Here is a 139,277-nt window from a genome sequence, read left to right as displayed (position 1 = left end):
AATAATATTGTTTGGAGTTTTACTTTTTATTTTTTATTTTTTTACTGTCTATTACTTCCAGAGCGTAACCTAAAAAAGTATTGTAATCGAGTTCATTGGGCGACTGATACTTTTGTGTTTTCTTGACGTTTTATGACCCCTAGAGTACGAAAACATGCCTCTCGTTTACGTCTGTCTGTCTGTCATCTGCCGTCTGTTCGTGTCTGTGCTGATTTTTATTAGACAGATAATCTTCTAAACTACCGGACCGATTGTTGTCAAATTTTATATCTACAGTGTGAGTAAAAAATCGTCACAATTTCTTTTTTTAATTTGTGAATTTTTATTTTACTATAAAATTAATGAAGTATCTATTTTTGAAACTCACGGAATTATTTCATTTATTATGCTTTTCTGAAAAATCCAGTCCAGTATTTTACCAAATTTTACGTCAATCAAAATTTGCAACACTAAATGTTATTTTAAATTATTTAAATTGTATAAAATAACATACTCCTCCACTTAGTTTATGAATCCGTGTTGAGGTATCCAGATTTTTGTAAAAAAAAAATGAAAATTTGCCAAAATAACACTTTTTCAATTTTAGGATTTTAGAATTTTTCAGTTTTTAATTTTTCAATTTCTCGCAGACGCAGAGAAGATAAGACTGATTTTGGCAAATGACAAATCCCCTGAGAAAAGAGAGGGTGGGTGGGCGGGCTAGTACTTGCTAAAATAAGATCGACTTTGGCAAATGGCATATTCCCTAAGAAAACAGAGGCTGGGTGGGCGGGGCTAGTACCTGATAAAATAAGAGTGGTTTTGGCAAATGACGTATCCTTTAAGAAATTTAATTAAATTATTATAAGGAAAGACACTAGAAGCTCTAAAGCAGTTTCAAATTCTTTCCAAACAGAAATACCTAGAACCTCAAGATTGTTTTAAATTAAAAACAAAAACGGGGTCCGAAAATTAACTCAAAAATTGGATAACGAAATCTACAAGAAAATGTGCTCAACTAATTTTCGAAAATAGTTGAAAAATGTACTTACTAGTACTTGTTAAGATAAGTCTTAATTTGGCAAATAACATATCTTCTGAGAAAATAGGAGCGGGCGGGTGGGCGGGGCTAGTACTTGATGAGATAAGACTGATTTTGCTCCTATTAAACTTGTAAAAACTTGTTAAATTTAAAAGCTGTTAAATTGCAAGTTTCCATAGTAACGAGTTAAATTCCTAAATCTGATTGGATGTTTATTTTTTAACAATTCAGTCATTGATTTTTTTGAGTCACCCTGTATATGCAAATCCAAAAAATGTGAATGTAATGATAAATCACAAGTACAGACTCATCATATTTTGTACATTTTAGTTAGAATTTATCCGGCAAAATTTTTGGATGACGTCATTAATTTTTTGGAAGGAATAAGCGAATATGTTTTCATGAAAAAATTATTATACTTACCATAAATTGAAAACATCTGCAAGATTTCAAAGCATTCAGTTTGACAGATTCAAAATGAAATAGCAAAATGTTGTTTTATAATTTTGATTTTTTTCAAAAACCTAGACGTTTCAGGTAAAAATTCAACACGGAGTCATAAACTACATGTATAGGACTATGCTATTTTATACAATTTAAAACCAATTTACTATGTACAATTTTGAAGTGACGTCATCAGATTATTGGGGGCGATGATTAGACAAATTTTGGTTGGCGTTTTGCCATCTACATGATATTCCCAATATAAATACAAAATTTGACAACAATCGGCTCAGTGGAGATTATCTGTCAAAAAAATCCGGCACCGGGTCATGAAAGATCGAGAAAACGTAAAAGTAGAGAGTCGACCGACGGACTCGATTACAATACTTCCTTCACTTACGCTTGTTTTTAATTTATGAATTTTTATTTTACTATAAAATTGAGAAAAAATGCTCCGATTTTTGTAAAAAAAAAAATGAAGATTGTATAACAACATTTTACAATTTAACTTCGAAATTACAAAACCGAATACTCTGAAACCTTGCAAAAGTTTTAAGGTTATCGGAAATATGGTACATCCTTGATTAAAATTTATTCGTTTACGACCCCCCTAAAAACTGATGACGTCATATGATGAATCCATATTTGTGATTTATCATTTTTTGGAATTATTTACACAGGGTGATTCAAAAAATTAATGTTAGTTTATTTTACTGATTAAATCGTAAACTGTCAAACCCATTGCTTTGAAATTCTGCAAAAGTTATAAAGTTATCGTAAGTATGGTAAATTTGTAGTCAAAATATGTCTGTTTATCCGCTCCAAAAAATTTATCATGTCATCACAAATTTTTTTAAAAGAAAAACTCATTTGAAACATACGCCTAGCATGATTCTTTACATTTACTTTAACATAACATACATATCTTTTCTTTTACTTGTTGGGGTCCTCATAAAATATCGGAATATCAAATTTTATAATTTTTCATAATAGCGAGGGAAGTTCTGTTAAGATAATCTTCGACTATTTTTTTTTAAACATAAATCATATTCATTTATATTATTTAATTTTTACCACCGTCGACGCTTAGAATTAACTATTAATTATTCGCACAAATTAATTCTCCAAATTTCATTTTGTTGCTTAAACGAAGCAAATTTCAATCAGTTAAACACAAAACCGAAACAGAAAAGCCGAACTCTGGAATTGTTGCACTAAATGTCATCCACCCCCAAACCGATTTGTACACCTACATAAAGAACACCTACATGTTTGTTTCTCTGGCTACAAAAGCGCAATTGCTTCGAAATATCACCAAACACTGAAATTTAATAATGTCATCCATGACGTCATCGCGTTAGAAAAAGATTTTCGATAAATTCAAAGCTGCGATTATTATAATCAGTTGCCAGATAATTAGTGACGTTCCAACCCGGCGCCTCCGCCAATTTGTAGCTAAAAAATTTTTTCAACGGGGTTGTCGCACCAGAAGCTCTAGATCAAGTTCAAGCAACTGATTTTTTTGATCAAGCTCGCTTAATTATTGATCGCAATCAATACCCATCGATCATCCCATTTCTGGGCAAGCCCCATTTCCGCAGCCGCCGAATCCACAGCATTGCCGGAACATTAGGCCCATTCTAATATTCCTGCAAGTATTATGACCCTGCAGTCTGAACGACACGTGAAACTTGACAATCAATGTAATGACGTCAGAACGAAACCGACCAATCGCGGCCGAGATCCATTCACTGGCATCAACCGTGCCTGTTACAGATTCATCTTACTTCAGTACCGCGGCAAACGTTTCAGAGTTAGTTTGCAGCCAGAACGGCAGCAACTGCCGAAACATGCGGTCACAAAATTTCCAAAATTGGCCAGTGACTGTGAGTTCACACACCAAAATTTTGAAAAGTTTTTCGGAAAACCGACCGCTCTTCGAGTCCAGCGCCAAGGTAAGATTGTTTTTAAATTTTGAAATTTTTCCCGGCGCCTCCACCATTCGTGTGTTTGGAGTTGGAATGGGGCCCGGCGCCGCCGCCAGTTTTCGGATAATTATTTGTGTGTCTGTTATAAATTTGAGCGGTTGCTGTCACGTGGCGTCGCTTTTCCTGTGACGAAACGCTTCAGCTGGTGCGTGGGTGTTCAAAAGCGATGGGTTTTCCTCTTCTAAACTTTCACCCACGTTTCCAGTGCTGTAGGTCAGCGATTCCGCCCACGTATCTCGAATATGTACGTCTCGTTGCTCTTATTGTAAGAAAAGTGCAAAATTTCCCTAATGACGTAAATGAGTGATGGCGTCATCGCGTTGCCGCCATCGTTCGAATCGATATAATGAAATAAAATTCAACTTTATTTGATTTCCGGCGACGACAGAACCGGCCGTGGCGCGGCCGAAAAAGAGCCCTTTGATTTCGGTGGCGGTAGGCGGCGGGAATTATCGTCGTCCAATTATCTAGATATAGTTGCCATTAGCGTCGGTGTAACAAATTGGAGAAAATTTCCTTTTATCTGAATGGATGAACAATTTCAGCAGTACGCCAGAAGAAGAGATCCGGATCTGGAACAGCTATGACGTCATAGAGTAGGGCGCAAGCGCCACACCCCCCAGCTAACCTATATAATCGAGCTAAAAATAGCCTGTCCTCGATCTAATAATAGCCACGGGATTAGTCTGTAACAGAGAGAGATGGAAAAGGGAGAAGGGTGGGAAGGGGAATGGAAATGTAGGGATAGAGAGCATTATCCTCGGGTATATGCATGTAGAATTAAGACTAGGATCGTTTTATGGATAAATTCAAGGAACGATCGCTTGACCGAGCCGTTGTTTGAAAAATGTCCTTTTTTCAGATGAGATAAGATAAAGAGCTTCGGATGTTTGTTTATTTTGGGTGCGTTGCATAGTGGGGCAAAACTGGGTCAAAGCTCTCCCCCACCTTAATTCTGCAAGGACTTTAACTCAATGGGTCATTCAATAACTGATGTGTATAGCGGGTTTTTTGGTTAAAACGATGGACCAAAGCTTGCTTCCATTTACTAACAACTAAATAATAGTCTTGCGTTAGTTAACTTATTATAAATTTACCGGATAAGATGACACGAATAACGAGAAACGTTTACATGTAATTTGTAACGAACTTAACTTCACGTAATAATAGTTGGGTTAATAGTTTGAAATTTCATTTATATTTCAACGATTTCTACTAACGGTAATCACTTTGATTATTTTTTTCATTCACATTTCGATTTTTTGCGGCGGTTGTTTACAGTATTTAGCAAATGTTACTGGAATTATTTATGCTAGAGGGCTGATACTTCCTGAGTCTTAAGGTCATGGCAAAAATAACCTCTGCACTTTGTGAGTAAAGGGCATTTGCGATGAATGTAGATATAATTTTAGCGCTCGCTGAAGCACACAAAAACTAGAAACTTTAAATGTTTAAAAGTAAAATTGTGAAGCTTTAGGTTTTGTCAATTAAGGCCGGTCATTTTTTAAAATTTGTTTTGAACAATTAATAAATAAATGAAAATTCTAACCACGTTTTCAGCAATCGTTGCTAAACAGTTTTAGAATTGAATTTACGCCAGAATTTTATTGTAGCCTGATGTATGTTGCATTTTTTCTTAATATTAAGAAAACTTAAAAATAAGTGTTGCCATATTTAAAAAAAATTTGATCCCAGGTTCTTTTCGCTTCTTTGAAAAATTAAAAAAAAAATTGTTTTCTGATAACCTTAAAAACCAGTGGTGTAAATGACAAATTCCAAGGAGGAGCAGTTCGCAGACATACGTATAATATGAAAAATATTCAAAGCAAAAAACAAGCGGAAAAGAGTATTATTATCAGGGTACATGCTTAACTTCGATTGTTTATGATTATATATCAAAAACTGTTACGTAAAAATTTGTTTAATTTGAATGAGTTGCTGCTCAAAACAGAAGACTAAAATTATTGATTAAACCACAATCGAACAAATTATTATTATACATATAAAGGCGTGCGTATTCTTCACTTTTTCAAAAAAATTGGATGACTCGTTCTTAATTTCACCAATAAAAAAATTGCGAAGTCGTCATCAACATGGATAAAACGTTATTATACCTTGCAAATGTTTCTAGTGGATTCGTACACTACAAGTGTATGAGTATCTTTCAAATCATTTTAGAATAGAATAGAATAGAATTCATTGAAATGACGTCATCAAATTGTTGGTGGAGATGATTGGGCAAATTTTGGTTAGCAGTTAACCATCTACATGATATTTCTAATATACATACAAAATTTGGGAACAATCCGTCTAGTAGACTACTTTTTTCGTACTGTAGGGGTCATGAAACGTCGAGAAAACATAAAAGTGGCTATTCGTCCGATGGATTCGAATACAATATATATAGGGCTTCCTGAACTTCGTTGGCAAATTCACTAGTAATTAATTTGTTTACAAAATCAGTAGTCTTGACCTTGACTTAATTTAATCAATTATTTAAGATAAACACCCTGTTTAATCAAAATAATTGTGTACAGAAATATTTTCAATGATTTATGTATAGCGAAATTTTTCAAAAGTATGAAAATTTCCACTTGAAAACACACCGGAAAATTGTCATAGAACAAACAGCGCAAATTTGAAAATTAATTTCATGGCCTACTAGAGAATTTTTTGTTATATGGTACTTCTAGAACTAACTACTAGCTTGGCAAAAAAAATATTAACATTTCGAACGGTTTAAGGGAAAATCCATTTGAAGTTGTCACATTGGTGTGTCATTTTTTCAAAAAAAATAAAAAACTATAAAATTTTGAAGTTATAAAGTTTTAAACTCAAAATTGAAAGAAAATATTAAAAACAACATTTTTTAACGTATTTAGAGATAATTTAAACTTGAGACAACAATTATTAAAAAATCCACAAATTTATGACCCCTTCAGAAATGACATATGTAGATCAAAATAAAGTTTTTCTAGTTTTTTCAAATTTAGTCTACTGCAAGACTGAAATTTTGTTCATCAGAATGGTAATGTTCAAACAGATAGATGTAAATCAAGACAGTAGAGACAATAATTTTTATTTGCAAAGCGTAACTTAGAAAGTTTTGTAACGAGTCCATCGGGCGACCGGTTATTTTTACGTTTTCTCGACGCTTCATGCTCCTAGAGTACGAAAAAATAGATCTCTCGTTTCCGCCTCTCTGTTTGTTGTTTGTCTGTGTCGATTTTAATGAACAAATAATCTCCGAAACTACTGAACTGGTTCTTCACAAATTTAAAAGTTAAGAATATCGTGTAGTTGGCTGATGACGTCCCCGCAAAATGTTTGTTAGTAAAAGCCATTTAAATTTTATAAAATAATTTACCCCTGTACTTGTGGTTTATGAATCTATTTTGATCTCGTTTATTATTGTTATGTGTCTTTTTTTCTAGTTCTTCCCCGCTTCGCAGATGAGAGAACGGTTAATCATATTTTCACAAAAATTTGAGAATATAGTGTTATCATTTATTATTGTTACACTACGCTTATGTCCTCGATGACCTTAAAACAAAATTGTGTTATGGAAAAGTCACTTGAAACACACGTATAACATGCTATTTTAGATAGTTTAACACTCCATACATAGCTTTAGTTTAGCTTATGTACTCAAGAAGAGAAAAGCTGAAAAGCTCCCTCTAAACCACTTTAAAGCAATTTCGAAACTGTATTTGAATCTGATTTTTACTTTTTTAACACCAAAATGGAAAATAAAAAAAAATCCTATACCTTCTTAAAAAAATTGATGACGTAGATAACACTAGAGTATTTTTAAATAAATGTCGCCATTTTTTACACTTCCGCATAGGGTTTGTCCTAAAAAATTTGGAATTAAAAGTTATCGAGTCTTAATAAAAATTGTTGGCTTCCATTCAAACAAATATCGAGTGATTTTTAAAATTTCTGCTTTAATTAATACTGACGCCCACAGCATGGCAAACTAGAACAGAAATTTAAAAAACACACTGTATAATGATATCATTACTTAAATGGAATTAAGTTCCAAAAATTGTTATTTTGTAAGGTTATACCAGGTGTCTGGAAAATGGCGGATTAACTCTTCAATAGTTATGTACGGAGATTTCGGGAGTCCCAAGAAAATAATAAAAAAATTCTTTATGAAAAAAACGTAATTTTATAAAAGTAAAATTGGCAACAGTGCGTGAATACCTCCGACGCTAATAGCTGCAAGATAAGACTGATTTTGGCAAATGAGATACCCTCTAAGAAAAGAAAGGGTGGGTGGGCGGGGCTAGTACCTGATAAGATAAGACTGATTTTGGCAATTCTTTCCAAACAGAAATACCTAGAACCTCTAGATTGTTTTAAATTTTTTCAAAAAATAAGACGGGGTCCCAAAGTTAACGCAAAAACAGGTCAGCTCAGAATTTTCCAAAATTAGAACACCAAAGTCCCCCAAAATTGTTTTAAATAATTTACAAAAAAATCTCCATGGGATCCCAAAATAATACACCACAGGTGCCCAAGAGTCTCCCGAATTAAAAAAAAAAACATTATGGCACTCAAGACTTTTTCAGATTTATAAAAATAAAACACTAAAAGCACAAAAGATTTTTTCAAGTTCATCCTGCAACAAAACACCAGATGCATTTAAATTTATCCGGAAATAAAACACCAGGAAACCTAAGATTAACTGCGAACATTTTAAACGAAGGATTTTGAAAACTTTGACAATTTTTGATACGTCAAACATTAAGAGAAATATTAACTAGAAGTTTTATTACTAGTTATTGTGATAATGTATGTGTTGTTTAGTTGTTAAACGTAGCAAAAGAACCAATTTTAAAATAATTATAACTTATTATATACACATTTTCCAGACACTCGGTATAATACTACCTATTTTATTATAAAATACCAAAACTGAGAACATACAGCTGACAGAATTATGAAATTTGAGGAAAAATAATTAAAAAAGTGTTAGTGATTCTGTGGGGTCATAACAATAAAATAAAAAAGATATATATTTTACTCTCCTGTGATACGTTTTAAGAGAACTATTTGTGGAACCAAAAACCATCAAAACGGTAATTTTAAACTAAAAACATCTGGTTGAGCTTACTCGCAAAATATGGTATCCAAAAATATGTTCACTGAGCAAAAATCACAACGCCATCTCTTGAATAATGTGGCAACTACACTTATAAAATGAAAAAATATGTATGTGGAGGTTATAATGGTTTTTTGTTGAATCTGCTTGTCGGAAATTTCAGAAATTGAAACTACAAGTAAGCATTTTATGTCTGTTGTCAAAAATTCGTTCTATGTTTTATATTTTAAATCTTATTGAAGTAGAAGAACAAATTTGAAAGGTAAAGTGTAACATTTGAAAACCAAGCAGTTTTAGTTATTCATTTAGCTAATAAGTTAAATAAACATCAAAAAAAGTTTTCTTACTTAAGTATAGTGTTATAGTGTTAACTATACTTGCAGATTTTGTTTAATGTATTTGAAAAAATTCTAAGGACTAGTATTAAGCAGGCAATTTTAAGCAATAGCCTAAGATCACAGCCGTCGCATCATGTCGTCCTCGCTTAGACTTATGTCACATTTAACAACGCAAAATAACCACTTTTCAACCGTAATTCAGAAATTTCTGAACTTAAAATGTACGTTAAGAAGGTAAAAGTTTCATCACCTTTTTTAATATTCTTTTTTTTTTCTACAAATAAGTACCACGTATAAATTCCGTCTCATGCTATGCCAACTTCAAAACAAAATTTTTTTGTAGTAGCGGGTTCGAAAAATGTCCACAAAAATTTAATCAAAAAATTCGAAACAGTTCAGTCAATTTAAAATGATTTATACTTTAATAAAGTAATACATAAACTCCAACTGCAGCTACAACAGTTTAACCAGGAACATTAGAAATTTGTCAATAATAAGAAACGTTGTCAAATAGCATCTTTGAATATCTTACAACCTAATATTCAAATCTGGGATTTTATATGGATTTTAACTGCTCCAACTTTTATTGATTAACAGTCGAAACTACAGAAGTTTGACATATTTTTAGCTCTAAAACAAACTTAAACTTATTCAATTCTGTTTACTTTTAACTTCATGATTAGCCAGCCGTATTGTTGCTATCGAATTTTAAATATGGAGGGCGAGGGTTCCTTTAACCCGACTTTTATCATTTTAATGATTTTCTAATAAGTAGGTTAATTTCAACATTTCCAACATAGTTAAAAATAACTTCGCTGTAATGGCACATAAAAAAGAATTTAAATAGTTAATTCATGAGTCTTTAATTTTAATATTTTATTCAAAGTAATACCGTTCTTACAAAAAACTAGTTTAACCACCAGCAGCACCAAATATTTTGCTGTAGTATTTTCTTGTCACTTAAAAATATTATTTTATTTTCACGAGAAACGTAAGAAATGGTAGTTTTTAACACGTCATCTGGTTCAATAAGCATATATTCACCACCTTGTTTCAAAAACACATAAAACACCCTTTTTTTTCTTGAAAAAATTCAACATTTTCAACCAATAGCCTATCGCGCTCCTAACGTCGCTCAAGTTCGGTACTATCCCTATTTCGCTAACACCACAAATATTATTTTTAAAAACGACACAACACAAATTATAGCCATCTGTAGTTTCTACATTAAGCCCATTTACATATAATTGACACTACTCCACCCTTAAACGTTATTACATCCCTGCAGTTATAGGTTATGTTGTGCCTACGGAATATAAATGTTAAAAATGATAAAATTGTGGTGAAAACATGATTCTAGTGGGGGTGAAAAAATGACACCAGCTTTGTTTCAGTTTTTCAGTGTACAAACTTCAGGGTAAGTTGTTAAAAGCTCTGTTAGTGTTTTTGGTTGCGGTATTGAATTTTTGCGTGGAAATTCTTTCAGAAAAAGCATTTTTTTATGATTTGTCTCAGCAGGTGAGTCATGGTTTTCATTCTTTTGTCGTATTTATCATTTTAGACATGTTTTAAGTTCCTTATTGTCGAAATAAGTCTACACATATTAAGAAACAAAAAGCAAAATGTATGTCCGCCCACCCACCCTATCTCCATTGTGATGAATTTTTTTATTCGTCGTGAGTCAAGAGAGCGGAGTTTAACTGCAAAATCCTCATTTCTCTACGAAAAAATAAGAACGTGTTATTCAAAGAATACTATGTATATTAACAAAAAAATAAAGCCAAAGATTAGGCCCCACCCATACCCGCCCCGATCTCAATTCTCAATTGTGATGAATTTTTCAACAACTTACCATTTTAAACATGTTTTAAGGTTCTTGTTCTGAAAAGACGACTACGTATGTTAAGAAAGAAGGCAAAATATAAGCCCCGCCCACCCACCCTGTCTCAGTTGTGATGATTTTTTTTATCGTCGAAAGCCGTCGGAGCGGAATTTATTAACTGCAAAATCCTTATTATTTCTCTACAAGAAATTACCATGTAAGACATGTTTTTGAGTATCGGGTTATTCAAAGAATACTATGTATATATATTAAGGAAAAATGAAAGCCATAGATTAAGCCCCACCCATACCTGCCTTGATCTAAATAGTAATGAAGTTTTCATTCCTTGGTAAACCTAGGGGCGGAGCCTAATTGCAAAATCCATATTTCCTTGCAAAAATTCACCATTTTAAACGTGTTTTAAGTTTCTAAGAATAAATTGTGATTATATTTTGCCTTTTTTTCTTGATATAGGTACATAGTATTCTTTGAACAACACGATACTTAAAAACATATTTTTAATTTCTTGTAGAGAAATAAGTATTTTGCAGTTAAGCTCCGTCCCTTTGGTTCTCGGCGAATAAAAAAAATGATCACAATTGAGACAGGGAGGGCGGGCGGGCTTACGTTTTGCCTTTTTGTTTTAATGTGATGTAAACTTCTTTTCACAACAAGAAACTTAAAACATGTTTAAATTGGAAAATTCGTAAAAGGAAATATCGAATTTACAATTAGGCGCCGCCCCATAATTGCAAAAACCATATTTCCTTGCAAAACTGTACCATTTTACCATGTTCTAAGTTTCTTGTTGGGAAAAGATGGCTATGTACATTAAGAAAAAAAAAAGGAAAAATATAAGCCCCGCCCACCCGCCCTATCTTCATTCTTGATCTAAACGGTAATGAAGTTTTATTCCTTGGGCGCAGCCTAATTGCAAAGTCCATATTTCCTTACAAAAATTTACCATTTTAAACGTATTTTAAGTTTCTAAAAATAAAAAAAAAACATCACAATTGAAAGGGGGTGGGTGGGCGGGGTTTATATTTTGTTTTTTTTTTTCTTAATATGCATAGTACTCTTTGACAACACGATACTCAAAAACATGTTTTTAATTTCTCGTAGAGAAATAAGGATTTTGCACTTAAGCTCCGCCTTCTTGGCTCACGACGAATAAAAAAGCACCACAATTGAGATAGGGCGGGTGGGTGGGGCAACATTTTGCCTTTTTTTCTTAATATGTGTAGACTTATTTCGATAACAAGAAACTTAAAACATGTCTAAAATTATTGGGATCTCCGAGAAATTTTCACATTAAAAAAAGACATTTGGAGCCCCCGAGAAAATTTTACTTTTTTAACAAAGACATTTGGAACCCCTGAAAACATTTCACATTCTTAAAGAAGACATGTGGCCGCCCTGAGAAGGTTTTACATTAAAAAAAAAACAATTGGTATCCCAAGAAGGTTTTACATTCTAAAAAAAATACATTTGGGGTTCCCGAGAAGACTTTATATTTTTAAAAAACACAGTTGGGACCCCCGAGAAGTTTCACATAAAAAAAGACATTCGGTGCCCCCGAGGAGGTTTTACATTTTAATTTGTTGTAAAGAAATAAGAATTTTGCAGTTAAGCTCCGCCTTCTTGGCTCACGACGAATAAAAAAAAGCACCACAATTGAGACAGGGCGGGTGGGCGGGGCAACATTTTGCTTTTTTTTTTCTTAATATGTGTAGACTTATTTCGATAACAAGAAACTTAAAACATCTCTAAAATTATTGGGATCCCCGAGAAATTTTCACATTAAAAAAAGACATTTGGAGCCCCCGAGAAAATTTTACTTTTTTAACAAAGACAATTGGGATCTCCGAGAAGTTTTCATATTTAAAAAAAGACATTTGGAGCCCCCGAGAAGATTTTATATTTTTAACGAAAACAGTTGGGATCTCCGAAAAGGTTTCACATACTTAAAGAAGACATGTGGCGTCCCCGAGAAGATTTTACATTAAAAAAAATAATAATTGGGATCCCAAGAAGGTTTTACATTCTTAAAAAAATACATTTGGGACCCCCGACAAGACTTTAAATTTTTAAAAAACACAGTTGGGACCCCCGAGGAGGTTTTAGATTTTAATTTGTTGTAAAGAAATAATTTTGCAGTTAAGCGGCGTCCTCTTGGTTCTCGGCGAATAAAAAAAATCATCACAATTGAGATAGGGCGGGTGGGCGGGCTTACGTTTTGCTTTTTTGTTTTAATATACATATGTAGACTTATTTCACAACAAGAAATTTAAAACATGTTTAAACTGGAAAATTTGTATAGGGAAATATCGAATTAGTATCCGCCACATAATTGCAGAATCCATATTTCCTTGCAAAAATGTACCATTTTAACCATGTTTTAAGTTTCTTGTTGTGAAAAGGTGGCTGTATATATTAACAAAAAAGGGAAAATATAAGCCCCGCCCACCCGCCCTGTCTAAATTCTGATGATTTTTTTATTAGTCTTAAGCCGAGGGGCGGAGCTTAATTGTAAAATCCTTATTTTTCTGCGAACAATTACCATGTGAAATATTTTCATAAGTAATCGTGTTATACAAAGATAACTAAATGTATTAATTAAAAAAGAAAACCAAAAGAGAAGCCCCACCCATCCGTCTCGATGAATTTTTCATTCGTTGTCAGACCGAGGGGCGGAGCGTAATTGCAAAATCGATATTTCCCTATACAAATATACCTTTATAAACTTGTTTCAAGTTTCTTGTTGTGAAAATATTACTACACATATTAAGAAAACGAGGCAAAATGTAAGCCCCGCCCACCCGCCCTGTCTCAATTGTGATAATTTTTTTATTCGTCGTAAGCCAAGGGGGTGGAGCTTAATTGCAAAATCCTTATTTCTCTACAAGAAATAAAACACACGTTTTTGAGTATCGTGTTGACAGACAAGTAGGGTATTTTTCTGAAAACTTGACAGTGATGGCGTCGATCATAGGTTTGAAAAAAATATTTTAAGGACATTTTTGTAACAAATTTATTTCTAGGAGGAACCTTACATGGTAACCAATTAGCAAGCAAAATTAAATATTAATATAGATGCCCAAGCATTTATAAATTAAAAACAACTCTTTAAAAAATACGAGACTATTTAAAAATAAAACTGAAATAGTGAGTAAAAAGATTCACATTTTTTTAAGCAAAAAGTGCTAAATCGATATGTGTTAAAAAATGTATATATCTTTTCGATAATTGATGACGTCATGTAATGAAAAATATAGTTCAATTAATTAACTAGAACTCCAAATTACAAAATTTATATAACCATTTGAGTCATATTTAATGAAATATTTTAACGTCAGTTAATTAACAGATACTTCAAACATCAGTTTGTTTGTTTATTTACTTGTTATGCCAAATGTAACACAAAAATAGAATTCCTTATCAAAATAAGTAGTCATCATCAATTACTACCACATTAGGTTTCAATTAAGACCTTTTTAATTGGAGATGCGACTTTTATCTTCCAAGATTTTCCGGAATAGCTATTTGGAAGATGATAAGGTATTTGTAACAGGATGCTGCAGCAGTAGCAGATAATAGGTTAAAGGTTATAAATAATTGCAGAAACCATAAATGTTATGTACCTGGACTAATGAATGAAATAGTAGCAGAACTCTAGAACATAATGTCTAGTTGATAAGGAACACTCTAAAACAGAAAAACAGATTTGAAGATATATGTCGATAAATTCGTAAAATGACTGATTAAATAAATGTATGTTAAAAAATCTTGTTTAACTTTATTGAACGTCAACCACGCCATGTATTTTCTTTTTTTCCTTTGCTTAATACAAGTACGTCATTTGCATATTTCGCTTTGAACCCACCACAAACCTAGAAAATAATCCCTCATCCCACCCGACAATTATAAAATTCATTTTTCTAAAAATACCCCTTTGGACTACCATTTCACAGTGAAAGCTTTAATGAACCTAATTATCGCCCCCACACCTATATAACTCACACACAGCCCTCCTGCCGCCATCTTGCAAAAAATACACCCCTTTCGACATAATCCCGAAATTCGCGCTATTTGCACCGAATAGGCAAGAATGACGTCAAGCGATGCAGTGACGTCAAAACGCTGAAGCTGGAGACTTGAATGGTAGAATAGGCGGCGAACTTATCGATTTTAACGCCACCTCTTCGTCCACCACAAGGAGTCCGCCGCCCCCAGGTGCGAAGTGGCGGCCCGTCCGGGTACGAAGTTGTACTTTTGACGAATTTCTGCCTGTGACGGGTTCGCCTCTTCGCGTCCTTTCCGTAACTGGATATGGACACAGAACCCAACAACGGTGAGGACTTTGACGGGTTTCGCCTAATCCTGTAAAAGAATAAGGCTAGACTGCACTTTTGGGGCCTCGTATCACGGATACGGATCTGGTCTTTTCCTTCCGGTTTAATTATTCGCGTCCAATTAGCGGTGTTTGGGACGATTTTGGGATTTTTGCAACAGAGGCGGGACTTTCGGGTTGCGTTTCGTGCGTTTTTTTGCGTGAATCCGTCGTGTGCTTTATTGAATATAGATAAGTAAGCGTAATTACAATATTGGCTTTGCTGGTGGTTGGGGAGGGGGTAAACGTCTATATAGGGGATGAAACCTGATAAAAGTCTTAGTTGTATCATTTGCTGTGACAGTGGTGGTGCTCGAGTGATAACTAGACGGTTTGTTCGCACTTTTCCAAATTATTCTTAGAGCACAAATGGGTTCGTTTAGATGGGTAGTTTTTGGTACGGTGGCGGTTTTTTTTGGTTGCGAAATTTTTGCAAACGTTTCGCTTTGTCGGTTGTCCACGTCACGCCGCCCCCGTCCCGCCACGTCGCCGCCAACGCTGCAAAAAACGATTTATTTATCATAATTTTATAATGAAATAGTTACAAAAACTTTGTTTTTGGTGTAATACGGTTGCGTGTCCGATAGTTGGGGACAATTGTACTTTAAATAATTTACAACCATCTGTTCTTCCCGGGATACAGCCTTATAATTATTATGAAAGAATACCGTTCGAATGACCCTAATATTGATTTATTCAAGTTCTTACATTATTTATTAAAAAATTTATAATGAACTCCGTCGGTTTGTATTAATTTAAAAAAAAATTCTTTTTGTATGTGGACAATGGCCGTAATAAGGTACCGTCCGGAGGGTCTACTATGTAATTTTTGACTTGGACAACTTGTCTAGGGAACTTTTCTAATGACTGTTATTGGAGGTTGAAGGAAAGGTGGAGTTGTGTCGGGGTTTCGTGTCTACGTTGTTATTTATTCGAGGACTTCGACAGAATCTCACTGCAGCTGCTGGACGCTGCACAAGATTAGATATTTTAGAACTCTTGTGCGTGTGACAGCGGCTATTGTGGGAATTCCCTTACAACATCAACAAGAAACTAACAAGAAAAAATACACATAGCATGTTATTACTTAGTCAGTTTTTAAATGTTTCACCTTTTTTATGTAAATTTAACTATAGGTTAGGTGCTTATTTGGAGAACACTGCTACATGTTTCGGTGCACTTCATCAGTCACCCAGCTTTTGGCTTGAAATATTCAATTACTCGCGTTTAAAATTCATAATGAAAAAAAACTGTAGTAAAAAGTGTTCTCTTAAGTAACTAAACTTCCATCAAGGTAGTTTACATTTTTAATGGGTATTGATTCGTAAGCTGCCTGTTGCAGCCAATAAAGAACAATAACTAATGTTTACTTATTTCATCTTTGGTGTTTTTCAGCATAAAATTAATAAATTAATGCAATAATAAACCTAATTAGAATATTATTTATTTTTCACGACGTTATAACAAATTATAATGAACATTTAAGACTTAAAAAATGGATGGGTTGCTTAGATTTTTCATTGAGGTTCTTAAATGTCAAAAGATTAGTTTTTTTAAGACATACTGGGACAAAATAAATTGTTGCTACCGTTGATTACGATTATTCAGGAAAAGTTTTTACGGTAAGTACTTGTTTTTCTTATTCCTTAGTAATATTTACACGTGTATCTCTGTCTTTTTCGAAAATAAATAAAATCATTTATAAATACCCTTAAGTTAAGAAAGACTTAAGAAAAAAAGAAAAATGAATGAGTAACGATTTTCAAAATTTTCTGCGTCCGTATTTTTAGTAAAAAATGTTTCATTAATAAATTTAAACAACACAATAAGTATTTATCAACAATAGTCTGCACCGTTTCGCAGCCACTAATTAATTAGGAAATAACTAATTACCACAACAAAAGCAGACTTGTATTAGCATAGTTTTAAAAATAACACCAATAAGTTTGAATAAAATGTCGAAACCTAGAGTGTTTTATTTGAAACCACTTAATTTTCTTCGCACTATCCTTCCACACATCATAATAAACCAAAATGTGTCCACTTAAGTATGTTCCTACATTATTCGGTGTGTCTATAATAATTTATAATATCCTACCAAGATCGTAAACAACGAAACTTCTTTTATAGAAGCACTTCACGCATTATGTTCCCGTAGGACGTAACGGCTTAGCAGATAACAAGTCTGATATACAGTACATTCTATGTAATTACAATTCATTTTTGATGAGTCTCCTAGTAGCAGTTGCACGTGGTGAATTTTCATTGGACTCTCGAGGATCTTCTGTATTATTAAACACGCTATGCAACGCATGAATGACATCCCGATTTTTCTACACGGAATTAATTAAAATCGTGGAGCGGACTGGAATAAGTCAGAGAAGGTGGGTTAGTTTAGTGTATGTTGTGTATAATAAATTATTTTGGTTGTTTGATTTGTGTTGTAAAATTAAATAGGAAATAACATGTTGGTAGTAATGAGGTTTAAGAGGGTATAATTACACGAAAATTTAGATGTTGGATATTCCGACTTTGCCTAGTGTAAACCAATACCTAGGCGGAGCCGCCACGCTAGGTGGAGAAAGCCCCGCCCATAATATCACATGACGTTTGTAGCTATTAAAATTTATGTGAACTTTACTACTACGGAGTGTGTTGTCAATAGTTCTAAAACTTTATTCTGTTGTTTACAAGAAATGAATATGTAACATATCTACTATGATTATTATGCCTTAAGTAGGCCATATATACATTATAAGAAATAACTACCTAAATACATAATTATTAATTAATAATGTTCTATTGAACTAGTTGTAGTTGTAACTCAAACACAATACAAAATAAATCATACATCAATGTTCAGTACATTTCTTTTTTTTTAGGACACATGTATCTAAAATTTTTCGGATGATGATTATCGATTCTAAACGCTATGGATAGTAAGGTAGAATTTGTAACGACTGTTAAAATTATTTTTTGAAGTAGATGACAGATGCGCAGTGACAATTGACATTTGACAGATGACACCACATATGCTAGCTGTCCGTTGTGCACCGCTGGATACGTTTCTTTGCTGTATGTAATTTCAACGGCTTTGTTGTAAATTTTGGGTAATAGAAAAATTAACTCTGAGATAAGTGATTTTTCTGTTTCTTGAAGACGAGGAACAACACAGGAATTTCTAATTTAATAAATGTATTTTCATAATCCTTTGTCGAGTTGTTAAAGTAAGGTATATTGTAAAGAATACTTTTTTGTTACCCCATATCAGTAATAGTTTTTTCTACTAAGTGAAAGGGGGCGCCACAAAAATTAATAAAAAAAAAGTGAAGTCCACACGGAACTAGTTTTGGAAATATGTCAAATTTTTAAATATATCAAAATTTATATTTGATTTTGGCAATCCTGAAAGTTGGTGGCAATGTTTAAAGAAATGAAACCTAGATCGAGATCGATGGAGAACTTGACAAATAATTTTTTTTTTTTGGAAAAAATGCCTATTATGCAAGATTTTCAAAATATCGGTCTGAAAGCCATTTTTTTTTCATTCTGAAAATTGATATATGTATGTCATATTGGCGATTCTGGAAAAATGGTAGGAATTTTCGAAAAAACGAAGCCTAAAACACATTCTAGAAATATTAATCTACAGAAAAATCTGTTTAGGTACAAATTTTTGGATTGGCAACTTTGAATAATTGGCAGCAGTGTTAACATGTCAGTTCACAGTTGTCAATTTTGACATGAACGCGCCCAAAAAAGGGGGCGTTAAATATACACTTTAAATGTGAAGCATATGCAACCAACAATACTCTCTGTAATAATTAAAAGCATATACCGTATGATGTTTTAAATTTGACATAAGGGGAAACTCTGGAAACCAAAGATGTGAAAGACGTAGGGTGTAGTCAAGACGTACTTTAATTAATTTAACCTCAATTACTGTCAATGACCGTGACATTTATTAAAAAAAAAAATTATAATGCACCTTACGTTTTTCACGTATGGTAGCTGCCAAGATAAGACTGATTTTGGCAAATGAGATACCCTCTAAGAGAAGAGAAGGTGGGTGGGCGGGGCTATCACCTGCTAAAATAAGACCGATTTTGGCAAATGACATAATTAATATCAAGAAGCAGTTGTATTTTACAATATTTTGTTTTAATTACATAAACTACTGTAACTTGTGCTTTTTGTGCTTTAAACAAAAAATATAAGAAATGTTAATAAAAATGGCAGTTACTGAATTGGTGTCCAAAATTTGAATTTGACATCAGGTATGCCATAATGAAATTTTAAAATATGTCGCCAACCGGAGAAAAAAGTCACACAAACATTAACAGTCACTCGGAACTTATTGAAAAATTGAGCTTTTGAGAACGTCAATTAAAAATCTGCAAAAAAAAGGTATATAGATCTCGACCAGCTGAATCGGAAAGCAGGGCATATTGTAGTGACCGAATTTGAATTAAAATTTCGCGCTGAAAAAATGTCGCGAAATCACATTCAATAAAAGAAATCGTTAAACATAGGCAACCATGTGCACGCTAGCGCTTTCTGGGTAGTTGAAGATCCTGTTGGGAATTTTAGTTAAAGGGTTGGCAGGGACAAGATGGCGGCTTGGTAGAGGCAAAGTCATTTAATAGATAAGGTTGCCACATTGGGATGCCATATTAATACGTCACAAGGGGCTCTCAAATGGCGCGAAAATTGCTCGTTTTAAATACTCGAGTAACACTAAAAACGGAAACTTTTAATCAAGTGACCGCTTCTACTTCGCAAATTTCAATCCTGTGTAAAGAACAATTTAATAAACCTCAAAAAAATGTTTTGCTGCCAGTAGAACTTGAAAATAACAAATGCGACACTATTAACTGATTTTTTTTATGCAAAAAAATCTGAAAATCTGCATTTACTGGTTTACTTTTTCCTTTCTAGTAATATATCAAAACATTTCATTTTAGCTTAAACACAAATACAGATTAAAGGCATCAGCTGATCGGTCACACCAACTCAAAATTACAAGTTACTAAAAATTCCCAAGTAATACCAACCTCATTTTGACGTCACATGGGGCTGACACCTATCCTCCCCCGTAAGCGATTTTGCCCACATACTCGTTTATGTGGTAACCTGTTCTCTATTAACTAACCTTGGGTAGAGGGAGGTAAAAGCGTCACTTTTGGGGTTTTTGCTGTGAGTGTAACCACGTGGTGAGCTAGCTTAGTTGGGTAGTTAATAAGAAGGAGAAAGCCTTTGTTTAACGAAAATTAAACGTAACGACGACAACACGGGCAGCTAATTCTTGCGGCTTTTGAAGCGGAAAAATGTAAATTTTTGACCCACGCAAACACGTGTAAATTTGATTAATTGTTTGTGAATGCACAGATCAGGTTAGGATTTTAATCGTTAACTGGTGCTAACACAATTTAACAGACATTAGATTTATTTAGATAAATCACTTACTAGGAGATTTCATGAAATTCACTTAGTCAGGATTCAGACTTTTTTTAACAAAGTTACGAATAACGTTTCTGGATGCTAATACAGTTAAATTAACAAAATTCATAATATCGTGGACTGACAGGGAGGATTAAAGATTTCTCTCCTTAGACAGTTATCATCGTTATCATCATCACATCACCGAGACGCATTTTCCTCGCAACGTGAATAATTTCATCACCGAGGAGTTTTCCTCGCAACCCCTGATGCATTTTGTGTTTATTTATTATGTGTTTTGTTTGGGATAAACAGTCCACAATATAAACCCTCAAAACAAATTGTTTTAAGTAACCAATCACTTGGAGCATGGCATAATGTAACATCATATAAATTCTTTGTTTGAATTGTTGATAAAGTGTGGCATAATTAAACATAATGTAAACTCTTTGTTTGAATCGTTGATAAAGTGTGGCAAATATTAATCTCATGTAAATTTGTTAGCTTTGCAATTTTCACCTCATACAATATTTCTTTATCTCACAATTTTAACTTTAGTAATTTTCTTTGTTGTATAATTTAAATTGAACGTAAATTTTCATGATCTGCAGTTTCTAACCTCACGTAATATTTTATCTGCACAAGTTTATTTCACACCAGATTTTTGTTTTTATAAATCTTTGCTAGTTTTTGTTTTGAAAATATTTTGTTGATTGATGTTTTCATCATATAAATTGTCTGATGTCCAATCTTAATCTCAAATAAGAATTATTTGTTTATTAAAATTTCACAAGATTGTATGGAGAATTTTAATGTTGTTTATTGCGCTTTTTAAAACTTTAACACTTGTTCAGTTATCGTTAATATTAGAGTTTAACATATAAATGGAATTGAGGTTAAATAACACAGAAACACGTGGTGGAAGCGGAGTGCGCGGTTCCTAGTCGAGCTGGCGGGATTTATTGCGCCATCTGCACAAAAGATGCAGGTAGAATAGAATTCAGGGGCGGTCGAGATGACGTAACGCTGTCGGCTTCTACCCCATAGCCGGGACCCAACTGCGAGTTTGCGACCGTAACGGCCGATTCGTTTAGGCATGTTCTTCGTGCTGATCGGCAGTGCTTGTGATAGATAGAATCTCTGTTGTGGGTAGGAGAACAGCCACGACCAGGAGCCCCAAACTCCGCTCGTGCTACAACGCCCCCTATGGGTATTTTTGTTGTGCTCTAGAATAAAATTGACATAGTTCGATTGCCTCAGTCTTATAGGGCTCTGGTGCCGCTGCCGCTGCATAGTTTTTATTTAAAATGTGATCTTTTTTTGTGTTTTATTTAGCGGTACTTTTCCAACTTTAGGGTCCACCACTTGCACCTGAACGCATCCCGCCATTTTTCAAAAACACAACGTAGGGTTCCATTTTGTCAGACGATCACAGCCAAGGTCAAATTTTGACTTTTTGAATTTTTCGTGGGCTTTCAGTTTTTTTTTTCACATGTCAATTTAAGACGGGATGTTTGGGTTATCACAGTACTTTTTGCAAAACGCTAAAAATGACGTATTCTGTTTTGATAATTCTAGAAAAATGGTTCGAATTTTTGAAGAAGTAAAAGCGTACAAAAAAAACTTCTGGATATCGAAAAACTATAAAAGAAATGCTTTCATTAACAAAAAAATAATACACTCATGGTCAAAAATATCGAATATTTTTATGCAACCCAAAATACATTCTCACAGGATTCTTCGTGCGTTTTTCATTTGAGTAATTTTTAAGACTCCCACTTCATTTTCGGGTTTAGCAGCTACTCGAAGTCTTGATTTTTTTAATAAGCGGCCAATTTTCTCATAGTTTTACTTCTAGTCGCCGCAAGCTTCTACTTGGAACCCTTCTGTTGGGATATCCCAATTCTCCAAGTAGCAATATCATGCCCGTTTTTTCGTAATTTGTACACATTTTACAACAGACTAACTATATGAAAGCTCACTAATCAACTTCAAGATTCTCAGATTTGTATAACTTTGTTTAAAAAAATATTCAAATGAGAATGTATTTTGGGTTGCATAAACACAATTATTACTTATTAATTACTATCAATACGGACGTTCTTCGTGAATCACCTTGTATTGCACAATACAACTCCTTCATTGGAAGCTTTCAAGGACCTTTTCTTGTATTCCCCGCCAATTTTATTGCTACATGTAAAAACAAATTCTAAAAAATATATATAAAATTAATGGTGCTCAAGTCGACCCAAAACCGGGTATTTTTATCTCAGAAAACACATCTGCCTTATTTTTACCGTTTGACTCCAGTGTTTAGATAAAAAAATCAAAGCTGCTTAAAACTGGAGCCATTTAACTGTGTATATATGACTATTCTTAGTTTGTTTAGATGTCCAGGGTATATAAAGATGTACATAATTTTTCTTTAAAATAATTTTTCGTGTAAAAAGCAATTAAAATATTTGAAAAAGTTATTCCGGCGCCTCCACCTCTTTTGTCAGAATATGTATTGGATTGGTCTAAGAAAAACGTCTTACCTGAAATTTTCGCAAAAAAGAAGTCGTTTAACAGGTGTGCATACTTTTTTCCTGCAATATAATTATGTAGAAAGTTCTAGATATTAAACAAAAATTGCTTTAATCCCGGCGCATCCACCAATCTACCAAAGTTATTAAAAATTTCTCAATATGGCCAGAAAGTCGCCTCCTTTTTGAAAATTCTCCCAGAATCACGAACTTTATAAAAAAAACACATCTCTCATTTATTTAAGTATGCAAGGAAGTACAGCTTTTGAATTTTAAGTTCCAAACTCAACAACTCGTCGACGCAACACAAAATAAAACACATTCCTGCTTTTATCGTCACTGTATTTCACAGCAATTACCACCAATAAAATGAGACTCAAAATCTTAAAAAAATCACACCGTCGAAAGTGAAAACAGGAAAAGAATGCATTGTCAAATTAAGTCAATAAGTATCAAACCGTACGACAATGGAATGTACATTAAACTTAATTCTATTCTAACGTAGTGAACACAAATTAATTCCAACTCTTTGGCAAATCGAGATTAAGTACAACTAAGCTTAAACGAAAAAAATATCACTTGAGAATTTCCATCACACTTACAATTGAGTCAAAGTAACAATATTCGTTGAACGAACGAAACGCCTACACACCTAGTACTGTCACGAACTAAAACAAATCTATACAGTAAGGGCAACACGTATTATATGTTGGCATGCAAAAATAGTATCTTCTTCATATACATTCAGTGTAGACTTAATTCTCCGGTATGCTCCTCAGCGTTCCCGACTCGTCGAACAACAAAGTGCACAAGATCGCCTGCAACCGATTCCGAGCCGGCTCGAAATTCGAATCCAGAGTGAGCGCGGAGCGGTGGAATGATATGGCTTCCTCCAGGTCCCCCATGGACGCAAGAATGTTACCCACGGTGAAATGGTTAACCACGAAGTTCGGGTTGCTTTTCAGAGCTAAGTACGCCACTTCTAGAGCCTCCCCGTTGAAACCGAACCTAAGAACTACAAATCAGCAACTAGAAGTACCCAAAACATGAACAACCTTTGCAAAACGTTGGCCAAACTGATCAGTGGCACGTCTTTCATGTCATCCGGGACGTGACTCAGGGCTAGCCGCAGACACACGATCGCTTCTTCGGCGTTACCCAAAACCCGCCAGTAGAGAGCAGCAGCGGTGGCTAGGAGCCACGAGGTAGTATTTTCCTGGAGGGCTAGCCCAATTTTGGCCCCCAGTTCTTCAACTGACGCTTTTTGATCACCGGCCATGATCCCCAACCACTCGGCTAAACTCCTATCGGGGGAAGCCGGGAATTTACTGCGGAGGATTTTGCTGGTGAGGTGGTTGAGCAGAGTTTCGCCGGGGTTGAGGTTGCCGTCGGTGCAGTAGGGTTTAGTACCGCGTTTCTTGGAATTTTTCGGCAGGGGTTTCAAGTATGGTCCTATACTGGAATGGCGATGGTACTTTTATAGGTACTATTGTGTGTGCTAAGAAAAGTCTTACTCTATGTTTCGCGCGGCTATCGACTGCCACATCGACGTGAAGTGAACCCAATCCGCTTCTATGATTTCTTTGCACCCGTGCGACGACAACGGATAAGTACCGGACTTATCGTATACGTGTAGTACCGTGTCGGACGCAGAATCGTCGCTAAACCCCACTGAAACCCTCGCTTAGACAGTGCATCCAAACCCGTCAGTCTTACCATAGAACTCCGGCGTCGGTCCCGGGGTTACGTGATCCTCCCCCAACAAAATCCTCATGTGGAAAGGATGCGGGTTATCGTTAATCCTTTCCAACTGCGACTGGTCCGGCTCACTATCGCCGGAACCTTCAGCAGCAATGATTGTGGAAATTAAAGAATGCTTAACTCCGCTTTTAAATTTGACAAAGGGACGTTTAAGGATAACACCATCTACACAATCAACAGAAAAAACTAAACACAGACCACACAGGATTAGTAATAGTACCTTCTTTCGTACGAAAACACTGGATAGATGCTGTTTTACAATCATCACCATTCGCTGAACATATCATACCTTGTCCTTTGAACGACTCTTTCTCGGAGCAAATCTCCTGGGGGAGCTTCTCCGCCGGCTTTTTCACGTTGTTGTAAGTACCCATCTTGATCCGACAGCCCCATAGCTTGAGCAGGAGTTCGGCTTGCCCGTCATAGAATTCCGAGTCCACACGAAGCACGTTCTTCATGTAGTACATGGCCATCAAGGGGTTACTTTCGTAGTGCAGCAACGCGAGGAGGAAGTTAGTACTCGGCTCCACGTAGTTGAGTTTGAAAGCCAAGTTGGCGTACTTGAGAGCTTGGTTTACTAGACCCACTTGGTGCACGATCGAGCCGATGGATATGAGGATGACGTCGGTTTGGTCCTTGGGCGCCGTCTTCAGCGCCAGGTCTAAACAATCAAGGGCTTTCCGCGTGTTGCCCCGAATCCGCCAATACAAGCTAGCGAGGGTCGACAGGACCCAACTGGGGGCGCTTTTCTGCAACCGCGCGATCGTACCACATTGTGTCATAAAAACGGGTTATCAAAGACGCTGTCGCTGACGAAAATTCGGGTTAATGCGTAAAGTTGAATTTTGGATGTTTTTCTCGGACGTTCCTCTCACAGCGATGTGTACCGAACGATATTGTGATTTAGACCGTATTTAACTCGTTTTGCGATACGTTCAGCGACTGCAACTGCGTCTTTGATAAACCAGCCTTAAATCCCACATACCCTTTCCAAGGCCGTAATGATCCGCTGCCCGATTTCCGCCTCATCCGCCTTCCCACTATTAACATACTTAACAAAGTGGCTTCTCAAGAACTCGTTGCTTTTAATCTCGTTATTAAGTAGATGCCGCTCTGATTGTTGCACGTACTTTTCGCCGAAAGCACTGGCGTCGTCACACACTGGCGGATACCACGGTAATTTGTGCTCAGACCCGTTGGGTAATCCAATGGCGTCCGCCAAAATCTTATGTATACTGCAACAACCCCCTTAAACCAAATCCACCCCGTCGCGGGAAACTTACTCGTAACCTTTATTCTCCGGCGGAAGGAAAATCGGCAACTTCAAATCCTCCTTCTCGTTGATTGGCAGATTCCACTTCCGGCACTCCTCTTCGTGCGGCCACCCCGCCACGTCGAAGTACTTCTCGCCGGAAGTTGACATCGTGGTGGGGAACTTCGGATAGGTTTGCGGCGTGCTCTCATAATTATCTTTATTTTTGTCATCGACGCCGGTTAGACGGTTAGTTTTAGCCATGCGTTCGTTGATCTTCTGGGTTTCTGATTCCACGTACTGGAACAGGTTCTGGAGGTTCATTGTGTCGAAGTCGGCGATCGGACTGTCGACGAAGTCGCACGATATCGTCGATGATTTCTTCACGCATCGTTGGCTTTTTTTGCCGAACATCGACTCTAGTGCTTCTTCTTGAAAATTACCTAACTCTTCGTCGTACGAAGAGTGTTCCCACATCAATCTTTTACTAAGTCTGAGCCAGTGCTGCTGAAGACTATGAAAGTCGTGCAGATCGGACAAAATACCCTGTAAGTACCCTAAAACATTTCTTCAAGACTCTTAAATGACGATTTAGGGCGGTCATAAAAATACTCACTCTTGGAAATCGATCAGATGGGTTTCAAGCTTCGAGAAACAAAGAGTTGCTTGTTTAATCGCGTTCACGTCATTGTGCTCCGGCTCGAGTTCCAAAAACTTATCATAGTAAGTAATGGAGTTGTTATAGTCACCCATCGCGAAATAAATATTCCCTAGAGCTAAGTAATGCAGCGCCTGCTTAGGAGCGTACTCGGTTGCCGTATGGAGCATCAAAGCGGCCTCCGACGACCGCCCCGACTTATGCAAAATCCCCGCTAGATTATGCAAAGGAATGTCTTTATACACAGGTGGTACGAAAAGCAGCGCCCTCCTGCTACAATCCACCGCTTTAGGCCCGTTCCCCTTGATCCTCCAATACAACGCACCTAGATTATAGTGCACCCACGAGCTCGAGTTCTTCACCAACTCGTTATGAATCTCGTGCCCGAAAAGCTGGACCGATTTCATCGGCATCAACTTCTCGAGGGATTCTTCGGGGGCCGAAGTGACAATGTTGTCGATATGTAGGGATGGAAATTGCTGGTACTCGGGTAGGCTGAACTCGATTTTACTATATTTATTACACTCGGGTACTTGATATATCGTAACGTCCTCTTTTTCGGTGGTCAAGTCGACCTTAACCCTCTCGCTTCCGTTGGTCGCTATATTGTACAAATCCACAGTGTTGGCGAGTTTGCCGTTCATCAAACAATCGGAGTTCTTGAGGGCCATTTTCGATTCCATCCCGGGATTGCCCTGGAGGTTCGACCATTTTTCTTCGATTGTGGATTTGCGGGTCATGAGATCTTGGAGGACTGTCTGGATTTCGTTCCAGCGCTTTTCTTGGTCGAGAAGAGAGATCAAATCGTAAGGACGGCGGAGATCCAGGGGCGAACCCACCTGGGAACAAAAGGAGGACTATGTTATTTTAAATAGAAAAATTTACAACAATTCGGAGATTATCTGCCTAACGAAACACAGACGACAGACAGACAGACACACAGACAGAGAGACGACAGACCAATTTCTTAAATACAAAAATAAACAAAGTGAACGCGATGAAAACATTTACTTTAAAATCTCGGTGGTTTCATCCAAAAGAAATTTGTGCAGCGTTGAAAATATCATTCGTACTATTTTTAGCAGCACGTGAGCACAGTCAGAATCCCAAATGGTGTTTACATCGTCTATTCTCTGAATGCAACCAGACAGAAATTTTATAGAAGGATTATTTTTTCTGCTTCAGAAAATTTCGTGTTGAGTTTCCCGCCTGGAATTAAAAATGAAAAACGTTTATTTCGATTCGGATTTATTTATTTAACGTGGTAGGAATTCACTTTAATTTCTAAATTGGAAAGTGCAGCGATCCAGTTTAAATCGAAATGTTACACTAATGAAGGAATTACAGGCCAGAGTGCATTGCAACCACAATTCTCAAACAAAAAACAATCGTTATCACAAACATTCCATCAAATTTTATTTTTTGATAAATAAAAAACAACACGTACTTGAAATTATATATTTATTTATAGTTATTTAGTTTTTACAAGGTTCAACGTGCAACCACACTTAGTGAACTTGAAAATAAATTTCGTAACCAGAAAAGAGTGAGTCACGCTCTTTTCACAAGCGTAACAGTTGCTCCTTTTCAGTCGACATTCAAGTCCCCAAATAGAAGTAACATTCAACAGATTTATTATCACAGAGAAACGAAAGGATCCTTGAAACATAAATGAATCAAATTATTCGTGATAAATATCACAGGTTTATCTAATTTTTGAGTAAAAGTTGTTTGTACAAAAAGTGATACAACGCTAACAGTTTCTATAAAACTAGATAAAACTTGAACACTCTTCCATCTCGTTCGTTGTATCCAACTATAATAAATGCACATTTTAAAAATACTTGTTTTTCCGGCTTTTCTAACAAACAATAACACGTAGAAAACACACTTGTTACCTTGCACGATTAACCCCTGATTTCGTCCGCTTCTTGATAACAATTTCGGTAAACGTCACAACGGTCATCTCTAGGATTTTGGGGTCACATCTCTCTCAAACGGAACCCAAAACCAACATGCAAAACCAATAAAAATAATCAACACGTGACCCGACGTTCCTTTCTAATTACCAAAAAACTGGCCAACTTTCCGTCGTTTTTTTGTCCAAATCGTATAGCAACAACATTTGAGCAACCTTTAACACATGAATATGCATTATGGAACGTAAACACAATTATCGCCCCAAACTTATCAGGTATCGGACTGACGCAACTCAAATCAGAAGAAACGTGGTTTTGGGGTCCCGCAGACGCGAATTCCGTCGCCAAAAAACGCCCCCCCATACATTAAAACGCGATTCCACCCACGAGGAAGCTATTCCCCGAAAAATATAAAAACAAACGCAACATAACCTCGAATTTCGCGATTTTAGTTTTAGGTACTCACGTGCGACTGGATCATCCCTTTCTCCGTAACAACCCAATGCGTGGCCCCATCACCTTTACTTATTAATTTTAAAAACACGAAAAATATTGTCCACAACCTTAATATCACCATTTTTACAAATTTTCTGACATTTGTGTGTTATTCGACGCATGACAGATGCTGTCCGAGCAACATGTGTTGCGCAAGAACCAAGCCAACTTCGGGTGTGTAGTAATTCGTGTATAAGTGGTTGCCTAAGCAGCGAAAATGGCACACTCGCAAGTTCGCCAGAATTTCCACAAAGATTGCGAAGACGCAATAAATAAACAAATCAACGTTGAATTGAGTGCTTTTTACACGTACTTGTCTATGGTAAGATAGATAGCTTGTTTGCTTATTCGCTTGAAATTGCGCAGCTGGAAACTTAGTGTAACGTATTGATTTATTATGAAACCACACTGTAAACACGGCCGCTTCATGTTTTATTAATTATAGCTTACTTTTTTATCTTAATTATAAGCAATCAATCAGCTATTTAACAAAACATATCTGGTACTTTTCCGCCTGAAAGATTGTTTACTCTTGCGTAACAAGCTATAATTAAGCGCTTTCAGCGCAAGGTCAGTTTTAAAGCGAGCGCGCATTTCAGGCTTACCATTTTCAAAGGGACGATGTCGCACTTCCGGGCTTCTACAAGTACTTTAAGGCTTGTTCAGACGAGGAACGCGACCACGCACATAAACTAATGGAATATATGAATAAAAGAGGAGGGCACGTTATTTTGTCGGATATTAGCGCCCCTGCAAAGCAAGATTGGGGCACAGCGCAAGAGGCTATGTTTGCCGCACTAGAGCTAGAAAAGAATGTGAATGAGGTAAATTTTATGTTAAAACAAACACAAGTTTTAAAATTTAAATTATTGTAGAGTCTTCTTAATCTTCACAGTACTGCTTCTGGACACATGGACGTGAATTTGTGCGACTTCTTGGAAACTCACTACCTGCAAGAGCAAGTGGACGCTATCAAAGAAATCGCTGACCACGTTACTAACTTGAAACGCGTAGGGGAAGGTTTGGGGGTGTATATGTTTGATCAAACCTTGGGGGGCGAGCAAGAGTAAAGTCAATAATTGGGGCACGACGAGAGTATTTTTACATTTTATATATATAACGTGTCTTTACGTCGTACTAGTACTTTCTACCAGCTCAGAATGTCTGCTTGCACAATGGAATACGAATAACACTGTATTTTCCGACATACATACATACATACATACAATATGACATACACAACAAGATTTTAACGTCGTAGTGTGAGAATTTATAACCATGTATACACTTATAGAGTAAGTAGATGATGAAATTAATATACGGTATGTTTCACCATAATGCGCCAATGATGTATTGCTTGAAGGCGCAGGCGCGCGACGAATTGTGGTGAAATGATCTGTAGAATTAGATAATTGACGAGCGATGCTTTCGAGTCATTTTTAGCAAATAGCTAGAAATGCAAGTCAATTTGTGATTATCTTGTGATTGATGAGTAATAAACTGAGTCAATTATCACTGGATTTTTATTAGCCACGTTCAGATATTGCGGTACGGAAATTTAATTTCTGGATTTTTGTCACGCATGTACTCGAAGATCTCTCTATCGAATAGGTGCCTTCCCACGCCTCCCGTATCCACTAGTCGTTTGGCTTTGGTTAGCAGACGTCCCATTTCACAAATCGAGTCGTTCTGCAACACCTCGTTTTATTCAAGTATAAAAAAAATATCGCACAAACCTGTTCTTTCAAAAACTTGGACGTGATGAAGTCCGCAAGTTGCAGATCTTTGTGGCATTCAGCAAGCTGGACCACTTCTTCAAGTTTCTCCTTGACTCTTTTCTCCAATTCGATTGCCACCCCCAAGGCGACGGTTATATCCGTCCAGTTCATATCCTCAGGCACTGTGACGGGGTAGAGGGTCACTAAACCCCCACGCATCAACTGGTAGTCTATAAGAGAAAAAGCGTGCGTTTGCTCCTCGTTATACATGGCTCTAAAGAACGCCTGACATCCAGGAAGAGCTATGTCAGTTCTGCCGTAGTAGCAAAACATGGAAAGATAGATCATGCTGGCGTTTAGCTCTGACAGGATCTGGTGGTTGATGGCGCCTTCGAGTACTTCTGGATAACAGTGCCGGAAGACTTTATTTATGGTACTATGTTTTTGCGAGTCATCACCGGGTTCCTTGCAGTCTGACGTGAAGGCTTTGTTGAATGGGAGGAGGTTGTTGTGTCGGATGAAAGGTTTGAATGCGACTGCACATTTAGAAACGAAATTTTGGAAAGCCATAAAATATACAAAATTAAAATGTCAAACATTTGTCATTTGAATTAGTTTCGAGTTTTCAAGTGCTGAAAAATCCCCAAATGCGTCAAAGACTAAACGTTGTTACGCAACTAATTTTAGTACATTTTTTAATTTTCTACGTTTCGCAAAAATCAATGCGCGGGGCCGCTTTTTCCGGGCTCCGGTCCTGGCGCTGTGACGCAGCGCATGCGCACAGCTACCTCCTGCTAAATACGCACAAATGGAGGATTTCGTCCATCAAGTTCATTATGGGTAATTTCCCAACATGATTGTCCTACTTTCAAAATAGAACACTTGTAATACAAAATTTTCATTTTGTAGATAATGCAGACGAAGAACCGACCTTTCAGTATTACACGATAAAAAGCGAAGAAGACAATTTCGTTGGAATTTCGGATATATTGAACTTGCCCTCCCTTCCAGAAGATAATAGTTTAAATAATAAACAAATATTTTACCTGACTTTCGATAGTAATGAAGATGTTAAGGAGGAAGAAACGCAACCAGTGGAAGATATTAGTGTTGAAAATACTTTAAGTGAGTCTGCAGTGTCATACAATGAGGCAGATCTCAAGCTGATTACGCTGGATGATGGAAGAATATTTATGACCACAGGTGAGCTTTAGTCGTGCTTTTGAATGTTTAGTAAACGAATTCGTTGTAGATAAAAATTTAGGAAATCTTGGAGCACCATCTGTTTTGTTTGAGCCCTCAGAAATCCAAGAAAGTGTAGATGAAGGATCTCAGATGTCAAATGAAGAGGAATCAGTTGATAATACTGATGTAAATTTCCAACTTCTTGAATTGGATGATGGTTCCCAGGCTATTATTACTTTATACAAAATCAAGAATGATCCACCTAAAGAAGACCCACCGAAAAAAGTGAAGCGGTTTCAGTGTACTTATGAGGGTTGTAACAAAGTTTATGCCACCTCATACCATTTAACTGTAAGTCAGACACTCCAGTCAACAAATTAATATAACTTAATTATTTATAGGTACACATGAGAAGTCATACTGATTCCAAACCATACCAGTGTGACATAGACGGCTGTGAGAAAAGATTCTCAACAAACTATTCATTAAAAGCACACATTCGTACTCACACAGGAGAAAAACCCTACTGCTGCACCCTCTGCACAAAACAATTTAAAACCTCTGGAGATTTACAGAAACACTTCAGAATCCATACAGGTACCTGGTCACAACTGTATGATTTTCTTTTTTCTTATTTAAAATTTTAGGCGAAAAACCCTTTGAGTGTCCAGTGGAGGGTTGTGGACGGTCCTTCACCACTTCCAACATCAGAAAAGTGCATATAAGGTCGCACACGGGGGAGAGACCCTACAGTTGCAATTACCCAAATTGCGGAAAAGCATTTACGTCTTCGACTAATTATAAAAATCATTTAAGGATACATTCCGGGGAGAAACCCTACGTTTGTAGCGTGGAGGGGTGTGGGAAACGGTTTACTGAGTACTCGTCGCTCTATAAACACAATGCTGTTCATCAGCCTGTGCGCCCGCACGAGTGTATTTTTTGTGGTCAGCGGTTCAAACAAGAGTCCGCTCTCAATTTTCATAAGCGGCTAAAGCACAATGTTGTAGTCACAAAAGATGGTACTGAAATTATTGTTAAGATAGAGTAAAGGTGGTGTATGTGTTTAGACATTTTGTTTTTTTACTCAATTTTTACATGTAGAGTTTGTTTTAAACTGTACTTTATGGAGCAAAGGACTGTAATTTATAGGTATTGAGCAAATGTATGTTTACATAAATATAGATGTTATGAACTGGTGTGAACTTTGTGTTTTCTTATTCAGAATATTTTTTCCTGAAAATATGAAAATGATAATAACAAAGTTATATATAAAACAAAATTTTTTATTAAAATCAGAGCTATGCAACCAGTTATACACATTGACCTATGTCACGTTTAGTATGTTCGGCAGTGGCGTAACATACGATGTGTTTTAGGGTCCTGTGGGTTATCTTATTTTATGAAGGTGTGTCTAAACTTTTTACATTTGTTACTAACTGACTGTCTGCCCCGAACAAATCATTCTTTATCTAGTCTTAAACACATTTTTTCAAAAAATGTTTACCAAGGATAAAGATATCAGCTGATAAAATTTTTAACACATAAGACTGGCTTAAATCAGAAATAACAAAGTCTGCACCTTTTTAATTAGTCTGACAACTGTATTATTTTACAAAATTTGAAAAACATGGATGCGTCCAACCGATTTTACCAGTATTTATCGGCATCTACTGGTAAGTATAAATCTATCAAAAAATTGAGATACCACCCCCCGTAACTTTTAGCCTTGTTATCAATGATAACAGGTGGAATGCACTACGCTTGGCCGTCACCTTCAATTCCCAAACTAACACAAAATAACTCAAGTGCATTTCAAATTACCCCGGAGGAAGGATCTTGGATAATCATAATGGAACTAATAGCACCGATTCCATCATGTTTCTTTAGCGCCATCATCACCGACAACATCGGTCGCAAAAAATCAATTCTATCAACCTCTATTCCATATTTCGTTTCATGGTTGATAATAGCTTTCGCCAAATCTGCATCTATGTTATGTCTGGCTAGATTTTTGGCAGGTCTGTGTGACGGTGTTATTTTCACAGTCATGCCTCTATACATCGCGGAAATCGCGGACCCAAACATTAGGGGTTTTCTAGGGGCCGGAATATCAGTAGTGTGGATTTTCGGCATGCTGCTTATCAACGTGATAGGGGCATACTTGACCATCCCAGGCACAGCTGGTGTAAGTTCAGTGGTTCCACTTTTAATGCTAGCGACGTTTATCTGGATGCCAGAAAGCCCCTACTTTTTGATAATGAAAAATGATATCAAGCAAGCAACACTATCACTGCAGAAGTTAAAAGGTAGAAACGATGTTGAAGATGAGCTGCAAAGACTACAAAACGCAGTCAAAACGAATAACAAAAAGTGGAGCAACTTCTTAGAGCTGTTAACGAAGAAAAGTAACCAAAAGAGTTTGTTGATTATAGTGGTTTTACGAAACGCCCAACAGATGAGTGGTCTTGCTGCTATTATTTTCTACACGATATCGATTTTTAACGAAGCTGGCGATTTTATGTCACCTCTAGGTGCTACAATACTTTACGTGAGCATCCAGTGTGTTATGGCTGCTGTGTGCTCTCTTCTTATAGATAAAACTGGTCGAAGACCTCTTCTAACTACGTCTTTGGTAGGTTCGGCTCTAACTCTGTTCTTAGAAGGGACGTACTTTTATTTAAAAGATTTTACCAACGTGGATACGACTGTCTTTAATTTTGTACCCTTGTTGGCTCTTATAAGTTTTGTGATTGTTTTTAATGTAGGGGCACAACCTATTCCAATGTTGATACAAGGAGAGATCTTTCCGACTAATGTTAAAGCAATGGCGTCTTGTTTTTCTGAGGTGTACTGTTGTGTGGTGGCGGCTATAGTTTCCAAGTTGTTTCAAATCTTGAGGGATTCGTTTGGGATGTTTTTACCGTTCATTGTTTTTGCAGGTTGTTGTGTTGTTAATTTGATATTTGTGACGATTTTTGTTCCTGAAACTAAAAGGAGGACTTTGGAGGAGATTCAAGAGACACTTGGTGGGAAGAAAGCTGGTGTGAAGTGTTAGACATTAAATAATAAACGATTTTTTAAACAAGTGTATATTTAAATTAAGATACTTACCTAACGAAGCTTTGATCATATTACAACAAATGTTCAGCTGTGAACTACACTCACCGCTTCACTTTGAGGTGTAAATTGCGAATTAATATCAATGTCACCTAATTAGGTTGGTAACTTCCATTGACTGTAAAATAACCTTGACCAAACAAAGATAAATTAATTTTTAGTTTAATGATTGTAAACCTATTTTTCACTTTTTTTTAACAGCAACGATATTATTACAATACATTTGACGCAATAATGTATTTAAAAAAGTTTGACGACTGTGGTCATACACAGTTGATAAGATATGTAAATATTGAAGATAAACAAACTCATTAAATAGTTTTTGTTTTGCTGTTATATTAAAGATTTTGTGGGAAAAGGATTAGGAAATTTTCTTCGTACACAATGAATAAGTTACGCAAAATCTGAATTCCGTCCATAGTCCACATTTTGTTTTTATTAATCATGCTATTTTTAGACTCTACGAAATTAAGTGATAGTTACTCAAGAATTAGTGCAAATACTCTCATTATTATAAGCAAATTAAACTCGCAACAGATGTTAAACTTTAACCATGAGCCTTACACTGACAACCATGAACCAACCTAGACGACTCTACCAATACCTAACAGCCTTCACTGGTAGGTTTATGTTTACTATTATCACCTGTATTTACTACAGAAAAACTTCCAGCTTTACTTACCATCGTAACCAGCGGCTTACATTATGCTTGGCCTTCGCCCTCCATTCCCCAATTCATATCAGGGAACACCACCTCCTTCAAAATAACAAACGATGAAGGTTCCTGGATCATCATAATGCAACTTATAGCACCCATACCATCTTGCTTTCTTGGAGCAGCCATTATTGACGTAATCGGTCGCAAGAAATCGATTCTGTTGACAGCAATTCCTTACATGATCGGATGGTTGATGGTAGTGTTCGCCAAATCAGGAGTGGAACTCTGCATAGCCCGATTTTTCGCTGGTATTTCCGACGGGGTGGCTTTCACGGTCATACCACTGTACATTGGAGAAATCGCAGATCCAGAAATTCGGGGGTTGCTGGGTGCTGGTATATCAGCAACATGGATTTTTGGAATGTTGCTAATAAACGTGGTGGGGTCATACTTGAGCATTACCATGACAGCAGCCATATGCACAGTAGTGCCATGTCTTCTTCTGGCAACGTTCGTATGGATGCCAGAAAGCCCATATTTTTTGATATTGAAAAACGACATAGAAGCCGCTCGTTCCGCTTTGAGGAAGTTTAGAGGAAGAACAGACGTAGAAGAAGAGTTGATGAGGTTGGAAGAAGCCGTGAAGAATCAAAATAAAAGGAACGGGAAAGTTCTGGAACTGTTTACCAAAAAGAGCAATCGAAAAAGTTTGGGCATTATCACGGTTGTACGAAACAGTCAACAGATGAGTGGTGTGGCGGCTATAAGCTTCTACACTTTGACCATTTTTCACGAAGCTGGTGACTTTATGTCGCCTTTGTCTGCGACCATTCTTTACGTGGTCATACAGTGCGTGATGACGATCTTGTGCTCGATTATCATAGACAAGACTGGTCGAAGACCTCTTCTAATATCGTCACTCATCGGATCAGGTATTTGTTTGTTCGTCGAGGGAAGCTACTTCTATGTTAAAGACTTCACTGATATTGATGTTAGTTCTTTTAATTTCGTACCAGTGGTAGCACTTATAGGTTACGTCGTCATTTTTAATCTAGGTGCTCAGCCTATTCCTCTGTTGGTACAAGGGGAACTTTTTCCCACGAATGTTAAAGGTTTGGCGTCCTGTCTTTCCGAGGTGTATTTTTGTATTTTAGCGGCCATTTTTTCCAAGTGCTTTCAAGTAATGCGTGATCATTTTGGTATTTATGTGCCATTTTATATATTTGCGGTGTGTTGTATGATTAATTTGATTTTTGTGATATTGTTTGTGCCTGAGACGAAAGGGAAGACGCTGGAGGAGATTCAAGAGGCTCTTTGTGAGAGGAAGAAAGAGAAGGGAGGTGGTTTGGTATAGATTTTTAAGTAGCTAGTGATCAGATGAACAAAGTTATTTTGTACGTTTGATTTATAATCAATTTTTGTTCTTGTCATAACTCCAGAGGTCTGAAAAAATGATACTCCTATGTTATATACGATAATTAAAGACTGAAGAACGCAATAAACAACTCAAAAAACCTAGAACAGTTTTATTTAAATTTCCTTTTGAGTTTATTATTATCTTATAATTTGCGAAAAGTGATAGATCATAATGAAAAATTTCCTGTTAAAGTAGAGGTTTCCGCTTCCGAAGCGAAAAGTGAGTATTTGTGTCTTATGTTCGCCTACTCTAACTCTTTAGCTTATTTAATTAAAAGTGACGAAGGACAAGTAGTGGGAACCATCATTAAATGTAAACACTCTAACATTATTTTTAAATAATTCTAAACACCTTATGATACTTAGTTATTTTTTAAAAATTTGTAAACTGTTAAAATTAAAGATAGAGAATTAAACAGAGATGTTGGTTTCATTTAAACTAGTGATGTATTTATACAAGGCTTTTATAAACAGTTGCACGGTCTTTTTAGTGACTTTCTTGTTGCGGAATAAAAAAAAGTATAAGAAAAGTTAGTTACTTGGGGAAAAGAAAAATTTGCCAATAATATGTCGTAAACAAGAACGAAGATACAAATAGCATTAAAATAAACCTAATTTTATAATAAGTGAGATTTCTAACATCATACTTTTATTCAAAAACAGTTTAGGGATCCGATTGCTGAGATATCATTGTTCTTACTGTCGTAAAAAATTTCGTTAAAAGTTAAGAAGTGTAAATTTCCTTTGTGGTGTGATAAGACAAAACTAACAAATCTCGTAAACACTTTTATTTGTTTTACATAAAAATACATCTAATAATACATTGTACAAAACTACATAACATGAAAATACACAAGAAAGCAGAAATGAAAATAAATACAAAGAAGAAAAACTGGCCAAGTAAAACTACCAGCTCCTACGAGGAGAAAACTAAGTCAAAAGAAGAAAGAATCGAAACATAACTAGTAGAAAAGCACTCCTAAAACTACAATGACTTTTAAATACAACATAAAAACAAACTCAAACTCAGTTGTACTTCTGCTGAGTACTTGGAATCTGGTAGCTGTAATTGTGACGATTTTCGTTCCTGAAACTAAAAGGAGGACTTTGGAGGAGATTCAAGAGACACTTGGTGAGAAGAAAGCTGGTGTGAAGTCGTAGATACCAAATAATAAAGAAAATGGTGTGTTTTCTTCTTCTTTTTTCGTTTTCTATATATATTTTGTTGATATTTTATGTTATGTGTTTAAAAAGTTTATTTTATTATAACTTAACTTTTTAAGATACTTACCTAACAAAGTTTGTATCATATATTACAACAAATGTTCAGCTGTGAACGATACTCACCGCTTCGCTTTGAGGTGTAAATGTTAAATTGCGAATTAATGTCAATGTCACCTAATTAAGTTGGTAACTGCCACCGACTGTAAAATAACCTTAACTAAAGAAAGACAAACTAATTATTACTTAGTTTAATGATTTTAAACCTATTTTTCACTTTTTTTTAACAACAACAACGATAATATTACAATGCAATTGGCGTAATAAAGTATACAAAGAGTTTAACGCTTGAGATCATACATAATTGATAAGATATGTAAATCCTGAAGATAAACCAACTCCTTAAAAAGTTTTTGTTTCGCTGTTATATTAAAGATATAACACTTTGTATGAATAGGATTTAGGAAATTTCTTCGTAGACAAAATCTGAATTCCGTCCATAGTCGACACTTTATTTTTTTATTCGTTCTATTTTTAGACACCGCGAAATTAAGTGATGGTTACTCAAGAATTAGTACAAGTACTCACATTAATATAAACTAATTAAACTCGCAACAGATGTTGAACTTCAACAATGAGCCTTACACAGACAGCCATGTACCAGCCTAGACGACTCTACCAATACTTAACAGCCTCCACTGGTAGGTTTTTTAATCATTATTCCCTGTTCTACAAAAACACTTTCAGCTTTACTTACTATCGTAACCGGCGGCTTACACTATGCTTGGCCATCACCTTCCATCCCCCAATACATATCAGGGAACACCACCTCCTTCAAAATAACCAACGACGAAGGTTCCTGGATCATCGTAATGCAACTTATAGCACCCATACCATCCTGCTTTCTTGGAGCAGCCATTATTGACGTAATCGGTCGCAAGAAATCGATTCTGCTGACAGCAATTCCTTACATGATCGGATGGTTGATGGTAGTGTTCGCTAAATCAGGAGTGGAACTTTGCATAGCCCGATTTTTCGCTGGTATTTCCGACGGGGTGGCTTTCACAGTCATACCATTGTACATTGGAGAAATCGCAGACCCAGAAATTCGGGGGTTGCTGGGTGCTGGTATATCAGCAACTTGGATTTTTGGAATGTTGATAATAAACGTGGTGGGGTCATACTTGAGTGTTACCATGACAGCGGCCATATGCACAGTAGTGCCGTGTCTTCTTCTCGTAACGTTCGTATGGATGCCAGAAAGCCCATATTTTTTGATAATGAAGAACGACATAGAAGCCGCTCGTTCCGCTTTAAGGAAGTTTAGAGGAAGAACAGATGTAGAAGAAGAGTTGATGAGGCTGGAAGAAGCCGTCAAGAATCAAAACAAAAAGAACGGGAATGTCCTGGAACTGTTTTCCAAAAAAAACAATCGAAAAAGTTTGGGCATAATCGCGGTTTTACGAAATAGTCAACAGATGAGTGGAGTGGCGGCTATAAGTTTCTACACTTTGACCATTTTTCACGAAGCTGGTGATTTTATGTCGCCTTTGGCTGCGACCATTCTTTACGTGGTCATACAGTGCGTGATGACGATTCTGTGCTCGATTCTCGTAGACAAGACTGGTCGGAGACCTCTTCTAATATCGTCACTCATCGGTTCAAGTATTTGTTTGTTCGTCGAAGGAAGCTATTTTTATGTTAAAGACTTCACTGATATTGATGTTAGTTCTTTTAATTTCGTACCAGTGGTAGCACTTATAGGTTACGTCGTGATTTTTAATCTAGGTGCTCAGCCTATTCCTATGTTGGTACAAGGGGAGCTTTTTCCCACGAATGTTAAAGGTTTGGCGTCTTGTCTTTCCGAGGTGTATTTTTGTATTTTAGCGTCCATTTTTTCCAAGTGCTTTCAAGTGATGCGTGATAATTTTGGTATTTATGTGCCATTTTATATATATGCGGTGTGTTGTGTGATTAATTTGATTTTTGTGGTACTGTTTGTACCTGAGACGAAAGGGAAGACGCTGGAGGAGATTCAAGAGGCTCTTTGTGAGAGGAAGAAAGAGAAGGGAGGTAGTTAGGTGTAGATTTTTGTAAGTAGTTAGAAATCAGATGAACAAAGTTATTTTGTAGATACGTTTGATTTATAATCAATTTCTTCTTCTTGTGATAACTCTAGAGATCTGAGAAAGATGATACGACTGAACAACACAATAAACAACTCAAAAAACGTAGAAGAGTTTTATTGAAATTTCCTTTTGGTTTTGTTATTATCGTAGCAACAAGAACAATTATTTTCTTAATTTGCGAAAAGTGATACGAGTAAATCATAATCAAAAATATCTTTTAAAGTCAAGGTTTCCGTTTCTGAAGACAAAAATCACTACTTATACTCGCCTATTCTTAACTCTTTAACTTATTTAAAAGTGTAAAATAATTCTAAACTCCTTATGATATCTGTTTTTTAAAAATGTGTAAACTGTCAAAAATTAAAGATAGAGTGTTTAACAGAGAGGCTGGTTCCATCTAAAATAATCATGTATTTATACAGGAATTTAAGATTGCACGGTCCTTTTAGTGACTTTCTTGATGCGGAATAAAAAAATTGGTCTAAAGAGTTTAGACAGTACTTCCCTCGCTGTCGGAAACTTGACGACTGCATGCCTATTGTGTTTTTTTTCTCATTACATTTTTGTAGTGGGAATTTAAAAAAAAATTGCGATGATGTAATCAACATTTTTGCAAGGACACGTATATCAGTTGGGATAGCTGTAGTGTAATACTAAGAATAAAATTATTATATTCTCAAATTTTCGGGAAAATGAATTGGGTCGTTTTGAATATTGATTTGTAATAATCAATAAAATAACGAAACAATTTACTCACGTATACGTATCAGAGGCAACTGAAAATCGTGTATGTATAAACATTCTTAATTTAAGATGACAGGCGTAACAGCATACGTGAGAGTCAAACAGAGAAACTGTAAACAAAACGACCATCGGATTTATTGCTTCGACTTCCGCTTATTATATTAAACATTGGGTTTTATTTTAATTCTTGACGGTGAAATTCACAATTGGTTGATTATAAACATGTCTGTTTCACATTCGCGGAACCAAGTGAGCGCATAAAACAAATGCAGGTCTGTAATGTTAAAGTCGATGTAAATAAGCGTGCTACCCTTATGTTTTAACCGAGTTTTTCCTTTAACAAATTTTGTGTCTACCAAATTGGGTTGGTTGGGGTGTAATACTAATAATAAGTGTTGCCTTTAATTTAATCAATAAAATAAATTGACTTCATTAATTTTTTTGAACCACCTCTTAAGAAAATCTAAAAAATATGAATGGAATGATAAATCACAAGTACAGACTCATCATATTTTGTACATTTTAGATACGATTTATTCGGCAAACTTTTGAGCTGACGTCATCAGTTTTTTGTAGAAGATAACCAAATATATTTTGACTAAAAATGTATTATGCTCTTTATAACCTTAAAACATCTGCAAGATTTCAAAGCATTCGGTTTTGTAGTTCCTGATTAAATCAATAAAATAAATTTACGCATTCATTAATTTTTTTGAGTCACCCTGTAAATGCAAATCGAAAACATTTGAATGGAATGATATATCACAAGAAGAGACTCACCATATTTTGTACATTTTAGATAGGATTTATTCAGCAAAATTTTGTGGTGACGTCATAAATTTTTTAGGGGGGACGACCAAATACGTTTTGATCAAAAATTTACCATGCTTATGATAATTTTAAAATATCTTCAAGATTTCGAAGCATTCGGTTTTGTAGTTCCTGAGTAAATCAGTAAAATAAATTTACGCTTTCATTTATTTTCTTGAATCACCCTGTATATGCAAATCCAAAAAATATGAATGGAGTGATAGATCACAAGTACAGACTGATCATATTTTGTACATTTTAGATATGATTTATTCGGCAAATTTTCGAGCTGACGTCATCAAGTTTTTGGAGGGGATAAGCAAATATATTTTGACTAAACATTTATTATGCTCTTTATAACCTTAAAACATGTGCAAGATGTCAGAGCGTTCCTGATTAAATCAATAAAATATATTTACGCATTCATTAATTTTTTTGAGTCACTCTGTATACGCAAATCCAAAAAATATGAATGGAGTGATAAATGACAAGTACAGGCTCATCATATTTTGTACATTTTAGATATGATTTATTCGGCAAACTTTCGAGCTGACGTCATCAAGTTTTTGGAGGGGATAAGCAAATATATTTTGACTAAATATTTATTATGCTCTTTATGACCTTAAAACATCTGCAAGATTTCAGAGCATTCGGTTTTGTAGTTCCTGATTAAATCAATAAAATATATTTACGCATTCATTAATTTTTTTGAGTCACCCTGTATATGCAAATCCAAAAAATATGAATGGAGTGATAGATCACAAGTACAGACTCATCATATTTTGTATATTTTAGATATGATTTATTCCACAAACTTTTGAGCTGACGTCATCAAGTTTTTGGAGGGGATAAGCAAATATTTTTTGACTAAAGATTTATGATGCTCTTTGTAGCCTTAAAACATCTGCAACATTTCAAAGCATTCGGGTTAGCAGATTAAAAATTAAATTTCAAAATGTTGTTTTATAATTTTGATTTTTTTTCCAAAAATCTGGACGTTTCGGGTGAAAAGTCGATTCAGAGTTGTAAACTACATGTGTAGGACTATGTTATTTTATACAATTGAAAACCCATTTACTATGTACAATTTTGAAGTGACGTCATCGCATTAGTGGTGGGGATGATTAGACAAATTTTGGTTAGCGTTTTACCATCCACATGATATTCTTAATATAAGTACAAAATTTCACAACAATCGGTCGAGTACTTTCGGAGATTATCTGTCTAATAAAAATCCGGGACAACAGACGGACAGACGGACAGACGGACGGACAGACGGACGGACAGACGGACGGACAGACGGACAGACGGACAGACAGACGGAAATGGGAGACCTATTTCTTCGTCTTCTAGGGGTCATGAAAGATCGAGAAAACGTAAAAGTAGAGAGTCGGCCGACGGACTCGATTACAATACTTCCTTTGCTTACGCTCGGGAAGTAAAAAGTAGAAGAAAAGTTAGTAACTTGGGGAAAGGAAAAACTTGTCAATAATATATCTTAAACAACAATGAAGATACAAATAGCATTAAAATAAGACTAATTTTAAGATAAGTGACACTTCTAAAATCATATTTTTATTCAAAAATAGTTCAGAGTATCCGATTACTGAGATACTATTGTTCTTAGTGTCGTAAAAAATCTCGTTAAAGTTTAAGAAGCGTAAATTTCCTTTGTGGTGTGATAAGACAAAACAAACAAATCTCGTAAACACTTTTATTTGTTTTATACAAAAATACATCTAATAATACATTGTACAAAAATACATAACATGAAAATACGCAAGAAAGCAGAAATGAAAATAAATACAAAGAAGAGAAACTGGCCAAGTAAAACTACTAGCTCCTACGAGGAGAAAACGAAGTCAAAAGAAGAAAGAATCGAAACATAAATAGTAGAAAAGCACTCCTAAAACTAGAATCACTTTTAAATACAACATAAAAACAAACTCAAACTCAGTTGTACTTCTGCTGAGTACTTGGAATCTGGTAGCTGTAATTAGTGATACTTTCAGCGCTGTTGTGCTGCGTTTGCGTCGGCCTGTAACTACTCTTCACATAGTCGCTCTTTCCAGAAACAGTACTAGAAACCTCTTTCAAACTCTGCTGAATAGCATTAGCTTGAGCTTGAGCTTGCTGCTGCTTGTAGTACTGCACTTGCAAAATCGACGGCACGTACGAATCCAACAAACTCTTCGGTTCCTGCTTGAAAATCGGTACTTCTTGCTTGTACACCGGAGTCTTCTCCGGTACGTACTTAATCGAAGGAGTCACTTCAGGTTGCTGGCTCGCAACGTATTGAGTTTCCGGTAGGACGAAGCTTTGCTGGTCGTTGGCATAAATCACACTTTCGTAGTTCTGGGTTTGCTCAGCTTTGGGTGCGTACTGGGGTACGTACATTACGTATTGAATTCCCCCTTTGGGGTCAACGACGCTCTGAACGGCAGTACTGGGGGCTGAGTACTGCTGCAAGTAGACGTACTGAGGGGTGTAGTACTGCTGCTGCGCTACGCTGTTATCTGACACGTATTGCAAATTGGCGTATTGGTCGTAGAGGGTGGGTTGGTTGGTGGGTTGGTAGTAGTACTGTTGGGGTACGGAGTATTGTTGAGGGGGCGGCGTGTACTGTTGTTGCGGTGCTGGGGGTGGTACGTACTGGACATACTTCGGTTGTTGTCTTGCATAGTCGGTCGCAGTTTTGGCCGGTAAGAATCCGTAAGTGGTGGATAGTTTTTGAACTGGTACTGTTCGGGGGGATTTATTGCCTCGTAAATTGTCTCTTTCTATGTCATCGAGACTGATTTTCTTGTCCTTGGCCGCGACCGACGCCAACACACAACAAATGGCGACGAAGTATCTCTGCAAAAAAACGAAATCAAATTAAAGTACTTTCATTTTAAGTAGCACAGCTGCATTGGTCGGTACGATGGATTTTAAAAAAGGGTATTATATTTCTTACATGTGGACGGATATAGTTATCTACATCTCATCGGGTGAAAGTGTATCGAGACATAATGGAAGTTGAGGAAGCCGACACGTGATATGTTCGTTTTGCAAATTTATTTTAATTTATGTCATAATAATGGCTTTATTGTGTAAATTTCTTTACACGATATCCCTTGTCTGGGCGTCATTTAGTTCTCTTGTTGTTGGTTTCTCTCGTGGGCGATTTATTGGAGGAATTTCGGATTTTGGAAAGTAAAAGGAAACTTTGTGGTAAATAATGATCGCCATTACAACTAAATAATTTAAATATTCAGAAAAAACGAAAAATTTGTACATATTTAATTTAACCGATGATAATTATCATCGGTTAAATTCGACATCAGCACGTGTCACCATTGTAACTATTCGACATAAGAAAGTTCCGAATGTTATGTCCAAGTCATGATGGATGCGTGTAATCGGATTATCTTGTAATTGAAATTTAATTCTCTTTTTCGTCGTAATGAATCCATTCTAATGTCACTTAAAAAATATTCCTGGGTGATAGACATTCACTCCTCTGTCGTGATGTCATGATTAATTTAATAAGATCATACGAAGAGAAAGTGTCCCGAAACTTTTTCACATACTTGAAACTTTAATAATAACCGTCTTTCCGGAAATTCTGAGAATACCCACTAATCATAAGTTGGGTGAGGTCGAGTGAAATATATCCAACCTGAACGAATCTACCATAAAGTAGGTTTCATAATTTATTGTTGTGACATGCAGTTATGAGGGTACCAAGACTTGATACGCTAGGAAAAAATGGTGTTATTTTGTAGAAAATGCACGGGTATATTTAGCTACAAGATTTCACTGCTTGTGTGGAAATTAAATACAAAATTGCTTGTTACGAAAGCTTTGAGCAAGATTTTAATATCTTGTAAACCTGAAATATGCAATAAATTTTGATTGTGTTTCAGGTTTTATTTTTTCAGTTTTAGGTTAATGTGGCGTTATATAAACAAGAAAATGCATTTCGAAGGATCGTCGGGTCTCTACATGGAGTAAAATATTTTTTTAAGTAACGAAAACTTAGTTTTCCGAAATAGTTAAAGTACTCGACTAGAGTAATTTTGACTTATTTTCAGTTTTGTTTTTTTGGGGTTCCACAGTGTGTAAAATGCAAAAAACTATAAGTTTTTTAATTTTTAACAAATGTAAAAAATGGCATCAAAATGAAGACATAAATCACGAACAGGATTTTTTATACTTTTTTTTTTGACAGTGCAAAATTAGCATAATTAATTTAATTCCGTTCAAATTAACATTAAATCTTTTTACGAAGTGGTTGCTAAGAACTGAATGAAAAGCTCGTTGTGGCCTTGTATTCATAATTCTTTAAAATTATACTACTAAAACACCATTATAAATTTTTGTTGTGAATATTTAGTGTGGTAAGTATTAGGTTATTAAAAAAAGTGAATACAATAAAAAAACGACTCTGTACACTACCAGCTTTATTCCACCACACTAAAAATTCCCAAAAATTGCCTCCCAATTACACTCTATTGTCTTCGCCGCCACGACACTGCCACACTATTGTCACCTTAGCAAAAATGAAGAAAGTACTTACCATGCTGTGAAAGTGAAATGATACAGTTAGGTAGAAGGATCGACACGAAATAATGATCCACCACAAGAGCAACTTCCATTTGTACTTTCGTAAGTGAGCGGTGCCCACCCTACCAAAAGCTAATATGGTATCTTCGGATGACCGGGCGGCTATTTTTACGCCTCAACGCAATCCCCATATTCGCTAGCCTTAAGGTACATCACATTTCCTGTCGGCGATTATTAATGACCCAAGGTAGGGCTCTTCTCGTCCACTTATTATTTTTATTATTGTACGTTGACCTAAGAAAGTGGCTAAGTGGTTTAAAACGCAATTCCGCTGCAGTGGACGTGAAAATCGGTGCAGAGCTAGGTCGAGTGAAAATTCGCACTGCAGGGTGTCCGGTTGTTGGGTTTACGGGATAATGATAATGCAGCGATTATTTATTACTGATGTTTGTATTAGGGACAAAATTTTGGACAGACGGATTTATGGTTGTTGGTTTATCTGCGAGAAATGAAAGTCAAGAGACAAGAGATGGAGTTTTTATTGAGATGAATTTATGCATGAGGGTTTTTTTTAAACAGCGGGTTTTAATATTCAGAAGCTATAAAAACACACATATTATTAAAAAGACTCTAAATTTTAAAACTTATTTTTTTAGTTGTCTGAATTGTTTTCTCAATTTTTTATTTTTTATTTAATTCGTTAAATTTAGTGATTTTGGTGAATATCTCACTTTAAATGTACATCATTCTTTATAATGAGAATTTTGTTCTTTAGAAAAATAGTAAATTTTACTTGTAATTTTGACAAGTTAATTGATTCAGAAATATTTAAAGATAGACAGTTGGTCTAGATATGGAATACATAAGTAGGACGGAAGATAAATCAAGAAGGAAACGTGAGATAAAAAAATACATACATAGCTTTTGAGGAATAGCAAATGAAAAACCAAATGAAAAAATAATGTAGACACAAAAAAATAATTATCTATATAAGTTACTCTGATTAAAGTGCGAACAACAAATAAATTTGAAATAACGTATGTCAAAATAAAACATAAGTGGAATAAACAACAAAATAGAGAAAAAGATGTAAATATAAATTAAAAATATATAACAAAGAGATGACTGGATTTTTCATACAAGAAGGAAAAACTGTTTCAAGTTAAGAAAATATGAATAAATGACACAGGATAAAAATATCTAATAAAAAAAGAACATGATTTTATCAAAAAAATCCACATGCAGTTTCGAATATAACGTTCTAGGAATCTCAAATTTTCAAAATTAATATTGATTATTAAGTATATATTTTTTGTTACATGTATATGCAGAATTGATTGTACTTCGGAGACCAGGAAAGTTCTGTTTAAGTAACTTTGGACTAGTTTTTTTATTCAACCAACATCATTTCATATTTATTTCTATAAAAAAGTAATACATATTTACAATTTATAAACATTTAGGTTTTCTTATACCGATTTTTTTCTTTAAAAAAAAAAAAGTGAAATTTACATTTCATTTTGGGCAGTGGAAATTTTTTGTCACAATCTAAAATTTTCTCATAATTTCCACTTTTTTGAAAAGACATTTTCAACAAAAATTTGAAATTTTCTGGTAATTCTGTATCAAAATTAATAACTAGAAAGAAGAAAAAACGCGAAAAAATTTGTACAGTAATATTTAAAAATAAGGCGGTCTAAATGTGAAATATATAAGTAAGATCGTCTCTTCCAGATTAAGAAGAAAATATGAGATAAAAAAATATATGCAGCTTTTGAATTATAACAAATAATGAAAAAATAAATTAAAAAATACACAAAGAAATAAAATTCTCGATTTAAGTTGCTCCGGTTAAAGCACGAACAACAATGAAATTTGATATAACATTAGGTTAAAAAATAAGTGGAATAAGCAACAAAATAGACGAAAAAGACCTAAGTAAATTTAAAATATACCTATAAAAAAGAGATAACTGAATTTTTCATAGAAGACGGAAAATTGTGTCAAGTTTAGAAAATAATAATGAATTTTATCGAAAAGATCTACATGTAGTTTCGAATATACCGTTCCAGAAATCTAAATTAATATTTTTTGTTATTACTTATATTTTTTTCTCACATGAATGCAGAATTGATTGTACTTCAGAGACCAGGAAAGTTCGGTCTAAGTAACTTTGGATTTTTTTTTTTAGTCTAAGAACCTCATTTCATAGTCATTTTCATAAAAAAGTAATGCATATTTACAAATTCCAAAAATTGGATTTTTTCATACAAACTTTTTCTTCTTGAGAATTTTGGTCTTTAGAAAAAAGCCAATTTTACATATAATTTTGAGTAGTTGATAATCACTTGAAATTTTTGGCATGGACATTTTGAATTTTAAAAAGAAATTTTCAAAAAAAATTATAATTTTCTGGTAATTCTATATTAAAATTAGTAAGTACAGGAAAAGCAAGGCGAAGAAATTTGTAAAGAAATATAATTAAGATGGAAGACAGATTAAGAAGAAAAGATAAGATAAAAAAATATATACAGCTTTTGAATTATAAAAAAGAATGAAAAACCAAATGAAAAAAAACAACATAGATACAAAAAAAATCTCTATATAAGTTACTCAGGTTAAGGCACGTAAAACTATGAAATCTGAAATAATATTAGAATAAAAAATAGCGAAAAAAGAACATAAATGTAAATTAAAAATATATACAAAAAGATGACCGAATTTTTCATACAAGAGAGGAAAAACTGTTTCAAGTTTAGAAAATATGAATGAATGACATAGTGTAAAAAAGTGTCTAATTAAAAAAAACAGAATTTGATAGTAAAAAATCCACAGGTAGTTTCGAATTCTCAAATTTTCAAAATTAATATTCTGCGTAAGATATTTTAGTTTAATACTTATATTTTTTTCTCACATGAATGCAGAATTGATTGTACTTCAGAGACCAGGAAAGTTCTGTTTAAGTAACTTTGGGCTATTTTTTTTAGTCTAAGAACATCATTTCATAGCCATTTTCATAAAAAAGTAATCCATATTTACAAATTCCAAAAATTGGATTTTTTTCATACAAACTTTTTCTTCATGAGAATTTTGGTCTTTAGAAAAAAGTTAATTTTATATATAATTTTGAGTAGTTGATAATCACTTGAAATTTTTGGCTTCGACATTTTGAATTTTAAAAAGAAATTTTCAAAAAAAATTAAATTTTCTGGTAATTCTATATTAAAATTAGTAAGTACAGGAAAAGCAAGGCGAAGAAATTTGTAAAGAAATATAATTAAGATGGAAGACAAATTAAGAAGGAAAGATGACATAAAAAAATATATACAGCTTTTGAATTATAAAAAAGGATGAAAAACCAAATGAAAAAAATAACATAGATACAGAAAAATCTCTACATAAGTTACTCAGGATAAAGCACGTGAAACAATGAAATCTGAAATAATATTATAATAAAAAATAGCGAAAAAAGAACAAAAATGTAAATTAAAAATATATACAAAAAATGACCGAATTTTTCATACAAGAGAGGAAAAACTGTTTCAAGTTTAGGAAATATGAATGAATGACATAGTGTAAAAAAGTGCCTAATTAAAAAAAACACAGAATTTGATAGTAAAAAATCCACAGGTAGTTTCGAATTCTGAAATTTTCAAAATTAATATCCTAAGTAAGATATTTTAGTTTAATACTTACATTTTTTTCTCACATGAATGCAGAATTGATTGTACGTCAGAGACCAGGAAGGTTCTGTATATGTAACTTTGTACTATTTTTTTTAGTCTACGAACGTCATTTCATAGTCACTTTCATAAAAAAGTAATGCATATTTAGAAATTCCAAAAATTGGATTTTTTTCATACAAATTTTTTCTTCTTGAGAATTTTGGTCTTTAGAAAAAAGTGAATTTTACATATAATTTTGAGTAGTTGATAATCACTTGAAATTTTTGGCTTCGATATTTTGAATTTTAAAAAGAAATTAAAAAAAAAAATTAAATTTTCTGGTAATTCTATATTAAAATTAGTTAAGTACAGGAAAAACAAGAAATTTGTAAAGAAATATAAGGAAGAAAGTTTTTTTTTATAGGGTAAAAGAGTGCTTAATAAAAAAAAACAGAATTTGATAGTAAAAAAACCACAGGTAGTTTCGAATTCTCAAATTTTCAAAATTAATATCCTAAGTAAGATATTTTAGTTTAATACTTACATTTTTTTCTCACATGAATGCAGAATTGATTGTACGTCAGAGACCAGGAAAGTTCTGTCTATGTAACTTTTAGTCTAAAAACATCATTTCATAGTCATTTTCATAAAAAAGTAATGCATATTTACAAATTCCAAAAATTGGATTTTTTCATACAAACTTTTTCTTCTTGAGAATTTTGGTCTTTAGAAAAAAGTGAATTTTACATATAATTTTGAGTAGTTGGTAATCACTTGAAATTTTTGACTTCGATATTTTGAATTTTAAAAAGAAATTAAAAAAAAAATTAAATTTTCTGGTAATTCTATATTAAAATTAGTTAAGTACAGGAAAAACAAGAAATTTGTAAAGAAATATAAGGAAGAAAGTTTTTTTTTTATAGGGTAAAAGAGTGCCTAATAAAAAAAAAACAGAATTTGATAGTAAAAAATCCACAGGTAGTTTCGAATTCTCAAATTTTCAAAATTAATATCCTAAGTAAGATATTTTAGTTTAATACTTACATTTTTTTCTCACATGAATGCAGAATTGATTGTATGTCAGAGACCAGGAAAGTTCTGTCTATGTAACTTTTAGTCTAAAAACATCATTTCATAGTCATTTTCATAAAAAAGTAATGCATATTTACAAATTCCAAAAATTGGATTTTTTCATACGAACTTTTTCTTCTTGAGAATTTTGGTCTTTAGAAAAAAGTGAATTTTACATATAATTTTGAGTAGTTGATAATCACTTGAAATGTTTGGCTTGGACATTTTGAATTAAAAAAAAAAAATTCAAAAAACAATAACATTTTCTGGTAATTCTATATTAAAATTAGTAAGTACAGGTAAAGCAAGGCGAAGAAATTTGTAAAGAGATATAAGTAAGATGGAAGACAAATTAAGAAGGAAAGATGCCATGAAAAATATATACAGCGTTTGAATTATAAAAAAGAATGAAAAACCAAATGAAAAAAATAACATAGATACAAAAAAATCTCTATATAAGTTACTCAGGTTAAAGCACGTGAAACAATGAAATCTGAAATACCTTAATATTAGAATAAAAAACAGCGAAAAAGGAACATAAATGTAAATTAAAAATATATACAAAAAGATGACCGAATTTTTCATACAAGAGAGGAAAAACTGTTTCAAATTTAGAAAATATGAATGAATGACATAGTGTAAGAAAGTGCCTAATAAAAAAAAACAGAATTTGATAGTAAAAAATCCACAGGTAATTTCGAATTCCCAAATTTTCAAAATTAATATCCTACGTAAGATATTTTAGTTTAATACTTACTCCTATATTTTTTTCTCACATGAATGCAGAATTGATTGTACTTCATAGACAAGGAATGTTCTTAGTAATTACAGGAGAAACAAGGCGAAGAAATTTGTAAAGAAATATAAGTAAGATGGAAGACAGATTAAGAAGGAAACATGAGATAAAAAATATACATAGCTTCTGAGTTTTAGCAAAGAATGAAATACTAAATGGAAAAATAACATAGACACAAAAATGTAAAATTATCTCAATAAGTTAGTCCGGTTAAAGCACGAACAAGAATAAAATTCATTTTTTTTTAATTTGAGAATTACTAAGTCAAAAATTTAGTTTAGTTGTATATCCTGGTAGCCAAAAAAATTGTTCATATACAATTGGCCTATTTGGAACGAAAGTTGGTCCAAATAAGTATGCCAAATAAATATATATATTATGGTTTTCCAAGAAGCAGATGTTGTTTGAAATTTCATCACGATTAAACCGATTTATTTCAGGTTGTGTTTTTTTTGAAAAACTGGCAATTTTTCATTATTCTTCTAAACTATGCTGTTTGACATTATTTTAGCACTAGAAGGCTTGGTGGAGCTTGACTTTGAGTCTTCACCATCTGCTTCCATTTACTTTCACGTCCACTTGCCACCATTGTTTAGTTTGGACGAAATTTAAGTGTTTGCTATTTAGAATAAATAATCATTAGATATTTTTAATTTTGTAGTGAAATTTTTAATCCGATAACACATATATGTATATACGGGTCACTCTTTTAAACGTAATAAGGCACGAAGCAGGAAATCATTTTTAGATAAGTCGATGATTCCCTTCGTGACAAATTGAGTACCCAGTAGTGTTGAAACCCACTTAAGGTTTCATCAACGACACACCATAATCTTTCTGTAGCAATTACAAGAAAAAATTAGACACTTTTTATCAAAACTAATGACGTAAATCATGCAGGCAGAGGCTATCTCTTACGCACTAATTTACGTCTCCGAGTTACGTAATTGATTCAGCAGCAGATGCGTGATAGTTACAGCCCGAGCTTTGCATCTCATTGCATTAATTACGGTTTTATTAGACGCAACTATTTTAATAGCTTGTAGCAATTTTGCCGAAATTCTTCGCGATCACGACTGCAGGTGTTAACATCCTCGTCAGTTTTTTTCCTTCCAAACAACCAAGCTTCAATTGTAGTTCTCTCACTTTTTCCTTTCTCCATGATTACTCATCTTCGTTTTAAAGCGGAAAATGTGTAATTAAACGAGTGTGTTACAAGTTATCGGTTCTATTATTTGCCTCTCAATCACGATCTGGAAGAGTATTTGTAGAAAGGTTGTCGGGGCATTGAAAGAACTAGAGATCAAACACTGTCAAGGCAGTCGAGCATGAGCCTCTTAATTAAGCAAATTCATCTTGGGAAACTCGAATATAATAAATAGACGGCTGCTTTGTCTCGTGCTCAAGAGCAGGTTCGTTTACAAAATGTGGCGTTTAGGTAAAGTAATTGTTGCTAATTTGCTGGAACAATGATGTTGGCTGTGTTGTAATTGCCTCGGACAAGTTATTACAGAACGGTGTGTGTTGTACATGGCTGATGGGAAAATTACATGCTTACGACGTGTTTTGCAAGATTAAAAATTCCTGATATGTTGAAGGCGATGTGAAAGATTGGCCTGGTAGTGACGTGTTTAACATGTTTTCGGGTGTATTAATTAGTGGGTGGGTTTGTGCATAGGTTGTGTTTTCTGATAGTTTTTAATAGATTCCGACAGGTTGGGTGCGGTTTTTCCGATTATTTCCGCACGGAACTGTAGCGTGCAATGCAGTTGTTAATTACTGGGATTATAATTATAGTTTTTTCTGGAAAGAATAATAACGGGGAAGTTGCAGACGCTTGAAAGAAAGTACATGCATGGATTTTTTGAGAGATGTAGTGTAGCGGTTAATATGAAAGTGAACGAAGTGTCGTGTGAACTATTTTTTTTGCAACTGCAAATTTACAAAAACATGTAAATTTTTTCCAGTGTCAGTTATTTAATTATTTTGCAAGTCATAATATGAATGCGCTTAACAAGGACAGTCGCAAATACACGATAAATGCTACGAAGAATTTTTTAAAATTTCCTTTCTTATCGCAAATTCAGTGCGCTTACTTTACGATAATTTGTAGTTAACAGCTGGTACTAAAAGCAATAATGAATCATAAAACGGATAATAAAAATTCAAAAGTATACGAATATGAATACAAAGAGTAAGTGCAATTATTTTGGCACCTTGAAATGCAGTTTAAGTATGACTTGAGTCACTGTTTTGACTAAAATATTTTTTCTGTGAAGTAAAGTGAAGTAAAAATTGAGGTTAGAATCCCACAGGAAGGTGTCATCTTTAAAGAGCCTATTAATGGAGTCAAAAGCAGAACTTTCAAGCTGGAAGTCACAGGTCGAGGAAAGTTCTCAACTTTTTGTTTCCAAAAGAAAAGCCAATTTACGTCTACAGACGAAGGTTCATTACGTTTATGATTTAAATGAGGTTTCTGTGTTGCTAACGAAGCAGTTGTGTTTTTTCTGAGTAATAATGCAAGAGAATTATTGCCATTATAGTTAATAGACTCTACAGCTTTTTAGAGCTAATACTGTACAATTATAAAATAAAAATCTAGCTTTTTTCTTTTAGTGTCTGTTTGTCCGTTATCTATAGTCTGTCTGTTGGCGACTTCTAAACTACTTAACTACTCATCTCAAAATTTTGCTAGATAAGTTCTATTTAGATTGAAGAGTTTCGACCTTTCGCCAACTTTTCTAAGGTACTTAGAGACACGAAGAACAAAAACTTTGGAAAAGAATCATAGATTAATCTCCAGTATTGTAAATTTTTCTTGCTAAATTGTTCCGATGTTCCTGAAAACTCATTAACGAAAGTGGGCGAAACGTTGAAATCCTTTTCGAAGTTCAAAGAACCATGTTATGTGTATTTCAAGTGAGCTTTTCACGATTAAAATAAGAAAAAGGGCAAAAAGTGACAAAAAGCGAAAAAAATAGCAGCAAAAAAGTTTGATAAAGGAAGTTAATAAAAAAGGGAACAAAACCCGTTCAATAAAACAACAACAACAAGAAAACGGAAAAAAGTGTTTAAAGAGAGTTCACAAAAAAGGTGAAAAAGTTGACAAAAAATTTCGTAAAAAAAGACAACTTAAAACAACAAAAAAGACTACTAAAAAAGAGGTAAAAAATCGATCGAAAATTACAAGAAAGAAGAGCACCAAAAATATGGTAAAAACGCGACAAAAAAGACCCAGAAAAGATGGCAAAAAATGAAGATAAATAAGGGACAAAAAGGTAAAAAAAATCTACAAAGAAACTCAGGAGAAGAAGGAAGAGAAAAAGAAGAAAAAGTAGAAATCCACAGATAAAGCAAGAATAAAGGTCATAAAAAAATTGTGCAAACAAAAACAATTGTGCAAACAAAGACAATTGTGCAAAAAATAGGCGACAAAAAGTTCGCAAAAAAACGACAAAAAATATTAAAAAACAAAAGAAAACAAAACTTTGTCAAAAAAGGGCAAAGAAATGGGACAAAAAACGCAACAAAAAAACCCAGAAAAGACGGCAATAAATGAAGATAAATAAGGGGCAAAAAGGTAACAAATATTCTACAAATAAATGAAAGAGAAGAAGGAGAGGCAAAAAAGTAGAAATCCATAGAAAAAGCAAGAATAAAACCCACAAAAAATTCTACAAAAAAGACAAAGGAAAATAAAAGGCAAAAAGTCCCCAAAAAACGTAGATTAAAAAAAGTGACAAAAATATTACAAAAAAAAAAAAACAAAAATTGGTCAAACAAAAGAACGCGACAAAAAAGACTCAGAAAAGGACAAAAAAGGTAAAAAAATTCTACAAAAAAAAAACACGAAGGAAAATAGGCGACAAAAAGTCAACAAAAAACCAAGATAAAAAAAGGTACAAAAATATTACGAAAAAAAAACAAAAATTCGTCAAAAAAAAGAATTCAAAAATTAGTCAAAAAAACAACGCGACAAAAAAGACCAAAAAAGACGGCAAAACATGAAAATAAAACTGAGGTGAAGAAGGAGATGAAAAAGTAGAAATCTACAAAAAAGTCCACAAAAAATCCTACAAAAAAAGACAAAGGAAAATAGCCGACAAAAAGTCCACAAAAAACTTAGATAAAAAAAGCGACAAAAAATATTACAAAAAAAGAAAACAAAAATTCGTCGAAAAAAGAAACCAAAAATTCGTCGAAAAAAGAAAACAAAGATTCGTCAAAAAAAGAAAACAACAATTGGTCAAAGAAAAGAACGCGACAAGAAAGGCCAAGAAAAGACGGCAAAAAATGAAGATAAAGAAAGGACAAAAAGGGTAAATTCTACAAAGGAACGAAGGTGAAGAAGGAGAAGAAAAAGTAGAAATCAATAGAAAAAGCGAAGATAAAGCCTACAAAAAAATTCTACAAAAAAAATCTAGAAAAAGTCCACAAAAAATCAGATAAAAAAGCGACCAAACATATTCCAAAAAAGAAAATAAAAATTCGTCAAAAAAAGAAAACAAAAATTCGTCAAAAAAAGAACGCGATAAAAAATACCTAAAAAAGACGGCAAAATATGGAGATAAAACAGAGATAAAGAAGGAGATGAAAAAGTAGAAATCGATATAAAAAGCAAGAAAAAAATCCCACAAAAAAATTGTACAAAAAATGACAAAGGAAAATAGGGAAGATAAAAAAAGCGACAAAAAAATTGTCCAAAAAAATAGAAATAGGACAAAAAGCGCTACAAAAATATCCAGAAAAGATGGCAAAAATGAAGATAAACAAAGGACAAAAAATTAACAAAAATTCTACAAGGAAACGAAGAAAAAAAAGTAGAAATCTATAGAAAAAGCAAAATAAAGCTCATAAAAAAAATTCTACAAAAAAGACAAATTACAATAGGACAGCAAAAGTCCACAAAAAATCAGATACAAAAAGGAACAAAAAATATTCCAAAAAAGAAGACAAAAATTCGTCAAAAAAACGCAAAGAAATAAACAAAAAAGCGAAAAAGTCAATAGAAAAGGCGACCAAAAGTCCACAAAAATCTGACAAAGGAAAAGTGATGAAAAAGATGACAAAGAAAGCCGACAAAGAAAAGTGCCAAAAAAGCGATAAAAAGAGAAGAAGAAAAGAAAAAAGAAGAATGAAACGCACCAAAAAACAAGAAAAGAGAAAGCTACAAAAAGGCCTCCAAAAAATAAAGCGACAAAAAACTGACACAAAAAAATGGCAAAAACGTGTCAAAAAAGACATAGAAAAAGGCAAAAAGGCGTAGGAAATCCACAGAAAAGGAAGGAAAAGTTCACAAAAAATTCTAGAAAAAAGTAACAAAAAGATAATAAAAAAGGCGACTAAATGAGCGCAGTAAACTGTGTTTATTATAAGGGAATAAATGCGCTAAAAACGAAACAAAAACCGCGTTAAAATATGGTTCCAAAAATGTCCCAAAAAAATAAGATAATAAGGAACAGAGGTTGCCAAAAATAACTTTAGGTAAGTTTCGAAAGTGCTTGAAAGATATCAAAAATTTCAAAAGTTTGAAAATTTGAACTTTCGGCAAAGTTGCCTAAATCCGCAAAAAAAAATTGAGATGGATATATCGACGAGCTAATTCAAAAAATAGTCTATTGATGGTCCCAGGCCAATATTTTCGAAATTTTAGGTTTTTAATTAAACTTCTTAGAATATCCCAAAAATGGTCTATTTATGTTGGTGTTTTGAAAATTTGTCTGGAGTTTTCGAACAAACTTTGCCAAAAATGTCTTTCGGTAATTTTCAAAGGTGCTTGAAAAATATCAAAAATTTCAAAAGTTTGAAAATTTGAACTTTTGGCGAAGTTGTCTGAAAACCAACAAAAAATTTTGAGATGCAGATATCGACGAGCTAATTCAAAACATTGTGTGGTTATGGACAACGCACCCTATTATTCAGTGCAGTTGCAGAAATTTGGAAATGGTACTTAAGAACCATTAATTTTCGGATTAAAAGATTGGCAGAATTCAAACTTCTACCTAAATTCTTAAACCCCCATGAAGAAGCTAGCAAGTAATTGGCGGAACTCGTATACGCTCGTCAAAATCAGTTTTATCCTAGCAAGCACTAGCTAAGATAAGACTGATTTTGGCAAATGATATACCTTCCAAAAAAATTGAGGACGGGTGGGCGGGGCTTGTAATTTCTAAGATAAGACTGATTTTGGCAAATTACATACCCTCTAAAAATAGGGGGTCCACCCGCCCCTTATTTTTTTAGAGGTTATTTCATTTGCCAAAATCGATCTCATCCTAGCAAGTACTAGCCCCGCCCACCCGCCCTCAATTTTTTTAGAAGGTATATCAGCTGCCAAAATCAGTCTTATCTTAGCAATAACTAGCCCCACCCACCCGCCCACTCTTTTTTTGGAAGGTATATCATCTGCCGAAATCAGTCTTATCTTTGCAAGTACTAGCTACGATAACACTGACTTGGCAAATGATATACCTTCCAAAAAATTGAGGGCGGGTAGGTGGGCTAGTTCTTGCTAAGATAAGACTGATTTTGGTAAATGATATACACTCTAAGAAACTAAAGGACGGGTGGGCGGGGTCAGTAGTTGTTATGGCAAGACTAATTTTGGCAAATGATATACCCTCTAAAAAATAGGGGGTCCACCCACCCTTTATTTTCTTAGAGGTTATTTCATTTGCCTAAATCAATCTCATCCTAGTAAGTACTAGGAGAGAAAAAGTCCACAAAAAATCAGATAAAAAATGGAACAAAAAATATTCCAAAAAAGAAGACAAAAATTCGTCAAAAAAACGCAAAGAAATAAACAAAAAAGCGAAAAAGTCAATAGAAAAGGCGACCACAAGTCCACAGAAATCTGACAAAGGAAAGGCGATGAAAAAGATGACAAAGAAAGGTTTTATTTTGCTTTTTCTATAGATTTCTACTTTTTTTTCGTCTCCTTCGTTAATTTGTAGAATTTTTAAAATAGGCAACAAAAATGCTAGAAGGAAGCGACAAAAATGACAAACAATAGGTGATTAAAAAGGCGAAACAAAAACACGTTAAAAAAGGCAAAGGAAGAGGCAAAGATACGAGAGGACAGTCATAAAAACGGTGACTGAGTAATAAAAAGTAAAAAAAATTGAAAATGAGAATATCGAAAAATTGAAAAATTCAAAATTGCAAACATCTAAAATTCAAAATTGGAAAAATCAAAAAAAACGAAATTCTAAATAACGACCAAGCGAATAATCGTAAACTTATTAACTTTCTTATGTAAAATCGAAAAATCGAAAATTCGATGAATCACATTTTCGAAAAATTGAAAGTAGAAAATTCGATGAATCAAATATTCGAAAAATCGAATATTGAAAAAGTAGAAACATCGAAAAATTTATAAATCGAGAAATGGAAACTGCCAAATATCCAAATTTCGAGAAATCAAAAATCGAATTTTCGAAACATCGAATAATCAAAAATCGAAAAATCCTTCTTATAATCTGAAAACGTTTGAATGGTTTCAGACCATTCTGTTTTGCTATTTCAAAGTGAAATTGCAAAATATTGTACAGTTTTAATTTTTTTTCCAAAAATTTGGGTACCTAAGGTAAAAACTCAAAGCAAATTCATAAACCACAAGTGCAGAAGTATCTTATTCTATAACGGGGATGATTAGACAAAGTTTGGTTTGCAGCACCAAAAAACGCGATAAAAAATGCCACAAAAAATGCGACAAAAAGACTCAAAAAGCTGTAAAAAAAATGATAAGAAAGTTAACAAACATGCTTGGAAAAGTTGATCAAAAGAGTGAAACAAAAACTCGTCCAAAGAAAAGACGACGAAAAATCCACAAAAAAAAGTTGAAAAAGAGACAAATAAGGAAAAAATGGAATTAAGTGTCTAAAAAAGGTAGAATTGAACAACAAAATTATAATAAAAGTAAACAGAAGCAAGACGGATTCATAAACCACAAGTACAGGAGTTTTTTATTTTATAAAATAACATTTACTATACAAAATTTTGAAACGCCGAGAACTAAAAAAATAATGATAGTGAGTGTACTATCGTTTTGTCGAATAATTTTTTTAATGAGACAATAATTTCGAAAATTTGTGTGAAATTTTCACACATTTGTTCTTATTCTTTCTGGCACGTTTTAATAGCACTGACTAAAATTTTTAGTCGTTTAGAAAAGTTTCAAATTTGTCCCTAAAATGTATATGTGACGTGTTCAGTGCCGAGTTCTCCTTCCATATTTTACCAACACATTGTACACAATGTTGTCACGAATATTACTAAACCTCATATCGTGTTTTCATAACACCTAATCTAATTATCCAAAACCACCTAACGTTGTTTGATCTTAGAAAACTCCAATTAACACTTTTCTCCAATTACAGCCTCATTAGCCCCTATTATCCAACTAATGGCCATAGTAACGACCAATAACAAACAAATAACTTAAATAATATACAATTAGTCGCTATTACTAAACTCTTTTTAATAAAACACAGCCGTCTAGCAACATCGTGATCAAAATCCCGCCTGAAATACCCATTATAAATGGACAATTACCCACCGTTCGAATTTACCGAAAATAGGCCATCAGCTCTGCAATTTCCATCCTGTTCCTGTCCCTGCACAAGCATGCCTCGTCATTCATCTCTACTTTTACATTTGCACTACATTTCGTCTTAGACCAACATAATGAACGCACCGTAATTACCCGCTCACCACTTGAAGTTAATTTCAGTAGGAGGTTCTTCTGCAAGTATGTGCCACTGCATTGTTCGCACAAACGCCCTCGGGTCTCTTTCCCAAAAAATTTCTATTCAAATTCAGACCGTCACCCGAATCCGGCAAAATTTGCCTAGGAGCTCTTTTCTTCCGAAACGGCGGTTAATTACACTCTGACGCAGAACAATAAAAACGAAAATAAGATGGAATTATATGCTCCATAAAAACAGAATTGAGTTACGGTTTATGGTATTGTTCCGAGAGTTATCGCAGAGGTGATTAATTCGTGGACGAATTTAAGATGAAATTGTTATTAAGTTGTAGAATGGTAATGCGTGGGTGGTTGGACAAAAAATGTAACAGATTTAAATGAGGAAAAGTTGCGTATTGACATTTAGACGGGTTTAAATTGAGAATGGATTGTGTGTTTATTATGTCACGAATTTCTTTTATACAGTTTAATATTAAGCGGCTATTTATTTAATTTATTTTTGTTGAAGGAAAAGTAGTGACTTATCGGACATCAGGGATCAATAGAGTGGATAGTTTTATATGCAAATGAGATATTTTAGAATGTATTTTATTGTGATTGAAGATCGAATAGTTAAACGAGCTTTTCTTGTTTATGGCAGGACGTACAAGTGTTAGTGAAAGCACGATGAACTGGGCGTTATCGACCTTGTCCATCGCAAAAGTGCTTCTATCTTTTTACTTTTTTTACGTTGTGATATACCAAAATTTTGTTTTCTAGAAAGCTCTATTTATTTTTTCGACACATTTAACTTTCTTATGGAAAATTTACTGCCAGGTCGAATCATCTGAATACTTATCACAGTTTGGCTTATTATTTGCATTTGTTACATATTCATTATTACAATAAGGAACTAAAGTTCAAAAGTGAAAACCTCCTTCCTGGTATTCTGATCTAAAAATTATAACAGTTAATTACTGTTAATGATTTGTGTGGATCGTAAAAATAATGAAGCTAATAATGAATTGGCTCAGGAAGAAATCTATAATTATTGGGTTATTGGGAACTGGTAGCTAATTTCCTGCTGGAAATAGATCTCTGAATCAAGTCTAGCCGTTTAAATTTCTCTTAAGTTTTAAATAAATTAAAACATGATGTAGAAAAAACACGAAATACTTTATTTATGATATTTTTTGAGGTCGTAATCGCCGGAAATGCAGCGGAATATTTGCAGCCACTGGTATTATTTGAACTTGGCCTATAAACACAGTTACCAATGAATTTTATCACCGCAATACTTGTTTTTTAAGTATTGACGTTTTGTTTACACTTTTTAAATTTATTCATAAATTCATAGATAACTTCGTTTTAGCTCCACCATTTTTAGTTCATTTTAATAACATTTTTATTAGTTTTCAATTCTATTACCTGACTTTTATTGTTTTTATTTTCTTTATTAGATTTTTTTTAACTGAATTTATAGAATGTAAAATAATTTCGACATAGGGCATTTATATAAAACTAAAATAGTGATGAAGATGTGATTTGAAATTTTGAGAATCTTGGAATACTAGTATTTTTGTTAAAAAAAATAATGGAGTTATCTGGAATTAACCCAATAAAAATAATACTTTCGAAAATCCGAAAGTAGCCAGCGCCTTAGGCTTTCTCACCAAATAATTCCAAAATGCGCTTCGACATTAACACTTTCGAAATTATTAATCTCTTAAATGCATTTGTGAAATTTTTAGAACTGCTGAATTTATACGGTGGTTCTACTGGGGTTTATTTCGAATTTCTAATGCCTTTATTTTCAAACCGTAAGCGACGTTCACTAACCAAAATGTGTCTGTTCATTCCTACCAACACTACCAAATTTTAAAAAAGAACATAATATACTCTTGTATTTGTAGCTTATGAATTTGCCTTGATTTTGTTGTTATTATCGTAATTTCTAGTAATAAGTATTTAATATTTCTCGTAGAGCAGATGGTCTTTAAATACATATATAATACGAGTGCGTACGATCTCCGATATATTTTAATGCTATAATTTTTCGATGAAACTGAACTTGTTGGACTGTACTTCAGAATAAAAAGCGACAAAAAATATTAAGAAAACAAAAATTCGTCAAAAAAAAAACACAAAAATTCATCATAAAAAGAACGCGAAAAAAGACCCTAGAAAGACGGCAAAAAATGAAGATAAAACGGAAATGAAGAAGGAGACGATAAAGTAGAAATCCACGGAAAAAGCAAAAATCAAGCCCTAAAAAAAAATTCTAAAAAAAAGACAAAAGAAAAAAGGTGACAAAAAGTCCACAAAAAAACCCAGATAAAAAAAGCGACAAAAAAACAGAAATAGGACAAAAACGCAATAAAAAAAAACAGAAAAGACACCAAAAAAATGAAGATAAATGAGGGACAAAAACGGTAACAAAAATGAAGGAGAAGAAGGAGAAGCAAAAAAAAAGTAGAAATTCACAGAAAAAACAAGAATTAAGCGTACAAAAAGATCTACAACAAATACTAAGGGAAATAGCCGACGAAAGGCCCACAAAAAATCAGATAAAAAAAAAGACAAAAAATATTACGAAAAAGAAAACAAAAATTCGTCAAAAAAAGAAAACAAAAACTCGTCAAAAAAAGAACGTGACAAAAAAAGACCCCAAAAAGACGGCAAAAAATGAAGATAAAAGGACTGTGAAGAAGAAAATGAAAAAGTAGAAATCGACAGAAAAAGCAAGGATAAAGCCCCCAAAAAAATCTACAAAGAAAGACAAAGGAAAATAGGCGACAAAAAGTCCACCAAAAAAATCAGTTAAAAAAGGGACAAAAAATATTACGAAAAAATCCGGGACGGCAGACAGACGGACAGACGGACAGACGGACAGACGGACAGACGGACAGGCGGACAGACGGACAGACGGACAGACGGACAGACGGACAGACGGACGGACAGACGGACAGACAGACGGAAATGGGAGACCTATTTCTTCGTCTTCTAGGGGTCATGAAAGATCGAGAAAACGTAAAAGTAGAGAGTCGGCCGACGGACTCGATTACAATACTTCCTTTGCTTACGCTCGGGAAGTAAAAAGAAAACAAAAATTCGTCAAAAAAAGAACATAAAAAATCGTCAAAAAAAGAAAACAAAAATTCGTCAAAAAAAGAACGAAAGAAAGACCCAAAAAGGACGGCAAAAAATGAAGATTAAACGGAGGTGAAGAAAGAGATGAAAAAGTAGAAATCGACAGAAAAAGCAAGAATAAGGCCACACAAAAATTCTACAAAAAAAAGACACAGGAAAATAGGAGACAACAAATTGTCCACAAAAAAAAAAAGAAATTAAAATTTCGTCAAAAAAAAACAAACATTTGTCATAGGAAGAATGCGACAAAAAAGACCTAAAAAAGACGGCAAAAATAAAGACAAAACGGGAAGAAGGGGGTGAAAAAGTAGAGATCGAAAGAAAAAGCAAGAATAAAGGCCACAAAAAAATTCTACAAAAAGGGATAAAGGAAAATATACGACAAATAGTCAACAAAAAAATCAGAATAAAAAGCGACAAAAAATATGAAGAAAACAAAAATTCGTCAAAAAAAGAACGCGAAAAAAGACCCTAAAAAGACGGCAAAAAATGAAGATAAAACGGAAATGAAGAAGGAGAGGAAAAAGTAGAAATCCACGGAAAAAACAAGAATCAAACCCTAAAAAAAATTCTACAAAAAAAAAGACAAAGGAAAAAAGGGAAAAAAAGTCCACAAAAAACCTAGATAAAAAAGCGACAAAGATATCCCAAAAAAACACAAAAAAAAATTGTGAAAAAAAAGACATAAATAGGAAAAAAAAACGCAATAAAAAAAGCAGAAAAGACAGCAAAAAATGGAGATAAATGAGGGACAAAAACGGTAACAAAAATGAAGTTGAAGAAGGAGAAGCAAAAAAAAAGTAGAAATTCACAGAAAAAACAATTAAGCGCACAAAAAGATCTACAAAAAATACTAAGGAAAATAGCCAACGAAAGGCCCACAAAAAATCAGATAAAAAAAAACGACAAAAAATATTACGAAAAAAGAAAACAAAAATTCGTCAAAAAAAGAACAAAAATTCGTCAAAAAAAGAAAACAAAAATTCGTCAAAAAAAGAACGAAAAAAAGACCCAAAAAGGGCGGCGAAAAATAAAGACAAAACGGAGGAGAAGAAGGAGGTGAAAAAGTAGAGATCGACAGAAAAAGCAAGAATAAAGGCCATAAAAAAATTCTACAAAAAGGGATAAAGGAAAATAGGCGACAAATAGTCAACAAAAAAATCGGAATAAAAATCGACAAAAAATATTAAGAAAACAAAAATTCGTCAAAAAAAAACACAAAAATTTGTCAAAAAAAGAACGCGAAAAAAGCCCCTAAAAAGACGGCAAAAAATGCAGATAAAACGGAAATGAAGAAGGAGACGAAAAAGTAGAAATCCAGGGAAAAAGCAAGAACCAAGCCCTAAAAAAAAATTTACAAAAAAGACAAAGGAAAAAAGATGACAAAAAATCCACAAAAAACCCAGATAAAAAAGCGACAAAAAATATTACGATAAAAAGAAAACAAAAATTCGTCAAAAAAGAACATTAAAATTCGTCAAAAAAAGAAAACAAAAATTCGTCAAAAAAAGAACGAAAAAAAGACCCAAAAAGGACGGTAAAAAATGAAGATAAAACAGAGGTGAAGTAAGAGATGAAAAAGTAGAAATCGACAGAAAAACAAGAATAAGGCCACAAAAAAATTCTACAAAAAGACACAGGAAAATGGGAGACAACAAATTGTCCACAAAAAAAAGAAAATAAAAATTCGTCAAAAACAAATCATTCATTTGTCATAAGAAGAAGGCGACGCTACAAAAAAGACCTTAAAAAGACTGCAAAAAATAAAGACAAAACGGAGGTGAAGAAGAGGATGAAAAAGTAGAGATCGACAGAAAAACCAAGAATAGGGGCCACAAAAAAATTCTACAAAAAGGGATAAAGGAAAATAGGCGGCGACAAATAGTCAACCAAAAAATCAGAATAAAAAGCGACAAAAAATATTAAGAAAACAAAAATTCGTCAAAAAAAAGAACGCGAAAAAAGACCCTAAAAAGACGGCAAAAAATGAAGATAAAATGGAAATGAAGAAGGAGACGAAAAAGTAGAAATCTACGGAAAAAGCAAGAATCAGGCCCTAAAAAAAATTCTACAAAAAAAAGACAAAGGAAAAAAGGTGACAAAAAGTCCACAAAAAACCCAGATAAAAAAAGCGACAAAAAATATCCCAAAAAACACAAAAAAATCGTCAAAAAAAAGACAGAAATAGGACAAAAAACGCAATAAAAAAAACAGAAAAGACAGCAAAAAAATGAAGACAAATGAGGGACAAAAACGGTAACAAAAATGAAGGAGAAGAAGAAGCAAAAAAAGTAGAAATCCGCAGAAAAAACAAGCATTAAGCCCACAAAAAGATCTACAAAAAATACTAAGGAAAATAGCCGACGAAAGGCCCATAAAAATCAGATAAAAAAAAAGCGACGAAAAAAAGACCCAAAAAGGACGGCAAAAAATGAAGATAAAACGGAGGTGAAGAAAGAGATGAAAAAGTAGAAATCTACAGATAAAGCAAGAATAAAGCCCGCAAAAAAATCTACAAAAAAAGACACAGGAAAATAGGAGACAGCAAATTGTCCACAAAAAAAAACATAACATTTTATAAGCGTAAGCTAGGGAAGTATAGTAATCGAGTCCATCGGACGAATGGTCACTTTTATATTTTCTCGACGTTTCATGACCCCTAGAGTATGAAAAAAGTAGTATCCCGTTTCCGTCTGTCATTTTGTCAAATTTTGTATGTATATTAGAAATATCATATAGATGGCTAAATTCTAACCAACATTTTGCTAATAATTCCCAGCAACAATTTGATGACGTCATTTCAAAGAATTCTATGTGGGTCCCAACTGTGTTTTTTAAAATATAAAGTCTATTCGGGGCTGGGTTCCAAATGTATTGTTTTAAGAATGTGAAACCTTCTCGGGGGTCCCAATTGTATTTTGTTAAGAATGTGAAACATTTTCGGAGGTCCCAAGTGTCTTTTTTAAAAATATAAAATCTTCTCGGGGGCTCCAACAATTTTAGACATGTTTTAAGTTTCTTCTTGTCGAAATAAGTAATAATATTAAGAAAAAAAGGGAAAATATAAGCCCCGCCCACCCACACTATCTCAATTGTGATGATTTTTTTTATTCGTCGTGAGCCAAGAAGGCGGCGCTTAACTGCAAAATCCCTATTTCTCTACGAGAAATTAAAAACATGTTTTTGAGTATCGTGTTGTTCAAGAATACTATGTATATTAAATAAAAATAAAGCCAAAGATTAGGCACCACCCATACCTGCCCCCATCTCAATTCTCAATTGTGATGAATTTTTCATTCATTGTCAGATTGAGGGGGGGGGCTTAATTGCAAGATCCATTTTTGAATTTACCATTTTAAACATGTTTTAGGTTTCTTATTTTGAAAAGACGACTACGCATGTTAAGAAAAAAGGCAAAATATAAGCCCCACCCACCCACCCTGTCTCAATTGTGATGATTTTTTTTTATCGTCGAGAGCCAAAGGAGTGGAATTTTATTGCAAAATCCTTATTATTTCTCTATCAGAAATTACCATGTAAAACATGTTTTTGAGTATCGTGTTATTCTAAAAATAGTGTGTACCTATATTAAGAAACAATTAAAGCCAAGGATTGAGACCATCCATACCTACCCTGATTTAGGTGGTAATAAAGTTTTCATTCGTTGGCAGACTTAGGGGCGGGGCCTAATTGCAAACTCCATATTTCCTGACAAAAATTTACCATTTTAAACGTGTTTTAAATTTCTTGTTCTGAAAAGATGACTACGTATATTAAGAAAAAAAAAAATCAACACAATTGAGATGGGGCGAGAGGGCGGGGTTAATATTTTGCCTTTTTTTGTTAATATACATAATATTCTTTGAATAATACGATACTCAAAAACATGTTCTTAATTTCTTGTAAAGAAATAAGTATTTTTCAGTTAAGCTCCGCCCCCTTGGTTCACGGCGAATAAAAAAAATCATCACGATTGAGATAGGGTGGGTGGGAGGGCTTACATTTTGCCTTTTTGTTTTAATATGTCTGGACTTCTTTTCACAACATAAAACTTAAAACATGTTTAAATGGAAAATTTGTATAAAGAAATATCGATTTTGCAATTAGCCTCCACCCCATAATTGCAAAATCCATATTTCCTTGCAAAAATGTACCATTTTAACCATATTTTAAATTTCTTGTTGTGAAAAGATGGCTATGTATGTTAAGAAAAAAAGGGCAAAATATAAGCCCACCCGCCCTGTTTCAATTGTGATGATTTTTTTATTTGCCGTGAGCCAAAAGGGGTGGGGTTTAATTGTAAAACCCTTATTTCTCTCCAAGAAATAAAAAACATGTTTTTGAGTATCGTGTTGTTTAAAGAATACTATGTATATTAAGAAAAAAACAAGCCAAAAAATTAAGCCCCACCCATATATTTCCCAAGCTCTATTGTGATGAATTTTTCATTCGTTGACAGACCGGGGGGCGGAGCCTAATTGCAAAATCGATTCCTACAAAAATTTACCCCATACCTTTGCCGTGAAACCTTCTCGGGGGTCCTTTTTTTTAGAACAATGTTATTGATCTTCATATTTTTGTGATTTTCAACGATTATTTCGTGTGCCCGGTTTTTGATGGCCTATAGAACTTTGGGTACTTTTGGGGTACATAAAAATGAGTTATTTCAAAGGATTTGGGCCCTTTTTTGGCCGTTTTCTATCTTTATGTGGTAGTTTTTCAATGATTTTTTGCGTGTGTCAAATTCTCTAGTCCAGGGACAAAAAAGTTGGGATGTGTAAAAACAAGGTACTTTATAAGTGTTTTTGAGATAATTTTGTTTGATTTTGGTGATGTTTAACGATTTTTTCATGTGCCAAATGTCTTGCTTCAGAAGTAAAAGCAAAAATCAAGTTTTTTTTTGAAAGATTTTAGGGTGCTTTTTAGTTATTTTTTTGTGCGCAATGTTTGTGGTCTAGAACTTTGGGTACTTTTGGGGCCAAAAACAAGGTATTTTGTTTGATTTGGGCTGATTTTCACTGATTTTTGCATATGCCAGAAGTAACATTTTATATACTATCTTTTGATAATGAAACAAACCAATAGTGCAAACGAAGCAAATCAATTAAAATTTCTCCTCAAATAATGAAGATTGATTAAACCAACTTCCTGCAATGAATGTAAACAAATTACTATAAAAGAATGGACCATCACTTAAGGGAACAGTAAGTGAAGGTATTAAAGAAATTATCGCCTTAAACAATCATAATGAGTTATCTACAAAACCAAGAGGAATTATAGAAAGGAACCCATCAACCATTAATAACGAATTCCAGCTACCATAAAATGCATTACTTTATTTATATCCCGAAGAAAGGTGCTATCAAAGATCACGACTCGAGGCACCGCAGATAACCACTGACGTCATCCGGAAAATACCAACATTACAACCTTTACAATAATAACAACAATAAAAAACGAAAGTTTCTGCAAGCAAGGAAACGCGCCACAATAAACTGTAACACGCGATTAACAAAAAAATCGCCTTACGTAACACCAACAAGACCATCGCACACAAAAAACGTCCCATATTCCGGCGAAAGTGCGCGTTTTTCTAGACCAAATCGAATGAGTAATAAGGTGACGATATTGAAAAGCGTCGAGAAAGTCAAAGTAATTCACTTACGCTTAAAATGTTCCGAGATTTACTTTTAATATTGTGCGACGACGTCTCTTCCCCTGCAGCAGGAGAGAAAGGTCAGCTTATCGCATCATCCGCGCAACCGCTTCTTAAAAATGGGTAATGCCCACGGAGAGCATTTCACTTTCGTCTGGGACATTATTCATCAAAGGCCCGACCCAGTGACAAAAAGCAGAGCTTTGACAGCTACACGGATTCCTGCGGTTTCTATTACAAGGTCTCGGCATTTCCTGCTACAGTAAGAGTACTGGCGTATTTGGTAATTGTAACGAAACTCGTAGTTGAGGCTTGTGTAAGAACTTCTCGTACAGACAGCTTTAATTGATTTGCAATATAACATCAATATAATGTACTTATAAATTATTACTAGTTGGATACAAGCTTGATCTTTTTTCTTGCAACGCCCTATGTTGTGGACGTTTATAAATTATTTTTCTGCATAATTAATTAAACAGAGTCTATAATTAAGTACATTCAAAGAATCATGTAATTAAGAAGTCGTTTGAAATGAATAAGACATGAAATTGACGAAACGATAGAAGAAGCAGCTTGTAATTATATTGTTGTTCACCGCATTTTCACAAAGCTTTGATAAAAAATTTATAACGATTTAGCTCCTCCATAAGTGAGATAAAGTTTCCCTGAAAAAAGATTATATAAGGGCAAACGAGCGTCCATTTCTCGCGTTTTGTCCTGAAACAGTATTGTCATGGCGAATATAATCGAGAAAAGCTTCAGTTTGAATTTAAAAGTGCTAAATATCATATGACTATACTCATTTGGGGACAGTCCTCTAGTCCTGAAAATACGAGTCTACATCTTGTATTTCGTTTTCTTAGTGATGGCCACGATATTAACATTTGTTAACACTGTAATGGATAAAAGGTCCGACAATATGGAAGCGAACAGCATGGTGGCTTTTTTAGCTGAAACTATTTCGTTTTGTTTCAAACTTCTGCCGTTTCTTCAAAACACTGAAAAAATAAGAAGATGTGCTCATCATCGCCGGGAAAGTCGTAGATGTCACAGTTAGAACATTTCTATCGGTAAAAATTTTCGTTGTAGTATGACTTTTCAGCTCAATCTCAATTTCTTAGGTTCTAAAAACAAGCTATTCGCTAATCGCCGTTTTAAATAATTACGACTAAAAAAGTGTGATCTGAATGAAAATTGGTGTTTAATTAAGGTATTTAAGTTTAGATATTATAATAAATAATGTTCTAAATACTTGTATGTGTTGTTTTGACTTCGTCCCCCTGGGCGTAGGTCGTTTTCGAACCCATGCTAATCTGGTTTTCATCGATCGAGAAGCAATTTCTCCTGTGCATCGCCATGCTCTATTTGCTGGAAATGGTGCGATATGTAAGAAAATCTAGAGAAAGTTATTTCCACCATCAACTGCAATCTTCGGTGTTGTTTTATCTTTCGTTTTTGTTTGTTCCGTTGCAAATGATTGCGTTAATGGTAACATCGGAGAGGATGTGGCTCGTATAGATGTGAACAGTTCTCACCTGTTCGAGTCTGGTTATTTATTAATTGAAATAGATCTGCAACTGTGGGAAAAAACAAGCTTAACATGAAAGCTCGTGTTTAACATTATGGGCGAAGTTTTGGGTGTAAACTTTCTTTGTCCAGTCGGAATCGTGATTTGGGCCGGTGTTCAATTCACTCCTAAAGAGCAACCAGTGATATAAGATACTGATTACTGACGGTATCAAGAGGAAGAAAGCTGATATTAAATTCGGCTGGTTAGCGTGGATGGACCACCCATCACTTCATTAAAGTATGTAACGGCAAATTTGTTATTAGTTAAAAATGATTCGATGGGACTTCAATTCGTATTATCGTAACGAGTATTAGAAAGGAGCTAAAGTTACTAATGGAAGAGAAGACACATTTATTTTGTTGTAAATTTTAATGTGGCTAATATTATGCAGCGTAGAAACTGCTTATGGAATAAATTTAGTCATTTAATAATCTGGTGGACATTAAATTAATTTGCTTAATTGTGCTTGTTCTGGTAGTGTTGACTTTTTTGTGACGAAAGTAACATTATGTCACATGCAGTTTTTTTAATGGATGAGTAGTAAACCTACATTGAATCTTTTATAATTTTCCCATATTTTAGCGTTTACGTACCACCAAATTAATTTTCATAAACCTTTTGTAACATTTTTAATGTCCAACACAATTTCCGGATATGTACTTATATTAAAAAAAAAAGTTTATTAATTTTCAGTTTTTTGAGAAGATAAAACGACTTTACAAATTTTAATGGAAAACAAAACAGTGAAAGGTTTATGCCAGGACAACTACGGTTTAGGAATTTACGAAAAAAATTTCTCTTTTTTTAGGAAAATGAACTATAAAAGAAGAATTTGTTTCAGTGTGTTTATCACCACTTTTTAAATTTAATTTTTAGTTTTTCAGTGCAGTTAGATTTCTGTTTCCCAAATTTTCCATATAATCTCACCGTTTTATATAGTTTCAAAATTTTCAAAAAACTAGTTTTCCGATTGAAGATTTAGTGCAAATAAACCACCACTAAAATCAGGCTATAAATTTTCTTCGAACATTATATTCCTTTTTAACAATTCCATTTTGCCTTTTTTTTTTTCTTAATATGTGTAGAAAAATAAAGATTTTACAATTAAGCTCAGCCCCTCTGCTTACGACGAATAAAAAAACATCATCAGAATTGAGACAGGGCGGGTGAGCGGGGCTTATATTTTGCCTTTTTCCTTGATATACGTAGTTGGCTCTTCAGAACAAGAAACTTAAAACATGTTTAAAATGGTAAATTTGTGTAGGGAAATATTGATTTTGCAATTACGCTCCGCTCCTCGGTCTGACAACGCATGAAAAATTCATCACGATTGAGATCGAGACGGATAGGTGGGGCTTTTTTGGGGTTACCATTTTTAATTAATACAGTCATTTAGTTTTCTTTGTATAACACGATAACTTAAGAACATATTTCATATGGTAACTTCTCGTGAAAAAATAAGGATTTAACAATTAAGCTGCGCCCCTCGGCTTACGAGGAATAAAAAAAAATCATCAGAATTGAGATAGGGCGGGTGGGCGGGGCTTATATTTTGCATTTTTTTTTCTTAACATACATAGCCATCTTTTCACAACAAGAAATTTAAAATATGGTTAAAATAGTACATATTTTAAATTTCATGTTGTGAAAATAAGTCTACACATAATAAAACAAAATGGCAAAATGTATGCCCGCCCACCCGCCCTATCTCAATTGTGATGATTTTTTATTCGCCGTAAACCAAGAGGGCTTAAGTTAACTACAAAATACTTATTTCTTTACAAGAAATTAAAAACATGTTTTTGAGTATCGTGTTGTTCAAAGAATACTATGTGTATTACAAAAAAAAGGCAAAAGATAAACCCTGCCCACCCACCCTTTCTTAATTCTGATGATTTTTTTTCTTAGAGAATTAAAACACGTTTAAAATGGTACATTTTTGTAATTTCTTATAATCTCAAAAAGGATTTTGCAATTAGGCTCCGCCCCTAGGTCTGTCAACGAATGAAAACTTCATTACTATTTAGATCAGGGCAGGCATGGGTGGGGCTTAATCTTTGGCTTTAATTTTTTCTTAACATATATAGTATTCTTTGAATAAGACGATACTCAAAACATGTTTTTAATTTCTCATAGACAAATAAGGATTTTGCAGTTAAGCTCCGCCCTCTTGGCTCACGACAAGTAAAAAGGAATCATCACAATTGAGATAGGGTGGGTGGGCGGGGCTTATATTTTGTCCTTGTTTTCTTAACATACGTAGCCATCTTTTCACAACAAGAAATTTAAAATATGGTTAAAATGGTACATTTTTGCAAGGAAGTATGGATTTTGAAATTATGGGGCGGAGTCTAATTACAAAATCAATATTTCCTTATATAAATTTTCCATTTTAGACATGTTTTAAATTTCATGTTGTGAAAATAATTCTACACATATTAAAACAAAAAGGCAAAATGTATGCCCGCCCACCCGCCCTATCACAATTGTGATGATCTTTTTATTCGCCGTGAACCAAGAGGGCTTAAGTTAACTACAAAATACTTATTTCTTCACGAGAAATTAAAAACATGTTTTTGAGTATCGTGTTGTACAAAGAATACTACGTATATTACAAAAAAAAGCAAAATATTATAACCGCCCACCCACCCCTTCATAATTCTGATGATTTTTTTTCTTAGAACCTCAAAACACGTTTAAAATGGTACTTTTTGTAATTTCTTATAATCCTACGATGGATTTTGACATTAAGCTCCGCCCCTGGGTCTGCCAAAGAATGAAAACTTCATTACTATTTAGATCAGGGCAGGCATGGATGGGGCTTAATCTTTGGCTTTAATTTTTTCTTAACATATATAGTATTCTTTGAATAAGACGATACTCAAAAACATGTTTTTAATTTCTCATAGAGAAATAAGGATTTTGCAGTTAAGCTCCGCCCTCTTCGCTCACGACAAGTAAAAAAGAATCATCACAATTGAGATAGGGTGGGTGGGCGGGGTTTAATTTGTCCTTTTTCTTAACATACGTAGCCATCTTTTCACAACAAGAAATTTAAAATATGGTTAAAATGGTACACTTTTGCATGGAAGTATGGATTTTGAAATTATGGGGCGAAGTCTAATTACAAAATCAATATTTCCTTATACAAATTTTCCATTTTAGAAATGTTTTAAAATCATGTTGTGAAAATAAGCCTACACACATTAAAACAAAAAGGCAAAATGTATGCCCGCCCACCCGCCCTATCTCAATTGTGACGATCTTTTTATTCGCCGTGAACCAAGAGGGCTTAAGTTAACTACAAAATGTTTATTTCTTTACAAGAAATTAAAAACATGTTTTTGAGTATCGTGTTGTTCAAAGAATACTATGTATATTACAAAAAAAAGGCAAAATATAAAACCCGTCCACCCACCCTTTCTTAATTCTGATGATTTTTTTTCTTAGAAAATTAAAACACGTTTAAAATGGTACATTTTTGTAATTTCTTATAATTTTACAATGGATTTTGCAATTAGGCTCCGCCCCTAGGTCTGCCAACGAATGAAAATTTCATTACTATTTAGATCAGGGCAGGCATGGGTGGGGCTTAATCTTTGGCTTTAATTTTTTCTTAACATATATAGTATTCTTTGAATAAGACGATACTCCAAAACAAGTTTTTAATTTTTCATAGAGAAATAAGGATTTTGCAGTTAAGCTCCGCCCTCTTGGCTCACGACAACTAAAAAAGAATCATCACAGTTGAGATAGGGTGGGTGGGCGGGGTTTAATTTGTCCTTTTTTTCTTAACATACGTAGCCCTCTTTTCACAACAAGAAATTTAAAATATGGTTAAAATGGTACATTTTTGCAAGGAAGTATGGATTTTGAAATAATGGGGCGGAATCTAATCACAAAATCAATATTTCCTTATACAAATTTTCCATTTTAGAAATGTTTTAAATTTCATATTGTGAAAATAAGTCTACACATATTAAAACAAAAAGGCAAAATGTATGCCCGCCCACCCGCCCTATCTCAATTGTGATGATCTTTTTATTCGCCGTGAACCAAGAGGGCTTAAGTTAACTACAAAATATTTATTTCTTTACAAGAAATTAAAAACATGTTTTTGAGTATCGTGTTGTTCAAAGAATACTACGTGTATTACAAAAAAAAGGCAAAATATATATAAACACCGCCCACCCACCCTTTCTTAATTCTGATGATTTTTTTTTCTTAGAAAATTAAAACACGTTTAAAATGGTACATTTCTGTAATTTCTTATAATCTCAAAATGGATTTTGCAATTAGGCTCCGCCCCTGCGTCTGCCAACGAATGAAAACTGCATTACTTTTTAGGTCAGGGCAGGTATGGGTGGAGCTTAATCTTTGGCTTTAATGTTTTCCTAACTAATACAGTATTCTTTGAATAAAGCGATACTCAAAAACATGTTTTTAATTTCTCGTACAGAAATAAGAATTTTGCAGTTAAGCTCCGCCCCTCTTGGCTCACGACGAATAAAAAAAATCATCACAATTGAGATAGGGTGGGTGGGCGGGGCTACATTTTGCCTTTTTTTCTTAATATGTGTAGACTTATTTCGACATAAAGAAACTGAAAACATGTCTAAAATGGTAATTTTTTGTAGTAATCAACTTAAATCCTCCAGTTTTCTTCTACAACCTCTTTAAATATGCCAAAAGTTGAACATCAAAGTTACTATCAACGCCAACTTGGCAACGGGCTCGTTGAAACTAGGCAACACATTCGTCACCACATTTAGTTTTTAAATTATGCAAAACAAGATTTTTATATAATCCAACAAAATAAATATCAACACCAATATCAAATGCATAAATAACGTCTTCACCTACATTTGATTTTATTCCTGTTTTAATTTAATTAGTGAGAATATACGCTAGAACCGTAAAAAGGGCAAGAAAGCTATCAACTTCTTGCCAGTTCTCATTAAGGAAGACCAGATTATTTATGCCTATTCATAGGAAAAGTTTCGTTGCAGCTGCATCACTAACAGGAAGTTTTCCTCGAAAAATAAATACCATAATTTATCACCGTGAAAGTAGCTTTTAATTTAAAACTGTCTGCGGTGCGTAGTGACCGCAAACTGATATATCGATCCATTATTCACGATGAATGTAATATCATCACACATAATAAGTCGAAATTTCTGACTTTAACAGTAAAATTTTCCACATTTCATCGGTGAAAAGAAACTTGTTGTACCGCCTAGAACCAATTAAAGGGTACAGTGCACTTCGTGGAAATTTTACAATCTGTTAACAAAAGCTGCTAGAAAGTCCAGATTTCATAGTAATTGCATTTTATGATTGCGATTCATTATCGCACTGTGACTGGCATAGTGTAATGTAAATGCAAATTTATTGTCTCTAATTGCTTGGTGTTTGTTCGTTAAATGAAATTTAGTTCTGCTTTTAGTCGTAGGACGCTCGTTGAAATTAAAAGTACTTTGCACCTATTTTTTGCTATAAGAATCCACCTATGTTGCAATTAAGTGGTTTAGATAGTGAACGTGGTAAGTGGGAATTTCTTTTTTTTTTTTATTGATGATCAACTTTCTTCTTAGCTCTACATTTCTCAGTATTACTATATTTTTACTGTGGGGCAATTAGGCCGTTCTCTTTGGATTTCACCGGGGTTTAGCTTGACCATCGCCGGTGAAAAATAACAATTTATTAAATCTTAGCGGTAGTACTGACTCGTACCATGAGTGAACGGATGAACGACGTAGGCAAATTTAAACACTTTATTTTAATACAAAATGACTGACACATAGTACACATCTTATTATTACTATACAACGAAATCCACACTTGTGGTACTATAAGTACTGCATTTGTTTTAATATGATTTTATTTAACAAGTAACAAACTTAGAAAGTAATCATGCACTATGATACAGCGAAACTACAAACAACGGGCTAAACATGTCGCTACAGGTAGTTAATACCTTCCATCAGTCTTCAGCCCCAGTGTACTCCCAAAACATCCAGTGGCATATCCAGAAAATAATAAGTTACGACCTACATCTAAAGACTAGTTACGCCACTGCTCCTTTATACATAACAGAGTACTTAAAGTACTAACACTTCCTTAATTTTTCGCTTTATTAAGATAACGCGACTTCAATAATTCCGCCGTTTGCGAACTAATTGTAGTAACGGGTTCATTCTTAACTTGTGGACTTGGAACAAAATTATTGTTATCTTGTTCCGCTACATACTTCGAAGAGTACTGAGGATTAGTACCAGCCGCAACTGCATGGAAATTGCTACCTAAATGCGTACTCAACTGAGCCTTAATCTGAGCTTGCTGCTCGGGTGTGAAATGCTCAAAACCTGTGACAATCGCAGGCGCTGTCTTCATCTGCGTCGAGACGTACTGCTGAGCGGCCAACTGAGCCAAATGCGCTATACTACTCAACTGAGATGTTTGTGGCTGCGGTTGTTGTTGTTGTTGCTGTTGTTGTTGTTGTTGGTGGTGGTGTTGTTGTACTTGTTGGACCTGGAATTGAGCTTGAGCTGGCTGAGTCGGGTACTGTACCGCTGGGGTCGGCATGGGACTCGTGTGAGCTACGAGTTGAGGCTGGGTCGCAATCTGAGTAGTCACCTGAGGCGACTGAGACAAAAAGTAGTTACTAACAGGGGACGCCAGTACTGGGTGCATGTAAGTGGCAGTGGGTTGTACCGCCTGGAGTTGAGTATGTTGGGCTTGGGTTTGTTGGGCTTGTTGCTGGTAGTTCCCGTGCAGCAACTGGTACCTAGCTTGTGGGTTATTGTGGAAGTAGTTCAAAAGTTGTTGCATAGGGTTTCCGTACACTAAGCTCTGAGGCAAAAGGGCTGGTTGTGCTATGATGATCATGGCGTGTTGTGGCTGAGGCGCATAGTACTGTTTAGGGAGAATCTGAATAGGTATGTAGTGGGCTCTCTGCTGCAACGGAATCTGGTGCAAAGGCTGGATTTGTACCGGCTGGAGCTGAATTTGTTGGTGCAATTGTTGCACCGGTTGCTGCAGTTTCACCGTTTGATAAACCATGTCATACTTAGGGTTTTGCTGGATGGTATTAACCGGAGATGACGTCGTCTTTGATTTCACGTCTTGTTTATCGGCAGCATAGACTTGGATGATGCACAGGATCACCGGAAAGATAACCTGAAAGCGGTAAATTTTCCTTAATAATGTGTTATTATTGTGATGAAAATGTTGCATGAAATCGTTTTGTTACGCCGTGGGTCATCAATTTGAAAGCGTGTAATCTGAACAGGTGTGGGCCGAAATGGGTGGCTCCATTAAGGTGTTTAAATTATGGGCGATTTGTAAAATTTTAATACTACATTTCTATTTTTAGGGCATGTATTAATTAATTTATTGAAAAGTTAATGTTAATAGGTGGATGACTTGTTAAAAATGTTAAAATAATTCAAGCTGGGTGTGTTTGGAGAAGGTACAATAATAATGAAGTGGTCTGAATTACTTTCACCGCAATTATGTGTTTATGTTGCAGCTGCCGAAAATAGCAAATTTGTGTTGGAAGAAGGATTGGTAAGTCAATGGCATGCCATTCACCACAATGGAAATTTTCTACTGCTTTCGTACAAGAGTGTTAAAATGGTTGCGGATCTATTTTGAAATTGCCTATATTTCACAAGGTAGTAGTTTTGAACTAATGTAATAGATTAATCAATTACACATTTCTTCGTAATTAATTTTTTAATTAAAGAAATTTGTTTCAGCGTATCACATTTTTTCGAAAACTTGTTCGCCTGTAAAATTTCAATAATTAAAACCGTTATAATAAATTGCATACGGTCTTAAATTTTTTAATAAATGAACAATGCTTAATCTAGCTATGACATTCGTTTTAAAATGAAAAATTTTCATGTTGGCTGATCAGCGTAAATCTAGAACCCGATTTACGGAAGCTTGTAATCACGTCATTCTCTCAAAGAAAATTTGTGATTTCGTTTTGAGATAATCGACGAAATGTTGAAATATGTTTTTAATAATATACGCAATGACACTCACCATACAAAAAAATGAACTGACTTAAGTAGAGCGGAGAAGTTTCTCACGTTTTTCTGAATCTTTTATTAAGGCAAATTTGTTCTGGTCGTGAAACGTTTGACACGTTTTATGGTATTTAATATTAGCATGGTACTGTAATCTGGTATGTGGGTTGTATACATTGTTTAAAATTTTATAGTTATTCATTTCTATAATTTTTTCAAAACAATACACAATAACAATCATTTGAATTTAAGTTTTCAGATTTCAGTCGGATCTTTATAGATCGATTCTGTAACTTGTTATGTTAATAACATTCTGCTATCACTATGTAAACACAGCTAACATTATGTTGTTGCTATGTAATAACATATTTAACATAAATTGCAATTCGTTAATAGATCGATTCTGTAAGTTATTATGTTAATAACATTCTGTTATCACTATGTAAACACAGCTAACATTGTGTTGTTGCTATGTAATAACATATTTAACATAAATTGCAATTCGTTAAGCTTGTTTCTGTTATGTTAATAACATTATGTTATTAAAATACTCTGTAAAATAACAGAGACATTTGAGTCAATGTTATTAACATAATACGCTTATTTTAACGTTTATTAATTAATAATATCACAAATTTGACTGCGGTGGCAAAAGAAGTTAAAATGGCAGAAGTGGTTGATTTTCTACCCGTCTTCGGTTATTTATTATTAGAAGACGAAATTCAACGATAAGTCTTTCATATCATAGTATTACTAATAAAAATATAACAATGCATGTATTATAGGAACAGGATGAGAATTCGGCGGAGGGAACTTCGCGACAATCAAAAACCCTTTGAAAGTTTAACAGAGACGGAATTTAGAAAGTCCTTTCGTTTCAGCAAAAATCTGACCCGTTTCTTACTGCAGAGGTTGCAACGTCATTTGGGAAATCTACGTGCCAATGGTATTCCTGGATACGTAAAAATTTTAGCCACACTGAACTTCTTAGACGATGGCTCATGCCAACACTGCTTAGGAAAGGAATGTCTTCTTCTACTGCCATGAGTCAACCATCGGTTAGCAGGGCCATGACTCAAATTTGTCGCCTAATTAGTGAAATTTTAATGCCTCTCTTTTACGAAAAAACAAATTTTCGTGATGTAATTATTTGTTTGACAGTGACAGATGATGAAAATGGTATCATTACTTCGAAAAATAACATTTTCGGACAAATGACACATCTGTTATTTAAGTACTAACATAACGGTTTAGAGAATACGACATTTCTTGTTTTATGTTAACGTCGTGATAACAGCAATTTTAATAACAGAAATTTAAAATAACATAATGTTAACTGATTGTTACAGAATCGACCTATTAAACTACTTTATTTATTCATATAAATATTTTCTCTCGAAATATACATACTAATTGCCAATGGCCAAAGTCTTTTAGCGGTCAACTCACCAGCCGTTGGAAAGCGGTGATTTATCCATCAGGTGTAGTAATGAAATCATCATATCATAATTTGATGGTCATTTTAAGGTAAAAGAAAATGGGCACACTTGAGAAACACTTCAAATAGAAATTCATCGAAACACTTACGACGAACATAATTATTAATTATAATCCATGGATGACTGATCGATGTTAATGGTCATCATTTTCACAGAACCTCTTCGCATAATAATACTCATAATTACAACTCAATCAGCGTTTGTATACGCATAAATAATACAAAAGGTAGAATTTATAGTCATTCGATTGAAACTGTGGCGACACTTTTTCTAGAAAGTGTGGTTGCGTGCACCAAAATTTGGACCAAATCCTCAAATTTCGTTTCTTCTTTTAGTAATTACCATGCTTGAACTACTTCGGATTTTTATAAAAAAAAAAACGGATTTCTTGTTTGAATTTACAAACACTGGAGTCAAAAGGAAGTCCAGGTTTCACTAGTATGTGGAAGACTGCCAAAGTGTTAATTAAATGGTAATGAAAGTACTTTAATATGTAATGTTTCGGTTCGGTTCACAGCGATTGATTCGTATCTCAGCATGTTAACAAAGCTGATAAAAACCAGATTTACTTTCTCTGACGTTACTTGTCCTGTCGCATGTTTGAAAGTGAGTGCTATTATTATTTAATAATACGTTTAAAGGCAGTATTTGGTCTACTGTGTGAGTGGTAGAGGCTCATTGTTGGATTTTCCGCACTTTCGATTGTAAATATAGCAAACAATGAAATGTGCGAAATTCTTCCGTATGGAATATTTGTAATAAGTGGCTAATTTTTTACGGCAAAATAGTTGTTGCGAAAATGGGCTGCACACGGTTTCTAACGCTATTTTGAAAAATGGAAAGCGACTTCAAAGAAATTCCATAAAATTGGTTTTTGTAACTACATGACAGAAATTTATTATCACGGTAATTTTGCCAGTGACACGCTTTATAATGGAGAGGATCGTATATTGCTTGATTTGCATACACATAAAATTTTACTGCAGCGAGTATTAATAGAAATTACAGGAATACATTTTTCTGTGGGGATATAAAATATTTTGTGTTGAGATTATTTACTTATCTGGGTGGTACTAAATTTGATTTTTTATTTTTTTTATTTGGTCAAAATGGCTTGTGTTTTTCAGCTATACAGCCAAAAGTTAGAGTCTTTTGAATTAAAAATGTACAAGTATTTTCAAAATATAAAATTTTAAACAATGAACTTTTCGGAAAAAACATGGTTAATCTGTGACAAAGTGTATTAGTTTTATTTTAACCCAAGAAATAAAAAAAAAAGAAATTAATATTACTTGTGCTTTTGGAACATGAAAAATTAAATATTATTTAATAAATCTTCATTAAAAACCTTTTGTAAACTATTCATATTTTTGACTCAACCTATACGAGTTGTTTTAAAATTAATTTGGGCATCCTCTCCACAAAGTTAATGACGTCATAATAGTATTAAATAGAATGAGTGTTTAAGTAATATGTTTTTATTTTTAGGTTTGTTTGGACTCTTTGTTTTATCGATTCGTTGTTTCATTGTACATAAAACATATATATCTACCCCCACCAAAATATCGATGACGTCATTTCAAAAAATTGTTAGACATTTCTAAGTTGATATTTTTTTGGAAAAATATTTATTACGAGTCTAACAAAAATAAAAAAATTAATTAACAACACACAGTATTACAATATTAAGTAGTTCCATGAATTAAAAAAAAATATTTTGTGTACAATAAACTAATAAAACGATAATAAATAAATTCAAAAACCCACATTTCCTCGCACTCGCACTTACCAAGGACTTCATGCTGCTGAACTTGAAGACGTCCAAAAACCGCTAAGACGTCAACAAACAATTCACACTCACCTCCGTGGAACAAATGCACCAGATCCTGAAACCCCTCTCTTATTTATAGTTTAAAAGAACCCAGAGTATATTTTTGTTGAAAACACGTCCCAGTTTGCAAGAAGGAGAGAGAGAGACGTACAATTTCACTAAACCGGTGGAGAGTACTTTCGCTGAAGGTTACTGTATCCTTAATATTTTTCATAATTGTGACCATAGCATGCTGCGGAGACGCTCTTTTTGACGTGCTTCACCTAATTACGATGCATTTGTGCATTGTTTTGCGGAAAAAATGAAATAATTTCCTTTTAATGAGTACGCGAAAAGTGGGTATTTGTTATATTTAATTGGCACGGTCTCTCTAATGCCGTTGTTATTAAAGTTGCATCACGTCATCTAAAATGCATTATTTTTGGATTTGGCCGGGGAGGAAAAGTTGGACGATTTTGTTAATTATTTGAAAAGGTGATATTAATTTTATTGTACTTTCAGATTTAATTTGTTAGCGATACGGTGAGCAGCAATGTGTTAAAAATGCTTTCAAAAATTGTTGCGATAACTGAGGCTAATTAAAGTGTGGACTAATTGCAATCATTAATTTGACTATGGATTCTCTAGTGTTTGCATGCTCTGAATATTACAAACAATTTTAACAGTAACACAATTAATTAAGTTTTTGTTTAATTAAGGAATTTGTCAACGGCAAAAAAATAGAAACATTTATTTATCACCTATGATGAAAAACATTAGCCAAGAATTAGCAGCAAGGTAATAATTTTTACTTTTACTTCCCCGGCGATAGCTTAAGTGGTTGTTTAATAAGATTATTTGAAAAGTGTCTAATTTGTCTTTTCCGTTTGTCTGTCTGTTGCAGATATTACTAGTGAGAAATTTGCTATATTTAACTGTTTGTTTTTAATTTATTCTATTGGTTGTTTTAGCTCACGCAATGTCTCAAGAAGAGGTCGCATTTTTTCCAAAAGCGTGACAACTTTTAACTATCGTGTTATGTTCTATCAAACATATTAGGTGGTTTTTCGACCGTGAATTTTCACTTTCTTAAAAAATTGCCGTTCACCTACGAAGATAACTCTCACTATCGTGTTAACATTTTTTGATTCCACCTTCATCAATTTCGTGCAGACATAATCCAGTTCAATCAACAGTAAAGAATGTTAAGATTTTATGACTTTTATTATTGACCTAGAAAGCAAAGGCCGTGTCGACATTCGGTGAATGTCATGATCATGGTTACGTTACTGTTTTCGATACTATTAATTCTGGTTCAGCTTCCATTTAAACTTAAAAAGCCGTTACGGTTCAGTTAATTCAATTTTTATCAGAAAGGTAAATTCATTGTTGTCAAAATTTTTATTTGTAAAATTTATTATCAACTTAAGAACCACAATGGAAAAAAGTTTGTTTTCTTAGCTGGTAATGCTTTAGGCATGAGAGAGCGAACCATTACTTTTATTGGATTCAGGTTTTAATTAACAATCAAACAAATGTTGACTTTTGTCTTTACGACCTGTTAAAACCGATCAATGCTTTCTATTTTCTTAAAATAATTAAATTTTTTTTAAATAATTGTTACACCTCATTATTGATCAAACACTTCTAGAGGTAATCAATATTCCCATAGCATCAACCCTTGTTTACTTGCTATTTATTAGAGACCGTCAGATCCAGTTGAAACTTCAGTGTCCAAAATGGTCATTCTTCACGTCAAACACAACGACCAAAACCAGTTTCTGTTCGAAACCACCCTCAAAACCTCCGTCGAAGAAGTCGCCTCTAAAATAACCGCCATCTATAATGGCCGCCTCAAAGTCAACCGGATTTGTGGCGAAATGGAAGAACTGGCCAAACACGGTACGTTGTACCCTCCTGAAATTTTAGGATTGACGCCGGAACAAGTCCAAGAAATGAAGCTAGTGGACACCTGGGGCGAAAAGTGCATTCCTAGTGGGGGCTATACGATGGTGGACGACCCCATAGGGCGCAGAAACGGGAAGCAACCTCGCAAAGAAATGCAAGACGTGTTACACAAGGCAATCAAGGATGCTAAGGAGATGATTTCGAAGAACCTGGTGCTGCAGCACAAGTGTTTGACTATGAAGGTGGTGCAGGAGGCTGTAAGTTTGTTAAAAGGGGCAACGATGATCGTGTATCCGATGAAGTTGCCCCCGCACGATGTGATTCGTATGGAGTTCGAAAATATTGAGGATTTGTCAGGAACGCAGGCTTCTTTGGAGGTGGTTGATCCAGCGACGGCTCAGTTGTGGTTTTGCGGGAAAGAGATGTACCGAGACGGGAAAGTCTTAGGCGATTATGTTGGTAAAATCGAAAATTGCAAGGTTGGTAGAAACGTGTTTACTTATTTATCATGTTCGTGAGTTTTTTTTTGTTTAGGTGATTGTCAAGTTGACTAAGCGGGGACAGGGACCACCAGCAAGAGAGCCGATTATGTCAGAAGAACAAAGAAAAGAATTTATGCTTCATGCGTATAGGAAGCAAGAAGAACTGAAGAAGTTAGACGCGGATGACGACGACAATTATTTTAATAGTGAATGGGCGGATAGTAACAATTTAAAGAAAACGTTCCACGGACTTAACAATATTTCGTGGCGACCAGGAAAATAAATGATCAGTTGATGTTAGTTTCAATAAATATCTTTATTTTGTCTTCACTTTATAAAATTTGTTACATTTCTTAGTTGTACACTTTTTTTACAATGAGCGTTGTGCTCCTGGGGCTATAGAAATATGTTGCACGGTACTCGATATTTTAGAGCGCTCTTTCTTGTGCAAGGTGACTCCTGTAAAATCGTCAGATTAACATTTGCTCGCGTTTGATGAGTTTAAACGTTACCGTGTGGACTGACCGCGTGGACCGTTTTCGCGTGATCTTTCGAGTGGTCAGCTTTGTAAATTTGGATACCTGATAAATAAATATGAACCTAAGTGTCGTATGCTATTGACGCGAAGTTACCTTTTCCATTGGAATTTAATAGACCTCCCAAACCACCGGCAGGGCCTCCAAATTGTCCAAATGAGCCAAAACCTGCAATAGATAATGCATTTGATTCATTGCGGTATTGGCTGTATTTATGTTTTTACCGGAAGAGCCACCATGTTGTACACCACCTGCCCAAGCTTGACTGTTTCCAAATGATGATGAATCAGCTCCACCAAATCCATGACCAAAGTTGGAGCTGTGTCCTGCATTAAAGCCTGAAGAAAATTGCGAGTTTCCGTCTCCCGAAGCTGATGCTCCACTTTCGCCAACATTGTCTACGCTACCTCCATATCCGCTACCAAAGTTGGAGCTTGCTCCGCCTGAGAATTGTCCAGACGCGGAAAATCCACCTTGTCCGAACCCGCTGCCTACAACACACGTTACGTTTGTTCTTATACATTTACTAATGTAATAAACAGGCTACCTGACACTTGAGTAGGTTGAGGACTTGATACAACAGCACTTCCTGATCCTGAACTAAATCCTCCAGATCCTTGGAAACTTCCATAACCAGAACCTCCACTACTTATACTAGAGGATGCTCCTCCTTCTGGAACGCTCGATACGCTTCCTCCAAATCCACTACCAAAGTTAGAACTTTGTCCGCTTGAGAATTGTCCTGACGCAGAAAATTCTCCTGATCCACTTTGTGCGTCTTGTCCAAAACTACTGCCTGCAACACACGTTACGTTTGTTCCATTTTCAACGAATGAAACAGGTTACCTGAAGTTTCAGCAGGTTGAGGACTTGATACAACATCACTTCCTGATCCTGAACTAAATCTTCCCGAAACTTGTGAACCTGAAGATCCTAGGAAACTTCCATAACCAGAACCTCCAGAACTTACACTTGAGGATGATCCTCCGTCTGGAACATAGCTTCCAGGTCCACTTGATGTCCTTCCTCCAAATCCACTACCAAAGTTAGAGCTTTGTCCGCTTGAGAATTGTCCTGAGGCAGGAAATTCTCCTGATCCACTTTGTGAGTTTTGTCCGAAAGTACTGCCTGCTCCATTTTCAATTATTGAATTTTATACATTTACTAAGAAGATAACTAAATTACCTGAATATTCAGCCGGTTGGGGACTTGATACAACAGCACTTCCTGAGCCTGAATTAAATCCTCCAGAAACTTGTGAACCCGCAAATCCTTGGAAACTTCCATAATCAGAACCTACACTACTTATACTAGAGGAAGCTCCTCCTTCTGGAACGCTTGATACGCTCCCTCCAAATCCACTACCAAAGTTGGAGCTTTGTCCGCTTGAGAATTGTCCTGACCCAGAAAATTCTCCTGATCCAGAAAATTGTGCTGATCCACTGCCTGGAACACATATTTATTACATTTGTTCCATTTTCAATTTGTATACTAATGAAATAAATAGGTTACCTGAAACTTCAGTTGGTTGAGGACTTGATACAACTGCACTTCCTGCTCCTGAATTAAATCCTTCAGAAACCTGTGAACCCATAGAACCTTGGAAACTACCATAACCAGAACCTCCAGAACTTATAGTAGAGGATGGTCGTCCTTGTGGAACGTACAGCCCCGGTCCGCTTGATGCGCTTTGTCCAAATCCACTACCAAAGTTGGAGCTTTGTCCGCTTGAGAATTGTCCTGACGCTGAAAATTCTCCTGATCCCGAAACTTGTCCTGATCGACTTTGTGTGCTTTGTCCAACAGTACTCGCTGCAACATATGTTATGTCTGCTCCATTTTCTACTATTGAAATAATTAGGATACCTGGAACTTCAGTAGGTTGAGGACTTGATACAACACCACTTCCTGATCCTGAATTAAATCCTCCAGAAAATTGTGAACCCATTGACCCTTGAAAACTTTCATAACCCGAGCTTCCAGCATTTACACTAGAGGATCCTCCTTCTGGAACATAGATTCCGGGTCCACTTGATGCAGCGCCTCCAAATCCACCACCAAAGTTAGAGCTTTGTCCGCTTGAGAATTGTCCTAACGCGGAAAATTCTCCTGATCCGCTTTGTACGTTTTGTCCAAAGCCACTGCCTGCAACACACGTTACATTTGCTCCATTTTCCATTTGTATATTTACCAATAAAATAAATGGGTTACCTGAAACTTCAGTTGGTTGAGGACTTGATACAACCGCACTTCCTGATCCTGAATTAAATCCGTCGGAAAATTGTGATCCTTGGAAACTTCCGTAACCCGAGCCTCCAGCATTTATACTAGAGGATGATCCTCCTTCTGGAACATAGATTCCGGGTCCATTTGATGTAGGGCCTCCAAATCCGCTACCATAGTTGGAGCTTCGTCCGCTTGAGAATTGTCCTGACGCGGAAAATTCTCCTGATCCACTTTGTAAATTTTGTCCAAAACCACTTCCTGCAACACACGTTACGTTTGCTCCAATTTCAATTTGTATATTTACCAATAAAATAAATAGGTTACCTGAAACTTCAGTTGGTTGAGGACTTGATGCAACACCAGTTCCTGATCCTGAATTAAATCCTCCAGAAAATTGTGAACCCATAGACTCTTGGAAACTTCCGTAACCCGAGCCTCCACCACTTATACTAGAGGATGATCCTCCTTCTGGAACATACACTCCGGGTCCATTTGATGCAGCGTCTCCAAATCCGCTACCAAAGTTGGAGTTTTGTCCTGCATTAAATTGTGCAGAAAACTGTGCGTTTCCACCTTCCGAAAGTGATGCTCCACTTTCACCCCCGGTGGATACGCCACCTCCATAGCCGCCACCAAAGTTAGAGCTTTGTCTGCCTGAGAATTGTCCTGATGATGAAAATTCTCCTGATCCAGAAAATTGTCCTGATCCACTTTGTGTGCTTTGTCCAAAAGTACTCGCTGCAACATATGTTATGTTTGCTCCATTTTATACATTTACTATTGAAATAATCAGGATACCTGGAACTTCAGTGGGTTGAGGATTTGCTACAACACCACTTCCTGATCCTGAATTAAATCCTCCAGAAAATTGTGAACCCATAGATCCTTGGAAACTTCCGTAACCCGAGCCTCCAGCATTTATACTAGAGGATCCTCCTTCTGGAACATAGATTCCGGGTCCATTTGATGTAGGGCCTCCAAATCCGCTCCCATAGTTGGAGCTTTGTCCGCTTGAGAATTGTCCTGACGCGGAAAATTCTCCTGATCCACTTTGTAGGTTTTGTCCAAAACCACTTCCTGCAACACACGTTACGTTAGCTCCATTTTCAATTTGTCTATCTACTAATAAAACAAATAGTTTACCTGAAACCTCAGTAGGTTGAGGACTTGAGATAACAGCACTTCCCGATCCTGAATTAAATCCTTCGGAAAATTGTGAACCGATAGACCCTTGGAAATTTCCATAACCCGAGCCTCCACCACTTATACTAGAGGATGATCCTCCTTCTGGAACATACAATCCGGGTCCACTTGAAGGGCTCCCTCCAAATCCACTACCAAAGTTGGAGCTTTGTCCGCTTGAGAATTGTCCTGACGCGGAAAATTCTCCTGATCCACTTTGTGTGCTTTGTCCAAAACCACTGCCTGCAATACACGTTAAGTTTGCTCCAACTTCAATTTGTATATTTACCAATAAAATAAATAGGTTACCTGAAACTTCAGTAGGTTGAGGACTTGATACAACAGGACTTTCTGATCCTGAATTAAATCCTCCGGAAAATTGTGAACCGATTGACGCTTGGAAATTTCCATAACCCGAGCCTCCACCACTTATACTAGAGGATGATCCTCCTTCTGGAACATACAATCCGGGTCCACTTGAAGCGCTCCCTCCAAATCCACTACCAAAGCTGGAGCTTCGTCCTGCATTAAAATTTGCAGAAAACTGTGAGCTCCCACCTCCCGAAGTTGGTGCTCCGCTTTCACCAACATTGGGTACGCCACCTCCATATCCCCCACCAAAGTTAGAGCTTTGTCCACTTGAGAATTGTCCCGACGCTGAAAATTCCCCTGATCCAGAAAATTGTGCTGATCCACTGCCTGTAACACATGCTGCGTTCGCTTCATTTTCAACAAAAACATGTTGTGTATTTAAGAATGAAATAAACTGGTTACCTGGAACTTCAGTAGGTTCAGGACTTGATACAACAGCACTTCCTCTTCCAGAAACTTGTGAACCGGTAGACCCTTCAAAATTTCCAAAACTAGAACTTCCACCACTTACACTAGAGGATGCTGCTCCTTCTGGAACGTAGAGTCCCGGTCCACTTGCGCTCTTTTCAAATCCACTACCAAGGTTGGAGCTTTGTGCTGCATTAAAATCTGCAGAAAACTGTGAGCTTCCACCGCCCGAAATTGATGCTTCGCTTTCACCAACATTGTCTACACCACTGCCATATCCACCACCAAAGTTAGAACTTTGTCCGTTTGAGAATTGTCCTGATGCAGAAAATTCTCCGGATCCACTTTGTACGTTTTGTCCAAAACCGCCGCCTGCAACACTTGTTACGTTTTTTCGATTATCAATTAATGAATTAACCAAGTTACCTGGAATTTCAGCACCACTTCCTACTGAGTTTCCTGAATTAAAGTTTGCAGAAAATTGTGCACCGGCAGGTCCTTGCGCTCCAAAACCAAAACCACCAGCACTGGGTGGTGCTCCTTGTGGGGAATAAACTCCAGGGTTATTTCCCACGGTGCCTACGGATCCTCCATTTGCACTGCTAAAGCTAGCGCTTTGTCCAAAACTACTGCCTGTAAGAAACTCAACCTGAGCTTGTACATATTTTCTGAGTTAGTCTTTTACCTTGCGATGAAACTGCTCCTGTGGAATCACTACTTTGTACAGCACCTCCACAGCTAGGTCCCCAACAACCCTGAATGCTTCCAGCTGAGGGTCCATTTGATGATAATTGAATTCCATCAGAACCACCACTTGCTGACTGGAACCCTGTAGACCCCTGTGTACTTAATCCTCCTGAGAATTGTCCTCCCGAAGAAAACGATGATGCGAAACCATTGCCTACGACAAACGAATGTGTTACTTTTAACAAGTTTTCCCGAAATCCTAGCAGGGTTAGAACTTGACATGGAACCACCTGAAACAAATTCTACAAAAAGGTGTACAACATCAAAATTAGAACTTATCCACCTGCTCTTACCTTCTTGGGAAGATTCTGGTGGTCCTTGTACTCCTTGAATACTTGCACCTGTAGAATGAACGTGTAGATTTGACAATCGTTAAATTTTACACCTACCGTGGCTATAACTTTCGCCTCCAGCATTTGCGGAAATGCTTACACTACCACCTGCAGAACTAGAGGATTCCGAAGCTGCACCACCGAAACCATTAGATCCTTGGAAAAAACTAGCACATACTTGAGGTAAAGCACTCGCTGGATAATAGTTTGCAGTAGCCCCTGGGTATAATAGTAAACTAATAACGAGTAGATATAAGTTCTGAAAAACTAATTTTAGTAAACGGCACAGTGTGAAAAGTGGCTTACTTTAAATTTCATTTTTGTGCATGCAAAGGTTACCCGAAACTAACTAATTCGCTCGGTAGGCAGTTATATACTTTTCTACTTTACACGTGAATTTGTGTAGGAACATTATTTGCAGCTTATCGCTTTTTAATCAAACATCTTTTTTTTTAGAAATGTTCATTACTCTTTTATGCATTAAATTCGAAAAATTTAACAATCGAATTAAATTTTGGGAAATTTAATTTCCCGTGAAATCAAATGATGATTGAATTAGTATGCTAAACAAGCTTATTTTTCGTACGTTTTTAAAAGTTTTGGGCTTTGATTATTGAGGGAATTGGTGCAACTGAAGTGCATCAATCAGTAAGGGCTTTTACCAATATCGTAATTAGGCACAGTGCTAAAGGTGCTAATTTCTTATACGTCTTATCGTTCAAATTAATTGTTGATAATTTAACTCAGTGAAGCATATAATTGCTTTTTGTTTAATTAAAATGGGATGGATTGGGTTATAGTAATAAATTTTGCAACACTTTAACCAATTCTTAGGAACGAAATGATCTATAAACCTATAACATACGATATATTTTCTGCTGTGATTAAGAACGCTTAGCTCCAGATAGGTTAAATCAAAGTAGTATAGAATTTTGTAAAAACAACATAAGTTTAAGTGCCACTTACACAACTACAACTTTTCCAAGCTGAGCTCAAAAGACTCAAAGACTTCCGAAATATACATGTGTGTATTTGTGCCTTTAGAATCGACAACAATATTAAAACAAACGATGTGGGTATAACTGACCAAAACGAAGACAGTTTCCTCGGGTCATAAATTATTAGCGCGCCGCTTAGATCAGATCTGTTAAATCCAAGAACACGCTTGCGGCTAAGGTCGTGCATTGGATAATGGGCGGTGGTTCTATCACTCCTTTACCGCAAATGCAGCGGAAATTGCCATATATGGTACAAAAGAAACTTCGTAATGAACAGAACCTAGTACGGTAACAGGAAATAAATTCTGTTTCTGATAAGATATAATATATCGGGTGCTCCACATGTAGGTACCACTTTTTGATTAAGATTGGATTTGATGGGAACCGTAGCATATATTATTTAGTTTGGTTTATTTCTCTATTAGAATAATTTAACGCGAAGTTGTAAGCAAAATTTACTACCAGTACTACTTTTAAGGAACAATATCGACTTCGAGAAATTCTATATAACATAAGCTTGTCAATACCGAGTCGTATAAACATTATTAGCATAAGATAATTATATACGTTTAATGTTATTTGCTATTACCGGGAATTTTTAATTATAGTCGTTTGGACCCAACGTAATGAGAAAAAAAACTGACGCAAATGTACTTTCCTCGCAGAATAATTGAATTATAAATTATAACACGGTATGCTAAACCATCCAAACCAATATAACTTGTGACAAGCTTGTAACAACTTGAAACATTTAATAAAGCAGCAAAATGAAATTTCATGTAAGTTAAATTTTATTTCTGCAAACTGTAAACAATGTTTGCATCAGTTTTAATTAATTACAGATTTCATTTCTTTTGTGCTTTCTATGCATCAATTTATTTGTCACCACCGCAAATACCAAACCCACGCCAAATTTTGTAAGTAGTTTTACTTAATAAAAAATGTTAACATAACGCTACACATGTTAACAGGTAATTGGATTTCCCGGTACTTACGTCGCAGGATGGTACAATTATCCACTGTATCCATACGTTTACAGTTACCCTATTTACTACAGAGCTGCAGACGGTACTCTAAAAATCACTTGGTCTACAGACACAATTCCATAAACACTTCTTTAGTACTTGAGTAATATATTTAGTAAAAAATCATATCTACAGTAAATGCTTACTTATGCTTTCTACTACAATTACTATTATTAATGCCCTTCATAATAATCTCCCTTGTATGACCCATCGTCATATAAATGCTCCGTGTAGTCGTGAACATATTGCCCTTCGTGCCCCGATCCTGGAGCCAAGAAAGCCCCTGCGTGGACTCCCACAACCGCCGGTACTCCAGCTGCCACGTAACCAGGAGCCACAGCCGCACTCACAACACCACCATGAAGAGCAGGTGCCACCACGGTACCACCGGCGGCAACTCCGGCAATGTGGCTTCCATCAGGACCCACGAGGGACGTTTTGGAACTAGGACCCTGCAGAATGGTACCGTGCGTACCCGGTCCCACCAAAGCAGCAGCCAAGTGGCTCGCGTCGGTGGCAGCGAGAAGCACCACGGCAAGAAAGGCGGCTACCTAAGAGAATCAAACCATCAGTGAGTACTATTTGCTAAATTAAAGTTTTGAAAGTCTTTAGAGGTATTTTAGTAGAAAGATGAATATTTTAGTGTCTGAATAACTTACCTGTATTTTCATGTTTGTGAAGCAATTATGGTACGATCAAATACATGATGAACGTGGTACCGAGTTGCATTTATAGAATCAAAGTGACCTCGCACACCCATCTAGCCCTTCTTTACGGAAATAATAGCAGTGTACTTGTAATAATTCTGAAGCCGAGATGAAAGTACCAAATTGTGAATAGTCAAATTATTTCAATCTTTTTTTGGTTATCTGTATTAAATCTCCTGTCACTTTTAATAGAGCTATTCGTGTAATGTTTACAGTTATTATCGGGAACCTTGAACGTTAGAAGAATGTAAAATAGGGCGGAGTAATGGTTTATTTGCACGCTTCAAACAACATGCATTATGATTATGCATTCTTATCATTGCTGCTGTCAATGCAACATATCAAACTTTGTTCCGGTACTACTGCAAATTTCCCAGAGTAATGAGTTCTTACTTTTCGCACTTAGCTAATATAAACATAATTATAAAAATCTTTGATATTCAAATTATACTCGTTCCGGTACTACAAGAAAACACAAACTTACGCAAAGCTTAATTAGAACGAAAATCGTCGCACTATCACCAGAAAACTAATTAAAATGTGCTACAAGTAGGCGGTACCCCCAGGGTACTAAAATTCATCTAACAAAATTGGTAGAATCAAAATGTGTTAGAATAAAACACCTTCTACAAAAAAATGCTATTTATTATGAGAACACAGAGACAAGACTGCTAAATTACCAATGCCCCAAGAGCCCTCCCCCCAACAACCCATGACCTCCCAGCCCCAAAACGGGCCCAGCGACGATGCCACCAGGGTGAGCGAGTCCGACGCCGATGGCCCCCGGGGCTACGGCGGCGGAGACGACGCCTCCGGGAATGGGGGCGGCGGCGAGAGCTCCGGCTTGAGCGGCCGCTGAGATATGGCTGCCGTCAGGGCCGACGGCAGCACTATGAATCGCGGGCCCTCTGATGACGGCGCCGGGGTTGCTGGGTCCTACGAGGGTACCTCCCAAGCCAATAATGGAGGCGTTGGTGGCGGCGACGGCGGCGAGAAGGAAGACGGCGATCTGAAGAATTATTTGTAGTGTTGGGAGTATTGAGAGTTTTGGGAGCTTACCAAGGAGTTCATGGTGATGTTGTTCTCAGCTGATTGGAACTGAATGATTAGCGGTGGAGCCCTACGGTTTATATATGATTTTTGAAAAATGGGTTAACCTTCGACTAGTTCTTACGCATATTTAGTAGGTATTGCATGGCTGGTTTTCAAGACATGTGCTGGGTGGAGAATATAAAGGATATGCAGTTTTATGAAAAAAATTTATAGGCTGGGAAATGTCAAGTAATGTGAGTATGTAGTTGTTCTATTTTACGTAAGGTATACTTATTGGGTACATTTAAAATGTGATTTCATATGTATTAAATTTTCATTTATCTTAATCAGTCTCAGTAATATAGTAAGCTATGAATGATGTTATATTGACGGTCATCAATTGTGTAAGATTTATGACATTTTAGAGTGTACTAAATGATCCCATTGTTTACGATTTCTTACACATACTTAGAATACGGTGACATATTGTAAATTTAAAGTGTAATTTCTACCTCAAATTCTTTATGACTATTTTCTTTGTCAATAAAAGAATCTAGTTCAATAAAAAGATTTCATGAAAAATCTATATATTTTTTAATTGAGACACTTCCTTCTAAACAACGAAATACACTGTGTTGGATATTGTTGACAAATTTATTAAGTTAAGATGACGTCATAAAATTTTTGGAAGGGATAAACAAAGATATTTGAAATCAATTAAATTAGTAACTGCTAAGGTTAGATAAGAAACAGAATCGAACTAGTGTCAAAAACCATTTTTTTTAATATAGAGAAAAACAAGTTCTCAAAATTTTGAAAATGAAACATAAATGAATTATGAATTAAATTACGCAAAATTTATTTCTTATGCGATGTGTTGTGTATAGGTGGATGAAACGATGCAGTCAAGCATATCCAATGAAGTTGACGACAAAATGTTAATCCAGAACTACAAAAATTGTTTCAAATAATTAAAGTATAATTTATTGCATTTGCTAATCATCTCTAGAAAGCAATACTAATAAAAGAAATTTTTCGAAAAAAAAATTAATAATTTAACTGCTGAAAACTGATCTAAAGTGTTTTTTTGTTTCTGAAACTAAGTTGTTAATAATTTTTTGTTCACTTTCATTACTTTTGTGATATCCATTTTATTATTACTATTATTATGTTATCTAAATATATATAATTTAATGCAAAAATAATTTTATATATATTTACGTGGTGACAGAGCATAATTAATTTAAAATACCATAATCGGAGTGCTATAATTATATTTTTTATGTTTTATTTAAACAAATTAGGTCACGTGATATCTCCATGACCACGACACAACCACTCCATTCTCATGTATATTCATTCATTCAAACATAAACTTTTTATTAGCTTACTTCAAAATTTATCCTGAAAACTGAAACCTTATCCACCACTAATAGCAAAACAACAACCATCATTTCTACAGCTTCACATACCACACACATTTTCTTGAAATATGTCATCAACTAACTAAATGATGCAATAAACGTTGACAAACGTCTCACATCTACTCTGGTAACGCCTTTACAAATACGGAAAACGTCATAAAATATTTTTCAAACGAAGGCTATCCTCTAATATAAATACTGGGTTGAATCAATAATCCATCAAAGCTCAAAAAGCTCGTCAACGATGAACTCCCTGGTAAGTATTAAACCGCAAGCCCTAGAGCATCATCAACATTGTTGTTTTCATTCATTCTATGTAAATTGTATTCAAATAATCCATTATAATCATTTTAGCTCTTCGTCTCTCTCCTCGCCACCCTCTCGGCCGCCAGCGCCTCCATCATCGGCCTGGGCGGCCTGGGGGCCACCGTAGTCGGTCCCGCCGCACCCGGCACCGTCCTGAAAGGGCCCGCCGCCCAAGCCACCGTCGCCGGACCCGACGGAAGCGCGATCTCAGCCGCCGCCCAAGCCGGGGCTGTTGCTGCGGCTGCTAGACCCGGAGGAGTCATCACCGCCGCAGTTGCTCCCGGAGTGGTCGCCGCTGCGGCCCCCATTGCCGCCATCGCCGCTCCCATCGCTGTTGCCGCTCCCGCTCTGGCTCTCGCCGCTCCCGCCGCCGTCATCGCCGGGCCGTCGGGGACGGTCGCCACCACCGGTTTACTGGGGAGGACCGTAGTCGCAGGGCCAGCTCTGGGCCTGGGGCTGGGGCTTGGCGGGAAATTATTGTTGTAATTTTGGGTGATTTTTCGACTGCTCTGATTTAGGTTTAAGGAGGCAGACGTCTGTGTTCTTGTATATATTTATGAAGAGTTTGTTATGAGGTGTCGGTCGCTGCGACTGGTATGAACATGCAAATAAAAATGGATATAAAGAACGTGTTTTGATTATTTCTGTATTTGGGAAAATTGAGGTGTCCTGTTTTCGTTTGTTTGTCTGTTAGGAGTTTCTAAGACACAAAAAACTCTACTAAGTGTGTTTTATGCGGAAGACAATGATGTATAAATAATTCTATAAATATTTAATCTAATTATTATCGATAATTATTAGATCCAAATTAATATGAGATTATATTTAAAAAGTGGCTGAACGACCTTGTTGGCAACGAGTAGAAGAAGAATGGTGTAATTATTATACTCTTACTTTTAAAATTTTCAAATTAAAATAAAATTGTTGGGTGGAGATACTTCAAGGTTCTGTTCAATAAAGTGTTTTTTTCTTGTGTGAGGCGATGCAGGAAAACGTAATCACCTACTAAAATGAAATTGTTTACAATTATATTTTCATAATTAAAAAAATCAAAGCTTTATTGGTTTAATTGACTTTAATTAATTTAATTAGCTGATCTTAATTCCTTACTGCATTGTAGACTAGGTATGTAGTATTAACGTGTACATTCTGGTAATTTCCTTTGTACTTTCCTAGAAAAACGTGTTCATTTGGATTAATTTATGATGGTATAATTGCAGTGGCATTGTAGGTTATGTTTTAAATAAACATTTATTATAAGCAGAGTGACATAATTAAATAAAATTAATGTGGTGGTTAAGCTACTGTATAATGAAATTGCTACGTTTACCACGAACAATTTAACTAAGATCCTCTTTTTATAAAATAGTCTGTTGTATTCTGCAGAGCCCAAATCTGGGACCTTATGTCTTCTTGCTTTTTATCAGTGATTGTATTCGCAATTTTGCATATTGCATCTTTATAAATGTCGTGTTGACTTTACGTTGAAAATGAAAATATACATTAAATTGGTCATCCTTCCGTAAAAATTTATGACGTCATATCAAAGTTTAATGCAACGTGACATGCTTCCTTCTCAATGATTTAATGATTTACCTTTGTTTTTATACCTAGAGTGGTTAACTTAAACAAAATTGTGATACCTAATTTTTAAATTTGTCTAAGAAATTAAATACTCCTTGAAACATTAAACAGATTTTTTTTATGAAACACTCCAAAACCGAATTTGATTTAAATTTTTTAGTGTTCACAGTATTACACTTTGGAATTCCATTAAAAAACCAAACAAACTGCTCAACAAAACAATCTGTTGATTGCTTTAACAAAAGTAATCCAATTTTCTGTAACAAGTAGATATTCGAAATTGCGAAACAATTTACAAACAAACATATCCAATTTAAATTTTGATTTATTACAACTGTTCTAAGTATTTCACGAATGACAAACTTTTTTAACATGAGTATTTCAGTTTCCACTTACGTTTTAAACACTGCATCACTTGGTAGGTAAGTTACCCTATAGTTTATTTTCAATTATCCGTTATTACAGAGTATAGGTACATACACAAAACGACTAAATTAAGTCAAAATTAAAAATAAAACCGCAACCAAAACATATTCTTAATGACTAGTTATTTTTCCGTTTCTCTCCGGCTTTTTTTCCTGCTTCTGCGTCTCTGCTAAACCTGCCCCAGGCTTCCGCAGTTAAACCATCGTTAATTGCGCCTTTTAAACCACCAACACCTAACGAGGACACAGCAGACAAAGGTACGTTAGTTAGTTGTACCGCAGACGCGTCAATTCCAGATTTCGCCAACTCAGCACTGAGAAGATTTTGCTGAGCAAGGTTTGCTAGAGTAACAACGTTGGTGTTATCGGTGTTAGGTGTAAACAAGGGTTGACTTGCTGGTGTTGGACTGGGTATAAGTGTTCCAGCGGCTTGCTGAGCTTGCTGAATCTGGTTGTTGAGTAAAATCTGCTGATTTTGTAACGCCGATATTTGCTCTTGCGTTAAAGTCACCTGAGGAGTGATTTGTAACCCATTTGGAGTAACCCCTGCAGAAGCTTCTTCTCTTTGTATGTTTGACGGGACGGAAGTTTGCGTCTGCCGGATTTGACTGTTTAGTAACGCCTGCTGACTTTGTAAAGCTGCGATTTGTTGTGGTGTCAGCGTTGCTTGAGGAGTTACTTGTGGAATGGTGGGAGTAACAGTTAAAGCGTCTTGTTCTTCTCTTTGAATATTCGTTCCAGTTCCGACTGCTCCTAGACCTGGAGTTGTAAGCAGGGTGCCTGGAGTGGGTCCTACACCTAGTAGAGGACCTGGAGTCGGTCCTAATCTTCCAACGGGAAGTCTCGGTGTTACAGGAATCTCCGGAGGAATAATATTAACAGCGGGTATCAATGCTGGGTTCAAATTTAACTGTGTGTTATCAATAGCCAGCTGGTCTTGTATCACCTGAGGGGTTAAGGCACCTCCAGCTGTTGAAATTGCTACAGCAGCTGCTTCATTCAGAGCTGCAGCCGCATCTGCAGAAGCTGAAGCTAATGACGCTGCGGATGCAGTTGCTACCGCTTGAGGAGCCGCAGTTACTGTAACCACAGGAGGAGTTGCAGTGACTGTAGCTACATTAGGGCTCGAAAAGATAATTGGTGCCCTTGATGTTACTATAGAAGATATAGGGACTGCAGTTACAGGAGACGCGGTTACTGCAATTGAAGCTATATTTGGAATAGCTGCTGCTGTTACTGCAGTTGGTACAGCACTTATTCCGACAGCACCATTTATAACTGGAACTCCTACAATCGGCGGCCCTTTTACTACCGTTTCTGCTAGAACCGCTGGCCCTACAACGAGCTTTTTATTCACTAAGTGGGTGAGAGTTCACCTACCTGTGACTGTGGTTGAAGCTGGGCCAGCAATCACCGACTGGGAGCCTTGAGTGGCAATTCTCCCTGAAGGTCCAATGAGCTCAGAACTTTGTTTGCTTTCTACTACGGGAGCCGGAACTGCCACGGCTTCGATGACAGGTGCGGCTGCTATGGGTACCACCTCTGGAATGACTACCGGTTGTGCTACTACGATGGGTTCCAGTTTAGTTTGGACTTCTCCACCTTCGGCAGTTGCGGTTATGACGCTGCCGTCGGGCCCTTTGATGATGGTTTCGGAGTTGGGGCCCTTGAAGAAGCCGCCGATTCCTCCGGGGTGCAGCGGTAGGGAGGGCGCTGGGTGGGCTAACCCTACGTAGCCAAAGGCTAGTAGTGAAAGCTACAAAGGAATTAGTACTCAACTACGTTAAATTTTAAAGAGTGATGTTAAAGCAGTGAAAATTGCATGATCAAGGTGATATGAGCTTAGTTCGGTTGTGCAATCAAGCATGAAAAGTGTTATTTGAAACGGGTTAAAAATAATTGGTGTTACCATAAACTTCATTCCGGAATCCGTGAACTGTAACTAAGATCTAACTTAATGTCATTTATCTTTAACTTCTGTTTTATACCGCTATGCAACCTTGCGACATTTTTATCCCGTTGTCACCACGCCTTTTCTTTACATAAATGTGAAGTTATTTACAATTACGAAATTATCGACAAATCTGGAATTTTCTTTGTGGAGACACACGCCTCTGGAGTGATTTGCTACCTTTAAACGAACAGGAAGAAATTATGACGATAAACGAAAACGAACAAGTGTAATTGTATACCTTTTTTCCAAAAAAACCCTTTTCTATTTTATATGACCTTTGGTCTTTTACTCTCCCCATGTTTGACCAATAACTCAAATAACAAATAACCCTTCCGTGACCAAACAACACAAATATTTCTAGAGTACTTTCACCATGAATAGTAACATTTGTGATTTTATGACTAAGAAAAATAGTACTGGACAAAAAATTCCCCACACACTCTTGTGCCACACCTTGGAAAAAAACACACGTATCTACAAAATCATCCATCATTTATTTATTGAACACATTTTTACAGTATGGTACTTATAAATAGCATTTACATAATGTACAAGGAAGCTCGTGGTCCTATTTCTCGCGGTGATTTTTGGCAACTTGTTCCCCGAAAGTCCCCACGACACCCCGGCACGCGCCCCAGATGGCAGCAAAACCGCCATGTCGTGGTGACCTTCTCAGTCTATTCAGTCCCTTTCTACCAATGCCCATGCCCATGAGCCCCTAACCCGACGTTGGCGGTGGGTCCCCAGAGCCCGTCGGCGGCGATCCTGCCCGAGGGTCCAGAAACAACGACCGGTGCGGTCGGGGGTCCGCGGACGGCGGCTCCGTGCGCGCTAACCCCGATGACGCCACCTCCAGCGGTGACGGCACCCAGTCCGTGTCCCACGGCTAGCGCTGGTCCGGCCACTACCGCCCCCAGAGCGGATCCGGCTAGGACGGCGGGCCCGGCTACTACGGCGGGTGCTAGAGCTGGTCCGGACACGACGGCGGTGGCGGTGGGGGCGGCTAGCACCGCTCCTCCGTGGCCTAGCCCCAGGCCGGCCCCCAATGCTACGCTTCCTACGCCCACATGGCTGGTGACGATTCCGGCGGGGCCTGCTATCACGCCGCCGAGGTGCGAGGGGGCGGCGGTGGCCACGGCCAGGACGGCGCACACCGCGATGATCTGGAAGGATGGTTAGTTTCCTTGTTTTTGGGTGTTGGATGGCTTACCAATCCGTTCATGGTTTGTAAGGTTTGTGAACTGAACAGTATGATGGTCGGTGTTGTCTCTGGCATATATAGGCATTAATGACCTTCGGTAATGTATTCAGGAATTGTGCGTTTTAAAAAATAGACCAGTTAGTTTCTTTGGTTTCATGATTAGAAATTATAATTTTGCTTTGTCAAGTGCAAGAGCGGCGGAGGTAAAAACGGTGTAATTAGATATTGAAATGAAAGGTGCAGCAGGAGGTGGCTTACGTGCATTGTCACCGACTAACGGGATGTGGCCTTATATGACAGGTGGAGGTTTTTTATTGGACTGGTCGAGAACTTAAGTGCAATAAATAAGCATTATTGTTTATGTGGAGGTATAGAATTTTTAACGGTGTCTGAGACATTTTTTAGATTGCGAGAAACTTCGACAGTAAAGCTCATATACAGAGTGTTCAATTTCAAGTGAACGATTTTAAAACTACTACCTACACAGGAATCAAATTGCACCATAAATTTATGGAAATTCCCGAAACCCTAAACACCATTAGAGAACATCCACACAATAAACTTGATAGTATCTAAATCTAAAAACTAATTTCACACCAGTAGGGAAATAATTACAAAAAAAAAGTTCTCCTGTAGACTGTTTTTTTTTTCTTCCAGTTGCCAACAAAATTCCGTCATGACTTATAGGGGAGTAATAACTATCTAATTATCCTCAAATGTACTATTACAAGCAATAAATTTTGATCGTCAAAAGGATTTTTTAATATACTACAAATTTATTGCCCCTCACTACACCGGTGATTATAAAAAACTACGTATACAATACTGGCCACAAGACCAGTGTGCAAATATGTCTGTATATTTTGAAAAAAGGCATATAAATTCTCACAGAAAATGGTAGAAAATTCTAAAATCATTTTTATTTAATTTACTCCATATCCTGGAGGTTTTTCAATTTTCGACAATAAAACTAGACAAATAAATAGTAAAGTATGCAGGCAATTGTTCTATGTTTGAATTCGTAAAACTTCATGGCTTTTAAGATTAAACCTAGTATTCAGCTTGATCGCATTTAAGTCAAAATTGAGGTATAATGTTTCGATTTGCAAAATTTAATTACAATTAAAATTAAACTGTGAAATTGAGAATTCGGGTTCGATTATAGTTATCAGCATATAATTATTGCAATAAATCTCGGGTTAAATAACTCGATTTTAGTTTGACATACAATTCTACAGCATTTTTCCTTTTTAATAATGCTCATTGTAGATGTTTGGAATTTTTTTAACATACATCTATAAGACACCGTTAAATTTGTGACAGTTGACATTCAAAACGAACATTTTGCAAACATTCTTTTACGTTTCGGATTTCCGTATGTATGTTCTAATTGACAGTCTATGCGTCGGTGTGACAACGTGTTTTGGAATACTTTTGGGTCAATAATAATAATCAATTGACTTCATCAGACAACAGAAAATTTGAGTAGATTTTACAGAAAAATCAGTAATAGAAATAATAAAAAACCACGTTACTTAAACGTAATCATCAGTCATTTATTCAGCACATTTTTCATAATCACAACAAATAATCTATCAAGGTACCATAGCGTCAAAGGCAGTCAACATAGCAAATCCTAAATGGGTCCTAAAATTACCACACCTTGCCGCCCAAGGCGCCCAAGCCGATGTTAGCGGTGGGCCCCCAAAGCCCGTCGGCGGCGATTTTGCCCGAGGGACCGGCCACCACAACGGGGGCGGTGGGGGGTCCGCGGACGGCAGCACCAGCGGCGGTGGCGGAGATGGCGCCGCCTCCGGCAGTGATAGCGCCCACTCCCAACGGAGCAGCCAGAGCCAAGGGGGCGGCAAGAGCGGGGGCGACTAGTCCGGCTCCGGCTAGGCCGACTCCGGCTAGGCCAGCTCCGGCTAGTCCGGCTCCTAATAGACCGGGTCCGACTACACCCAGGCCGCCCAGAGCGGGGCCCGAGACGACGGCTGTGGCCGAAGGGGCGGTCAAGACGGCGGCGGGACCCGCGAGGATGCCGGACGGAGAGGCGGCGCACAGGGTGGCCAAGCAGGCGAAGGCGGCGACAAACTGCAAAAAAACATTTTGAAAATGGTTGTAATTTTTTGGACGGGGCCTACCAGGGTGTTCATGGTTGCGTTGTACGTTGTTGTGACTACTGTGACTATGTGGGGTTCTACCCCTGCTTTTATAGTGCAGAGGATGGCCTTCGTAGCCGAAGATAATTTATTCGGAAAATTATTTTTATATAAATAGGTGTGTGGTTTTGCTGGAAAAGATACTTTTCTGTGGGTTTGGAAGTTGCAGGGGTGAGTGTGTTCAAAAATTGGGTTGTTTGAGTGGTGGGTTTGGTTTTTGGAGAAAAGTGGCTTGAATTTAGTCAGTTGTCGAATATTTAATATTCCTGGGTCGGATAGGTGTTCCTTATGAAACATTGTTGGCAGTTGCATCACGGTAGGCACAAGACAAAGTGCTTTTACTCGAGTGTTCAATGTGATTTCGGAATCTGATACGGTAGTTGATAGTTGAAGGAAAGTGATAATTAAAAATATGATATAAAAATAAATTAGACTAGTCATCTGCGCCATGGGAGATAATTCCGGGATAGTGGCACACCTTTCTTGCAGTCCTTGCAATTATGGCGTAAAAATGTACATTAATGAATAGATATATCAAAGATTTATGACACAGTCTGGAAAAATATTTTCTTTATTTTTTACACCGTCTAGATTTTTAGTTGGATAACCTGACTTACCCTCTATTGTACCCACCTGTGCTTGACAGACGTGGGTATTTTTTGTACCTAGTTTTACGGTTCAGTGGATCTTATTGCTTAAGTGGAACACGCAGCATTCCCGGTATTATAAGCCAAATATAAATTATTGCAAAACCAGTGTTGCTGATTTTAAAACTAAATAAGTTCGAAAATGGATAAATAAAAATTGTTCATAAAAATGGACTTTGTCGTGAATCTTAAGAGAAATATTCGGGTTGAAATTCAGTTTTTTTTAATCCTAAAAATTGCCATATTTCAGTGGAAGGTTATTGAAAAGCAGTAGAAGTTATCGAAGTAGCTGCTAAGATAAGACTGATTTTGGCTAATGACGTATCCTCTAAGAAATTTAATTAAATTTTGTAAGAAAAGACACTAGAGAACCTCAAGATTGTTTCAAATTTTTCAAAAAAAAAAACAGGGTCCTTAAATTACTCAAAAACAGGTCAGGTCAGAATTTTCCAAAAGTAGAACACCAAAGTAACTTCTGGAGGTGGAAATCCAAAAGAAATATCTTTAATTAAGTGTTGAAAATAGTCGAATATTTCATAATGAAAAATTTGGCGTTTGAAAAAGTTACCCAAAAATCTACAAAAAATTCTGGATTATAGATGTCGACCTGCTGATTCAAAAAATATAGCGTGTTTATGGTCCCTGCGCAAATTTTTAAAAATAGTCGACTTGAAATTATATTTTATTAACAATCATAGAAGTTGCCAATGCAAGGTTCAAAAGCGGTAAAAAAAGGGTCGAAATTTTCATAATTAGGGAGTATTGAAAAATGCAATTTTGAAAATATGTTCTGGCAGAGGATGTCTCAAAAAAATTGTGATTGTGATTATACACTAATAAATCGAACCTTTTTAATATAAACATTACATTTACTAGGAAAACCTCTGTTAGCTAAAAAATAAAACTCACTCATGAGTCAATCGGCAATAATTAAGATTTAATTACCCTGTTTATTAACATTAGCGCATTTCTACGTTATTCAGTTCCTTTTTGACCAAGGCAAATCTTGTATTATTCAGTATTCTCATTTATTTTTTAAGTAAAATAAATACACCAGGTGTCCCAAATTTTAAATAAAATAAAAAAACTCAAGTAAAAATCACGTGTCATTTATTGACGTTATACTTCTAAATAAATAATCTATAAAAATATACAGATTCTCAACGCAGAGGCAGTTGTTGTACATGGAAACGACACCTCAAACGGCGCCGCCCTAGATCCATCCAGACCCATTAAATTTACCAACCATGACCCCAGGCTCCATGACCGGCCCAACCGCCATGTCCCCCGGTGAGTCCCACATTGGCGGTGGGTCCCCAGAGCCCATCAGCGACAACTTTTCCAGCGGGTCCGGAGACGACGACGGGGGCGGTTGGGGGTCCACGGACGGCAGCCCCATGAGCGCTAACTCCAATGGTACCTCCTCCGTTGGTCACAACACCGGCACCATGTCCCAATCCAAGTCCGTGTCCCAATCCAAGTCCATGTCCCAACCCGAGTCCAAGTCCTAAGGCGGGAGCGGCTACTACGGCGGGGGCGGCTACGACAGCGGGGGCGGCGACGACGGCTCCATGGCCCAAACCATATCCCAAGCCCAATCCCAGACCGTGGCCGGCGGGGCCAATGGCACCGTGGCTGGTGACGACGCCGGAGGGGCCGGTCACGACGGCGGCTCCGTGGATTCCACCGTGGATGCCGGAGGGGGCGGCGGCGGCGAGGGCGGCGAAGGCGGCGAGAGAGACGACGTACTGCAAAAGAAGGGTTAGTTGAGGCTGGTTTCGAGAGGTTGATTTACCAAGGCGTTCATGGTGGATGTGGTGAGGAAAAGCTCGAGAACTTGACTGAATTTAGTGGGCTTGTACCCTAGTTATATAGTAAGGTACGACCTTCGCGACATTATGGGGAATGGGTTGAATGTAAATGATTGCACGATATTTTGATCGTAATTAACTATCGCACCAAATATTTACTACTTGTGTTAATAATACTACGCTTGAATTAAAAAAATGCTTTTCTGATTTTACGTTTCCAGGTTAAGATATACGTTTCAAGTGAGATTTACTCAATAAACTTTTATTAGCTTCTTTGCCATAATTTTGAGGATATAAAATTTCAAAGTTCCTGGTTAGACAATATCGATAGAGATAATCAAGGTGAAATTGTAGAATGCATTTCAGATTTACTATTTGCCAGGCACGTGCCAATTTGTTTCTTCATTCCAAATTTAATCTCCCAGTGGATTTTTCTATAGTTTAGGAACTGTTGATCTAGAAATTTTGTTCCTACTGGAAGTTAAAATTTTTTTCGTGAAAGTGATAAACAGACTTCTAGTAAGAATAAATAATTTTTTTAGGGTTTCCAGATTTCCATATAGATTTAAATTCAACCGTTTTGTTACTTCTGAAGTATTATTATCCAAACGACATATTATACTTAGTGTACATTTTTATAAAATATTAAAATTTCCAATTTAATATGTTTTAAAAATGTTTAGTGACGTCGATAGATGTAAGTGTTTTTAATTCTTCTTAATTTTAATTTTTAAAATTCGCAAGTCGATATGTCGCCATGACGTCATGGGCAGATTATGCATGGATTTAAGTTAAAAATTACTCCTACAAATTATGATTTTCACTGTCATTTTTAGATTTTTTTATTTTGTACAAACAACTTTAAGAGTAGAACGAAAAAAAAAACTAAAAAAACGTACGAACATTTTTATAATTAAACTTAAGATGAACAAAAGTCCAAGAGATGTGAAAATAATTATTTATTTTTCTTAAAATTATAAGTTTGTAGCAATGTATTATAAATTTTCTACCGAATTTCTGACGTGTCGCCTATGGGAACGGTAGGAGTCATCGTAGAAATGAGGCGAAAAATAACTACTGAAAATCTATATCTAGAAGAAAAGAAAATGTCTTTAAGTGAGTTTATAAGGTGGTCGATACCTATAGGGTCAAAATTTTTATAAAGGGAGAGTCTTGAAAACTGTTTGCTTTTTAAATGTACAACAAAATTTTGAAAATATGTTCCAAATTGCTTATACGGGATGTCTCAAGAAAGTTATTATTATGATTGTGATATGTATATATATACATAATATTGAACGGCGCTCACTAAGATTTAATTACCATGTTTACTAACATTAGCGCATTTCCTTATTATTAATTCATTTTTCAACCAAGGCTAATCTTGTATGTTCAATATTTTTTCCGAAAAGGAACCATCTCATTAATTTTTCCCCAATATCACAGATATTTTTACCACTATTATTATCCTTACAATTTTAAAACTTCATGAAAGTGGAACATATACACCAGGCGTCCCAAATCTTAAATAAAATAAAAAAACTCAAGTAAAAATCACATGTCATTTATTGACGTTACACCTCTAAATAAATAATCTACAAAAATATACAGATTCTCAACACAGAGGAGGCAGTTGTTGTACATGGAAACGACACCTCAAACGGCGCCGCCCTAGATCCATCCAGATCCATTAAATTTACCAACCATGACCCCAGGCCCCATGAGCGGCCCAACCGCCATGTCCCCCGGTAAGTCCCACATTGGCGGTGGGTCCCCAGAGTCCGTCAGCGACAACTTTTCCAGCGGGTCCAGAGACGACGACGGGGGCGGTTGGGGGTCCATGGACGGCAGCCCCATGAGCACTAACTCCAATGGTGCCTCCTCCGTTGGTCACAACACCGGCACCATGTCCCAATCCAAGTCCGTGTCCCAAACCAAGTCCGTGTCCCAATCCAAGTCCATGTCCCAACCCGAGTCCAAGTCCTACGGCGGGGGCGGCTACTACAGCGGGGGCGGCGACGACGGCTCCATGGCCCAAACCATATCCCAAGCCCAAACCCAGACCGTGGCCGGCGGGGCCGATGGCACCGTGGCTGGTGACGACGCCGGAGGGGCCGGTCACGACGGCGGCTCCGTGGATTCCGCCGTGGATGCCGGAGGGGGCGGCGGCGGCGAGGGCGGCGAAGGCGGCAAGAGAGACGACGTACTGCAAAAGAAGGGTTAGTTGAGGCTGGTTTCGAGAGGTTGATTTACCAAGGCGTTCATGGTGGATGTGGTGAGGAAAAGCTCGAGAACTTGACTGAATTTGGTGGTCTTGTACCCTAGTTATATAGTAAGGTACGACCTTCGCGACATTATGGGGAATGGGTTGAATGTAAATCACTGCACGATATTTTGATCATAATTAACTCTCGCACCAAATATTTACTACTCGCGTCTTTGAATTAAAAAAAAAATGCTTTTCCGTTTTTACGTTTCCAGGTTAACCTGGAATAATACGCAATAAAACTTTTATTAGCATCTTTGCAATAATTTTGAAGATACAAAATTTCAAAGTTCCGGATTTGACAGTGTCGATAGAGATCACCAAGGTGAAATTTGTAGAATGCATTTCAGATTTACTATTTTTCAGGCAGATGCCAATTTATCTTTTCATTCCAAAATTAATCTCTCAGTGAATTTTTCTATAGTTTTGGAACTGTTGGTCTGGAAATTTTATTCCTACTGCAAGTTATAATTTTGTCGTGGAAGTGTAAAACAGTCTCCTAATATGAATAAATAAATTGTTTATGATTCGCATACATTTTTATTACTTCTTAAATATTATTATCCAAACGACATATACTTAGTGTACATTTTTATAAAATATTAAAATTTCCAATTTAATGTGTTTTAAAAATGTTTAGTGACGTCGATACGTGTAAGTGTTTTTAATTCCTTTTAACTTTTATTTTTAAAATTCGCCAGTTGTCTGTATAAGAATGTCGTGGTCGAGTTCGCGGTGTCACATCTTAAATCCGTCGATATGGGACCATGACGTCATGGGCAGATTATGCGTGGCTTTAAGTTAAAAACTACAAACTATAATTTTCAGTCATTTTTAGATTTTTTATTTTTTACAAACAACTTTAGTAGTAGATGGAGGGATGGACTAATGTCAAAATAGTTATTTATTATTTTAAACGGATAAGTTTCTTTTTTCAACAACCTATGTTCTATTAGTTCCCACTCCCATTCTACAGAAGAACCTGTAATTAAACCCCACCCATATTTTAGTGTTCAATTATTTACTCTAAATGTGGATCTTATACTAAACGAAATAAATTTAATCGTTAGACTGAGAAGAGGGGGTGGGCGGGGCTAGTATTTGCTAACATAAGACTAATTTTGGTTAATGACACATCCTCTAAGAAAATAATTGCTTAATAAAGACTCTGTACTTAAAAGTTAAAGTTAGCCCCGCCCACCCACCCGCTCTCTCATTTTTTTCTTCTGAAATAAGAAACAAAGCTTAGGGCAAATAGCATATCAAAAAAATTACGATTAGCGCATTTTTAACAGCCTACGTTCTATTAGTTCCTATTCGCACTCTACTAAAGGACATACAATTAATCCCGCCCACCCACCCCGCCTTCATTTCAGTCATTCATTTGATCTAATCCCAATGAAAGTTGAATCTCAGTTGACAATTGAATGAGAGCAGCGGGTGTGGACAAGGCTTGTACTTGCTAAGATGAGACTGATTTTGGTGAATTACATACCCTCTAAGAAAATTTATTTATTTATCCCCTCCAAAAAATTGATGACGTCAACTCAAAATTTTAACGAATAAATCCTATCCAAAATGTAAAAAACTGAATGCTTTGAAATCTTGCAGACGTTTTAAAGTCATTGTAAGCATGGTAAATTTTTGATCAAAATAACTCTGTTTATTCCTCCCAAAAAATTGATGACATCTCAAAATTTTGCGGAATACATTCTACCCAAAATGTGCAAAATATGATGAGTTTTTGCTTGTGATTAATCATTCCACTTATAATTTTTATTGATCAAATTAAGAACGAGTCACCCCATTTTCCCGATAATGTGAAAACACAGACGTCTTTATTTAATAAGAATTATAATAATGATATTCAGAACATTTACGTACAGTAATGGAGCCCATCGGGTAATTTAGTACTTTCATAATTTCTCGATATTTCATAACCCCGAGACAAGGCCGTAGCTAGGGGGAGGCTAGGGGATGCTGAGCCTCCCCTAGATCTAGATAAGTTATAATTAACCCAATGCGAATTACTATATCAAAAATCAAAATAAAATGTAGTGTTTCATTCAATAAGCGGAAATCAGACCAATAAAAAGTCTGGACCGTCGGCACTGTGTTCCGGTTATTGCAATTTGTAGAAAACATCTTTTAGTTTAGTTTCTGTTTCACTCTCACATCTACAGGTTGATAAGTGTTATCGCTATTTGTCTTAAAATGCGAATAACATAAATAATTTTCAGTTCAGTCTTCAGTCGCACCTCTGTTATTTATTACATACCGCAGACGTGATTAAATTGTTTCGTTATTGTACTGATTATAAATCACTATTCAAGAATAACAATACTACAATACTTTTACTATTAGTATTATAATGCATATATCCAAACTGATATTATGCGTCCTTGCAAAAATGTGGATGACATCAACACAAACTTTTGTAATAGAAAAATTCACTTGTAACAAACGGTTAGCAGATTTCTTCACCTTTATTCAAACATTAGATATACATTTTTATTTTATCTTATAATGGTTGCCATAAAAAACAGTAAAATTCGTAAAATCAAATCTTTTAATTATTCGAAAGAGCTGGATAAAAAATAAAACTCATGAGTGTGTCAGTCGGCGCTAATTAAGATTTAATTACCATGTTTATTAACATTAGCGCATTTCCTTGTTAGTAATTCTTTTTGACCCAAGCCTAATCTTGTATGTTCAATATTTTTTCCGAAAAGCAAATTTCTCATTAATTTTTTCCTAATATCACAACCATTTTAACCAGTATTATTATTCTTATGACTTTAAAACTTCATGAAAGTGAAATATATACACCAGGTGTCCCAAATTATAAATAAAATAAAAAAACTCAAGTAAAAATCACGTGTCATTTATTGACGTTAAACCTCTAAATAAATAATCTAGAAAAATATACAGATTCTCAACGCAGAGGAGGCAGTTGTTGTACATGGAAACGACACTTCAAACAGCGCCGCCCTAGATCCATCCAGACCCATTAAATTTACCAACCATGACCCCAGGCCCCATGACCGGCCCAACCGCCATGTCCCCCGGTGAGTCCCACATTGGCGGTGGGTCCCCAGAGCCCATCAGCGACAACTTTTCCAGCGGGTCCGGAGACGACGACGGGGGCCGTTGGGGGTCCACGGACGGCAGCCCCATGAGCGCTAACTCCAATGGTGCCTCCTCCATTGGTGACAACACCGGCTCCATGTCCCAGTCCTACTCCCAATCCAAGTCCGTGTCCCAAACCAAGTCCGTGTCCCAATCCGAGTCCAAGTCCTACGGCGGGAGCGGCTACTACGGCGGGGGCGGCGACGACGGCTCCATGTCCAAGACCCAATCCCAAGCCCAAGCCTAGACCGTGGCCGACGCCGACGGGGCCGATGGCGCCGTGGTTAGTGACGACGCCTGAGGGGCCGGTCACGACGGCGGCTCCGTCGATTCCACCGTGGATGCCGGAGGGGGCGGCGGCGGCGAGGGCGGCGAAGGCGGCCAGGGAGACGACGTACTGCAAGAGAAGGGTTAGCTGAGGTTGGCTGCGAGGTGTTGGTTTACCAAGGCGTTCATGGTGGATGTGGTGAGGAAAAGCTCGAGAACTTGACTGAATTTAGCGATCTTTTACCCTAGTTATATAGTAAGGTACGACCTTCGCGACATTAAGGAGAATGGGTTGAATGCAAATGGTTGCAATTTTTGATAATAATTAATTTTCGCACCATGTATTTACTGCTTGCGTTATTGATACCGTTTTTGAATAAAAAAAAAATGCGTTTCCAGGTTAAGCTATATGTTTCAAGTGAGATTTACTCAATAAAACTTTTATTAGCATCTTCGCAATAATTTTGAAGATACAAAACTTCAAAATTCTCGATTTGACACTATCAGTTGAGATAACCAAGGTGAAATTTGTAGAATGCATTTTAGATTTACTATTTTCCAGGCAGGTGTCAATTTATCTCTGCATTCTAAATTTAATCTCTTAGTGGCTTTTTCTACAGTTTAGGAACTGTTGGGTCTGCATATTTTATTTCTACTTCAAGTTAAAATTTCCTTGTGAAAGTGATAAAACAGACCTCTGTTACGAATAAATATACTTTTTAGGGTTTTCAGATTTGCATACAGATTTAGATTCAACAATTTTATTACTTTTTAAATATTATTGTTTAAACGACATGTACTTAGTGTACATTTTTATAAAATATTAAAATTTTCAATCAAATGTGTTTTTAAAATGTTTAGAGTCGTCGACAGATGTGAATGTTTTTAATTCCTCTTAGCTTTTATTTTTAAAATACGTAAGTCGTGTGCATGAGAATTTCTTAGTCGAGTTCGCAGTCCCACATCTCAAATTGGTCGTTACGTCGCTATGACGTCATGGGCAGATTTTGCATGACTTTAATTTAAAAACTAAAACCATGATTTTCATTGCCGTTTTTAGATTTTTTTTGTACAAATAACTTTAATACATAGTATAACGAAAACAAAATTAAAAAAAACGTGTGAATATATTTATAATTAAACTTAAGATGAAGATAAACCTGAGCTAGATTAATTTGGAAGTAGTTATTTATTTTTCTTAAAAGTACAAGTTTGAAGCTATGTTTTTAAATTTTCTACGGAATTGCTCACGTATCGTCTATAGAAAAATGATTATCGAAGAAATGAGAAAGCAAGTAACTACTGGACATCTAAATCTACAAGAAAATGTCTATAAGTAAGTTTGGAAAGTGGTTGAAAAAAAGGTGGAAATTTTCAAACCGGGGAATCGGGAAAAATTTTTGCTTTTTAAATGTACAACAAAATTTTGAAAATATGTTCTGAATTGCTTATACAGGATGTCCCAAGAATATATATATACATTAATAATATTGAACTTTTTTTGATACTTATAAACATTATATTTAATTGAAATATATTTGCTAAAAAATAAAACTCAGGAGTGAGTCAATCGGCGCTAATTAAGATTTAATTACCATGTTTACTAACATTAGCGCATTTCCTCGTTATTAATTCATTTTTAACCCAAGGCTAATCTTGTTTGTTCAAGATTTTTTCCGAAAAGGAACTTTCTCATAATTTTTTTCGTACACAGACATTTTCACAGTAATATTATCATTATGATTTTAAAACTTCAGCAAAGTAAAATAAAATAAGAAAACTCAAGTAAAAATCACGTGTCATTTATTGACGTTAAACCTCTAAATAAATAATCTACAAAAATATACAGATTCTAAACACAGAGGAGGCAGTTGTTGTACATGGAAACGACACCGCAAGCAGCGCCGCCCTAGATCCGTCCAGATCCATTAAATTTACCAACCATGACCCCAGGCCCCATGACCGGCCCAACCGCCATGTCCCCCGGTGAGTCCCACATTGGCGGTGGGTCCCCAGAGCCCATCAGCGACAACTTTTCCAGCGGGTCCAGAGACGACGACGGGGGCGGTTGGGGGTCCACGGACGGCAGCTCCATGAGCGCTAACTCCAATGGTGCCTCCTCCATTGGTGACAACACCGGCGCCATGTCCCAATCCCACTCCCAATCCAAGTCCGTGTCCCAGTCCGAGTCCAAGTCCTACGGCGGGGGCGGCGACGACGGCTCCATGGCCCAAACCATATCCCAAGCCCAAGCCCAAGCCTAGACCGTGGCCGACGCCGACGGGGCCGATGGCGCCATGGTTAGTGACGACGCCGGAGGGGCCGGTCACGACGGCGGCTCCGTCGATTCCGCCGTGGATGCCGGAGGGGGCGGCGGCGGCGAGGGCGGCGAAGGCGGCGAGAGAGACGACGTACTGCAAGAGAAGGGTTAGTTAAGGTTGATTGCGAGAGGTCGATTTACCAAGGCGTTCATGGTGGATGTGGTGAAGAAAAGCTCGAGAACTTGACTGCATTTAGCGGTCTTTTACCCTAGTTTATATAGTAAGGTACGACCTTCGCGACATTAAGGGGAATGGGTTGATTGTTAAATCGCTGGTAAAGTGTAATAATTTGTAAAATTTTAGTTTGTTGTTTACGTGGTGATTATTGTGCTGTTTATGCAAATGGGTGATTAGTATCGCGTTGGTACTTTTACTTTGTTTAGTTATGGGTCTTGGTGAGATTGATGCGAGATGGAGGATCGGGATTTCGGCAGGACAAAGGATGCGTATCATGGATTTAAAAAAAATACACTTTTACTTTTGTGCTTTATGTAAATTCATAATTTAATTAAATTTGCAATAAACAGTCTTTCCGATTGTAGTAAATACATCTGATAAGATTTTTGGCTTAATAATTACTTTTAAAACTGTGCTACTTTGGTTTGTTAATTAATAATTATTTATTAAAGAGAAATATATATATATTTTTTCACCAATTAAGTAAAGGAAAAAGTGACATAATAACAAGTATCTACTCTTAAAAAAGGAGTTTTCAAAATAATTAATAATTTTAGTTTCTCATTAAACATTTGATGACGTCATTTCAAAATTTTGCCAAGTAAATCATATTTAAAGTGTGCAAAGAGTGTCTTTCTGAACCGGTTGTTTTTTATTTTTAACTTACGATTATAGATTAAAATAAATAAATAATTAAAATTGTACCACAAGATAGTAAATCGATAATCAGAATATTTATCTCTTTCAAGATTTCGATGAGATCATCTCAAAATCTGTAGTTTCTTAATTAACTTTTTTTTTATAATATTTCATGCTGAACTAAATTAAAAATGACTTCGTCTTATTAAAACATACAGGTTTTTTCACTCACTTCTTCCAAACTATTAATGACGTCATATTAAGTAGATCTGCTTTGAAATGTTAAAAATTAATGTATTTACGTAAATTATTTAAAAATTTATAATATTTATTCACTCAAATTTGAAACTAATGCTGTATAGAACTCTAAGACTTGTTTGTATTTTATAAGAAAAATTAGACACAAAATAAATACTGAAAAAAGAAGAAGGAAGAAGTAAGTGTGTACAGAAAAATTCAAAATATATTCAGATCGCCGTGAATAAAACTAAACGATTTATTTCTCAGTAACTCAAATTTACACGACTAATTACACAGCGATTATGTGCAAAACCATTCTGAAGCAACTTGACTGAACTCTGTCTCAACATTCAGCCCAAGGCGGGCTATATTTAAATCCATACATTCCTCTGGATAGTTCGCGAACGCCGCTTCGAGATTTTTGTGGACCCTGCCATCGAGATGAGTCATCCATCATCGCCACACGTACTAGAAAACCCATAGACGTCGTACCGGGGCGGCATAACGGTTTATTTCGTAACAATGTGTTATAACTTTCATAGTAAGCTTAATACTTTGGAGTAGACAATATAGATACAACACAAAGAACGATTGCCAATACCAACCACCATATATAGTCAAAAGAAAAAAACAAGTATGTAATATGAAAAGCACGTATAATTTATTCACAATAATTTAAAAATATAATAAATAATTACAAAAATATACAAGCTATCCTACATAATCGAGGCAGATGTTATCACCGAGAAGTCCAAAGTTCCATCCTTTACCAGCCTTTACCATAACCACCGACGGTGATGCCGCCGAGTCCATGTCCAAGACCGGCGGCGAAAGCGTGAGCGCCGTAGGCCGAACCGCCAAGGTAACCACCAGCCAGAGCGGGAGTGGCAATAACGGGGGCGGCAACAGCCACAGGAGTTGCGTAGGCGTGGGCTGCGAGGGCATGAGCTGCACCGATTTGGGCAGCCAGAGTGTTAGCTGCAACAGCACGAGCGCTGGCGGCGGCGTTAGCTTGAACAGAAACAGCGTTGGCGGCGGCGTTAGCTGCAGAAGTACGAGCGTTGGCGTCAGCGATGGCGTTGGTAGCAGCGACGTTGGCGGCGATATTGGTGGCGGCAACGGCTTTGGTGGCAGCGGCATTAGCAGCGGCAGCGTTAGCGGCGGCAATGTTGGCGGCGACGCTGTTGGCGGCGATGTTGTGGGCGGCGACAGCGTTAGCGGCAATGGCGTTGGCGGCCAAAGCATTAGCGGCGATGGCTCCGCCGTGACCTAGTCCGGTACCAACGAGGCCGGTGTAGCCGATGGGGCCGGAGACCAGAGCGCCGATGCCGTGGATGCTGGAGGCGGCGGTGAGGGCGGCCAAAGAGGCGAAGGCGACGACAAACTGAAATTTTATTTTTGTGTTAGGAGTAGTTGAGATGATTTAAGATTTTTGGTATTACCAAGGTGTTCATGTTGCTGTGAAGTAAAGCTGGAGAACTTGACTGGTTTAAGCGGTCTTTTACCCCAGCTTATATAGATGGAAACGACCTTGCAACGTTAAGGAATCGATCGGGTGAAAAATGGTTTAAATTACAGGTTTTTAGTTTAGTTACGATATGTCGGAAATGTACCGCTAACGCAACGGTAGCCTGTGGTGAAAAAAATTGATATAATATGAGCTGAGACGCTGAGAAAGAATATTTTTTATACCTACTTAACTGAAGTTTTAAATGAATTCTTATTTAAAACTTGTTGCTTATCAAAATTATGAATTTTCTAAAAAATGGCATTTCATTAATTGACTGTGTTTCACAGACATGGCAATTTCTGTCCAAATAACGTTACAGAAATTTGTTAAATAATAATTTGTCTGTCCGTAAAATCTAGAATAAATTAACGAAAAAAAAACGAAAACATTTTTACAAAAATTGTGAAACAAAAAAAATCGATTTTTCTCATCTCCTATAAAAGAATGTAATTTAAGTATTACGATTTTAATACAAAAAAATCTGTAAAATTGACATTTTCAAGCACAATATAAACTGTAAGTTAAATCTAAGCAAATTACTCCAAAATAATCTCCTTCAATTCTCCTAATTTTACTAATTAGACATTACATACATCGTAGTATCAGCAAGAAAAATGCTGATTTCCCATCCAATCTTCTATCTCCTTATGAGAATTTTGTTTAAAAAATAACCTTCGAAAGTATTATACTCCTGCATTTTAATCTAAGGTCTTAAATGTAATTTAAGATTAATGTCAATATCGTTACACGTTAACCACAAATTTTCTACTCACTCCTTCCAAACGAATGATGACGTCATATTAGGTAGAATTGCCTTGAAATGTGAAAAGTCAGATGCTCCTTTCACTGTGATTTAATAATCCACAATTATGCAATTAATTTTTGAACTTTATGAAATTTTCAAAAATTCTTATAGAAATTTTATAAAATATTTACTCTAAGTGCGATATTGTACGTGCCTGTAATCTTGGAATTGCCATAAGGTACTTTAAAACTCCATGAAGGTGGTTTTAAAGTTGCAGAACAAAAACTCGGATTTATTTAGTCGTTCCCTGCAAAAAAATATGACGCCATATATGTACCTACTTAAAAAGGCAGATATAATATTAATCTTCGCTTTGATTTAATTTAATGATTAAAATAAGACACAAAATAAGTATTAAATAAAATCTTGATGGACGAAGTTTGTGTACAGAAAAATGAAAAAATTAATTCATATCATAGAAAATATATATATCGTAGACTGGTCGACTGAACTGACTCAATCGTCCCCGAAGGCCGGCTATATTTAAACCTATACATTCCTCTGGATAGCTCGCGAACGCCGCTTCGAGATTTTTCTGGACCCCACAATCGAGATGAGTCACCCATCATCGCCACACGTATTAGAAAACCCATAGACGTCGTACCGGGGCGGCATAACGGTTTATTTCGTAACAATGTGTTATAACTTTCATAGTAAGCTTAATACTTTGGAGTAGACAATATAGATACAACACAAAGAACGATTGCCAATACCAACCACCATATATAGTCAAAAGAAAAAAACAAGTATGTAATATGAAAAGCACGTATAATTTATTCACAATAATTTAAAAATATAATAAATAATTACAAAAATATACAAGCTATCCTACATAATCGAGGCAGATGTTATCACCGAGAAGTCCAAAGTTCCATCCTTTACCAGCCTTTACCATAACCACCGACGGTGATGCCGCCGAGTCCATGTCCAAGACCGGCGGCGAAAGCGTGAGCGCCGTAGGCCGAACCGCCAAGGTAACCACCAGCCAGAGCGGGAGCGGCAATAACGGGGGCGGCAACAGCCACAGGAGCGGCGTAGGCGTGGGCTGCGAGGGCGTTAGCTGCACCGATTTGGGCAGCCAGAGTGTTAGCTGCAATAGCACGAGCGCTGGCGGCGGCGTTAGCTTGAACAGAAACAGCGTTGGCGGCCGCGTTAGCTGCAGAAGTACGAGCGTTGGCGTCAGCGATGGCCTTGGTCGCAGCGACGTTGGCGGCGATATTGGTGGCGGCAACGGCTTTGGTGGCAGCGGCGTTAGCAAAGGCAGCGTTAGCGGCGGCAATGTTGGCGGCGACGCTGTTGGCGGCGATGTTGTGGGCGGCGACAGCGTTAGCGGCAATGGCGTTGGCGGCCAAAGCATTAGCGGCGATGGCTCCGCCGTGACCTAGTCCGGTACCAACGAGGCCGGTGTAGCCGATGGGGCCGGAGACCAGGGCGCCGATGCCGTGGATGCTGGAGGCGGCGGTGAGGGCGGCCAAAGAGGCGAAGGCGACGACAAACTGAAATTTTATTTTTGTGTTAGGAGTAGTTGAGATGATTTAAGATTTTTGGTATTACCAAGGTGTTCATGTTGCTGTGAAGTAAAGCTGGAGAACTTGACTGGTTTAAGCGGTCTTTTACCCCAGCTTATATAGATGGAAACGACCTTGCAACGTTAAGGAATCGATCGGGTGAAAAATGGTTTAAATTACAGGTTTTTAGTTTAGTTACGATATGTCGGAAATGTACCGCTAACGCAACGGTAGCCTGTGGTGAAAAAAATTGATATAATATGAGCTGAGACGCTGAGAAAGAATATTTTTTATACCTACTTAACTGAAGTTTTAAATGAATTCTGATTTAAAACTTGTTGCTTATCAAAATTATGAATTTTCTAAAAAATGGCATTTCTTCAATTGACTGTGTTTCACAGACATGACCATTTCTGTCCAAATAACGTTACAGAAATTTGTTAAATAATAATTTGTCTGTCCGTAAAATCTAGAATAAATTAACGAAAAAAAAACGAACGCATTTTTACAAAAAATGTGAAACAAAAAAAAATCGATTTTTCTCATCTCCTATCATAGAATGTAATTTAAGTATTACGATTTTAATACAAAAAAATCTGTAAAATTGACATTTTCAAGCACAATAAAAACTGTAAGTTAAATCTAAGCAAATTACTCCAAAATAATCTCCTTCAATTCTCCTAATTTTACTAATTAGACATTACATACATTGTAGTATCAGCAACGAAGATGCTGATTTCCCATCCAATCTTCTATCTCCTTTTCTCCTTATGAGAATTTTGTTTAAAAAATAAGCTTCGAAAGTACTATACTCCTACATTTTAATCTAAGGTCTTAAATGTAATTTAAGATTAATGTCAATATCGTTACACGTTAACAACAAATTTTCTACTCACTCCTTCCAAACGACTGATGACGTCATATTAGGTAGAATTGCCTTGAAATGTGAAAAGTCAGATGCTCTTTCACTATGATTTAATAATCCACAATTATGCAATTAATTTTTGAATTTTATGAAATTTTCAAAAATTCTTATAGAAATTTTATAAAGTATTCACTCTAAGTGCGATATTGTACGTGCCTGTAATCTCGGAATTGTCATAAGGTACTTTAAAACTCCATGAAGGTGGTTTTGAAGTTGCAGAACAAAAACTCGGATTTATATAGTCGGCCCCTGCAAAAAAATATGACGCCATATACGTACCTACTTAAAAAAGCAGATAATATAATATTTATCTTCGCTTTAATTTAATTCAATGATTAAAATAAGACACAAAATAAGTATTAAATAAAATCTTGATGGACGAAGTTTGTGTACAGAAAAATGAAAAAATTAACTCATATCATAAAAAATATATATATCGTGGACTGGTTGACTGAACTGACTCAAACGTCCCCGAAGGCGGGCTATATTTAAACCCATACATTCCTCTGGATAGCTCGCGAACGCCGCTCGGTTTATTTCGTAACAATGTGTTATAACTTTCATGGTAAGCTTAATACTTTGGAGTAGACGATATAGATACAACACAAAGAACGATTGCCACTACAAACCACCATATATAGTCAAAAGAAAAAAACAAGTATGTAATATGAAAATTACGTATAATTTATTCACAATAATTTAAAAATATAATAAATAATTACAAAAATATACAAGCTATCCTACATAATCGAGGCAGATGTTGTCACCGAGAAGTCCAACGTTCCATTCTTTACCAGCCTTTACCATAACCACCGACGGTGATGCCGCCGAGTCCATGTCCAAGACCGGCGGCAATAGCGTGAGCGGCGTAGGCCGAACCGCCAAGGTAACCGCCAGCCAGAGCGGGAGCGGCAATAACGGGGGCGGCAACAGCCACAGGAGCGGCGTAGGCGTGGGCTGCGAGGGCGTTAGCTGCACCGATTTGGGCAGCCAGAGTGTTAGCTGCAATAGCACGAGCGCTGGCGGCGGCGTTAGCTTGAACAGAAACAGCGTTGGCGGCGGCGTTAGCTGCAGAAGTACGAGCGTTGGCGTCAGCGATGGCGTTGGTAGCAGCGACGTTGGCGGCGATATTGGTGGCGGCAACGGCTTTGGTGGCAGCGGCATTAGCAGCGGCAGCGTTGGCGGCGGCAGCGTTAGCGGCGACGCTGTTGGCGGCGATGGCGTTAGCCGCAACGGCACGAGCGTTGGCGGCGGCGATGGCGTTCGCTGCGGCGGCGTTGGCGGCGATGTTGTGGGCGGCCAGAGCATTAGCGGCGATGGCTCCTCCGTGGACTAGTCCGGTACCAGCGAGGCCGGTGTAGCCGATGGGGCCGGAGACCAGGGCTCCGATGCCGTGGATGCTGGAGGCGGCGGTGAGGGCGGCCAAGGAGGCGAAGGCGACGACAAACTGAAATTTCATTTTTGTGTTACGTGTAGTTGAGATAATTTGAGATTTCTGGTATTACCAAGGTGTTCATGTTGCTGTGAAGTAAAGCTGGAGAACTTGACTGGTTTAAACGGTCTTTTACCCCAGCTTATATAGTTGGAAACGACCTTGCATCGTTAAGGAATCGATCGGGTGAAAAATGGTTTAAATTATAGGTTTTTAGTTTAGTTATGATATGTCGGAAATGTACCGCTAATGCAACGGTAGCCTGTGGTGAAAAAAATTGATATAATATGCGCTGAGACGCTGAGAAAGAATATTTTTTATACCGAAGTGAAGTTTAAAATGAATTTTGATTTAAAACTTGTTGCTTATTAAAATTATGAATTTTCTAAAAAATGGCATTTCTTTAATTGATTGTGTTTCACAGACATGGCAATCTCTGTCCAAATAACGTTACAGAAATTTGTTAAATAATAATTTGTGTGTCCGTAAAATCTAGAATAAATTAACGGAAAAAAACGAACACATTTTTACAAAAATTGTGAAACAAAAAAAATCGATTTTTCTCATCTCCTATCATAGATAGTTATTTATATATCAAGCGCCGAAAATGAGACTTTGCATCCGAGCGTATTTGTAGCGCAAGAGCGAAGCTCGAGCGCCACAAAAGCCCGAGGATTGCAAAGCCGTTTCGGCGTGAGATATATACAACATTTTTTGTGCTGCTTTTTATAAAAATGTTATTTAAGTATTACGATTTTAATACAAAAAATCTGTAAAACTGACATTTTCAAGCACAACAAAGACTGTAAGTTAAATCTAAGCGAATTACTGCAAAAGAATCTTCTTCAATTCTCCTAATTTTACTAATTTGACATTTCATACATCGTAGTATCAGCAACCAAAATGCTGGTTTTCCCATCCCATCTTCTATCTCCTTATGAGAATTTTGTTTAAAAAATAACCTTCGAAAGTATTATATTTTAATCTAAGGTCTTAAACGTAATAGCGTTACAGGTTGAGTACAAATTTTCCAATCACTCCTTCCAAACGAATGATGACGTCCTATTAGATAGAATTGCCTTGAAATGTGGAAAGTCAGATGCTCCTTTCACAATGATTTAATAATCCAAAATTGTGCAATTAATTTTTGAATTTTATGAAATTATCAAAAATTCTTATAGAAATTTTATAAAATATTCACTCTAAGTGCGATATTGTTTGTGTACGTGCCTGTAATCTCGGAATTGCCATAAGGGACTTTAAAACTCTATGAAAGTGGTTTGAAGGTTGCAGAACAAAAACTCGGATTTATTTAGTCGTCCCCTGCAAAAAAATATGACGCCATATATGTACTTAAAAATGCAGATATAATATAAATCTTCGCACTGATTTAATTTTATGATTAAAATAAGGCACAAAATAAGTATTAAAATAAAATTTTGATGGACGAAGTTTGTGTACAGAAAAATGAAAAATAAACTAAGATCACAGAAAAAATTATGTGCATGTATATGTATATCGTAGCAAGCTTTATAATTTTGCTGTGGACAATATATTTCCAAGAGAAAGAACGATTGCCACAACAAAGCAACATATGTAGTTTAAAAAAAAAAGAAGTATGTAATATGAAAATTACGTATAATTTATTCACAATAATTTAAAAATATAATAAATAAATACAAAAATATACAAGCTATCCTACATAATAGAGGCAGATGTTGTCACCAAGAAGTCCAAAGTTCGATCCTTTACCAGCCTTTGCCGTAACCACCGACAGTGATGCCACCGAGTCCATGTCCAAGACCGGCGGCAATAGCGCGAGCGGCATAGGCCGAACCGCCAAGGTAACCACCAGCCAGAGCGGGAGCGGCAATAACGGGGGCGGCAACAGCCACAGGAGCGGCGTAGGCGCGGGCTGCAAGGGCGTTAGCTGCACCGACCTGTGCAGCCAGAGTGTTAGCTGCAACAGCTTGAGCGCCGGCGGCTGCGTTAGCTTGAACAGAAACAGCGTTAGCGGCAGCATTAGCTGCAGAAGTACGAGCGTTGGCGTTAGCGATGGCGTTGGTAGCAGCGACGTTGGCGGCGATATTAGTGGCGGCGATATCTCTGGTGGCAGCAGCGTTGGCGGCGGCAGCGTTGGCGGCGGCAACGTTGGCGGCTACGCTGTTGGCGGCGATGGCGTTAGCCGCAACGGCACGAGCGTTGGCGGCAGCGATGGCGTTCGCTGCGGCGGCGTTAGCGGCGATGTTGTTGGCGGCGATGGCGTTGGCGGCGATGTTGTTGGCGGCGATGGCGTTGGCGGCGATGGAGTTGGCGGCCAAAGCGTTAGCGGCGATAGCTCCTCCGTGGACTAGTCCGGCACCACCGAGGCCGGCGAGACCGATGGGACCGGAGACTAGGGCGCCGATGCCGTGGATGCCGGAGGCGGCGGTGAGGGCTGCCAAGGAGGCGAAGGCGACGACAAACTGAAATTTTATTTTTATGTTAGAAGTAGTTGAGATGATTTGAGGTTTTTGATATTACCAAGGTGTTCATGTTGCTGTGAAGTAAAGCTGGAGAACTTGACTGGCTTAAACGGTCTTTTACCCCAGCTTATATAGTTGAAAACGACCTTGCATCGTTAAGGAATCGATCTTGTGAAAAATGGTTTAAATTATAGGTTTTTACTTATAATATGTGGGAAATGTACCGTTAACACAACGGTAGCCTGTGGTGAAAAAAATTGATATAATATGCGCTGAGACGGTGAGAAAGAATATTTTTTATGAGTGAAGTTTTAAATGAATTCTTAATTAAAACTTATCTTAGCTTATCGAAATTATAAATTTTTCAAAAAACGGCATTTCTTTAATCGATTGTGTTTCACAGCCATGGCAACTTCTGTCTAAATAACCTTACAAAATTTTATTAAATAATAATTTGTCTCTCCGTAAAATCTAGGAATAAATTAATAGAAAAAAAAAACGATTTTTCTCATCTCCTACCATAGAATGTAAATTAAGTATTACGATTTTAAATATTACAAAAAACTTGTATAATTGACATTTTCAAGCACAACAAAGACTGTGAGTTAAATCTAAACAAATTACTCCAAAAGAATCTCCTTCAATTCTGGCTAATTTTACTTATTTGACATTTCATACATCGTAGTATCAGCAACGAAAATGCTGATTTCCCATCCCATCTTCTATCTCCTTACGGAACTGTGTTCAAAAAATAACCTTCGAAACTATTATACATTTTAATCTAAGGTCTTAAATGTAATTTAAGATTAATGTCAATATCGTTACACGTTGACCACAAATTTTCCTCTCACTCCTTCCAAAGGATTGATGACGTCATATTAAGTAGAACTGCCTTGAACTGAAATGCGAAAAGTCACAAGCTCCTTTCACTATGATTTAATAATCCACAATTATGCAATTAATTTTGAAATTTTAAAGAATTTTTAAAGACATTCTATGAAGTATTCATTCTAAGTGTGATATTGCTTGTGTACGTGCTTGTAATTTCGGAATTGCCATAAAGGTCTACAGAAGCCTAACATTAGTTTGAAGGTTGCAGAACAAAAACTCGAATTTATTTACTCGTCGTCTGGAAAAATATTACGCAAAGTATATAAGTATAATATAAATCTTCGCATTCATTTAATTTTATGATAAAAAAAATTAATATGGAATAAAATATTGATGGACGAAGTTTGCACAGAAAAATGAAAAAAATAAACTCAGATCGTAGAAAAAAATATGACATGTATAGATCGTAGCAAGCTTGATAATTTTGCAGTGACCAATATATGACAACAGAAAGAACTATTGCCACAACAAACCACCATATATAGGTAGTCAAAAGACAAAAAAACAACTATATAATATGAAAATCACGTATCATTTATTCACAATTAAAAAGTATAATAAATAAGTACAAAAATATACAAACAGTCCTACATAAAACGAGGCAGATGTTGTCACCAAGAAGCCAAAACCCTCAATCCGTCAAGTTCCAGGCTTTACCACCCTTTACCATGACCACCAGTAAGTCCCACAATGGCCGTAGGTCCCCAGAGCCCATCAGCGGCAACTTTCCCAGCGGGTCCAGACACCACCACTGGGGCAGTGGGGGGTCCGCGTACAGTAGCCCCTCCGGCGCTAACTCCAATGGTGCCACCCCCGGCGGTAACGGCACCGAGTCCATGTCCAACAGCGAGAGCGGGGGCGGCAATAGCGGGACCACCAATGTAAGCGCCAGCCAGAGCGGGGGCGGCAGCAATGGCATTAGCTGCAGCGACACGAGCGGCCACAGCGTTAGCTGCAATAGCACGAGCGTTAGCGGCGGCGATGGTGTTAGCTGCAACAGCACGAGCGTTAGCGGCAGCGATAGCGTTAGCGGCGGCAGCGTTGGCTGCGATGTTGTTGGCAGCGACGGCGTTGGCGGCGACGGCGTTGGCGGCGATGGCGTTGGCGGCGATGGCGTTAGCGGCGATGGCGCCTCCGTGGACTAAACCGGCGCCACCGAGTACTCCTCCGTGGATTAACCCGACACCAGCGGGGCCCGTGGGCCCGATGGGGCCGGCATTAGTTACTACGCCAGCGGGGCCGGTGACCACAGCGCCGCCGATGCCGTGGATGCCGGAGGCGGCGGTGAGAGCCGCCAGGGAGGCGAGGGTGACGACAAACTGAAATTTGATTTTTGGGTTAGGGGTATTTGACATTTCAGGTTTTTGATGTTACCAAGGTGTTCATGGTGCTGTGAAGTAAAGCTCGACAACTTGACTGGTACAAATGGTCTTTTACCCCAGCTTATATAGAAGGAAACGACCTTGCGACATTAAGGATTTGATCGGGTGAAAAATGTTTAAATTATACGTTTTTGCTTTTCATATGTGGGAATTGTGTTCTAGGTATTATACCGTTAACGCGGCAGCATGTGGTGAAAAAAGTTGATATGATATGCGCTGGGAGGGAATAATTTTTTTAAGAATGAAGTTTTAAATTAATTCTGAGTTAAAACTCGTTTGCGTATGCAAGATTTATAAATAGTGGATAAAATAAATCTGATGTAACATTAAGTGGCTTGGAATAGGAAAGTTTGCAATAAAATTGGAAAATTACTATAAAAGCAAGAACATCGGAATTTTGGAATTTTAGTTAATATTAGGTGATCTTATAATCCAGTATTAGTGCATGCCAAAATTTTCAAGAAACCTGGTATAATAAACTCTTTAAGAGAGTATTACTCGGAGGAACTGTTAAGTCATTTTTAATGCGAGATCCAATTAACGAAAGTTTAAAATGACGTCACCAATTTTTCGAAGAGCATTACAGAGAAAATAATACAAAATTGTGGTTTGCTTTTAACAGCAGCCACGGATCAATTTGAAATCAGCGTCCTTCCATTCCATTTCTGAACCCTTCATTACAAGAAATAAATTTTCATGTGGGTGCAACAAAAACGTTTTTACAGTTATATTGCTTTTCTGACATTCTCAAGAACTAGTGCACTTATTCTCCCATAGATCTTTATTATTATTAAATTATGTAACCAGCTGTAGGTGAATGAAAGAGGGCGTTTTCATGCATAACTGGCCATATCTACCGAAGCGTGCACTACCTTATCCACAATAACACTTTTATATGTCACGCCCTTTAACTTTGATCCGGATTTTGAAAAAAAACTCCGTGCACTAGCGCTTATAAAATAATAAATAACGCAAAAGGACACGTCAGTTGTCCGCTCACGAAATTGCAGAAATCTTGCAAAATAATGATTCTGTATCTAGTTATACCACCCTATATCTCCGGCAACAATAATTTGTGGAATTTTTTTTCTACGTCAGAACGCGGCAACACGCCAAGACTCCGGTAGCTGCAATTATTCTCAGTCCAGAGATACATTAGCGAAAGTACGTTTGTTACCTTTAAAATATAAAATTCGCAATTACTGTATCGTTTATGGTTAAGGTCATTCGGTGTTCCCTGCAAGTATTTATTATAATGTGGAGGCGTAATCTATATCGCGGATTTATTTCATAAGTTGTTACCCATACTTACAATTAGAGACCATTGTTTTTCATTCATAATCAAAATAATTGCTGTCATTATATCGGCGCCCATTTTGCATGGATATGAGTGATTTAGAGCAAATAATTAAGTGCGATTTATATGTCAAGAAAATATTTTCACACGAGGCGGGAAAGGAAGTATGAGTAATATTTTTATAAGGCCGCAGATAATGTTTCTGAATAATTAAGACAAAGAGAGAATGGGCTTAATGCAAAAGTTCACCCATAAAGCAAATCCTTCTTTAAATTTAGAAAACGAATTCTTAAAACTGATGACAAACGCTTTTTTAAAACAGTTATATTAAGTAACGGTACTTCCTACAAATAACATAGGTTATTTTTTCCTTTCAAGAAATTCATGACGTCACCTCCATATGTAATAGTTGCTTAAATTAGAAGGTCACTAAAAACTGTTAATTCATCTCCTACAAAAAGTCGATGACGTCATTTTAAAAGATTAATAATCTTCTGGAAAAGACCCGTAGTAAAAAAAACTTCAGTTTCAGTCATTTTTATTTATTATATATCACGTATTAAATTAATACACATAAATAAGCATTTACAAAATACTCAAGCCGTCATAATTTAAGCACAAACATCAACTCCAAGAATTGATCTAAAAACCTCCTAATTTGTACATTTACCAATGTCCATAATGACCGTAGTGTGGTACTCCGTACAAGCCATCGGCTACGATTTTTCCAGAGGGACCAGCGATGACAGCTGGTACGGTGGCAGGCCCACGGACGGCGACCCCATGTCCAAGCCCGATTCCATGTCCAAGCCCGACCCCATGTCCATACCCGACGACTCCATGTCCAAGACCCAAACCTCCATATCCGTACCCAACACCCAGAGCTGGTGCGGCAACTACGGGAGCAGCAACCACAGCACCATGTCCATATCCTCCATAGCCCAATCCAAGTCCCAAACCTAACCCATGTCCGGCAGGTCCGATGGCTCCGTGCGGCGTGACCACTCCAGAAGGTCCAGCGACCACGACTCCGGTACCATGTCCGACGACTCCGGCGCTAACAGCGACAGCCAAAGCGGCGAAAACAGCTACAAACTGAAAATCAAGGTTACATTCTAGTCCGTATTTAGATCACAACCTTAGTACCATTTTTACAGCAGTACCACTAGTTGAGTAATGATAGTAATTATGTATGAAAATCGCATAAGGAATGCAACGAACCGTTACGGAAAGCGCTGAAAGCGCTGAAATTCGGTTGGGTACTTACCAAAGTGTTCATGGTGCTAATTGTGAAGAGCTGAAGAGTATGCGGTACTATCCTCTTACCCTGCTTTATATAGTAAAATTTGGCCTTCGGTGCGTAAAATCGTGGTTTCGTTAGAAAAATAGTTGGCTCATGGTACCACCTATGGCAACGGCGCGCCCTTCCTCAGTTTTTAATTCATTTTTTGCGATTCGCGCTGAACTCTTGCTCTGAAATCGTGCACTTATTGGATTATTTCTGTGTTATTTCGAACGTTGCACACACCCATTTTGGATATGCATTTATCGGAAACGTGCAACGTATCGGATTTTCAAAGAATAAGTTGCTTTGTTGTGATATTAAATTATGTAATGGTACGACATTGTAATTGGTACCGTTGGGTAATAATTATCTCGGTCTAGTACAATACGAATGACATTTATGCTGTTATTGGATTTGAATTGGTATGAATCGATTGATAAGCGTTCATTCATCGCTGAGTAGGATGGCACGTGGTACTGACACCTCCACGTCGCATCTTCTCATGAATGAGAAGAAAGGAATTATGAAGGCGGATTTACAACGCGACGTGATTGTAATTCAATTTATTGAAAACGGTTTTTCGGATCCATAATTTCGAAGATAACGGTACTTTTAGTACCTACTATACGTACGTTTTTTTTTCTTGCTTTCATGCATTATCTAATTCTAGATTATATCTGTTTTTTATTAATTGTGTGATGAAACGAAATATAATAGTTTTTTTTAATACGTTATATAGCTAATCTGCATTGTTAAAATTGTAAAGTATCACTTACGACACATAATTTTAAATAAATAGGTACTTAATTAACGATATATGCTAAACATCTTACTAATATTAAGTATATGTATTTTGTAACTGTAATTAGTTATTCTTGAGAAAGAAAAAACATGCGGAAGGTAAGGAGTGACTTTAGTTCGAACGATGTAGTTCTACTTTTTTTTTATTTGTCAACTCATATGTTGTAAATGCTCGTCTTCGCCTCGTGCTCTAATCCATATAATGTAAAAAATACTTTTCGTACTAAAAATTAATGATTGGAAATATTGCCATCTAGCTGGCGTATAATAAATTTGGTTACAATGGGATTTTGATTTAGCGTCGGAGAAAGTACACCTACTTAAAGCTGGGCACCCAAACAGACAAACGTCTCATTAAAAATCACCTACCTGTATTCTGAAAATATTATTTTTGTATGCAATAAAATTTGTGGTACTGTGTAATTTTTTTACGAGGGCCTCAATTCTCTCAATTACGAGCCTATATTTTGAACGAATGCTATCCAAAATCATTTTACAATCTAATTTTTTTTAGTATGTATTTTTTGGTGGGGATAAATATATTAATTCTGATATGTACAAGGCAGCACTGATCAAATTAATAGTGTGCCTCCAAATTTTCAAAAAAGGTAAGTTTTATAAAAATTAATAGCTCATTTTAACAAGAATTTTTCAGATTTCTTCGATGTTTGTTTACTATGACGTCATCGAATTTGAGAAGGAGATGAATACATACAGCTACTGTCTTTCGGGTCATATTCCAAAATAATTTTGTTCCCAGAGTATTATGAGTAGCCGAAACAAAAAATCAAAAACTTTAAAAATTGAAATATCGAAACCCAAAAGATCGAACAATCGAAACATCAAAAAATGGAAAAATTCAAATATAGAAAAGTTGGAAAATACAGAAATTGAAATACACCCAAAATTGAAATGTTGAAAAAATTGAGATCTCGAAAACTTGGAAAATCGAGAAATCTAAATATCGAAAAGTCGAAAAATTCTAAAGATCAAAAGACGGAGATGTCAAGAAATCGAATCAAAAAATCGTAAATTCAAAAAGTGTTCAATTAAAAAAATCGAACATTGAAAAATCAATAAACCGAAAAATCAAAAATTTAAACATCGAAAAATTGCAAAATCGAAAAGCCGAGAAGCGAAGAACCGAGAAAGTGAAAAATCGAAAAATTGAAAAATTCCAAAACTGAAATGAGGAAAAATTGGGAAATCGAAACATCGAAGAATTGAAAAACTGAAACAGAGAAACTAAACTTTAAAGATCGAGAAATCGAGAAATTGAAAATTCGAAAAATTGAAAAATTTAAAATTAAAAAAAAACGAAAAATTGAAAAATCGAGTAAATCAAAAAATTTTAAAATCGAAAAATTGAAGCATCAAAAAATTACAAAGTCGTAAAACTGAAACATCAAAATTGAAAAATTGAAAAATGAAAAAATTGGGAAATCGAAAATTACAAAATTGAAATGGCGAAAAGTCGAAAATTCGAAAAACCGAGAAATTAAAAAACCCAAAATTTAAAACGAAAAATTGAAAAATCAGAAAAATGAAGAACCGAAAAATTGAAAAATCGAAAAATTGAAATGACAAAAAATTGGGAAATCAAAACATCGAAAAATTGAAAAACTGGAACATTGGGAAACGAAATTTCAAAGATCTGGAAATCGAGAAATCGAAAATTCGAGAAGTTAAAAATTGAAATATTTTAAATAAAAAAAAATCTAGAAATTGAACAATCGAAAAATTGAAAATTGTAAAAATCAAAAAACCGAAAAACTGAAAAATCGAAAAATTGAAGAATCAAAAAATTAAAAAATCCTGAAACTAAAACATCGGAAAATTGACAAATCGACGAAAAAATCGGGAAACTGGAAATTTGAAGTATCGAGAAACTAAAGAATCGAAATATTGAAAAATTACAAAACTGAAATATCAGAAATTTGAAAAATCGAAGAGTAATTGAATAATCGAAAATTTGAAAAGTCAAGAAATCGAAACAAAAAATGAACAAATTGAAAATACGAAAAATCTAAACATAAGAAATCGAAAAATTGAAAAAATCCTAAAACAGAAACTTCGGTAAACTGAGAAACAAAAAAATTGAAAAATGGAAAAATCGAAGGCGAAAAATTGAAAATTTAAACAAACGAACAACTGAAAAATCAAAAACCTAAAAAATTCTAGGATTGAAAAATTAAAAAATTGAAAAATGAAGAGATCGAGAAGTCGAGAAATCGAAAAACCAAAATTCGATTAACCGAGAAATTGAGAAATCTAAAAATCGCAAATGTAGAAACGCCAAAATTGAATAATCGAAAAATTGAAAATCGAGAAACCGAGAAATTAAGAAATCAAAGAATCTATAAATAAAAAAATCTAAAATTTAAAAATCGAAAAACTGAAAAATTGAAAATTTAAACATCGAAAAATTACAAAATCGAAAAGCCGAAAAGTCGAAAAATCGAAAAATTCGAAATTTAGAATGAAAAATTGAAAAATCAACAAATTGAAGACTCAAAATTTAAAAATTAAAAATTAAAAAAAAAAACGATAAATCCAAAAATTGAAAAATCGAGAAATTGTACAGTCGAAAAATCGATATATTGAAATTTCAATAAATCGAGAAATGGCACAATTTAAAAATCTATAAACTGAAAAATCCTAAAATTTAAAAACCAAAAAACTGTAAAATCGAAAAATCAAAAATTGTAAAAATCAGAAAATTGAAAAACCGAACCATCTAAAACTGAAAAACTGAGTAAATCGAAAAATTTCAAAACAGAAATATCGCAGTCTGAAAATATCGAAATCCGAAAAGACGAAAAATCCAAAGATCGAAAAATCGAAAAATTAAAATATCAAAAAGTTGAAAAACACGGAAATTGAAAAACACCCGAAATTGAAATGTTGAAAAATTAAAAAATCTAAAACTTGAAAAATTGAGAAATCTAAAAATCAAAAAGTCGAAAAATTGGAAAAAATCGAAAAGCCGAGAAGTCAAGAAATCGAATCAAAAAATCGTAAAATCGAAAACTGTAAAATTTAAAAAACCAAACATTGAAAAATAAAAAATATAAACAACTGAAAAATAGAAATATCGAAGAACTAAAAAATCAATGCATAATTTAAAAATCTAAAATTTAAAAATCGAAAAACTGAAAAATCGATAAGTATTAAAAGTCGAAAAATCAAAAAATTGAAAAATCAAAAATTTAAACATTAAAAAATTACAAAATTGAAAAGTCAAAAAATCGAAAAATCGAGAAATTGGAAAATTCAAAATTTAAAATGAAAAAGTATAAAATCAGAAAATTGAAGAATGGAAAATCAGAAAAATCGAAAAACTGGGAAATCGAAACATCAAAAGATCGAAAAATCGAAAAATCGAGAAGTTAAAACTTAAAAACTTTAAAATTAAAAAAGCGATAAATCCAAAATCGAAAAATCGAGAAATTGGACAATCGAAGAATTGAAATACGAAAATCTCGATAAATCGAGAAATGAAAAAATTAAAAAATCGAAAAACTGAAAAATTGTAACATTTAATACATAACCGAAAAATTGAAAAATCGAAAAATCAAACATTATAAAAATCAGAAAATTCAAAAACCGAAATATCGAAACATCGAATAAATCGAAAGATTTAAAAATCGGAAAATTGAAAAATCAAAAAATTAAAAATTCGTAAAAATGAAACATCGGAAAGTTGAGAAATCGAAAGACGAAAAAATTGAGAAATCAAAATTTTGAAGTATCGAGAAGCTAAAGAATCGGAATATTGAAAAATTCCAAAACTGAAATATCGAAAATTTGAAAAATCGAAGAGTAGTCAATAAACAACAAAAAATCCAAACATTGAAAAATTGAAAAGTATAACATATAAAAATCGAAAAATGGAAAAGTCGAAAAAGTAAAAAATCGAGAATTTGGAAAATCGAAAAATAAAAAAGTCGAAGAATCGAAGAATTGAAACGTCCCAAAACTGAAATATCGAAAAATTGAACAATCCCAAAACTAAGAAATCGAAAAATTGAAAAATCGAGAAATCGAAAAATCAAAAAATCGAAGGCGAAAAATTGAAAATTTGAAGGATTGAAAAACTGAAAAATCGAAAAATCGAGAAATAGAGAAGTCGGAAAATCAAAAAACCCAAAAAATTCAAAAATCGCAAATTTAAAAACGCCAAAAATAAAAAAGTCGAAAAATTGAAGAATAAAAAACTGAAAAAATCCAAAACTGAAATACGAGAAAACCGAAAAATTGAAAGTTGAAAAATCGAGAAATCGAAAAATTCGAAATTTAGAATGAAAAATTGAAAAATCAACAAATTGAAGACTCAAAATTTAAAAATTAAAAATTAAAAAAAAAAACGATAAATCCAAAAATTGAAAAATCGAGAAATTGTACAGTCGAAAAATCGATATATTGAAATTTCAATAAATCGAGAAATGGCACAATTTAAAAATCTATAAACTGAAAAATCCTAAAATTTAAAAACCAAAAAACTGTAAAATCGAAAAATCAAAAATTGTAAAAATCAGAAAATTGAAAAACCGAACCATCTAAAACTGAAAAACTGAGTAAATCGAAAAATTTCAAAACAGAAATATCGCAGTCTGAAAATATCGAAATCCGAAAAGACGAAAAATCCAAAGATCGAAAAATCGAAAAATTAAAATATCAAAAAGTTGAAAAACACGGAAATTGAAAAACACCCGAAATTGAAATGTTGAAAAATTAAAAAATCTAAAACTTGAAAAATTGAGAAATCTAAAAATCAAAAAGTCGAAAAATTGGAAAAAATCGAAAAGCCGAGAAGTCAAGAAATCGAATCAAAAAATCGTAAAATCGAAAACTGTAAAATTTAAAAAACCAAACATTGAAAAATAAAAAATATAAACAACTGAAAAATAGAAATATCGAAGAACTAAAAAATCAATGCATAATTTAAAAATCTAAAATTTAAAAATCGAAAAACTGAAAAATCGATAAGTATTAAAAGTCGAAAAATCAAAAAATTGAAAAATCAAAAATTTAAACATTAAAAAATTACAAAATTGAAAAGTCAAAAAATCGAAAAATCGAGAAATTGGAAAATTCAAAATTTAAAATGAAAAAGTATAAAATCAGAAAATTGAAGAATGGAAAATCAGAAAAATCGAAAAACTGGGAAATCGAAACATCAAAAGATCGAAAAATCGAAAAATCGAGAAGTTAAAACTTAAAAACTTTAAAATTAAAAAAGCGATAAATCCAAAATCGAAAAATCGAGAAATTGGACAATCGAAGAATTGAAATACGAAAATCTCGATAAATCGAGAAATGAAAAAATTAAAAAATCGAAAAACTGAAAAATTGTAACATTTAATACATAACCGAAAAATTGAAAAATCGAAAAATCAAACATTATAAAAATCAGAAAATTCAAAAACCGAAATATCGAAACATCGAATAAATCGAAAGATTTAAAAATCGGAAAATTGAAAAATCAAAAAATTAAAAATTCGTAAAAATGAAACATCGGAAAGTTGAGAAATCGAAAGACGAAAAAATTGAGAAATCAAAATTTTGAAGTATCGAGAAGCTAAAGAATCGGAATATTGAAAAATTCCAAAACTGAAATATCGAAAATTTGAAAAATCGAAGAGTAGTCAATAAACAACAAAAAATCCAAACATTGAAAAATTGAAAAGTATAACATATAAAAATCGAAAAATGGAAAAGTCGAAAAAGTAAAAAATCGAGAATTTGGAAAATCGAAAAATAAAAAAGTCGAAGAATCGAAGAATTGAAACGTCCCAAAACTGAAATATCGAAAAATTGAACAATCCCAAAACTAAGAAATCGAAAAATTGAAAAATCGAGAAATCGAAAAATCAAAAAATCGAAGGCGAAAAATTGAAAATTTGAAGGATTGAAAAACTGAAAAATCGAAAAATCGAGAAATAGAGAAGTCGGAAAATCAAAAAACCCAAAAAATTCAAAAATCGCAAATTTAAAAACGCCAAAAATAAAAAAGTCGAAAAATTGAAGAATAAAAAACTGAAAAAATCCAAAACTGAAATACGAGAAAACCGAAAAATTGAAAGTTGAAAAATCGAGAAACCGAAAAAGTGAAAAATCGGACATTTAAAAAATTATTATATATCTACAATTTTGATTTATTTCCCAGAAATCTCGATGTCTAAGATAAAAGTTCAACAGGGATTCATAAACCACAAGCTCAGGACCACGTTACTTTTTAACATTTAATTAACAATTTATCAAGTTTCCGATAACCTTAAAACAATTGCAAGATTTCGAAGCTAAATTTCAAAATGTTATACAATTTTGATTTTTTTTCCAAAAATTTGTATGTCTGAGGTACAAAATCAACACGGATTGATAAACCACAAATGGAAGAAATTAGACAACAATCCGTCCGGTGGTTTCGGAGATTATCTGTCTAATAAAAAACCGGACATACGGAAACGGGAGGTCTACTTTTTCGTACTCCAGGAGTCATCAAACATCGAGAAAACGAACTTACGCTCGGGAAGTAAAAAGTACAAAAATGAGTATTCTTTATGGAGAGAGATTTTTGAACGTCTTGCCATTTTTTTTACTTTGTTAATAAACAATTTGTTGTTATTTTCATTTTAAATGTCTACCAAATGTTGCATCTACTTTCGCCCAGAAGTGTTCCAGTTACAAATAAATTTTCTGCAACACCATGTGACACGCAGATGCTAACTAAATTAAATTAAACGACAAGAATATATTATCTGAATCGAACTTCAGTGACAGCTTTTCAAGATAGTATCTCCTGATTAACTTAACCATATTTGTCAGTATCGTACAGTGTTAAGTTCGAATTTTGTAGTACCGAAGGTTACAGTCAATTTAACTGATTTGTAATTGTGCAGAACGTGCACTGTTATGGAGAATTTTAATGTAAATTGTAGTTTTTATGGCTCTCGCATATGAAATATGATTGAAATTGCGATTTTATAACGTGCAATTTAAACCACTGCAACATAAAATTTCAAAACTGGCTTCAAGATTGAATAGTGTTTGGGCAAAAATTTCAGAATATAGTGCACTAAAAAAAATCTAATTCACTTTCAGATAATCGGAAATGTTAAATCAAAATTTCAGACCGCCATAATAAAAATTTATGACTTGTCTCGTGTAATTAATTTCCCCATCAAATCACCAAATTGCTGTTGTAAATATTTTTCAGCAATTTGCAATCGGAAACATTTATGGCCATCCACCTTGTCACACTACAAATAACCCAAAAACAAAAAACAAGACACTAGAAACGCAATTTTTACACGAAATTAAGCAACTCGAAGAAAGTTATTTATGCAAAATTATTCGTCTGCGGACAGAACATCAACGAAAGTAAAACCAAAAACTTGCTCAGTGTCATTCCTCCAAGCCTCGGGCGCCAGTTCCAAAACAAAAAAACTGAGCCGCACCCGTCCATTAGAAAAGTTTGTTTACTTTACCCGTACGAACTTGATACTCATATTGAGTAACTACAAAAACCACCATGGTCATTACCACGCTCAATTCCGGTGTATCGCAACCATAATCAACCCAATTAAACAATAGAGTTCGAATTAGAGTTAGAATTCGGTTTCGAAAAGTCAGGTTATATAGTTATAACACCCTTAATCCTTTACTAAAGAAAATACAGTTACTAGTTTAAAATGCGTTCATTTATTAGTGGCGAAACAACAATACATATTTACACCCTAGAGCAACAACTACACCCTTCACCATCCCTTGAGGTAGGGTCCCGCAGCCAGGGCTGGCCCTACAGCAACCGTGGACACAGCGGGGGCCAAAATGGATTTTCCAATCAAGGGACCGCCCAAGCTGAGACCCAGAGGGCTAGCGTAGGCAGGGGCGGCGATGGCAGGCGCAATGGCGGGGGCGGCGATGAGCGACCTGCTGATGACGGGGGTGGCCAGACCCAAGGGGGCGATGGCAGGGGCGGCGACCGCGATGGACTTGGTGCCGATGAAGCTGGTGGCCACGGGGGCGGCTAGCGGGGCGCCGATGAGGCCGGCGTTGGCGGTGGCGACGGTGAGGGCGGCGACGATAACCTAATCGACAATTGTGATTTATTTTTGTTAAAAGAATGAGAAGTTATTCGATTGAAAGTGGAGGTCAGAGAGGGTTTTAGGCAAATGATTTTGCGTTATGATTTTTGTAAGTTTCCGGTGTGTGTGTTATTTAAATTGTTGATATAATTATTGTTTCTTTATTCGCCTTGGACTGGAGGTACTGCCGACAATGGGAGTCCGCGTGGTGTACGTTCACTTTGCATGAAAAAGTGCTATTGATTGTAAAGTTTGGAATTTGGTGTCGAGGGTTTTCAGTTTTTTTATTTTATTCTTAAGTTTGGAACAAAAAATGTTTTGTTGTGCAAATATCATATTTCATGTATGTAACTGTAATGATTGGAACTTTCCCTACATGAAAAATTTGCTGCGGCAACCCACAATTCACCAATTAAAGAAATAAATAAAATATTTTAAAAAAATACATCAAAAGAAAAACAATTTCTTTAGAAAATTTAGTGAATGCGACTTAAAAAAAATGCAGTAGTTCTAGTAACTGCAGTAAAGTAAAAGTTTCAAAATTTTGTTGTTTCGGTTTTTTGTTATTTAGTAAATATTGCAAATTGTGCTCTGTGCCTCCATCTATAACGAAAATGGCAAAGTACAATATTATATAATTTGAGGTATATTAAAAAAAAAGATAAATTCATAATAAATTTGACAAATACAGTACAATTAGGGCATATTTTAGGTCGTCATTAACTTTCTAGAAAGAACGAATAAATAAATTGTATGGTATAATAATTGTTTTTTATTAAAACTAAATTAGACCAGTAATTTAGCAACAAATAACAGATGTCTATAAGTCTATGGCATATTTTATAGAACGTACTTTCACCGGTAAGTGTAAGAGTGCACGCCTTCCCATAAGCCAATAAACGTCAAACGTGTATTATTGGTTGCCTATAGCGAATGTTCAATTCAAATAAGCAAGCAATAAATTATTTTTATTTATGAATCAAGCTTTTAATTTCTTCAGTTCTTATTATAATGCTCAAAGCAAAAAACCCGAAAGAATAAATTGTCAATTTAATAATATTGACAAAATGATTAATTATATTAATTATTACGTGTAAATATCGTCACTTTCCCCTAAACAATTTTTATTCAAATCCCTTTTTATTATAAGACTAATAATTTAATTAACAAATTCTGTAGCTCACTTCAACCAAAAAAAGTCAATTTGAACTCCACTAACTAAAAAAGTTTCGTCTACCCAAAAATTTTCACTTACCAAGGAGTACATTTTGTGATGATTAGATGGCTTTAGTGACTCACTGAACCAAGTGTACTTAACTTAATGCAATTGCACACACCCCATACTGTATTTATACTGGTCTAACGTCCTTCGTGATCCAAATAAATCCAATTTTTCCAAGAAAAACTGGTTCTACTAACACAGCATAGGATGCAATTTTTTAAAAATAATGGTTATTGCTTGTTGCTCGGAGAGTCATAGTCACTAGACTCTAAATTAGGTCACTCCGAACAAAAAGACACCGACAATTAACTATCTCGCTAGAAATCTCACAAACGTGAACAAAAATATAAAATTTCCTCATACATCTGCACCCAGGGTGCAATTTCCCAAAAACCGTATTAGATTTTGAAATTTCGAAATGAATGAAACCAAACAAATTGTTACATCATCATTCAACTGACAAAGAAGTCGGGCACGTAAAGTTTACTTTCATCGGTGAAAAATGG

At 35.6% G+C, this 139,277-nt stretch overlaps 26 protein-coding genes and 1 long non-coding RNA gene across 31 annotated transcripts; 8 read left to right on the top strand and 19 right to left on the bottom strand.

Moving 5' to 3' along the window:
- Nucleotides 1-23,402: 23,402 nt before the first annotated feature.
- On the bottom strand, nucleotides 23,403-29,293 carry LOC135125613 (tetratricopeptide repeat protein 17). Of its 4 annotated transcripts, none has more exons than XM_064051259.1 (9): nucleotides 29,134-29,293; nucleotides 26,707-27,587; nucleotides 26,122-26,658; nucleotides 25,824-26,073; nucleotides 25,059-25,587; nucleotides 24,794-25,003; nucleotides 24,592-24,748; nucleotides 24,133-24,534; nucleotides 23,403-24,085 (listed from the first exon to the last, which is right to left on the bottom strand). In XM_064051259.1, the coding sequence occupies exons 1-9, from the start codon at nucleotides 29,242-29,244 to the stop codon at nucleotides 23,833-23,835; spliced, it is 3,330 nt and encodes a 1,109-aa protein (XP_063907329.1). In that variant the 5' UTR covers nucleotides 29,245-29,293; the 3' UTR covers nucleotides 23,403-23,832. The 4 variants fall into 4 exon arrangements, with proteins under 4 accessions (XP_063907329.1, XP_063907336.1, XP_063907343.1 ...); XM_064051266.1 differs by having other exon boundaries at nucleotides 24,794-24,919; nucleotides 25,128-25,587; XM_064051273.1 differs by lacking the exon at nucleotides 29,134-29,293 and adding an exon at nucleotides 28,647-29,120.
- Nucleotides 29,294-29,336: 43 nt separating this feature from the next.
- Nucleotides 29,337-30,677, top strand: LOC135125649 (soma ferritin-like). Its single transcript, XM_064051305.1, has 3 exons — nucleotides 29,337-29,484; nucleotides 29,762-29,986; nucleotides 30,038-30,677. The coding sequence occupies exons 1-3, from the start codon at nucleotides 29,380-29,382 to the stop codon at nucleotides 30,230-30,232; spliced, it is 525 nt and encodes a 174-aa protein (XP_063907375.1). The 5' UTR covers nucleotides 29,337-29,379; the 3' UTR covers nucleotides 30,233-30,677.
- LOC135125661 (soma ferritin-like) lies at nucleotides 30,668-32,019 on the bottom strand. Its single transcript, XM_064051314.1, has 3 exons — nucleotides 31,927-32,019; nucleotides 30,899-31,110; nucleotides 30,668-30,851 (listed from the first exon to the last, which is right to left on the bottom strand). The coding sequence occupies exons 2-3, from the start codon at nucleotides 31,097-31,099 to the stop codon at nucleotides 30,699-30,701; spliced, it is 354 nt and encodes a 117-aa protein (XP_063907384.1). The 5' UTR covers nucleotides 31,100-31,110; nucleotides 31,927-32,019; the 3' UTR covers nucleotides 30,668-30,698.
- On the top strand, nucleotides 31,612-33,270 carry LOC135125639 (zinc finger protein 143-like). The gene is made up of 5 exons (XM_064051293.1): nucleotides 31,612-31,720; nucleotides 31,790-32,083; nucleotides 32,133-32,416; nucleotides 32,467-32,662; nucleotides 32,713-33,270. The coding sequence occupies exons 1-5, from the start codon at nucleotides 31,717-31,719 to the stop codon at nucleotides 33,114-33,116; spliced, it is 1,182 nt and encodes a 393-aa protein (XP_063907363.1). The 5' UTR covers nucleotides 31,612-31,716; the 3' UTR covers nucleotides 33,117-33,270.
- Nucleotides 33,271-33,459: 189 nt separating this feature from the next.
- LOC135139717 (facilitated trehalose transporter Tret1-like) lies at nucleotides 33,460-35,241 on the top strand. Its single transcript, XM_064070067.1, has 2 exons — nucleotides 33,460-33,741; nucleotides 33,793-35,241. The coding sequence occupies exons 1-2, from the start codon at nucleotides 33,696-33,698 to the stop codon at nucleotides 35,121-35,123; spliced, it is 1,377 nt and encodes a 458-aa protein (XP_063926137.1). The 5' UTR covers nucleotides 33,460-33,695; the 3' UTR covers nucleotides 35,124-35,241.
- A 376-nt stretch (nucleotides 35,242-35,617) lies between these two features.
- LOC135125606 (facilitated trehalose transporter Tret1-like) lies at nucleotides 35,618-37,278 on the top strand. The gene is made up of 2 exons (XM_064051249.1): nucleotides 35,618-35,805; nucleotides 35,858-37,278. Exons 1-2 carry the CDS (start codon nucleotides 35,739-35,741, stop codon nucleotides 37,195-37,197), a joined length of 1,407 nt encoding a protein of 468 aa, XP_063907319.1. The 5' UTR covers nucleotides 35,618-35,738; the 3' UTR covers nucleotides 37,198-37,278.
- A 1,667-nt stretch (nucleotides 37,279-38,945) lies between these two features.
- On the top strand, nucleotides 38,946-40,720 carry LOC135125596 (facilitated trehalose transporter Tret1-like). The gene is made up of 2 exons (XM_064051237.1): nucleotides 38,946-39,181; nucleotides 39,228-40,720. Exons 1-2 carry the CDS (start codon nucleotides 39,115-39,117, stop codon nucleotides 40,559-40,561), a joined length of 1,401 nt encoding a protein of 466 aa, XP_063907307.1. The 5' UTR covers nucleotides 38,946-39,114; the 3' UTR covers nucleotides 40,562-40,720.
- Nucleotides 40,721-43,863: 3,143 nt separating this feature from the next.
- On the bottom strand, nucleotides 43,864-46,824 carry LOC135139620 (uncharacterized). The gene is made up of 2 exons (XM_064069956.1): nucleotides 46,725-46,824; nucleotides 43,864-45,019 (listed from the first exon to the last, which is right to left on the bottom strand). The coding sequence occupies exons 1-2, from the start codon at nucleotides 46,725-46,727 to the stop codon at nucleotides 44,117-44,119; spliced, it is 906 nt and encodes a 301-aa protein (XP_063926026.1). The 5' UTR covers nucleotides 46,728-46,824; the 3' UTR covers nucleotides 43,864-44,116.
- Nucleotides 46,825-77,425: 30,601 nt separating this feature from the next.
- Nucleotides 77,426-82,719, bottom strand: LOC135143134 (myb-like protein Q). The gene is made up of 2 exons (XM_064075287.1): nucleotides 82,630-82,719; nucleotides 77,426-78,484 (listed from the first exon to the last, which is right to left on the bottom strand). The coding sequence occupies exons 1-2, from the start codon at nucleotides 82,639-82,641 to the stop codon at nucleotides 77,426-77,428; spliced, it is 1,071 nt and encodes a 356-aa protein (XP_063931357.1). The 5' UTR covers nucleotides 82,642-82,719.
- LOC135125576 (cilia- and flagella-associated protein 298) lies at nucleotides 82,111-85,444 on the top strand. 2 transcript variants are annotated; one of them, XM_064051228.1, is made up of 4 exons: nucleotides 82,111-83,115; nucleotides 83,173-83,448; nucleotides 84,112-85,037; nucleotides 85,093-85,444. In XM_064051228.1, exons 3-4 carry the CDS (start codon nucleotides 84,390-84,392, stop codon nucleotides 85,321-85,323), a joined length of 879 nt encoding a protein of 292 aa, XP_063907298.1. In that variant the 5' UTR covers nucleotides 82,111-83,115; nucleotides 83,173-83,448; nucleotides 84,112-84,389; the 3' UTR covers nucleotides 85,324-85,444. The 2 variants fall into 2 exon arrangements, with proteins under 2 accessions (XP_063907298.1, XP_063907295.1); XM_064051225.1 differs by having other exon boundaries at nucleotides 82,111-83,448.
- A 7,096-nt stretch (nucleotides 85,445-92,540) lies between these two features.
- Nucleotides 92,541-93,030, top strand: LOC135139560 (uncharacterized). Its single transcript, XR_010282179.1, has 3 exons — nucleotides 92,541-92,620; nucleotides 92,684-92,758; nucleotides 92,813-93,030. It is a non-coding gene; the product is annotated as an uncharacterized LOC135139560 (long non-coding RNA).
- Nucleotides 92,968-93,733, bottom strand: LOC135139484 (uncharacterized). The gene is made up of 2 exons (XM_064069771.1): nucleotides 93,526-93,733; nucleotides 92,968-93,417 (listed from the first exon to the last, which is right to left on the bottom strand). Exons 1-2 carry the CDS (start codon nucleotides 93,535-93,537, stop codon nucleotides 93,040-93,042), a joined length of 390 nt encoding a protein of 129 aa, XP_063925841.1. The 5' UTR covers nucleotides 93,538-93,733; the 3' UTR covers nucleotides 92,968-93,039.
- A 484-nt stretch (nucleotides 93,734-94,217) lies between these two features.
- On the bottom strand, nucleotides 94,218-94,655 carry LOC135139315 (uncharacterized). Its single transcript, XM_064069549.1, has 2 exons — nucleotides 94,633-94,655; nucleotides 94,218-94,582 (listed from the first exon to the last, which is right to left on the bottom strand). Exons 1-2 carry the CDS (start codon nucleotides 94,642-94,644, stop codon nucleotides 94,250-94,252), a joined length of 345 nt encoding a protein of 114 aa, XP_063925619.1. The 5' UTR covers nucleotides 94,645-94,655; the 3' UTR covers nucleotides 94,218-94,249.
- Nucleotides 94,656-95,841: 1,186 nt separating this feature from the next.
- LOC135139400 (testis-specific gene A8 protein-like) lies at nucleotides 95,842-96,855 on the top strand. The gene is made up of 2 exons (XM_064069653.1): nucleotides 95,842-96,285; nucleotides 96,384-96,855. Exons 1-2 carry the CDS (start codon nucleotides 96,274-96,276, stop codon nucleotides 96,819-96,821), a joined length of 450 nt encoding a protein of 149 aa, XP_063925723.1. The 5' UTR covers nucleotides 95,842-96,273; the 3' UTR covers nucleotides 96,822-96,855.
- Nucleotides 96,856-98,378: 1,523 nt separating this feature from the next.
- Nucleotides 98,379-100,314, bottom strand: LOC135139235 (proline-rich protein 36-like). The gene is made up of 3 exons (XM_064069431.1): nucleotides 100,254-100,314; nucleotides 99,725-100,100; nucleotides 98,379-99,679 (listed from the first exon to the last, which is right to left on the bottom strand). Exons 1-3 carry the CDS (start codon nucleotides 100,263-100,265, stop codon nucleotides 98,463-98,465), a joined length of 1,605 nt encoding a protein of 534 aa, XP_063925501.1. The 5' UTR covers nucleotides 100,266-100,314; the 3' UTR covers nucleotides 98,379-98,462.
- Nucleotides 100,315-100,771: 457 nt separating this feature from the next.
- LOC135142251 (elastin-like) lies at nucleotides 100,772-103,669 on the bottom strand. The gene is made up of 4 exons (XM_064074271.1): nucleotides 103,644-103,669; nucleotides 103,157-103,593; nucleotides 101,509-101,539; nucleotides 100,772-101,461 (listed from the first exon to the last, which is right to left on the bottom strand). The coding sequence occupies exons 1-4, from the start codon at nucleotides 103,653-103,655 to the stop codon at nucleotides 100,991-100,993; spliced, it is 951 nt and encodes a 316-aa protein (XP_063930341.1). The 5' UTR covers nucleotides 103,656-103,669; the 3' UTR covers nucleotides 100,772-100,990.
- Nucleotides 103,670-105,414: 1,745 nt separating this feature from the next.
- On the bottom strand, nucleotides 105,415-106,145 carry LOC135139152 (cuticle protein 65-like). The gene is made up of 2 exons (XM_064069306.1): nucleotides 106,104-106,145; nucleotides 105,415-106,056 (listed from the first exon to the last, which is right to left on the bottom strand). The coding sequence occupies exons 1-2, from the start codon at nucleotides 106,113-106,115 to the stop codon at nucleotides 105,547-105,549; spliced, it is 522 nt and encodes a 173-aa protein (XP_063925376.1). The 5' UTR covers nucleotides 106,116-106,145; the 3' UTR covers nucleotides 105,415-105,546.
- Nucleotides 106,146-107,667: 1,522 nt separating this feature from the next.
- On the bottom strand, nucleotides 107,668-108,415 carry LOC135139074 (uncharacterized). The gene is made up of 2 exons (XM_064069196.1): nucleotides 108,373-108,415; nucleotides 107,668-108,325 (listed from the first exon to the last, which is right to left on the bottom strand). The coding sequence occupies exons 1-2, from the start codon at nucleotides 108,382-108,384 to the stop codon at nucleotides 107,816-107,818; spliced, it is 522 nt and encodes a 173-aa protein (XP_063925266.1). The 5' UTR covers nucleotides 108,385-108,415; the 3' UTR covers nucleotides 107,668-107,815.
- Nucleotides 108,416-111,253: 2,838 nt separating this feature from the next.
- On the bottom strand, nucleotides 111,254-112,001 carry LOC135138986 (uncharacterized). Its single transcript, XM_064069082.1, has 2 exons — nucleotides 111,959-112,001; nucleotides 111,254-111,911 (listed from the first exon to the last, which is right to left on the bottom strand). Exons 1-2 carry the CDS (start codon nucleotides 111,968-111,970, stop codon nucleotides 111,402-111,404), a joined length of 522 nt encoding a protein of 173 aa, XP_063925152.1. The 5' UTR covers nucleotides 111,971-112,001; the 3' UTR covers nucleotides 111,254-111,401.
- Nucleotides 112,002-113,567: 1,566 nt separating this feature from the next.
- On the bottom strand, nucleotides 113,568-114,286 carry LOC135138907 (uncharacterized). The gene is made up of 2 exons (XM_064068974.1): nucleotides 114,243-114,286; nucleotides 113,568-114,195 (listed from the first exon to the last, which is right to left on the bottom strand). Exons 1-2 carry the CDS (start codon nucleotides 114,252-114,254, stop codon nucleotides 113,716-113,718), a joined length of 492 nt encoding a protein of 163 aa, XP_063925044.1. The 5' UTR covers nucleotides 114,255-114,286; the 3' UTR covers nucleotides 113,568-113,715.
- Nucleotides 114,287-115,797: 1,511 nt separating this feature from the next.
- On the bottom strand, nucleotides 115,798-116,638 carry LOC135138811 (cuticle protein 38-like). The gene is made up of 2 exons (XM_064068864.1): nucleotides 116,601-116,638; nucleotides 115,798-116,542 (listed from the first exon to the last, which is right to left on the bottom strand). Exons 1-2 carry the CDS (start codon nucleotides 116,610-116,612, stop codon nucleotides 115,925-115,927), a joined length of 630 nt encoding a protein of 209 aa, XP_063924934.1. The 5' UTR covers nucleotides 116,613-116,638; the 3' UTR covers nucleotides 115,798-115,924.
- Nucleotides 116,639-118,224: 1,586 nt separating this feature from the next.
- Nucleotides 118,225-119,065, bottom strand: LOC135138730 (cuticle protein 38-like). Its single transcript, XM_064068757.1, has 2 exons — nucleotides 119,028-119,065; nucleotides 118,225-118,969 (listed from the first exon to the last, which is right to left on the bottom strand). The coding sequence occupies exons 1-2, from the start codon at nucleotides 119,037-119,039 to the stop codon at nucleotides 118,352-118,354; spliced, it is 630 nt and encodes a 209-aa protein (XP_063924827.1). The 5' UTR covers nucleotides 119,040-119,065; the 3' UTR covers nucleotides 118,225-118,351.
- Nucleotides 119,066-120,569: 1,504 nt separating this feature from the next.
- On the bottom strand, nucleotides 120,570-121,449 carry LOC135138656 (antifreeze protein Maxi-like). Its single transcript, XM_064068651.1, has 2 exons — nucleotides 121,412-121,449; nucleotides 120,570-121,353 (listed from the first exon to the last, which is right to left on the bottom strand). The coding sequence occupies exons 1-2, from the start codon at nucleotides 121,421-121,423 to the stop codon at nucleotides 120,697-120,699; spliced, it is 669 nt and encodes a 222-aa protein (XP_063924721.1). The 5' UTR covers nucleotides 121,424-121,449; the 3' UTR covers nucleotides 120,570-120,696.
- A 1,585-nt stretch (nucleotides 121,450-123,034) lies between these two features.
- LOC135138570 (antifreeze protein Maxi-like) lies at nucleotides 123,035-123,900 on the bottom strand. The gene is made up of 2 exons (XM_064068577.1): nucleotides 123,862-123,900; nucleotides 123,035-123,803 (listed from the first exon to the last, which is right to left on the bottom strand). The coding sequence occupies exons 1-2, from the start codon at nucleotides 123,871-123,873 to the stop codon at nucleotides 123,087-123,089; spliced, it is 729 nt and encodes a 242-aa protein (XP_063924647.1). The 5' UTR covers nucleotides 123,874-123,900; the 3' UTR covers nucleotides 123,035-123,086.
- A 1,330-nt stretch (nucleotides 123,901-125,230) lies between these two features.
- LOC135138307 (cuticle protein 16.5-like) lies at nucleotides 125,231-126,095 on the bottom strand. The gene is made up of 2 exons (XM_064068293.1): nucleotides 126,069-126,095; nucleotides 125,231-126,013 (listed from the first exon to the last, which is right to left on the bottom strand). Exons 1-2 carry the CDS (start codon nucleotides 126,078-126,080, stop codon nucleotides 125,348-125,350), a joined length of 678 nt encoding a protein of 225 aa, XP_063924363.1. The 5' UTR covers nucleotides 126,081-126,095; the 3' UTR covers nucleotides 125,231-125,347.
- Nucleotides 126,096-127,899: 1,804 nt separating this feature from the next.
- On the bottom strand, nucleotides 127,900-128,679 carry LOC135138397 (glycine-rich protein-like). The gene is made up of 2 exons (XM_064068402.1): nucleotides 128,641-128,679; nucleotides 127,900-128,468 (listed from the first exon to the last, which is right to left on the bottom strand). The coding sequence occupies exons 1-2, from the start codon at nucleotides 128,650-128,652 to the stop codon at nucleotides 128,040-128,042; spliced, it is 441 nt and encodes a 146-aa protein (XP_063924472.1). The 5' UTR covers nucleotides 128,653-128,679; the 3' UTR covers nucleotides 127,900-128,039.
- Nucleotides 128,680-137,144: 8,465 nt separating this feature from the next.
- On the bottom strand, nucleotides 137,145-138,914 carry LOC135138482 (larval cuticle protein F1-like). The gene is made up of 2 exons (XM_064068489.1): nucleotides 138,805-138,914; nucleotides 137,145-137,552 (listed from the first exon to the last, which is right to left on the bottom strand). The coding sequence occupies exons 1-2, from the start codon at nucleotides 138,814-138,816 to the stop codon at nucleotides 137,220-137,222; spliced, it is 345 nt and encodes a 114-aa protein (XP_063924559.1). The 5' UTR covers nucleotides 138,817-138,914; the 3' UTR covers nucleotides 137,145-137,219.
- Between the last annotated feature and the right edge of the window lie 363 nt (nucleotides 138,915-139,277).

Source organism: Zophobas morio, unplaced genomic scaffold, assembly GCF_036711695.1.
Source record: "Zophobas morio isolate AGI-343-1 ecotype UQ-CSIRO unplaced genomic scaffold, CSIRO_AGI_Zmor_V1 ptg000002l, whole genome shotgun sequence".
NCBI lineage: Eukaryota > Metazoa > Arthropoda > Insecta > Coleoptera > Tenebrionidae > Zophobas > Zophobas morio.
The sequence above is the reverse complement of the archived record's forward strand: the minus strand, read 5'-3'. Positions and strand labels throughout refer to the sequence as shown.

Bases quoted from the DNA above. Each gene is read 5' to 3' on its own strand.
- LOC135125576 (XM_064051228.1), top strand. From the start codon at position 84,390: ATGGTCATTCTTCACGTCAAACACAACGACCAAAACCAGTTTCTGTTC. The intron at 85,038-85,092 runs GTTGGTAGAAAC...TTTTTTGTTTAG, and splicing joins GTAAAATCGAAAATTGCAAG to GTGATTGTCAAGTTGACTAA.
- LOC135125661 (XM_064051314.1), bottom strand. From the start codon at position 31,099: ATGCGTGGGGGTTTAGTGACCCTCTACCCCGTCACAGTGCCTGAGGAT. The intron at 30,852-30,898 runs GTTTGTGCGATA...GAGGTGTTGCAG, and splicing joins CCAAGTTTTTGAAAGAACAG to AACGACTCGATTTGTGAAAT.
- LOC135139717 (XM_064070067.1), top strand. From the start codon at position 33,696: ATGGATGCGTCCAACCGATTTTACCAGTATTTATCGGCATCTACTG. The intron at 33,742-33,792 runs GTAAGTATAAAT...CGTAACTTTTAG, and splicing joins GTATTTATCGGCATCTACTG to CCTTGTTATCAATGATAACA.
- LOC135125649 (XM_064051305.1), top strand. From the start codon at position 29,380: ATGGCACACTCGCAAGTTCGCCAGAATTTCCACAAAGATTGCGAAGAC. The intron at 29,485-29,761 runs GTAAGATAGATA...CGCGCATTTCAG, and splicing joins TTTACACGTACTTGTCTATG to GCTTACCATTTTCAAAGGGA. The intron at 29,987-30,037 runs GTAAATTTTATG...AAATTATTGTAG, and splicing joins TAGAAAAGAATGTGAATGAG to AGTCTTCTTAATCTTCACAG.
- LOC135125613 (XM_064051259.1), bottom strand. From the start codon at position 29,244: ATGGTGATATTAAGGTTGTGGACAATATTTTTCGTGTTTTTAAAATTA. The intron at 25,004-25,058 runs GTACTATTACTA...TTGATTGTGTAG, and splicing joins GTGTTTTCGTACGAAAGAAG to ATGGTGTTATCCTTAAACGT. The intron at 24,086-24,132 runs GTTGTTCATGTT...TGTAGTTCTTAG, and splicing joins TTGGCCAACGTTTTGCAAAG to GTTCGGTTTCAACGGGGAGG.
- LOC135142251 (XM_064074271.1), bottom strand. The intron at 101,540-103,156 runs GTAATTTTAGGA...CATACTGTTCAG, and splicing joins GCCTTGGGCGGCAAGGTGTG to TTCACAAACCTTACAAACCA. The intron at 101,462-101,508 runs GTAAGCCATCCA...CCATCCTTCCAG, and splicing joins TACAAACCATGAACGGATTG to ATCATCGCGGTGTGCGCCGT.
- LOC135139235 (XM_064069431.1), bottom strand. The intron at 99,680-99,724 runs GTAGGTGAACTC...AGCTCGTTGTAG, and splicing joins AGCTTCAACCACAGTCACAG to GGCCAGCGGTTCTAGCAGAA.
- LOC135125606 (XM_064051249.1), top strand. From the start codon at position 35,739: ATGAGCCTTACACTGACAACCATGAACCAACCTAGACGACTCTACCAA. The intron at 35,806-35,857 runs GTAGGTTTATGT...AAAAACTTCCAG, and splicing joins ATACCTAACAGCCTTCACTG to CTTTACTTACCATCGTAACC.
- LOC135125596 (XM_064051237.1), top strand. From the start codon at position 39,115: ATGAGCCTTACACAGACAGCCATGTACCAGCCTAGACGACTCTACCAA. The intron at 39,182-39,227 runs GTAGGTTTTTTA...AAACACTTTCAG, and splicing joins ATACTTAACAGCCTCCACTG to CTTTACTTACTATCGTAACC.
- LOC135125639 (XM_064051293.1), top strand. The intron at 32,084-32,132 runs GTGAGCTTTAGT...AATTCGTTGTAG, and splicing joins AAGAATATTTATGACCACAG to ATAAAAATTTAGGAAATCTT. The intron at 32,663-32,712 runs GTACCTGGTCAC...TTAAAATTTTAG, and splicing joins ACACTTCAGAATCCATACAG to GCGAAAAACCCTTTGAGTGT.